The sequence below is a fragment of the Coffea arabica genome, chromosome 3c, assembly GCF_036785885.1.
Source record: "Coffea arabica cultivar ET-39 chromosome 3c, Coffea Arabica ET-39 HiFi, whole genome shotgun sequence".
Classification (NCBI taxonomy): Eukaryota; Viridiplantae; Streptophyta; class Magnoliopsida; order Gentianales; family Rubiaceae; genus Coffea; species Coffea arabica.
Window position 1 is genome coordinate 14,443,542 of NC_092314.1, and position 119,718 is coordinate 14,563,259.

General features: G+C 34.9%; 7 protein-coding genes and 3 long non-coding RNA genes across 18 annotated transcripts in view; 4 read left to right on the plus strand and 6 right to left on the minus strand.

Moving 5' to 3' along the window:
• The window catches only part of LOC113734731 (norfluorocurarine oxidase), a 7,745-nt gene extending 1,586 nt beyond the window's left edge, over positions 1–6,159 (minus strand). Inside the window, exons 1-11 of one of the 8 annotated variants that reach the window (XM_072082330.1) lie at positions 5,662–6,159; positions 5,402–5,483; positions 4,974–5,141; positions 4,793–4,874; positions 3,289–3,412; positions 2,992–3,181; positions 2,491–2,598; positions 2,288–2,367; positions 1,490–1,651; positions 443–1,115; positions 1–252 (exon numbers count right to left, since the gene is read on the minus strand). The exon at positions 1–252 is cut by the window's left edge and continues 103 nt beyond it. In XM_072082330.1, coding sequence (XP_071938431.1) covers positions 1–252; positions 443–828 — 638 coding nt within the window. In that variant the 5' untranslated portion in view covers positions 829–1,115; positions 1,490–1,651; positions 2,288–2,367; ... (5 more) ...; positions 5,402–5,483; positions 5,662–6,159. The other 7 variants (XM_072082333.1, XM_072082332.1, XM_072082331.1 and 4 more) reach the window with 7 other exon arrangements.
• A 5,945-nt stretch (positions 6,160–12,104) lies between these two features.
• LOC113734729 (uncharacterized) lies at positions 12,105–17,068 on the plus strand. 2 transcript variants are annotated; one of them, XR_011841592.1, is made up of 3 exons: positions 12,127–12,597; positions 15,410–15,490; positions 16,836–17,068. It is a non-coding gene; the product is annotated as an uncharacterized lncRNA (long non-coding RNA). The 2 variants fall into 2 exon arrangements; XR_003459367.2 differs by lacking the exon at positions 15,410–15,490 and having other exon boundaries at positions 12,105–12,597.
• A 1,120-nt stretch (positions 17,069–18,188) lies between these two features.
• On the plus strand, positions 18,189–26,359 carry LOC113734730 (uncharacterized). The gene is made up of 3 exons (XR_003459368.2): positions 18,189–20,584; positions 24,651–25,379; positions 26,057–26,359. It is a non-coding gene; the product is annotated as an uncharacterized lncRNA (long non-coding RNA).
• Positions 26,360–37,776: 11,417 nt separating this feature from the next.
• Positions 37,777–40,186, minus strand: LOC113734728 (norfluorocurarine oxidase-like). The gene is made up of 2 exons (XM_027261385.2): positions 39,251–40,186; positions 37,777–38,561 (listed from the first exon to the last, which is right to left on the minus strand). Exons 1-2 carry the CDS (start codon positions 40,184–40,186, stop codon positions 37,950–37,952), a joined length of 1,548 nt encoding a protein of 515 aa, XP_027117186.2. The 3' UTR covers positions 37,777–37,949.
• Positions 40,187–56,371: 16,185 nt separating this feature from the next.
• On the plus strand, positions 56,372–58,197 carry LOC113735638 (protein FAR1-RELATED SEQUENCE 5-like). Its single transcript, XM_027262635.1, has 2 exons — positions 56,372–56,477; positions 57,146–58,197. The coding sequence occupies exons 1-2, from the start codon at positions 56,372–56,374 to the stop codon at positions 58,195–58,197; spliced, it is 1,158 nt and encodes a 385-aa protein (XP_027118436.1).
• Positions 58,183–60,551, minus strand: LOC113734726 (norfluorocurarine oxidase-like). Its single transcript, XM_027261382.2, has 2 exons — positions 59,615–60,551; positions 58,183–58,987 (listed from the first exon to the last, which is right to left on the minus strand). Exons 1-2 carry the CDS (start codon positions 60,548–60,550, stop codon positions 58,376–58,378), a joined length of 1,548 nt encoding a protein of 515 aa, XP_027117183.1. The 5' UTR covers position 60,551; the 3' UTR covers positions 58,183–58,375.
• Positions 60,552–69,771: 9,220 nt separating this feature from the next.
• LOC113734751 (norfluorocurarine oxidase-like) lies at positions 69,772–72,127 on the minus strand. The gene is made up of 2 exons (XM_027261404.2): positions 71,190–72,127; positions 69,772–70,562 (listed from the first exon to the last, which is right to left on the minus strand). Exons 1-2 carry the CDS (start codon positions 72,123–72,125, stop codon positions 69,951–69,953), a joined length of 1,548 nt encoding a protein of 515 aa, XP_027117205.2. The 5' UTR covers positions 72,126–72,127; the 3' UTR covers positions 69,772–69,950.
• Positions 72,128–81,347: 9,220 nt separating this feature from the next.
• On the minus strand, positions 81,348–83,702 carry LOC113735651 (norfluorocurarine oxidase-like). Its single transcript, XM_027262648.2, has 2 exons — positions 82,766–83,702; positions 81,348–82,138 (listed from the first exon to the last, which is right to left on the minus strand). Exons 1-2 carry the CDS (start codon positions 83,699–83,701, stop codon positions 81,527–81,529), a joined length of 1,548 nt encoding a protein of 515 aa, XP_027118449.2. The 5' UTR covers position 83,702; the 3' UTR covers positions 81,348–81,526.
• An 11,615-nt stretch (positions 83,703–95,317) lies between these two features.
• On the plus strand, positions 95,318–96,672 carry LOC140038061 (uncharacterized). Its single transcript, XR_011841871.1, has 2 exons — positions 95,318–95,696; positions 96,373–96,672. It is a non-coding gene; the product is annotated as an uncharacterized lncRNA (long non-coding RNA).
• Positions 96,673–99,941: 3,269 nt separating this feature from the next.
• LOC113734749 (norfluorocurarine oxidase-like) lies at positions 99,942–102,358 on the minus strand. Its single transcript, XM_027261403.2, has 2 exons — positions 101,418–102,358; positions 99,942–100,754 (listed from the first exon to the last, which is right to left on the minus strand). Exons 1-2 carry the CDS (start codon positions 102,351–102,353, stop codon positions 100,143–100,145), a joined length of 1,548 nt encoding a protein of 515 aa, XP_027117204.1. The 5' UTR covers positions 102,354–102,358; the 3' UTR covers positions 99,942–100,142.
• Between the last annotated feature and the right edge of the window lie 17,360 nt (positions 102,359–119,718).

The window sequence follows — 119,718 nt, forward strand, 5'->3', positions numbered from 1 at the left end:
CTAGTAGAGTGACTTTCAGCCTTTCCTTTCCTCTTATTCATGTGCTCTTCTATCACACCCTCAAGAAATCCGTCAATCTGTTTAACTGTTTTCTTCACTTTAGAATCCAAACCATTGAAGCGATTAACCCATGCAAGCGAAGGAATATAGTTTCCTACATCAAAAATACCCAGTAACTCACCAAACACCTTCAAATTCTCTATACTTTTCCGCCCATTTTCTTCCTCGCTATACTTCCTCCCCAAGGCAACCCTGCAGATTATATCATTTGTCAGAACTAAAAACATTTCACTTAAGTTTACAGCTGAGGAAGAACACATTCGGCTGATCTTCTCGATCATGAGTGACGTCTCTTCTTCTCTGACATGTTGAAAAGACTGAATCCTTTTGTTACTCAAAAGATGAAGCATAGAAATGCTTTTTAGTTGTCTCCAATACTCACCATATGGTGCAAAAGCTGTTGCTTCCGTAAAAGAGTTTATCTGGGATGCCCGATTTAGGCCTGCTTGCAAAGGATAAATCATGGGTTTTCAAGATCTGGCAAGCTGCATTAGAGGAAGAGACAACCAGCATTGGCTTGCTTCCCAGTTCAAGCAGCATGAGTGGACCATATTTTCTTGAAAGTGATTGGAGGGAGCGATGTGGAAACTGGCCAAGCTGGTGAAGATTGCCAATAATTGGGAGCTTTGGTGGAGATGGTGGTAACTTTTTCTGGGGTTTAGAAGCAGCAGAGAACCATTTGAGAAGGGATAGAAGGAATACGAGCAAGGAAAAAATTGGGAAAAATGAAAGATCAAGATTGATCAAAGCCATGTGGTATATGAGCATGCATTTGGCTGTGATGGTGTTCTGCTTTTATACTAGTTTTTCAAGCTCTTTTACCATAGAAAATCCAATAAATCAGGACCAGAGGGGATGATTAAGTCAATACATCATTTAGGGCACCGTTGTACGAGTACGACCGTTGACGGTCCTCGGGTGGTTCATTTTTTTAGCAGTGATATTTGAATCTTCTATATATTTATATCTATACTAGGAGGATAACACCGCGCGATGCGCGGTGTAATTTTCAATCTTGACCATAAATGCCCAATTATTCAAATTCAGATATTACCCTGCAACCAGATTATTAGATGAAAAAGATTCAGGCTTCAATATGAATGTAGAAATTATGCAAATAAAATCTGAATCTTGAGTAATATATTCACCTCTACCAGATATCCTCTAGTCTTTCATAAACAAGAAAAAAAAGGAAAATGGAAAATTCACTGGATTTAAGTGGAAGTAGTCATAATTTTTGAGTTCTAAAAGAAATATTCAAGAGTTCCAAATAATTCCCTTGAACTAGATAAAGCATTTGAGCTTAGTAATTAAATCAAAGGTTCCTTTCTACCCGACTTGAAACCAAGAAAATCAGAATGCTATCCACAGCCACAAGAATGTTCACGTTTAAAATCAAAAGTGCACACATAACCTTCAAAGGACCTACCATATGCTCTTGACAAAGTTCTAATGCAACGATAGGAGGACAATTAACACTTGAAATTGCAGCATGCCGACTATTTCCTGCATTTGCCAACATGAGTGGCAGGATATCCGTCCTGTCTGTATGCCATCACCACCAAATACCCCAACAATAGTTTGCATAGTCCTGTAGTGTAAGAATAAATCATCATAACCAAAAGCATACAGTCAAGGTGCCAAAGCATGCCTTTTCATATCAGGTTAGAGCTTGTGGAGCAACTATTCAGTTGAATGCATAACAGTTAACTTTAGTCTCCTTGCATCAGGGGACAGAAGGTATTGACAGCAATTACCCTATAAAACGCCATCCCATTGAACTTGAAAATGTGTGCTCAACCATATGGGAATGGCATTGACAGATCACAACTTAATGCTCAAAAAAAGAAAGGACCAAAGAGACAGTCATTTTTTTTTTTTGTCAACACGGGTGTCCGGGTCAAGACCTGAAGACGGCTCGACTAATCCCCTGCGCCCAAGTACACCGCCACCCCAAGCGCACCAAAAAGACAGTCATTGATCTATAATTTAGAGGTACTATCAGGTTTTGAGGCTAGCTGCAGCCTAATTCTGCTGGAGTTTCTTTCTTCATACAAGAAATTCAGTTTACTAGTTCAAGAAATGAAAATATGTATGTTTAAGCAATTGGATAAGCAAATCCAACATTGACTGCAAAAATGCCAGAATAGAAGAGTTTGAGGAGTCAATCTTTCCAAAAATGATAGCTTATGGTAGTTAATACACGAAAAGTTAAGAGAATTGGTACCTTAGCAATGGAGATGTGACAACTAATTCAATCCTGTTCAAAAGCCCACTTGTATGTACATGCTTGCACAAATTATCAACCTGATACAGGAGCTAAAGATTGTCATACCCTATAGTTACCATTAAGGACTTTGTTCTAGATTGAAAAACAAAATAGAGGTAAGAGATTCAACTGTGCATCACAGGAAGTCAGCTATTTCCCACCTGTTGCCAGCCAAGTGGAGTAAGGTGTGCGTCGAAATATTCTCGAGACATATATGCTTTATAGTTCTTATCCCCTTCCACATTATGGATTCCTTGAGCATGCCTCGCCTAAGTTATTTCACAAAATAAAAACTTAAAAAAGTAGCTCCCAAAATTCTATACAGCATAAAAACTCTTGGCAACATTGTGCAGGCAACACAGATACATGTAAAAACTAGAGCTCCAACACTGGGAAGTCAACACATTTTTGTCTCTAGCTTTCCTGCTATACATTGATCATCCCAGAACAGAATGAGAAACTGCATTTTACAATCTAATAGGCATCAACTCATGAGCTTATCTTGGTGTAATTCTGTCTGGATGCATATAACCCATGCCCTCTATCAAATTAACAACATGCAGCAGTAAACGCATTGGGAAGTAATGTGGTGATAAAGAAAGCAAATCTCAGGGTTTATTGAAAACAAAATTCCTTAAATGCCTAAACTTCTAACATCTTACAACTTCATGAGGGAAACTTCTCCATCAAAACTTGGTAACAATCCAAAAAGAACTTGATGCTCAGAGAGTTGAGAAGCCATTCCCTTAGTAATCCGAACACGATGGCACCAATTCACCCTCAATGCATGACAGAGTAACATAGTCATTGACCAGCATAGTGAGTTTGTAATCTCTTCCTCTCAAACTCAAGCTAGCAAAAACACAGAAGATCAAAAAGTCAGTAATGAGGTGAGATGACACTATGCATTTCACTTAACAGAGTTCAACTTTTAGAAGCATCCCAGTTGACAGTCTCACCACTTTCTGCACTCGCTCATTAGCAGTTGGAGTTCCTCCAAGGACGGATTCAGGAAGATATGGGCTACTACCGCACACTTCATTCATCACAATTATAGTAGTCTTGTCCCAGTGCACTGGAAGCCTGTATACATGATGAAATTAGTAATATGAATCATAATCCTTTGTTTCATCTTTATTTGGGGTTATGCATAAGATAAATTTAAAGGTCGAACAAATACTAAATGAAAAGTAGCCACTAACAGTAAATAACACCGTAACAATCACTAAAACAACTCTTCTTAAACGATAACATACAAATGGTCATCCAGATAGTTCTTTTCTGGATGACATAAGGTAGCTGAATGTATTAAATATTCAAATGTGATGGTCTAATCAGGATATGTGTGTGTATGTGTGCGCGCGCGCACGAGAGAGGGAGAGAGAGAGAAATTTGGAGAAGCATTCTTTTTCTTTTTTGTTTTTGGGAGGGGGGTGGGGGAATCACCACCGTGTAGCACCTCTATTAGCTTTGCCCAAAAATGTCAGCATGCTATGCATATAATGGATTCAGGATGCCAGAAATGCTGTGGAGTTTCACTAAAGTACCAGAACCAACTGCTTGCACTCATGTCCATGAGTCAGTTAACTGCATTTTTAAGAAGCTCAGGGGGCTTATTCTTCTGTTCTCCTGAGAAATTTCTGATGAAGGCCATAGACATTAAACAATTTCAGGCTCGGTTAATCAGATGATTCTAACCAGATTCCTATATGAAGAAATGAAAACTAAATACCAAAGTTGAAAGCAGAGGACTGCCATTTAGAAGGATTGACATGTTTCCTTGAAGACGTCTCCCTTGGTGGTGTTGGCAAGAAGAAATATATTAGTCTTCTCATGAATTTAGACAACATGGATGGATTTGTTTTGCGTACAACATTCATATGGTGCACAATGGCATTCGAAGAATTAAAAAGGAGATTCTGCACAGGAATAAGATTTTTCAGCAGTTTTGCTCTCTAATTCTGCATCTAACACAACTTCTAAAATGGAGTTCTTTTATGCATCTGACCCTCAAGGCTAAGCTATTCGAATAGCCCAATGAACTTTATGAAATTAACAATCTCAAACCTGATAGTACCTTTAAATGGAAGCCATACTATCTAGTCAACATCTATGATCTTTCACTGGAAACAATTATTTTGATTAGTAAAGATTTCTTTATGACGATAGACCCTTGGAGTTGTATAACCAGAATTAATTCTTGAAATAACATGCCATTTAGTTCATGCAAAAATCTGTTTTTTTGCCAACAATTGGATGTCATAACAACACTAGCATTACCAGAACGTATTTATCACAAAATTGAAATAACAAGTCAAGACTGCAAAGAACCAATATTTTCAACTAGTACAAGAGGAAAGAAAAAACTTCATAAAATATACTGAAAACTCATATTGAGAAAGTCAAACCAGTAATAGAAGATCAAGAAACAGCAATAAAGAAATGACAAACACCAAAACTTACGTTTTGGACAGAGCATAAAAAATGCTCTGAGCTTCAGCTGTAACACCAATCCCAAATCTTTCAGCCACCAACTCACCTTTGCCTGATGAAAAATGCCACTTATAAAATCAACCACAATTATCACAAAATAGTCCAAATCCACAACTTCGTCAGAAATTTTTAAAAAAATAATTCGAAATACCTAATAGCAGAGTCTTCTCTGGCTTGATGATTATTACGATCAATAAAACATTTCTTGAGATCAAGAGGGTCTTCACCTTGACCCAAAAAAGTAAACTCCTTTAGTTTCTATTGTCGTTGCCCCCTCAAATACACATCTCAGCTAGCCTTGCCTCTAAAGCCTCTAATCCTGTAAAAAAGCAACTCTACTCACTTAAAGATGAGTGAAAAGCCAAAAGCAGAAAGGAAAAACTTCTGGTATATAGAATTTCGACAAAATGTCAAAAGCTCAGCGTTGCTCATCTAAAATGAACCCCAAATGAGCAAAAGGGACAGTAACATTCCAATTTTATATTTAAATTAAAGGAAAAAAAATGCAACGAGCAAATTGGGAAGAAGAAAAGGTTGAGCTTATTGGGCGAGGAAATAACCCATTTTTTAGAAACTTACCATATAGAGACGACCTTCAAAAGAGAAAACAGAACTTAGAAAATCCCATGAGGGTGGTGGAGGAAATTTTCAAAATCTGTACCTGCAACATTACAACATCATAAAAGAAAAAAATTAGACAACAAAACTCGTAAATAATAGGGGGGAAAAGAACCAGAAGGCTGAAGAGGCTTTGGAAGAAAGAAGAGAAGAAGCAGGAAGAGGTTTTTTTTTTTTTAAGAAAAGAACCGAAACAAAGCAGGGATCATTATCACAAGCACCTGATCCTCGGGATAGAACAGAAAGAAACAGTGGGCGAAATGTACGGCTGCTGAGCACAAAGTCACTTCGCCCACCTTCTCCAACACCACATTACCAATACAACCTCCAGAAAATAGCAAAACAAAAAAATTCAATAAAAGGGCAACCGTAAAAAAGAGAAGCGAAGTGTTAAAATGGTAATATCAACGGGGCTAGGAGCCCAACGACTGCATTAGCAAATGACCGCTTCACCGGTTCAGGAGCAGCCACAAGGAGAAAATAGCCTGTGCAAAAATTGTACGACAAATACACAACCACATGAAAGTCAAATGGCAAGGAAGAAAGAGAAAGAGGAAGCAAAGAAAAGTCACAATCTCTCATCAGAGGAATTGTACGGTACAGTACAGAAATAGAGCTCCGATGGGAAGGTGAAGAAAGAAGAAGCTCTCTGCCAAAGCCAGCCAACAACCGACTACCAAAAAACAACTACTCCGCTGTTTTTTGACCAAAAAAAAAAAATGGGACAGCATGAGGAAGGTGAGTATTATTATAGTCACCACTATGACTCTGTTTGTCAGTTCCATCAGGCAAGCAAAACACAACCCATCTACGTTGAGCAGGCATTGAGCACGTGCAGGACTACAACTTTTCCACCCATCACAAAGCGACACATCAGCAAACGACACACCCTTGGGAAACTTTCCTAAGCACTTAGTCTACTTTAGGTTGACAAATAAATTTTTACAAAGCAATATGTTCATGCGAATAGTTTTATTTTCACAAGTGGATCAACGCAATTAAAAATCAAACTTATCTATGAACATTTTTGTTATTAAATTTGAACAAAATATTTGGACAGCACAAAATAGGTCAAAATAACGATAAAAGTTTTAAAGTTTGATCTAATGGTAAAATTTAATCAATTTAATTTTTATTTTTGTATATATATTAAAATCCTTTACAGTTAATGGAGAGGAGCTTAATTCTTTGTATATGAGAAAGGTTTCGTAGAAAGGAAAATTTTTGGGTAGATCATGTGGTTTATTTAAGAGTTCGATAGTCCTTTTCATACCATTTTATCTTGCTCCTCGTGACTTAAATTGATTTGGCTTGAATTGCTGCATAACTTTCTGGCTAACTTTTTTCTTATTATTATTTGAGTTATGGGTGAAATCACAATCTGGGAATTCAATTGAAACTTATTACAATTTTTTTTTTTTTTTGCTTTTTTTTTTTTGGGTGTTCGGCAGAGAAACATGGATCACCAGAAAGAAAGAAGAAAAGTAAGCAACTCCAGACGGTTGAACATTGAATTAAGAATTGCAAGTCCAATTCATCTAGATGGCCAGGACTCTCAGAATTTCTTTTTGTTATAATTTGGGTGTACCGTACATGGACTGGAGGCTGTCAGAATCTTCTCGTTACCGAGTCAGGTTTTACAAAAACAGATTGAAAGTGAGTTTAAGATTAAAAATGTTTTCTAACTAAAAAGAATGAGTGCTCGCATTCATGAGGATGTTTTTTGTTGTATGAGAATGAGTGCTCAGTTCTAATTGTGATATAAAAGATAGAATGCTATTTTTCTTTTTCATAACTATGAAATGACAATAGCTATTGCCTAGCTCCTTCCTTGGTCATAGTTGTTCGACAACTCTGTCCACTGGCAGTCAAATACAATTATACTAAAAGCTATGCCATAATTGATAACCCTGTACGTAGAGCAGAATGAAGAGGAAAGATTTTTCTTGAATGATTGTCTAACTGTGTATATAGAAAAGGAAGTTGCTGAAAAATTTAGCAGTGATTCAATCATAGATGAATTTAGTTCAATGAAAGAGCGTAGAGCTCAATTTACTTCTAAGAAAAGATGTTGAAATTTCAAAGTATGCTAACATAACTTTTATCTTTTTTTTAATTGAAAATAGTTACATTTATATTACAAGGTTATATATATATATATATTGCATAGGTGACATATTGGAGAGCATCTTCTCATAATATGCAAATTGGATGGTTTGTGATGTTATAAGATATTTAATCAAAGGTTATCTTTTTTGTTAATTTTTGTTATAACTGTACCGTATATTTATGAATAGACATACCTTTATAATTAAATTTAATATTTGATATTTTTAGATGTCATATATTTAAATAGAAGAAAATTATTTTGAACATAATATATTAAGATAATTTTATTAGGAAAAATTTTGGCCCCCCCAAAAAAAAAATCCAGGCTCCGTCACTGACGGCATGTACACAAAGTTAATCACAAAATAATTAATTTGACTTTTCTGCTCATTTTTATTAGAGCTTTCAATTTGTATCTTTTGTAATTCCACGTATACTTAATTATTTCTTGTGTTATTCATTTGATATGCTTTTCGTATGCATATAGACCAAAATAGCACGAGTCATTTCCATTACAAAATATCTTATTTTCTTCTTAGAAGGCTGATTTGTTATTATTTACAGCAATTGAGTCACATATATTTACAAAATGACTACTACTACCCTCAGAGTCTAACATAGTTAGGAACATAGCATGCTGCTCCCAAGTGGATAGTATTAGTATTTCAACAGGAAATTAAGGGTATATGTAGGCAAATTGTCTTAAAGGCATATTAGATAAATCAAAAAAGTCAAAAAAACCCATCGATAAATCATTCAAAACACTTTTATATATAGTATAGATTTGCAACAATTGAAGCACCTTGCATAAGCTCGGCATTCCTACTAGGATATTGTCCAAGTTCCAGTCAAGCTGCAGTTTTCACTTTTGGACAACCTTAATTGCTCTCTATTTGCTTCTTCCTTTACATTTTTTGTTTGGTGCTTCAACCTGTAATTTTAGATAGTGATGGTGACAAGTGTCCATTTTACCTAATAGTTTGTATATATTTTAATTTATTTATAGCTAATTTTGCATCTCTAAGACAATGTGAGTGACCATTTTAATATTTTAATTTATAATATTTTAGCATACATGATGCAAAGTCAAAAGGTATAAGTATACTAACCATAATTTATGCAAGAATATAATTAGTTATGTTGTCATATACAAGCATAACCAAATGAAGATCAAATATCATACTAACGATAAATGTATGATACATACTTGCATGACCAAATAAATCATCACAAGGATGATACATAAATATGGAATTAGCCATTAATTCTCAATCATTGAGATAATGGATACATAGACCCCATGACAAATTGAATTTGATTCATTTAATATTAATTGAATCTATGTAGCTCTTCTCATATTGCCAATAGACCATGAAATTATATGTTAAACAACATGGTCAGAGGGTGGCTTTGATACCACATGTAAGCCAAATAATTACAACTAAATTGTACTAAGTAGTAGAAATTTAAATGACTTACCTCCAGCCATTGTTGTTAAACAGAGATTAATCCTTACAACTCCTTTATCTTCTTGCCTTGTTCTTGTCTATGTGGACAAGAAGGAGAATTTAGAAGAAGAGAAAAGTAGAAGAAGAATTTAGAGTATGGATCTTCTAGCCTATGCCTTACCAAAAAATGTACAATTGATGGAATACCACAGGCATTTTATAGGCTAGACGAGGGACCTTTACTGGCAAACACAAAAATCCCTATGATTTCCTTCCATCAAGAAAATCTTGCCAAAATTCATAACTGAAATAATATTTTCTGACTAATTGATTGATCTGATTGATTAATTGATTGAATAAGACATCAATTAATAGTAGATATCATCAATTAATCATTAACAAATGGAAGATACAAATTAATTATTGACAAAAAGATTAACAAGACCAATAGTCCCTTACATATGACTAATGTGAAATTTCAGTCCCTCTGAATCAAAATGATCGATTTTAGTTCCTAACAATTGAAAAATGTTCACTTTTGGTCCATTGTTACCTTTCCGGTCAAAATTTTGTCGGAATATGTAACTAGCCCATCACGTGATTAGTTTTTTAAGGACAAATTTGACACTCAATTAATAGTCCGTTTCTTTCCTAATACACCATTTCTCTTCATTATTCACCACATGCCAAACTAGTTAAAATGGCATAGTTTTGATAAAACTCCATTTTCTCTATTCTTTCTTTCTTTTTCCGTTTTCTATCATCTTCCTTCCATTTTCTTACCAAGCTCACGTGAGCTGCCATGGTGCATCTGGCAACAGCATCACCGCAGACCATCATCTTTTGTTCACAATTTGTCTCAAATTTTTACTCCTCACTTGGTTTTTTGCATAAATTTTGATTCTGGCATTATTTTACGCACAAATAGTACAAAAAGTGGTCAAATTGGCCAAAAATAGCTGTGATTTCTTTTCATTTATTTTTGTCAAAACAACACAAAAACTCATTGAATTTTTCGCAAAATGAGCCAGATGAAATACACAGCATCAATAACTCCAAAATCAGCCATGTAAGCCTCAAGAATCAACAAAGTTAAAACAAATCTTTTTTTTACAAGTAATGCTAGCCATTAGGTTCAATAATTTGGAGATGATTACATTAGAGCTTCTTGAGTGAGGCTTTCGGATGTGATTATAGACTAGTAAAGTAGTAATTTCAGTATCTATATCAACCACATGTGCTATCATGGGTTTGCTAAGGCTGTCCGGAATCTTTTAATTTTCAAGTCCTTTGGGAATAAGCTATCAAGATTTGGTGTGGTGGTGAGAAACAATCATTTCTTCAAAGTATTATTGAAAACGGGTGATGGTAGGGAAACCACCTTCGCCTTGGCTTTTCTAGGTCCCTCGCAAGAAGAAGAGAGCTTGGACTACTGGATGTGCTGCTGGTGACACCGCCTTACCTCTGCCGTCCATCTTTACGTCAGGCCTTGTTGCGTTTTGTTGTTTAGTTACAACAAATCTTGAAATTTTACATAACACATTTCCATGATTTTTTAAAAATAGAGGTAGAAAGAAATATATTTATTTACAAGACCCATAAAGTTGGGGAAAGAAGAGGAGAAAAGAGGGAAAAGGGAAGAGGTGGAGATTGAGAAGTGCGAAAAGGGTCATATGGTTGTGGTGGCGCGCGGTGGCGGTGGCGGAAGTGGGAGTGATATAAGAAGATGATGGTAGAAAAGGTAAACAAGTGATGTGGATTTAGATTTGTGAAATTAGGTTTAGGTGGAGAATAATTTGAAAAAATGGTTGATTAAATGGAAAATTAGTTCAATATTAAATGGGTTACCAAATTTCCCCTCAAAAAATTAATCACATGATGGATCTGTGATGCATTTCGATAAAATTTGGCTGGAAAGGTGACGAACCATAAAAAATGATCGTTTTTCAATTGTTAGAAACTAAAATCAATCATTTTAATTCTAAGGGACTAAAATTTTACATCAGTCATATGTGAGGGATTATTGGTGCAATTTTTCCAAAATGTGAATCAATTAATTAGAATATCAATCACTAATCATTATCTAATGAGAGACACTAATTAATTATTAACAAAATATCAATTAATTAGTTAGAATATCAATTACTTTAAAATCAATCATATGAGTCATAATTTCCCCTAAAGGAGGCAAGTCTTACAAGACATTTGACAGGTGTCGAGTCGGTACAATAATAATTATCTACTTAAGAAAAATACAAATTTTTGTATATAATGATAAGCAGGGTCGAGTCCACAGGGATTGGGGATAATTCGTTTCTTTTAGAGTCCTGAATAGGGGAAATTTTAGAAAATATAAAAATAACTTAATTAACCAACTAATAAAACAACTAACGAAAATAAATAGGAATTAATCAACAGTAGATACGGCTCTAACTAAAGGTGTAACTTTTTAAACACGGTTCATTTAACTGATCATCAATGCAAATATAATTCCATTATTCATTAATAGATTGATTATTGCCTTCAACAAGTTCTGACAATCAACTTTTCCTTACTTTATCGATAGGCAAAATGTGAGGACCCCAAAAATATATATATAAACCTGTGCATATTTCATTTGCATTTTCTTTAATTCTTTAATAATTTCTAGCATTACTTTCACCGGTTTCCAAATAAGTTCGTAAAAATAATTTTTATGTGCAAATTGACATCCTTGGATTTGATTATTATTTCACTTGACTTTACATTACTAAATCGATAAATTTCGAGTTAGACTAACTCTATTCCTTGAGAAATAATAATTGGAAATTCTAATAATTAATTTAATCGCTAAATAATATAAGAATTACTAGGAATCTCAATATTCAAGTTTAATCGATAATTATTCGATAAAAATGGTTTAAGTATACTAGTGTATATTTAGGCGTTCAAATCACGCTTGGGGATAATTTTTAGAATTAAATCGGAATTGGGAAATTAAGTTGAGGTTAGGGAGCAAAGTGAAAAGACTAAAATGCCCTTACCTTTCCATGCAAACCAAACAAAACCTCTGACCGCAAGTTCAATTACCGCAACTATCACCAATTCTATACGCAACCGATTTTAATACACGAAACCTCTACTCCTAAAACCGCGGCACCTTATACCATTACCCCATTTCACATCCAAAACCACGGCACCACAATACTTCCTCATCATCTCATATTACAAACCGCGGCACCTTATCTGCCATTCATCTCCATTTCCTCTCCATTGTTACCTCAGCCCAAACCACAACAACATTTCCTCACCTTGTAATCATCGACCAAGAGAGAGAGAGAGAGAGAGAGCTGCACTCTGCAAGCCGAGAGTGAGAGTGAGGGAGAGCCGAGCTTCTTGTTTCTTTTCTTTCCGTCCGTAAGCTAGAGAGGGAGGAGAGGGACTTGCGATTCATTCTGTCTTCTAACCGTGAGCTGGTGAAGGGACTAAGGGCTGAACTTTCTCCATTCCAGCCGCAACCCAGAGCAAGGGAGAGAGAGAGCTAGTGGTCTGCATTTTCTGGGCTGCCGAAGGGAGGAGGATTATTTCTGCTGCTAACCGTGTGTGTGAGCTCCATTTGAGGTAACTTCTGAACTGAAATTAGTTGGTTATAGGCAAGTGAGGTCAGCTATGGACTTGCATGTGGTGCTTGTGAGGTTAGATGAGGAATTGTGACTTAAGAAATCTGATTTGGAAAAGAATTAAAGCTGTCGAAAGTTTGAAGCTGGAATTGCAGCTTGTTTCTGGAAATTTCGGCTCTTACTTTGCTAGCTGTGATCATCTGAGCATAAGGCTGTGATTAGCTAAGTTGATAACACAAAGATTAATGTACGCATGCTGGATTGAGTGTCCGGATGAGGAATTAGGAGCTTGAGAAAAATTCTGTTTTGATGAAAAATTTCTACCGAGAGTCTGCCTTGGATAATATAGCTTCATTTGGTTTAATCTTGTTGCTTTGAGCCTATAACCATAACTAACTAGCTAATAACGAGATAATTGAGCTTTGCATGTGGCTAATTAGTTGGGTTAAAACCGAAATAAAATCACAATGCAATCAGTTTTCATGCCACAACAACCGAGGTTTGAAGCTGGAAATTTCTGGAAATTTTGGAGGATTTTTGTTGTTAATCGAAAGTAATTCCTGAGCTAGATATGTTAATTAACTAGTTAAGTGATGACATGTTGAATTGAGACCTTAATACTCTGTTTTAGCCAAGGAAAAAGGTGTAATAAAAACATACAATCGCTGGAAAATTTTGTGAACTACCGTGAGGTTGAACCTGGAAATTTTGAGGTTTATGACCATTGTTTGAATTTAATACCGAACTAGAAGTGTTAATTGGTTAAGATAAGTTAATACATGAAATATATGTGTCTTAAGTCTTGTAAGATATTCAGTTGTAAAGTACTTGATCCGTTGGATGAATTGACCATAAATGTTGAAACATAGCTGCTGCAATTTTTTTTTTCCAGCTTAGCTGATGGTGGCTCTTTTGAGTTTTAATGGAAACTTGGTGAGTGGGCTCTATGAATTCCCACAATGACTTGGATGATCTGATTAGCTAGTCAAGTATTTGCTTGTCGGATTTGATTACTTAATATCATGTATTAGCCGAGTAAAAAGTTGGATTTATGACCAATTAGCTGCTGGAAATTCTGTTTAGCCAAGGACAGATTTATTGTGGTGGAATTATTTGCCAAAATCACATGCTATTTGTTTTATTTCATGTCGGAAAGTTTTGATGGTGGGCTCTATGAACTCCCACCCTTGGATTGATGATGGATATAATGCTAGTTTAGTGTTTAAATAGGTAGATTAATGATACCTAGCTAGTCTAGACTCCAAAAGATGCATAGTTCAAAAATGTTCAGATTTGCCCTGTTTTAATCGCACCCCTTTTTGCAAAATTTTGAGGGTTTCATGACTTGTATATCATGTTGATATGTTGAATATATGGTGTTCAAAGTTTCATTGAAAAATATTGAGGTTAGGTTGGTCAAATAAATCGATTTAACAAAGCTAATAAATCTGGAACTATTTCCGAAATGCTCTGACCAGCTTTCGTATTTCGGCCATAATTTTGAACTCCGATGTCGAAATCGAGTGCCGTCAGCGGCATTTGAAACTAGACATTCCAACCTTTCCGACGATATAAAATGCACATTCTGGTTCCATGTATGTGAGCCAAAACAACTATTTTAAGTCGGCTGTTCTGTTTCTCTGCTTTACAAGAACAAAATGCTGAGGCTGCAACTTGTGACTCGAATTCGAGCTAGTTGTGTGCCGAATTTCAAAATGATTTCTTCTGTGAAATTATAGCTCTATGAATGTATTTTCCAACACCTTAAACCATGCCAAATTCTGAGTTAATTTGAGTGATCTGTGATCAAAATATGAAACCTGCTCTGTCCTTGAAAACCCTGATTTTTAGACAGATTTGATGCAAGGTTTGGCAAAGACTTGCTAACTGAATATTTTGATGCTAAACACTTACCAAATGTACCATGAACCAGGTTTGGAGGAATTTTCCTTTGACCAAATGTCTGAAATGGAAAAACAAAAGGTTCAAGGCAGTTTTGTCTTAGTATTTACGAAATTTTAGGTGTTTGATTGACCACCTTTCCGAAGTTATTTTTCCATGAAATTTGGTAGAGGAACAACCCTTATATGGTAGTATTATACTGCTAATTATGGTATTATTCTAAGACCGATTCATGGGTCAAATAAATTACCAAAGTTCATGACTCGAGTTTGAAACACCCATGTTTCACATGGGAATTTTAGTAACTTTGAGCTACCGTATCTTGGTGCTCAAAACCCCATTTCTCGTTCCATTTATTTTGTTATACTCTTGAATTACAACACTAATAGAGTTGCAAATTTCAAAAGCTAGTTCCAAACAAGTGAATTTTGCCGAAATTCCAAAGTTGGCCAAAAAACCAACTTTAATCTGCCTTATGAACCAAAACAGTAACTTTGAGCCCATTTTTGACTATCTTCCATTTAGAATCATGGAAAAGTGTATTCTAGGAACTTTTAGTACTTTCAAAGAGGTTTCCAATAGTACCAAGTTTTTCAATTTTGGGCTTGTAGAGAGTAAGATATGATTTTTCAAAGATTACTTGTTAAATCTGGAATTTTCTAGCTTAAAAGAAACTAAGGGGTTTCGAACTCTTCATTTCTGTCAATATCATTTGATTGTTTTACATTTGAATCCAGAGATGGAAATCAGATTTGTCTTGTATTTTAAAACCCCACTTTTGAACCTCGAGTTACACGAATTTTAGGCTCGTCTCCGCGTTAATTTCTTAGATTGCACTAGCGTGCAATCTTCATCGAAAACTAGAGAATTCGTAGCGATATTGAGTGGTACTTGAATTATTGTTTGCTCAGGCAACCGAGGAGATCTCCAAGAGGAACTCGGAGCGGACGCCTAAAACGCTTGTTTGAGACCTATTGCGCTTGTTTGACTAGGTGAGTGTTCCATATAGGAATACGTAATTGAGTAAGTCTAGGACATGCTCATTTCATGATCGTTAAGTATTTACCATACTCGTGCCTATTTAAGAAATATATATATGCATTGCATATCGACATGAATTGGTTAAATGATTAACCCTATCAAATGATCTTGTAAACTCAATACGTGATTAGCCTGCTTGTTTTATGCTTATTTGGTTAAAGTGCTCTTGTGACTCGTTATGTGACAATTTGGAAAATGAGTTTCGATCCATCGAAGTGCGCAGTGTGTACTTTATCACACTAGCCGTTCGAGTGGTGACTTGTGTGAAACATTTTCTCGTGAATCTAAATGTAATAACGTCGTTGGAGTGAATCTCCTTGACTCTTACATGGTAAAAATGGATAACGGCCAATGATGGCCTATTAATATGGCAAATGCCTGCCAAATTACCGTCATTACTCAACCGTTAACCGTCAACCGTTAACCGTGAACCGTTTACCAACCCACATGACTACCTGATTACTTGACTATTTGTTCACATGATTTCTAATCTATATGATTCTTCGATATCCGTGAATTATATGTTCCCATGAAATCAACTTGTATTGCTTACGTGCTAAGTGTCCACTTGATTACTTGATTATCATGAATCACATGTTATATGAAGTTGTCCATCATTGTTAGGCGAGTGTGTACTTTACCTCACTCGACCTATTCAAATGATGAATTTTACTTTTTTCGAATTACTTGATTACCTATGCATGTTGTAAGCTTTAAGCTGAACTTGGGCCCTGCCTCGGTTACTGACCTACTCGAGCCAGGACTGGGCTCGGTCGGGTAGATTGGAACCCTGGACAACCGTTTCGGTATACTCGAGTACTACCACTGGAGGGATAAGGTGATGGCCAGTCAACCGTGGGGATTCGGGAGTTATAAGGTGTAGATGACCGACAAAGTTCCACTGGAACACCGTATCCTTTCGTGCTTGCTTTACTATTAATAATATTATTCCTCTCCTAGTTGGCATTCTCGGGTAAGACTCCTCATGAGCATTAACCTCTGAGATGAAGCAATCCTTGTAATGTTCTTCTAGTTGGACGAGCCACTATTTGTTTGACTGAAAATTTATGAAAATATAATTATATGGCCATTCATTCCAAAAGTACTAGTTCTACATGTGTTTTCAAGGTAGCAATTACCCGTGTAATGATTATCACCTCATGGTATCATGCCATTGTGTAACCTCGAATCATGCATATGATATGCACAACTTACCTGACCTATTTGAACTGTTAGAGCGTCTTGGAACCTCACTGGGCTGTGTAGCTCATCCCACGTTGTGGTTTTCTTTTACAGGTTCTGACAACTGAGGAAGACTTGAGATCTACTTGTACTTTAAGCATGTAGCTTGAATTAAACAATGTAGCTGTCTCAAATGTGCTCGGAAGTAGTACTAGATTGTTTACTTTCATGAATGTAATTCGAGTTAAACATTGTAGTTTTGCCTTAGGTTGCCACTTGAAGTTGGAAAAGTGTAAACCCTGGATTTGTATGTGGCTGGTATAAATTTGTTACTTGGCTTGTATGGATGTATTTGAATTGATGTTTTGTTTCTTGGGGTGTATTCGGGAAGGTATTTTAAGAATCGACGTTGGCTATCTTAAGGCACTGTTATCTCTGAAGTTAATGTGATTCTAGAAACCGGCCTATTTGGAGGGAAACGATGTTGTAATAGATTAGGTTATACTTCGGAAGGATTTTTTGCTAGCTTGCTTGCGTGAGTCCTGGCGAGAGTTAGGCAGACGGCCCGCCAACCCTCTGGTTCGCCTTAGGGGGAAGTGGGGTCGCCACACAAAATACGATCTTTGACTATTTCTCTAACCAAGAATCAACCCTAGGTATAACTGTAAAAATTAATTTCTCGATTGCATTAAGAATTAGAAAAGTCAAACCCTAAGCAACAAACACGCTACAAGGATTTATTTAAATTAGATCACATGTTTCCCTAATATGAGACCAATCACGCTAACAATTACGGATTCAATTACGGATTAACCAATCTAACAATTACGGATTCAACCGGTTAATTTGATAGTAGATTATTGATTAATTCGAATATTGGGCCCTTGACATTCAAATAACACAACAATCATAAGAAGTTAAACCAAAAAATGTACGAATACCAATGAATAAAAGAAATAAGTAAAATAATTCGATCTTACAAATGTTTGGAACTGAGTCTTCAAGTTGACATTCGACAAGAAAAAGAAATTCAGCTATTCTCCATTGAGAACAACCCAAGCAATCCCATTGAAGAAAATTGCATGAACGTTCGACAAAAAAAGAAAACTCGAGAAAAGACGAACAGAAAGGCCAAGCGGCCGTTCTTCTCCTCTCTAACAAAAGAGTCATGACTCATTTTTTATTCTTTCTACCCTACGAAGTACTAATGAAACGGGAATTTGGCTTCCCTTATTCTTTGTTTCCTACTTCGCTTCTACTACTCATAATAAAGGCCTATTGCCTAATTAGAAAAAAGGAAATAAAAATAATAATAACTCATGTTTCCTAATTCAACTCTACAACTAACAAAAATAATTAAAGTCTTCCAAATTCCACCAAAGATATCCGTATTTAACTCAAGCTGGGAAATCTCCATGCATGATAAATTCTTGAGTCTTCTGGACTTGAAAGTAATTTTTGAAAAATCACCTTTTTTATCACTTTTTGCTCCACTTCCCTACAATTAGCACCAAATACAAAATATAACTAGAATCAATCAATTAATACAATATTTAACTAAATCAAGGGAAAAATAATTATAAATTGAATAACAATTTTGCACTCTATCAATTCCCCCCACACCTAGATCATGCTTATCCTCAAACTTGAGAAACAACAAATCAAACAAACAAGTTCAAACAATGGCTATCACTCAAATTACCCATTGCCAAGATACAATTAAAATACATGTCAAGCACTAGTGGCTAGTCTCCAAGATATCTCTCTGATTAGCTTTTATAACTTAAGACTCTCTCAATTTCTGACTAACCAATCTAAGGATATAAAATATTCAACTAGCATTTGTTAGCAAATGGTTCGACTATTAAGCAAAATATACTTTGACATTTTTCACTATTAGCACATCTTTTTTTCTTTTTTAAAATATCCCCACACTTGAGTTTTTTTTTTTAAATTCGGGAGAAAAAACTTAGTCCTTAACCATTCAAAGCTTTTGACGCAAACTCTAACATCTACTAAATGAAGGAGCCCGGTACTCAACTCTCATCACTTAATGACACATACTCATAGCTATCGCCACCTTTTGACGTGAAAGTCGATACTTTTGGCAAAAATCCTCGGTTACTAGGCAATGATAACCAGCGTAGTATAACCAAATATGATTCACATATTAGCAACAAAATAAAATTAAAGATACATCACAAGTCCGCTTCATCTCCCAAACATGGAGAACTAAGATTAATAGTTGAATCAATTTACATGAAAAATGATAGACAAATATTTACAATACCTAGAAAAGTTAATCAAAAATGGTAAAAGTCACAAATCTCAAATATTCGCCAGAGAGATACGCTTCGACTTAACCATGCTATACTTGATACATTAACACATAAAACCTTAGCAATAGAAAATTTTGAAATATCTAGCCATTGTTAATCAGGAATAACCACAAAAATATGCAAGAAGTGGCAAAAATTGGATAAAATTCGACAAAGTTGAACAAAAATTCCAACAAAAATGCCTACACTTGTACTTTTCTAATATAATATCATATACTACCCCCCACACCTAAATCTTACATTGTCCCTAATGTAAGAAATAAAAAAAATAAAAGTAGAGGAAGGGAGCAATGAAACTTCCCTGATCATCAGGGGGCTGTGGCACAGCTATAGGTTAGAGGCAAAAGACATGTAAAGCTCTACATTAGCCAACCGATCATCCATTTGATGGACTTGTCCATACAGGTGAGAAATCTCCTTTAGTGGTGCACCAATTCGGCAGACAAATTTTAGGGGCTACGATTGCCGACGGTGAAGCAAATTAGAGGGGGATGAAATTGGTCTAATAGCAACGGTGACCTTTCTTGGGACTTAATAGTCGGTGGTGAAGAAAGACGAACAGCTATGGCAAAGAAAATGGAAAGCGAAGAAAGAAGAGAGGAAAAAAAAGAAGAGAGAAAGAAAGGAAAGAGAAAAAGAAAAAGAAAAGGAAAGAAAGAAAGAAAAAAAAAATCTTTTTGTCTCTCTATTTTTTTTTTACTTCTCCTTTGTTGGAACAAGACGTGGGCATGTTTTGTTGGTTGAAACTCTTCTGATGATAAAGTTGACTAATTACGAGTTACAACGTGTCCTCTAGGTGCGTGCGCATCATGTTGCCTTGTCGGCCCTCAAACTCGAAACATGAGCTCTCCGGCAAGTAGTCGTGGGCACGGCATGACGGTGTAAACGTTTCTGATGGTGGAGCGAATTATTAGCGCATTACCACGCATCCTCTACTCACCGACACGCCCTGTTGGGCATTGTTGTTAAACTCGGACCAGACCGGCCGGTTCGACTAGTCGAACCACAAATTGGCCATTTATCCTGGCCGAGTTCTTCTAAAAACCCCTCTGTTTAACACTCGGTCAAACCTAGTCAAAAATTGGGTTGAACCGTGAACCATTAAAACTGGCAAGAATCGGTGTTTTTTTTTTAAATTTGTCTTTTGTTGACTTTTCAGGCTTTCACGAGTTATCCCAAGCCAAATTCCTAATTTGACACCCCGGACTTCATTTCACTCAAGCCTTAAATTTCTAAAATCTCTACTGCTTTGTTTCTATCTTCTTGCCGCCGCCGATCTTTGTCGCCATTGCCGACGGCACATCCGAAATTCCCAAGTAAGTTCCTACTAGAGAGTACAAGCGCTATACAGCAATTTCCAGTCTCCTCTCCTATGCTTTGTCCAAAGAGTCCAAACCTAACTCCCTATATATTCTGAATCAATTCCTGCTGTCTTCTCCGGTTCTCCATCCGATCCTCGGCAGAGTTGCAGAAGTTGGGAAGGTTGGTTGAAAAAAAGGGTTGGAGTGATATTTGTTTAATCAAGTAAGTTAATGTTCTGCAACTGACTAATTTGGTGCAAACTAAAATGTTCACTTTTTGAAGATAAATTTGCTTGTGCTACAAAAATGCATCCTTTAAAAGTCAGAATTGCATTATTGGGGTAAATGCTATCTAATTTTGATGTATAGATTCATTGAAGTATAAGAAGAAAGGGAAAAGTGTAAATGACCAGTAATGTGGAAGCACTCACTAATTTAATTTTATATGATCTATTTGTTAAATTTCAGGCAAAACATGTGCAAGAGCTTTATTGGGGACTTTTTCTTTAATTCGTTTATTTGAATTAATGGATTTTTGTATTTAATGATCTATAGCAACTCTAATTCTTGTAAGTGCAAGTTTAATACCAATTTTTTATGTTCATTTCAAGTTAAAAATATTGTGCAATAATTACAGTAGTCTGCTCTACATTTCTAGCTATTTGTGGATTTTGTATTTCAAATTCACTAGGTATAGTTATTTCATTCCATTTTAATCTTTTTGGAGTATAAGTAGTAGGTCTATCAGCATCTACTTGTAATAAAGTTGTTTCTTCTTTAAGAGTTGGAGTCATTATAAACTTAGGATTTAAATGTGAGGATAATGGTCTATAATATATTCTATATATTACTGCAAAATTCTTTGTATGTTTTTCAAATTCATTTCCTTGTAGATGAATATTTAAAATGACTGAATTTAAAATATGTGGGTCTGTTAGATCTATTGAAAAATTTGGAGCACAGTTAAAATATATGGGTCCATTGCAAACATTTGTTTGAATCATAGATAGTAAAGAGGTTTTATATCGTTTGAGTCTAGTGTCTCTTAATGCTAAATATATTGGAGCATCGACTCCTAGATGGAATAAAGGTTTTACAGCAATTTGTATTAAACCTATATGAATATATCGATATCCTTTACTTAAATATTTTTGAATTGTACTATGATTTAATAATGGAATAAATTGATATTCTTCTTGAATAGATATTGTTTCTTCATGTGTTTTAACTGATAAGGCTGTTTTGAAATCTAAAGGGCCTATTCTATAAATATGTTCTATTTTTTCTTTTGGAATGGTCCAATCTGAATTATTAACAGGCATATAATATTCATGACTTTGTACTATATTATCTTGCTTTGAATTAGATCCTATTTTTAATTGTCTAAGAAATGCAGCCATGTTGTATATTTTAATTAAAGTTTTACCTAATCAGGAACAACTGAGCGCTATGCTGGGAACATCCTATCCTGGACTTACCAACGGTCTAACAAGGCATCAAAGTCTTACCAATGATTTCAGTAAAAGTTTAATAAAATATGTAAACATAAATGCATGAATTAGCCAAGTCTAAATAGAAACGTAATTCAAATAGTAATAGTAGTTCAAAATCTTAAATATGCATGTGCATGTAAAATTTCATGTGGCTCTGATACCACTTCTACCCAGGTTACTATAACTTGAAACGAACATAAAAAATTGGTATTAAACTTGCACTTACAAGAATTAGAGTTGCTAACGGAAGCTTGATATTTGTTGAATCCAACTTTGATCTCTTTATTAAAATCTTTGGAGAATGATACAAGGGTATGAGTACAAGAGTAGTTGGGAGTAGTTGAGAGTGGTTTGAGAGTAGTTGAGAGTGGGTAAGGGATTTTCTAAGAGGTTTACACCGGAGGATTTCACCGATTTTTTCTCGATGCTTCTTCTTCTGATTTTGAATCTATGTATAGAGTTCTTCGAGCTTGCATTTCATCTTCATTTGAGTTTTATTTACTTTTTCTTTGGAATGTGGCCGACATCTTTTTTCAAAAGTCATTTGGATCTTGCCCGCATGGTCCTCCGAAAAGATCAAAAGTAGATTCGGATGATCTTGCTGACTCCTCAATTTTGTCGGTTTCTTCATTCTTATCCTGCTTTTGCAAATAGTCCAAATATTCTTTGAGCATCTTTGGGTCCTGCATCATCTTTTTCATCAGAAAGTCGTTTGTAATGGCTTCGGATACCATATTAACAACTTTTTCTTTTTCTTTCTTTATTGGAGTTGTTGGCATAGTTGTTGAAGTGGTTGGCAAAGTTGTTGTAGTGGTTGATTGGTTTGTCCATTTGAGTTTGTCTCCTGTGGTGAGGAATCTTATCACGTTTGTTTGATCTCCGAACTGTTGATTGAATTCTGTCCACCATTTAATCTTGAATTCTCGAACTAATGACATTGGAAGTAGTTTTTCTAATTCTTGATGAATTTTGAAACTCCAGCAAAATATCCACGGCATCAGCTCCACTATCTATTAGAGTTACATATATTTCTTTAAAATCTTCTACTGTAATGGTTACTAAAGCAAACCATTTTTGAAATGTCATTTTTTCTATAGTATTTAAATATTGAGCTTCTTCTACTGGTTTTTCTGATATTAATATTTCTTCTGTTTTAGAATTAGAGGTTGAGGGCTGATTATTTATTAATGCTATTTTTGCTTCTATCTCTAAATCTTTTGTTTTTAATTCTATAATTTCTTGTTGTAATTGTTTTACTTGTATCTTTAGGTTATTAATTTCTGATTGAAGATCTTTAGTAGTTTCTTTTTTCATTATATTTATATTTGGATATTTATCTATTAATTTGGAAATGCTAAAAGGTTCTATTATCCTAGGCATTTTATCTTCTTGAATGATTAAGCTTTTTAATCTTTCTAAGTATTCTTTTTTAGCTATTGGATCATTAATTTTTCTATAATATCTAATAAAAATTCTTTATCTTCTTTTTTAGTTATAACAACAAAAGAAGTAGGATCATTTTGTGATGCATTTGGAATTAAATAAATTAAATCACCATCATCATACAAAAAGAAAGTTAAAAAATATAATAAGAAAATAAAATATAAAAGACCTAAAGAAGATAAACCAGAAAGAACAAGAAAATTTGTTAAAAAGAAAATTGTTTGTTATAAATGTTGAAAAGTAGGTCATAAAGCAAACAAATGTACTCTAAAAGAAAAAATTAATGAAATTTGTGCAGAAGATGAAGAGATAAAAAGTAAATTAATAAATCTACTAGTAAATGAAAAAGAGCAAAGTTACGATGAAGAATGTTATGATGATATTTCTAGTTCAGAAAGTGAAGAAAATTGTAATTGTTCTAAATATATAAATGTTATAACTAAAAAAGAAGATAAAGAATTTTTATTAGATATTATAGAAAAAATTAATGATCCAATAGCTAAAAAAGAATACTTAGAAAGATTAAAAAGCTTAATCATTCAAGAAGATAAATTGCCTAGGATAATAGAACCTTTTAGCATTTCCAAATTAATAGATAAATATCCAAATATAAATATAATGAAAAAAGAAACTACTAAAGATCTTCAACCAGAAATTAATCTCCTTGTCCTATATTAATTTTTACTTCTTGTAATGGGGGATGTATTGAAGTTAATAATTGATCGTCTTTTAATTTCTATTTTTTATATAAATTATTTTGAACATTTATTTGTGGTGTATTATAAACATCATTTATTCCTATTTTTTCAATATAGAATGATAGCCAAGTAAAGAAAGGAAAATCAAATTTTCTCTTTTCTAATTCATCTTTCCATTCTAATATTAATTTTTCTTTATATTCTGATTCTATCAACTATCATGAATGCTTTAGGATGAGGTAAACATAAACAAGGTAATGACTCTATTTTTTCCTTTTAAAATTTTATTTTTTGAGTATGTTCATTTGTCCAAGGTTTTGGATTTTTCTTTAATCTATTAAATAATATAGAACATTCTTTTCTTAAATTAGGGAAAAAATCTGCTATATAATTTAAGCATCCTAAAAACCTTTGTAATTGATTTTTATCTTTTATTTCATCTGGAAATTTAGTTGCAAATTCTAAAACTCTATTAATTGGTTTTATTGTTCCTTGATATATATTGTGTCCTAAAAATCTTATTTTGGTTTGAAATAATTTCATTTTTGGAGCAGAAACCACTAATCCATTTTTCTTAATTATTTTTAAAAATATATTCAAATGTTTAAAATGTTGTTCTATGGATTCAGAGAATATTAATACATCATCTATATAGGTGCGTGCGCATCATGTTGCCTTGTCGGCCTTCAAACTCGAAACATGAGCTCTCCGGCAAGTAGCCGTGGGCACGGCATGACGGTGTAAACGTTTCTGATGGTGGAGCGAATTATTAGCGCATTACGACGCATCCTCTACTCACCGACACGCCCTGTTGGGCATTGTTGTTAAACTCGGACTAGACCGGCCGGTTCGACTAGTCGAACCACAAATTGGCCATTCATCCTAGCCGAGTTCTTCTAAAAACCCCTCTGTTTAACACTCGGTCAAACCTAGTCAAAAATTGGGTTGAACCGTGAACCATTAAAACTGGCAAGAATCGGTGTTTTTTTTTTAAAATTTGTCTTTTGTTGACTTTTCAGGCTTTCACGAGTTATCCCAAGCCAAATTCCTAATTTGACACCCCGGACTTCATTTCACTCTAGCCCTAAATTTCTAAAATCTCTACTGCTTTGTTTCTATCTTCTTGCCGCCGCCGATCTTTGTCGCCATTGCCGACGGCACATCCGAAATTCCCAAGTAAGTTCCTACTAGAGAGTACAAGCGCTATACAGCAATTTCCAGTCTCCTCTCCTATGCTTTGTCCAAAGAGTCCAAACCTAACTCCCTATATATTCTGAATCAATTCCTGCTATCTTCTCCGGTTCTCCATCCGATCCTCGGCAGAGTTGCAGAAGTTGGGAAGGTTGGTTGAAAAAAAGGGTTGGAGTGATATTTGTTTAATCAAGTAAGTTAATGTTCTGCAACTGACTAATTTGGTGCAAACTAAAATGTTCACTTTTTGAAGATAAATTTGCTTGTGCTACAAAAATGCATCCTTTAAAAGTCAGAATTGCATTATTGGGGTAAATGCTATCTAATTTTGATGTATAGATTCATTGAAGTATAAGAAGAAAGGGAAAAGTGTAAATGACCAGTAATGTGGAAGCACTCACTAATTTAATTTCATATGATCTATTTGTTAAATTTCAGGCAAAACATGTGCAAGAGCTTTATTGGGGACTTTTTCTTTAATTCTTTTATTTGAATTAATGGATTTCATTTGTTGCTTTCTATGTGTTCGAGGAAATGCAAAGTTACTGAAAATTTTGGGATGCATCTCTTTTGGTAACTCCATTGTTGCTTCCTGAGATATGCAGAAATCAAGATGGCTACTTTTAGTCTATACTTTTAGTTGGAATTACAGAAACTAGATAACTACTTTTTTTTAAAATTTTTTTGGCACAAGTAATAGACACTAATTAGATTTTAGACGTTGAAGTTAAAAGCTACCTCTTATGTTGCTTGAAAGTTGAAATCAGTGTTCTAGATTGATATTTAGCATTCACTTATCACTTTCTTTTCTTTTCTTTTTTTTTTTGGCATTCTTGTTTTTGTTTTTCTCTTTTGCCTTAACTGAGGTAGGACGGAAGTAGACTGCTAAGCCAGTTCAAAGGTTGATTAACCATGTAGAAGACTCAATTGATTGACCATGCAACTGAAGATGTCATCAAATTCTGTAAATGTAGCGAGAATGTGTTAAACTGACTTTTACTTGTTTGCTTTCTCTTATCTTTATGTATCATAGCTGAATACATATCAATCTAAGTATAGCTTAGTATGTACTACAAAGTCTTCCTCAAAATTGCTTAAAAATCTTTGGAAGCAAATTAAGGATGTTCAAATTAAACATGTGCAATTTGGTGAATTGGATATGGATTTGGATCACTGGTTTTTGGTTATATTTTGTAAATTTGATTTGCAGGAAAAAGATATATATATATATATATGATGTATTTATGACGTCACCCGGTTCGACCTCCGAATGACCCCGATTGAACCCATTGACCACCATTGACCCTTGACCCCTGAGCTCAGCCGAGTCGATGTTCGGTCCGACTCTGAAAACATAGCGGTCGGGAGGAAGTCTTCTGACCATTGAAACAAAAAATAAAAATTAAACACACCAAATATGAAAAACATAAGATAAATATAATGAAACTAATAATAAAAATAAACTAAAAATTGAATTGGGTTGCCTTCCAATAAGCACCTTTCTTTAATGTCTTTGGCTAGACATTGCTATGCTTGTTCACGGAGGATAAAATCTTATAGCTCATTTCAATGTTTCATCCTCTATATAATCATGGTAACCCTCGTAAATAAAATGATTTTTAAGCATACTAGTTGCTTTTTTCCATTCATTAGTAGATGGCACCAAACAGTTAAACAGTGAGCTTAATTCTTCACCTGCTCCTCCATCACGAACACTTATCGGTTCAAGATATTTAGCTATAGCAACTCCTAACTTATTCTTGTCATGAAACTCAAAAATTTCTGTTATGCCAAAATCAATCGCACTAGCAGAAATTATAGAATAATAGACTGGGTAATGTTGGCTAAAGAATGGAGAAGATGTCACTATATTTGAGAATTGTTCACTGGATTCATCCACTTGAACAATTAGAGATTGGGGTTTTATTTGTTCATTCTCAACTTCCTTTTCAACTACATCTGTAGATCCTTCTCCTGGGGACTCTTGCAGCTCCTTATCACATGTTAGGGTAATTGTACTCTCATCTTTCTCAAGATCGATAATAGTCTATAAGAGCAATTCTTCACACATTTGAGGAGGCAATTGCATTGTTCTAGATGTCAATAGACGCACTCGATCCACCAAGTTACGAATGTTCATTTGTGTTTCTTGATGAAATAATATGTGTTAGTAGTTAGTGATTTAATCATTTCTTCAAGAGACATACCTGACGTGGATGATGTTCTTGAGCCTCTTGTTGTTGAAAATCTATTGGCCCTGTCGCATAATTAAAATTGAAATTATCTCACCATCCTTGATCATATTCATTTGAATAAGGGTCATACCACGTTTGAGATCGGGGTGAAAATTTTCCAAAAGTATTGATTGGGGCATTCAGGCCATCTTGAAATACGGGGCACCTATCAATTGAATGATTTGAGGCATAATAGAATCCATAAGTTGCAATAGCCAATCTTTCTCCAAAAAAGGTTAGTGTATCTAAATATTGATCATTAGAAAATACACGAGTCTCATTACTCCTCCTAGGAATAAAATCCAATCTATCACAAAAATATTGAATGTTAGCAGTCATAAACTAGTAAAAAAAATAATAATAAGAGAAAAAATAAAAATAAAAATAAGATGAACTCCAAAAGAAACAAATTAATTATGTATCAGACCCCAACAATGGCGCCAAAAATTGACAGGTGTTGAGTCTGTGTAATAATAATTACCTACTCAAGATAAATATAAACTTTTATATATAACGGTGAGTAGGGTCAAATCCACAAGGATTGGAGATAATTCGTTTCTTCTAGAGTCCTGAATAGGGGGAATTTTAGAAAATATAAAAACAACTTAATTAACCAACTAATAAAACAACTAACGGAAATAAATAGGAGTTAATCAACAGTAGATATGATTCTAGTTAAAAGTGTAACTTTTCAGACACGATCCATTCAACTGATCATTGGTGCAAAGATAATTCAATTACTCATTAATAAATTGGTTATAGCTATCAACAAGTTCTGACAGCCAACTTTTCCTTACTTTGTCGACAGGCAAGATACAACCGTTGATTCTTTCTCTAATCAAGAAACAATCCTAGGTACGACCGTAGGATTTAATTTCTCGATTGCATTAAGAATTAGAAAAATCCAATCCTAACCAATGAATACGCTATGAGGGTTTATTTAAGTTAGATCATACGTTTTCCTAACACGGGACTAATCATGCTAATCGCCACTGGCATTAACCAATCAAATAATTACGGATTCCACCCGTTAATCTAATAGTAGATTGTTAGGTTAATTCGAATGTCAGACTCTTAACATTGAAATAATACAACAATCATAAGAAGTTAAACCAAAAAACGTACGAATACCAATGAATAAAAGAAATAAATAAAATAACTCGATCTCACAGATGTTTGGAATCGAGTCTCCAAATTGACCTTCGACTAGAAAAAAAAATTCAGCTACTCTCTATTGAGAACAACCCAAGTAATTCCATTGAAGAAAATTGCGTGAACGTTCGGCAAAAGAAGAAAACTCAAGAAAAGACGAACAGAAAGGCCAAGCGGCTGTTCTTCTTCTTTCTAGCAAAAGAGTCACGACCCTCTTTTTATGGTTTCTACCCTATGAAGTACTAATCAAACGGGAATCCGGCTTCCCTTATTCTTTGTTTCCTACTTCGCGTCTACTACTCATAATAAAGGCCTATTGCCTAATTAGAAAAAAAAGGAAATAAAAACAATAATAACTCATGTTTCCTAATTCAACTCTACAACTAACAAAGATAATTAAAGTCTTCCAAATTCCACCAAAGATGTCCATATTTAACTCAAACTAGGAAATCTCCGTGCGCGATAAATTCCTGAGTCTTCTAGACTTGAAAGTAATTATTGAAAAATCACCTCTTTTGTCACTTTTTGTTCCACCTCCCCTCAATTAGCACCAAATATCAAATATAAGTAGAATCAATTAATTAATACAATATTTAGCTAAAATCAAGGAAACAATAATTATAATTGAATAACAATTTTGCCCGTCAACATTCCAACCATTGACCTTGAGGAAGCTGGAGGCTTGAACAAACTGAAGTCATTGAGCTGATTATGAAATGACAGGTTGTCAGCCTGTGCAATAATAAAAACCTGTTCAACTAAAGTTAATTTCTATAGATAGTGGTAAGCAGGGTCGAATCCACAGGAACTGGGGGTAATTGTTTCTTTCCAAATTCACAGTGACAAGGGGGTGTTTTTATCTCAGGGGTGACAATTTAAACAATTCAACTAAAAATAATAAAAATAAAATAGCCAACTAGAAATTAAATAACAAATTACTAAAATCTAATGAGTGATAATTAAGGATCTAGCCAAGGAATAACTTCAGCAATGGTTCACCTAATTGATCATCGATACTAAGCCAATTCCAATTATTTACCAATAAATAGGTTATAACTGCCAAACAAGCGATGACAGTTAACCCCTCCTTACTGTGTCGATGATTAAGGTACGCCCGTTAATCACTGCCCTAATTGAGAAATAATACTAGGTACGCCCATAAGATTTAATTCCCTAATTGCCTTACGTATTAGAGGAGCCCTATTCTAACCAAATAACGCACTACCAGGGTTATTTTAGATTAACCCGCATATTCCCCTGACACATATCTAATCATGCCAGTTGTCACTATTTTGAGATAATTAAACAATTACGAATTTAATACCTCAATTGACAATAGATTATTAAATTAACTAATTATCCGGATCCAAAACAATCAATTAATTAAACAATCATAAGCACTGTAATCAGGGAATATACGAATACCAATAAACAAAAGAAAAAGGTAAAATTAAATCGATCTCACAATTTTAGACGAATCAAAACCTCTGTTTTCCCTTGACTAGAGTGGGAAAATTAGTTCATACTTGATATGAAAAACTGACGTAAAATTGGAGAGGGAGCCGCGGCCATTGTCATTGATTTTTTGAGAATTTAATCCGTTCCAATCAAGAGATAGCAAAGTTACACGAAGCAATCCTCTGTTTCACTTCGTATGACATGCGAAGGGAGCAAAGGAAATACTAAGTGTTCAACATGAAGAAAAAGTCAAAGCTAAGAATTTCTAAATGCTGCCAGACTTTCGTAAGAAGCTTTCCACTACTACAAGCTAAAGAAGAAAAGTCAAAGATGAAGGAAAAAGGTAAAAGCCATCTGCAGTCCTCTCTTTTTTCTATCTAAGTCTGCCACCTCCTTGCGGCTGCTCTGTGCGGCGGACCCCCTTGCGGAGAGGACTCCGGAGGAAGAGGAAGCAGCCCTCCAACCCTTCGTTCCTTTCCTCTTTTTATTCTATCTTTCGCAAATTATCAAAAAAGACTTGTGTCTCCTTATTCCAAAAATATCTTGGATGCCTGCTTCTTAAATTCTTTCCTGATAACTGTCAAATTGGCACTTATTATGGTATTTTCGTTCTACTCCCTGAAATATATGCCAAATACTAAAAGTGAGTAGAATTCATCAATTAATTCACATTGGGTCAAGTAATAAGGAAAATTAATAATAAAATAAATGATAAAATTGCAACCTATCATGAAATCAAGCCAAGAATTTGGATTCTTTCAGGTTCATAGTACTGATAATGTTTGAACTGAAAAACTAAACATAATCCTTGATGATGATTGTCTAAGACCATCATTTGGAACACATTATCAATCTTGTTACTCATAAGTAAATGCTGTTAGTTCAGGCCATTATTCATAGAGCTTTTGAAGGCTTAATGGAGGAGACAATGAATGTTATCCAGGAATTCTTTAGGCTGCCAGGCTTCTACTCCAACGACAGCGGCATCAGCCAAATTTGCAGAATCTTCTCAAGCACTGTAAATTATCACAAAGAAGATTTTCACTACTGGAGTGATAACATCACACACAGTTGCCATCCTGTGGAGGATTACATTCAATCTTTGCCCGAAAAGCCTACCAGATATCGGTAAAAGCCTCTACGTATGACCCAACTTATTTAAATAAGAATGAAGTCAACAATTCCCTTACAATGATTAGCACCACAATTCATACAACCTTTTTTGAAGCACGGAAGTTTCTCTTGAGGATTTTGGATCTGATTTGTGAAGGATTGGGACTCATAGGCTACATTGAAGGTGAGCTAACCAAAGTTCAGGTGTTCTTAGACTGGGAATGCCAGAACACTATGATCTTAATCTCATAACTATGCTTCATCAAGACACAAGACCTGGACTTCAGTTCTTCAAGGAAGAAAACAGTGGGTTGGTGTTGAACCTTTGCCTGATGCATTAATCGTCATTTGTGGTCTCCTATTAAATGTACGTATTATCCTGAAGCTCATTGAACTGTAATTCTTGCCAATAATAATGTATATCCCCCAGCTAGGTATCCATCTTTTTCGTAAATGGTATGGGTAATCAGTAATGATTTGTTCATAAGTCCTAAACATCGAGTGGTAACAAACACAAAAACTTGAACAACCATCGCAACGTTCTTGGCTCCATCTAATGATGTCGCAATAGAACCAGCAGCGGCTTGAACTTGGATTAACATTTTTTTTAAATACCTTCTTACTCCTTCCCGTGCCCTTTCAATCTCAATTGTTACGCACAAAATTTAAGTCTTAAATCTAATAGTGAAGAGAATTCAAAGAGCCATCCCGTAATCACTAGGCCGACGCCATGTCATGGAGCAGAAATAAGGCTGAAGGCGTGAACTTAGTATCGCGCCTTAGTGAAGATAACAGAAGGGAAGCTGGAAGCGTGAAAACTGATATCACGTCCACTAAGAAGGAGGAAGGCGTGCATTAGGAGAGGAAAGCGTGAAGCAGGAGGAAGAAGCAGAAAACAAAGGCGTAAGGTTAGAAACACGCCTTTGCTGGAAACAAGCTCAAGCAGCGTGAGCTCAACAGCAAGTGGCTCTGCAAACAGATTCAGTTAGCTATTCACATGGCCAAGCTGGATGGGTGGACGCTGAAGGAGTTTGTTATTAGCTAGCTCTATATGTAGACAGGAATAGTAGAGGAAAATGGAGGATTATTGTTAGCAATTTGTAAGGGATCATTCCCTAAACCTTTCTCTTCTGATTTTCCTTCATTCTATCATTTCTTTTCTTCATCCCGCCAAATCTGTAATTTCTTGTTTAATCAAATATCAATATCAGTTCATTGATCATTCATTAGTTCAATTATTGATACTTCCTGTTATTCATCTTGTTTGTGCTAAATTCATTATATCTGTCCACTGGGAGCTATTCTGTTGCCTGGCTACTGTTCGATACCATAACAGTGGTACCAGAGCTAGCTACGAGCCATTGGGAGATGACTAAGACTCAGGAGGAGGCTCTGAGGAAAGAGCTCACTGAGTTGGGGAGTGTGGTTAGGACTTTTGCCAATAGGAATGATGGGGTAGAACAGTCTATGAGGGCAATGGAGCATAGACAGGAAAACACAGATAAAGCCATCAGAAGCTTAGACCAAAAATATGAGGGGATGATGAACATGATGGCTCAGATCATGGCCAAGTTAAATGACAAAGGGAAGGAAGTAGGAGGTAGTAGTTCTGAGAGGAAGACACGGATAGAAATTACCACAGATACAGCTGAGAGGTTGGGAGGTAAAGGGGGGATCAGGTTGCCCAAGATGGATTTTCCTACATTTGATGGGGGTAATCCCAGAGAATGGGTTAGGAGGGCAAACAAGTATTTCCAGATCCATGGAGTGGAGGAAGGAATGAAATCAGATATTGCTCAGCTCCATTTCAAGTAGAAGGCAGATATCTGGTTCCATGGCATGTATCATGAGAGGGGAATGGTACCCTGGAAGGAGCTAACCATGGCAGTGTGTGAAAGGTTTGGAGAAGGAGATCCAGAGGAGGCCATAGAGGAATTCAACAAACTGATGCAAACTGGGAGTGTATCTGAGTATCTGGAGAGGTTCGAGCAGCTGAAATCCATAGTAATGGTAACTCTCCCTGGCCAACCTGATTCTTATTACAAATCATGTTTTCTTAGTGGCTTAAAAGAAGAGATAGTAAACATGGTTAGGATGACCAGACCCCTTACTTTAGCAGACACCATTGAAACTGCTAGACTGCAGGAGAAGAACTTGGAAGCCCTTAGAAAAAGCCAAGGAAAAATGATGCAAAAATATTCCACCCCACCCAGTGTCCCACCAAATAACAAACAAAATTTCCCTCCACCTGCTAAAGAAAAGTGGCCTAACTTCCAACCTAAAAGACCAGAACCTTTTTCCAATAGAAATGCTGGACCTATAAACCGTACAGTGGACTAGTTCAAAAGGATTAGTCCTTCTGAGCTGAGCTACAGGAGAGAAAAGGGGTTATGCTTCAAGTGTGCTGAACCATATACCCTGGGACATGTCTGTAAACAAGCTCACCTGAATTACATATTGATAGATGAACCTTTTGGGGTAGGGGAACCCTTAGAAGAATCAGGGAAAGACACAGAGGAGTTCTGTGACTGTCCAGAAGGGGAATTGAGTAATGAGAACATAGAAGTGTCCATTCATGCATTGGCAAGAGGGACTGAACATAAGACACTTAAACTTAAAGGGAGGATAGCAGGAGTGGAGATCTTAATTCTGGTAGATAGTGGGAGTACTCACTGTTTTATTGATGAAAGATTGGCAGAAACCATACAACTACCAACTATTGGAAATCCATTAACAGTCAGGGTTGCCAATGGTGAACAATTAGAGTCCAGGCAATTGCAGGGAGCTATACAGTGGGAAATGCAGGGTAATCAATTCACACACCAATTCAATACCTTGAAACTGGGAAGCTGTCATATGGTTCTGGGGGTAGATTGGCTAGCTAGGTATAGCCCTATTGAATTTGATTTCAGGCAGCTCTCCATGAGGTTCCTACAAGGAGGGCAACCAGTGGAGTTGAAGGGGGAAGTCAGCAAACTCAAGCTCAAGGCCATCAAGGGGAGTAAATTAGCAAAATGGAGGAAAAAACAGACATATGGAATATCTGCCCAGCTGTGTGTGATAGAGGAAGGGGAGGAGGACACTGAAGCAATACCAGCAGAAATGAGGAGTTTGCTGGACCAGTTTAAGGGAGTGTTTGCTGAACCTCAAGGCATGCCCCCTAGAAGGAGCCACGACCACAGCATTCCACTGAAGCAAGGAGCTACCCCATTCCAGGTCAGGCCATACAGGTGCCCATATGTACAAAAAAACAGAAATAGAGAGGTTGGTGAAAGAAATGTTACAAATGGGAATCATCCAACCCAGTAATAGTCATTTTGCATCCCCAGTGTTACTAGTCAAGAAAAAAGATGGTAGCTGGAGGTTCTGTGTAGATTATAGACAACTGAATGAACTCACCATGAAGGACAAATTTCCTATGCCCCTAATAGATGAGCTTCTGGATGAACTGCATGGCTCAAAATACTTCACCAAAATTGACTTGAGGGCTGGTTATCATCAGATCAGGGTCAAGGTGGAGGACATACACAAAACAGCTTTTAGAACTCACCAAGGCCTCTATGAATTCAAGGTTATGCCCTTTGGGCTAACAAATGCTCCAGCAACATTCCAGAGCCTTATGAACCACATTTTCAGGGATCAACTGAGAAGGTATGTCTTGGTCTTCTTTGATGACATACTAATCTACAGCCCCTCCCTGGAAATACACCTGCAGCAGGTAGCAGAAGTATTGAATCTATTGCAGGAACACCAACTGTATGCCAAGAAAAGTAAATGCTCTTTCGTACAAACAGAGGTGGAGTACCTTGGCCACATTATCTCAGGACAAGGAGTAAGGGCAAATCCCAAGAAGGTGGATGGAATGATGAACTGGACCACACCAACTTCTGTCAAGGAGCTCAAAGGATTCCTTGGACTGACAGGATATTACAGAAGATTTGTAAAAGGGTACGGGGCTACTGCAAAACCTCTCACCATATTACTAAAGAAGGATGGGTTCCACTGGAATGAAGCAGCAGATGAGGCTTTTCAGAAACTCAAACTGGCAATGTGCAGCACTCCTGTACTAGCTCTGCCAGATTTCACTAAGCAATTTGTGATAGAAACAGATGAATGCTATGGAGGAATTGGAGCAGTACTTATGCAGGACAGGAGGCCAATAGCATTCCTAAGTCAAAGCCTGGCACCAAGGAACCTGGGAATGTCTATTTATGAGAAAGAATTGTTAGCCTTAGTGACTGCAGTTACTAAATGGAGACACTACCTGGAGGGGAACCACTTCATCATAAGAACTGACCATCAGAGCCTTAAGTATCTCTTGGATCAAAGAATCACTACCTCACTTCAACAGAAATGGCTCACCAAATTGCTGGGACTCAGCTATGAGATTCAGTACAGGAAAGGAAAGGAAAATATAGCAGCAGATGCTTTATCCAGAAGGGCAGGTGGACAGGAAGGAGATTGCACTGAACTAACCTGTGTCCTACCCGAGTGGATGAAGGAAGTAATAGGGAGCTACCAAGGGGATGAGGAGGTGCAGAACATGATCAGGCAGATAGTACTCACACCTGGAAATCCACCAGAACATTCTTACCAGGATGGAATACTCAGATACAAAGGCAGGATAGTGGTTGGCTCAGCAGGGGAAATAAGGAAGAAAATTATTGCTACATTACATGAGTCGCAGCTAGGAGGACATTCAGGAGTGCAGGCCAGCTATTTCAGAGCTAAACAACTTTTTTACTGGACAGGTATGTATAGGGACATCAGGAATATTGTGTTACAATGTGATACCTGCAGGAAGTGCAAGGATGAACACACTGCCTATCCAGGACTCCTGCAGCCACTCCCTATTCCCAAATATTCTTGGAGCCATGTCACTATGGACTTCATTGAGGGGCTACCTTTATCTGAAGGGAAGGATACCATCATGGTAATTGTGGACAGGTTCACCAAGTCAGCTCACTTTATTAGTTTGTCTCATCCCTTTGATGCCCCAACAGTGGCCAGGATATTCTTAGACCATGTCTGCAAACTGCATGGAATACCTCTCAGTATGCTCTCTGATAGAGACAGGGTATTCACTAGCCAATTCTGGACTGAGATGTTCTCCCTGCTGGGAACTAAACTGGAATTGAGCACCCCCAAACAGACGGCCAAACTGAGAGGGTGAATCAAGTACTAGAAATGTACTTGAGGTGCATGACTCATCTGGAACCTAAAAGATGGAATGCTTGGCTTTCTCTTGCAGAATGGTGGTACAACACCACCTATCACACTGCCATTCAAATGAGCCCGTTTGAAGCCCTATATGGAATACCCCCTCCCCAGCTAGCTCTGGGGCCTTACACTCAAGCCAAGGTGGCTACTGTAGAAGACCATCTGAAGAACAGACAACGACTGGATGAACTACTTAAAAGCAACTTACAAGAAGCACAAAACAGAATGAAGCTATATGCTGACCAAAAGAGGAGTGAAAGGACCTTCAATGCAGGAGACTGGGTGTACCTCAGATTACAACCTCATAGGCAAACTACTGTGGAACTAAGGGGCAACACCAAGCTGTCTGCCAAATACTTTGGGCCTTATCAAGTATTGCAGAAGATAGGAAAGGTTGCCTATAAACTTAAGTTGCCTGAAGGAGCCAAGATACATCCAGTATTTCATGTATCCTTACTAAAAAAGAAGGTGGGGGACCATACCACCCCTGTACTCCAACTGCCAAATGTAGACGAACAGGGGCATCTCAGAGTGGAGCCAGTAGCAGTGTTAGACCGAAGAATTGTTAAAAGGAAAAATGCTGCAACTGTGCAATGGCTCATCCATTGGTGGGGTACTCAACCAGCTGAAGCTACTTGGGAGGATGCTGAACGAATTGAACAGGAATTCCCTGGATTTCAATCTTGAGGACAAGATTGATTGAAGGGGAAGCAATTGTCATGGAGCAGAAATAAGGCTGAAGGCGTGAACTTAGTATCGCGCCTTAGTGAAGATAACAGAAGGGAAGCCGGAAGCGTGAAAACTGATATCACGTCCACTAAGAAGGAGGAAGGCGTGCATTAGGAGAGGAAAGCGTGAAGCAGGAGGAAGAAGCAGAAAACAAAGGCGTAAGGTTAGAAACACGCCTTTGCTGGAAACAAGCTCAAGCAGCGTGAGCTCAACAGCAAGTGGCTCTGCAAACAGATTCAGTTAGCTATTCACATGGCCAAACTGGATGGGTGGACGCGGAAGGAGTTTGTTATTAGCTAGCTCTATATGTAGACAGGAATAGTAGAGGAAAAGGGAGGATTATTGTTAGCAATTTGTAAGGGATCATTCCCTGAACCTTTCTCTTCTGATTTTCCTTCATTCTATCATTTCTTTTCTTCATCCCGCCAAATCTGTAATTTCTTGTTTAATCAAATATCAATATCAGTTCATTGATCATTCATTAGTTCAATTATTGATACTTCCTGTTATTCATCTTGTTTGTGCTAAATTCATTATATCTGTCCACTGGGAGCTATTCTGTTGCCTGGCTACTATTCGATACCATAACACGCCAATGGTAACTTGGATCAATGCGTTACTATAAGAATGGTAAATTTATATCACTATATAAGAACGGTAAATATGTGGCTGAACCCATGATAATCACACCAAAAAGAGGGACTAAGCCACTACGAAATTCCAACATTATCAGTAAATTGTAGATAACTTAACTATCATTATTAACTATAGTTACATCTTAACCCACCCCTTATTCGGTATCCTCAGGGCATAGTATACAATAACCCATCACTATAGTTACATCATAAACAAAGATATTAGAAAGAATATGGTGTGGCAATGACATGCAGAGGAAATTTTCTGTGGACTGTGATACCAAATGATTCGGTCATGTCCAACTCGTTTGGATTGATTCCATCAGGTGATGTAAAGTTAAATGTGTTGACCAGTTTTGCCAATGCAAGTTCAGTTACTGACATGGCGAAGTTGATACCCGGGCAAACTCTTCGTCCAGCACCAAACGGAATTAACTCAAAGTTCAAACCATGAAAATCTACACTCGAACTCAAAAACCTCTCAGGTCGAAATTCCTCCGGGTTCTCCCACAACAACGGATCTCTTGCAATTGCCCAAGCATTCACAAGTACCTGCGTGTTCTTTGGTACGTCATACCCCATTACTTTGACGTCTTGATTCGATTCTTTAGGACCCAGTAATGGAACTGGAGTATGAAGTCGCATAGTTTCTTTAATCACTGCTTTTAAGTACTGCATTTTCTCCATATCAGCTCGAGTTATTTCTGGTTTTCCTTGAGTCACATCTCTTACCTCAGCCTGCAATTTATGCAAGACTTTGGGGTTCTTTAGAAGTTCTGACATTCCCCAATCCATAACTGAATGTGTTGTATCAGATCCAGCACCAAAGACATCCTAAATAATGGAATCAAAGAAAGTGTTGCATTAGAACATGTTTCGTTTATACAATGGCAATAAGCCTTTATTTCTATTATGTACCAATCCAACTTTATTCAAAACCATGCAGTAATCAAACTTTATCAATGAAATGATTTTAAAAATCAATAAATGTAAGCTAGCTTGGGCTGGCTCATAGACCAATAAAGAGCCTAAGGTTTGTGAGCTTTTATAATTCTAACGTATATATGAATATTTAAATGGATTGAGTTTAGATTTGTCAAACCTTCGATTAACAAAACCCAATTATTACTCCATTCACAACCTTTAAAACTCTTGAAGGTTATGAGTCTTATGACAAGGGGTATCAATTTGTCTTCATCAATCCGGGCTTCATAAGGCTTAACTCAACACACTTAAATATTTATATGTTTGAGTGGTTAAAACAGGTAAAAGATTTAGAATTTGACACAAGTTCGATTGTGATTTATATGTTGTACAACTATTGATTTCTTACGTAATTTGATTTATACTAATATAACTTATATAAAGATCACTTGCGTATGCCAATTTAGTGAGATATAAGTGTATACCAAATTTAATAAGTAAGAATAAAACGACCGTATGCAACTACACCAAAATCTACCATACTTGCCTCAATCCCAAAGATTTACTACCAATACAAAGAGATGGAGAGAGAAATTTACCAGGATGATAGCTTTCATAGCATCTCGTTCAAGAGCAAAGCCCATAGTCTTTTCCTCATTAATCTCAATCAAGATATCTACAAAGTCTTGGCATCTTGCCTCACTAGTAGAGTGACTTTCAGCCTTTCCTTTCCTCTTATTCATGTGCTCTTCTATCACACCCTCAAGAAATCCGTCAATCTGTTTAACTGTTTTCTTCACTTTAGAATCCAAACCATTGAAGCGATTAACCCATGCAAGCGAAGGAATATAGTTTCCTACATCAAAAATACCCAGTAACTCACCAAACACCTTCAAATTCTCCATACTTTTCCGCCCATTTTCTTCCTCGCTATACTTCCTCCCCAAGGCAACCCTACAGATTATATCATTTGTGAGAATTAAAAACATGTCACTTAAGTTTACAGCTGAGGAAGAACACATTCGGCTGATCTTCTCGATCATGAGTGACGTCTCTTCTTCTCTGACATGTTGAAAAGACCGAATCCTTTTGTTACTCAAAAGATGAAGCATAGAAATGCTTTTTAGTTGTCTCCAATACTCACCATATGGTGCAAAAGCTATGTCCTTGCTTCCGTAAAAGAGTTTATCTGGGATGCCAGATTTAGGCCTGCTTGCAAAGGATAAATCATGGGTTTTCAAGATCTGGCAAGCTGCATCAGAGGAAGAGACAACCAGCATTGGCTTGCTTCCCAGTTCAAGCAGCATGAGTGGACCATATTTTCTTGACAGTGATTGGAGGGAGCGATGTGGAAACTGGCCAAGCTGGTGAAGATTGCCAATAATTGGGAGCTTTGGTGGAGATGGTGGTAACTTTTTATGGGGTTTAGAAGCAGCATAGAACCATTTGAGAAGGGGTAGAAGGAATATGAGCAAGGAAAAAATTGAGAAAAATGAAAAATCAAGATTGATCGATGCCATGTGATATATGATCATGCATTTGGCTGTGCTGGTGTTCTCTTTTTATACTAGTTTTTCAAGCTCTTTTACCGTAGAAAATTCAGTAAAGCAGGACCAGAGGGATGATTACGTCAATACATCAATTAAGGCACCGTTGTTCGAGTACGACATCGAAGGTCCTAGGGTCGTTCACTTTTTGAGCAGTGATATTGGAATCTTCTATATATTTATATCCATACAAATAAATTTTCAGAAAGTAATATGTTTATGCGAATAGTTTTATTTTCACAAGTAGATCAACGCAATTAAAAATCAAACTTATCTATGAACATGTTTGTTATTCTATTTGAACAAAATATTTGGACAGCAGAAAATAGTTCAAAATAACAATAAAAGTTTTAAAGTTTGATCTAATGGTAAAATTTAATCAATTTATTTTTGTATATACATTAAAATCCTTTTCAGTTAATGGAGAGGAGCTTAATTCTTTGTATGTGAGAAAGGTTTCGTAGATAGGAAAATTTTTGGGTAGATCATGTGGTTTATTTAAGAATTTGATAGTCTTTTTCATACCATTTTATCTTGCTTCTCTTGACCTTTTAATGTACTTAGAATTTGATGGCAAAATTCTAATTGTCATATAAAAGATAGAATCCTATTTTTCTTGTTAATAAGTATAACTATGAAATGACAACAGTTATTGTCCAGCTCTTTCTTTGGTCATAGTTGTTCGACAAATTTGTCCACTAATAGTCAAATACATTCGACAACTTTGTCCACTAGTAGTTAAATACAATTATACTAAAAGCTATGCCATATCGTTTGCTATGTACTTGGAACAAAAAATGAAGTGGAAAGATTTTTCTTCAATTGTGGGCAAATCGTTTGCTTTATTTTACTCTGACCTTTATTACATCAGGTTTGATTCGTAAAACATATGGGCGTCTTATTAATATTTATTAATATTTTTTCCGCTTCGTTTGCTGTATTTCTTTGACTTGCAAGGTTCTGTCACATCGGACCGGGACTTGTAAGATTCTTAGGTACCTCAAACATTTGAAAGTTCTTGTGAAAGCCTACTCAGGACCTGCAACTTCTTCTTTCCAGATTGGTGTTCGTGAAGTCCACAATACTGAAGAACGTCATAGTTGAACACTTGAATAATTGACCAAAACAAGTGGAGCTAGGAGCAAATAGCCAATATTGATAGCTTGCCTCTCCAAGATATTTAAATTTGATAAGAATCTTTTTTGTTATTGTCTTCTACTTCCTTTAGTATATTTTCATTTTTTTTTTATTTTTTCCCTTAGTTGCTTAATGATCAAATGTTCTTTGTAGATTTTTTTTTTTTAGATTTTGTTAGATTTTTCCCCTTAGAATTTTTAAGTGCTTTTAAATATATTATTTGAAATATAGTTCAATGAGTACTTATTGTATTAAATAATGCATGATTTAAAATTTTTTAAACGTATTTGATAAGTAACTAATTTGAGCTATATTTGAATGACATTTTATATTATTTTTAGTCACTTTAGCAATATGATAGGAAGAAAATGGATTACATTTGGCAATAATTAGTTTAAAATGTTTTTAAGTGATTAAATGAGGTTTATGTCCCTTTTTACTTGCATTTTATCTATAATTTTTTTTATAGGAGTTGGAAATAGACTTTATTTGGATGAAAAAGGAAAGTTGATAGTTTTGACACATTTTAGTATTTCAGCAATATCTTGAGTTACAAACATCGGATTGAAATGATTCTTGAACCATTTTGAGGATAAGAGATAGATCTACATTTTCTATGAGACATCGAAATCCTATTTAAAGGTTTTCCAAGTCAAAAAGCCAAATTACAGTTGCCAATTTCTATGGTCGAACCTGAAACATAGCATTGAGCAGTTAAGGGTATTTCAATCATTTCTCAGCTTACACAAATTCAAATGAGATGATTCTTAATACATTGGCAAGCTAACTCATAGGGTTACAAGTCTTATGTTTTGGTAAAGAGTTAATTCAACTTTTATCATTGAGAAAAGTTCAGTTGAAATTAATGCAAAATTGGAACAATATTGAAGACTGAACAAAAATTGAGAAGCAAAGCAGAGGAGAAATCCGGCCGTATGTCCGACCAGTTTCTAAACGGATTCTTGGCCGGATTTTGATCAGAAATTATGGCTTTCCACTTGCACAACTTGTTTTCTCCTCCAATAATTCACAGCTATTGATGGATATGTGACAACTATTTTGCAGCTATAAAAGTGATGTTTGAAGCCTCATTTCTTGACAAAATTCTTTTATAAATAGCCATGGAGTTGCAAAAATCAAGAGAGCTTGAAGAGTGCAAGAAATACTACTAAAATGTAGCTCTTATATTTTCTTAGTGTTAGGTTAGAATAGTATAGGATTGTTTAATTAGATAGTCCATCCTTCTTATTCATTAGCTAGGCAAAGATGAAGAAGGAGACGAAGATGGAGTAGATGAGCTTATGTGACAAGAGTTACATTTCTTTCCAAACTCTTTATCTTTTGTACTTAATTCTATTGTTTAGTTAATATACAAGTTTGAATTCTATGTTTATTATATGTTTCTAAAGTTTATGCCTTGGGTTTGATTGAACTCTTTATGATTGTTAGTATTTATTATTTGGTTATTTGATGCTATTATTTTAAGTTATTTAGCTCTTTAAATCATGATTAACTTGGTACCATTAATTGTGATTATCTAAAGGTGTTGTTTCTTCAATAAAAATTGAGATTTAACACTAGTTCAAGAAGTGCTAAATCTAGGGAGTGCACTCACGAGAATAGAATTGCACCTTTGTAGCTTTAGTGATTCATTTCATGTAATTTCGTAGAATAAATGAACTTATAATTAATTTCATAACCATGATAGTAGGTATGGATTAGTTATAAGTATAGTTGATTCATTACGAGAGTAGATTTCACACGTATTAGAAAATTACAGCATGACTTGCCAAGATAGTTAGGAATCAATAATCCAAAAATAGCCCTTGTATGAGTAGTTAGGAATACCGTAATGTAAGAAATTTTCATTTGTTATTTTTTTGCATAAGTTTAACATAGTTTTATTTCTTTTAATTCATTGATCGTCTAAATAATAGAGAAACTTTAGTAATGTCGATAATTGTCCAATTTTTCTCGTGGGATTGACTCGATATATGCCCTAAACTACTAATTTGACCTATATATTTGCAGTCAAAATGGATATAAATTAGATTTAAACTTGTACACATATCAAAAACCCGTCAGTATTATCTCTTTATTGAGCTCATAATATAGGATAAAATGATTAAATTTAATATTTATTTTTTAAATCACAAAAGTTACTCTAAAAGCACCAATTTTTTATATTTTTGCTAAAATTGTTTTTAACACCAAAAGCTCAACTTCTAATTTTATGGGATAATATTTATAAAATGCCTTAATTAGCACATAAAAATGCTTTTTTTAACCAAAAGTACCGCAACCTCAAATGGGATCTAAACCTATGTCAAGTACTAAATTCATCATTATCAACTGTTTAAACTCAAGTTGCTTTTTTTTTAAAAAAAAAATTCAATAGAAAAGGGTGAAACTTGAGAAGCAGGAAGGAAGGAAGAGACTTGAACTCAAATCTAATTCTTCATATTTGGCCTTAATCAAGGACTCCTCACCCAAGTTGCTTCCCTTTTCCTCTTTTTTTTTTCTCAATCTTTTTCATTTCCACTCAAATTTTCTGCTCCAATTTCTATCCTAATTATAGAATGAAATTTTTATTGCCTAATTTTTTACACATTATGGAAATGGGAAAAAAATCACTCTTTTTTCTTTGATTGGTAGGGGCTTGAGATAATCTTTAAGCATTATGAATCAGACCTTTCTTATCGCATTATCTTTGTATTAGATTTATTGGATTACATTCTAACCAATCATTATAACCAATTTTGATGAATTCCTAATTAAATTAATAAGAATAGGATAAGGCAGTAAAGAGGCGTGGAAATGAACTTTATATTGTGAAACGTCATCCAGGAACCAAAAAGTCTTGCAAGTACAAAATTTGGACAACAAGAATCCGTATGCACACCAAAAAAATAAAAATAAAAATACTGTCCAATGAATGGATCATCCAGGTGAGGGTTCAAACCTCACTTACAGCGAAAAAAATCTAAGAGTTGTGTCATAACACTCCCTTAATCTAGTTGAGTCTGTATATCCACTAGGTCCTATCACAGCCTCCTTAGACTTCCCCTCCCCGTTAGATTATGATAGAATAGATTATACAAATGTATTGTTGCTGACAAAAAAAAAAAAAAAGGATCATCCAACATCGTTTGGAATTGCAGGAATTTTGAAGCTGTTTGACTTCAATCCGACCCCGGCTTCAACTTGGAGAGCCTCTGATCTAGCATTGGATCCAGCCTTGGCCAACAACGTGATTTTTGGCTGTCTTCTCATTTTCTTGATTTTTTTTTACTTTTTCGGTTTCAGATGTTTTTGGCCTATACATAGGTGTCATTAGGACTTTTGTTAGTAGACTTTTAATTAATCATTATTCAACTATTGTTGGTTTATTGTAATTTTCTTGAAAGTTTTCAACGGTTTATCTTGATTCTTTTGAATCGTTCTTGAAAGTTGATCTATTGTAGTTTTCATTTTGAATCTAGTATGCAATATATATATATATATATATTGTATGAATTTTTTTATTATAGATAGTGTGTGAAAAAGATTAATGACTTCAAACTTTTAAGGATGCAATATTGATGATGGAATAAATAAAAAGAATTTATTATTATTAACCTAATTTTTCCACCTTGGCTTCCTTCACTGTCTCTCACCATTTACTCAATCTAATTTATTATTATTAAAAAGAATTTCATGATGAAGTAAATAGTCCACTTTGGCTTCTTTCGATGCCTCTCACAAGTAACTTAATCTAATTTATCACCATTAAGAAAACTTAAATAGTAACCAAACTATTCAAGTAGTATAGTTTTGGCCACTAAGTTATTTGTTGGTTTTAAATCGCCCATTCAAACTCACAAAAGTGATACATTAGTAGTCATTCCTTTGAATTTCACCCTTAAAATAATTATTTTTCATTAGTTTTAGTTTATTTATGCCAATTCACAAAAAGCTTCGCTATATGTTTTTACACAAAAAAGAGAGCAAGAAAGAGAAAGGGGAAAAAAAATTGAGGAGCCAACTGCTGTCAATGAAAAGGAAAAGGAAAAATGCGAAAGAAAAGCATATAAGTAAAGAATATAATTAGGTTTCATTGGTTTGACTTAATTTTTAATCCTAAAAGTACGGATAAAGCATAATCTAGAGGTAAAGCTAACCGAATGAACCCTCATCATTTTGTGAAACCAAACACATATGGGATAATATCATAAACATCTCCTGAGATTTCTCTTAATATCATGACACCCTTAAAGTTTTAAAAATATCATTTACCTCCCTTACTTTTATTACTTGTGTAACAAAATTTTTAAAAACTGTAAACTGATAGGTTGCGATTTTATCATTTATTTTATTATTAATTTCTCCTATTACCTGACCCAATCTGGATTAATTGTTAGATTCTACTCACTTTTAGTATTTTGCATATATTTCAGGGAGTAGAACGAAAATACCATAATAAGTGCCGATTTGACAGTTATCAGGAAAGAGTTGAAGTAGCAGGCATCCAGGGTACTTTTGGAACAAGGAGATACAAGTCCTATTTGGTAATTCACGGAAGACAGTATAAAAAGAGGAAAAAGGAACGCAAGGCTAGTGCTTCTTCTTCCTCCAGAGGCTTCGTCCTCTCCGCAAGGGGACGCCGCGCAAAGAGAGCATTAGAATAGGATTTAGATAGAAATTGAAAGGGAACTTTCCGTTCAGTAGCTTAGGCTTGTTTTCTTTTTGACTTTTCCTTTTTTGTCTTTTAGTGGTTTGCTTCCTGCGGATGTCCAGACCGAAGGAAAACTATGAATTACCTTTTGTAGCTTTCTTTCTTCATTGAATAGACGAATTGAATTCGCCCAACTTCCGAATTGATGGCCGCAGCTTTTGCTTCAATTTCTTGTGGATTTTGTTCATCAACTATGAACTAATTTCCTCACCCCAGTCAAGGGACAACGGATGCTTTGATTCACCTAAAAAATTGTGAGATCGATTTAATTTTATTTTTTTCTCTATTTATTGGTATTCGCATATTCCTTGGTTGCAGTGCTTATGATTGTTTAATTAATTGATTGTCTTGGATCCGGATAATTAGTTAATTTGATAATCTATTGTCAATTGGGACGTTAAATTCGTAATTGTTTAATTGTCTCAAAATAGTGATAACTGACATGATTGGGTTTGTGTTAGGAAAATATGCGGGCTAATCTGAAATAACCCTGGTAGTGCGTTATTTGGTTAGAATAGGGCTCCTCTAATACGTAAGGCAATTGGGGAATTAAATCTTATGGGCGTACCTAGGATTATTTCTCAATTAGGGCAGTGATTAACGGGCGTACCTTAATCACCGACACAGTAAGGAGGGGTTGACTGTCATCGCTTGTTTGGCAGTTATAACCTATTTATTGATAAATAATTGGAATTGGCTTTGTATCGATGATCAATTAGGTGAACCATTGCTGAGGTTATTTCTTGACTAGATCCTTAATTATCACTCATTATATTTTAATAATTTGTTATTTAATTTCTAGTTGGCTATTTTATTTTTATTATTTTTAGTTGAATTGTTTAAATTGTCACCCCTGAGATAAAAACACCCCCTTGTCACTGTGAATTCGGAAAGAAATAATTACCCCTGGTCCCTGTGGATTCGACCCTGCTTACCACTATCTACAGAAATTAATTTTAGTTGAGCAGGTTTTTATTATTGCACAGGTATCGACAGCCTGTCAATTTTTGGCGCCGTTACCAGGGACTGGTGTCAGATTAATTTGTTTCTTTTTTAATTCACCTTGTTTTCATTTTTAATTTTTTTTATAGCTTATGACTTCTAACACTCCGTATTTTGGTGATATAATGAATTTTGCTTCCGGGGAAGGCGATGAGACTAGTTTTTTTTGCTAAGTCTGCATATTCAGAGGCACTAAACTCTATTAGAGAAAGAATGACTGCTGCAACCTGTAAAATTTGTTATGCCAGGGATCATTCAACCGGTATGTGCCCCGAATATCAAGATAATCTGAGTGTCCCATTCAATAATTACGGAGATTTTTCACCCTGGTCTCAAACGTGGTATAACCCTAATCCAAACGGGTATGATCAAGGATGGTGGGATAACTCCAATTATAATTATACAACGGGGCCAATGAATTTTCAGCAGTATGAGTCTCAAGAATCGTCATCTATGTCAAGTATGTCTCTTGAAGAAATAGTTTAACCAATAGCTACTAATACATACCAATTCCAACAGGAGAAACAAATAAGGAATGAGATGATGAAGGATGCAATGAGTTATCTGGCAGATCAACTATGTCTATTGACATCCAGAATAAATCGATGGCTTCTCAAATGGAAGAATTGCCCTCGAAAACCATTGTTGATCTAGAAAAAAATGAGAGTGCAATTTGCTTGACTAGTGATGAGGAGACGCAAGAGTGTCAAAATGAGAAATCTACAGATGCAGTTGAAAAAGAAGCCGAAAATGAAGAAATGGAACCCCAACCGCAACCCATTCAAGTGAAAGAATCCAGTGAAGAATCATCAAATGTGGTGACACCACCTCCATTCCCTAACTCGCAATTTCTTAACTCTTACTCCATGATTTCTGTTAATGAGATTGATTTTGTTATACCGGAAGTTTTTGAGTCTCATGGCAGAAATAAGTTAAGAGTAGCTATGGTCAAATATCTTGAACCGTTGAGTGCTCTTGATGAAGGAATGGATGAAGAATTGAGATCACTGCTTGATTATTTGGCGCCATCAACTAGTCCATGGAAGACCGTAGCTCGTGTGTTCAAAGATTACTCCATCTATGAGGGTTACCAGGATCACATTGAAGATAAAGCATTGAAGCGAGTTACAAGATTTTATCCTCCATGACCAAAACATGATAATGTCTAGCCAAAGACATTAAAGAAAGACGCTCATTGGGAGACAACCCAATTATTCCTTTTAATTGTTTGTTTTGATTTCGTGTGATAGTTTAAATATGTTTTCCTTGAATTTGACTGATTTCGGGTTTCAATTTTCGTTTTTGATGATTTGTAGGTGTCTTTCTGTCATGACGCGCCCGCGTCATGATGTCTAGAGAGCTCACGGTCAGAATCGTTAGAAGGGGTTCCTGCCCTCATGACATGCCCGCGTCATGTCATATGGATAGCTCCAGATTCCGTGCCTTCATGACGTGCCCGCGTCATGTTCACGAGAAAGGTAAGTATTCAAAAAACGCAAGAACGATTATTGATTTTCTGTTAATCTCTACTTTTGAATTTCAAAAATAAATTTTGTCAATAAAAAAAAGTTATATATATATAAAAAATTTTTTAAAAAAATTTTTTTTTTTAGTAATTTGAAAAAAAGGGGGGAGGAGAGTCTTCCTGTAAAAAAAAAATTTCTAAAAAGAGAAAAAAAAATGGAAAAGAAAAAAAAACACACAAATACTATTTTCTTTTTCTTTCTTCCCTATTCTTTCTTTTCTTTCTTTCTTTTTCTTCTTCTTCTTTCTTCTTTCTTCTCCGCCGCCTCCTCCCTCAACCCACCCCAGTCACGGCTCTCCCCTCACCAGCTTCCTCTTCCCCATCGATCCATCGCGAGCACGAGGAGCGTTGCCGCCGCCGCTGCTCAACGCCTCCACCGCGAGCTACCGCCAGCAGCACCAGAAGCAGCACCCATCTCGCGCCTCCGCCAGCGACGACCTGCTCGTGCGCCGCCGCCGCTCACCAACCGCGCGCAGGCCACCCTGCAGCTCTTCTTTCAGCCACGATCCCTCCGCACGCCACCCAGCTCCAACCGCACGCTCCACCAGCTCTCCTTCACTGTCGCGCGCTTTGCCCAAGCCGACGCCGTCGCTGCTGTAGTCACACGCCGCCGCCCGTGCCCACGCATAGTCGCGCTCCCTCGCAGCTCCAGCCCACGGACGCCGCCTTTCCCCCGCGTCCTACACAGCGCCTCTTTTTCTTATCCACTACCGCCCCAGTTTCTTCATTCGGCCACTGGGAGAGGTATTTGCTACTAAATCCCCAATTTTTGGTATGTATTGGATTCACTTGGGGGTTTGTCAGTAGATTGGAGTGGCAATTGGATTTTCTGCCTTAACCGTGCGGTGCACCAGTGCTAGCAATTGTGCTATTTTCCGTCGTATTATTGTGCTATTTTGCTATACCTATGGTACTGGTGGAGTAACTGGACCTTGATTTGGTACCTCTATCTGGTTGGCTGCGTTTGTAGTGTCCAATATCTAAGCCGTTTTCATTGAAATTGCTGATTTTGAATTAAGATTTTGACTGGGCAACTGGAGCCATTTGTTGAAATTTTGGGTAAGCTGAAATATTGCACTTGTTTGTTAAATTGGGAAGTTTCTATGCTATTTACATTGCTTCCTCCACTTGGGTACATCTAATTGAATTGCTGAGAAATATTCTGACCATTGCTTTCAACTACTAAGTTCGTTGAGGTTTCTTTTGGGATTCTGGTTGAGTTATTTCTAATATTGCCTATTGAATCAGGAGCTTGTGCTGCTTAATTTGCCCTGTTAGGAGCTAGTTTGCTTGTTAGAATTTTCTGTGACGGTTAACTAACGTGTTCATCTTAGTGACTTCAACTATTTCGTTGGGTGGAAGTGAATTCTGTGTTTTGAACCATTCGGTCGTTGAGATAATTTCACTTGCTTTTGTGGGTAGATGCCTGATTGCCAGTTGAGGGTATATATTGAGTCGTTATTGCCGAATCACTGCACTACTGTTGCCTGACTTGTTGACTGCTGAGGGCAATTGTTGAGCTTTTGGGTGCAATTGTTGAAGTTCCTGGGTGGGCTGGAATTTTAACAATTGTCTGTGATATTTTGGGAAGAATCTCGGCCAGTGTTGTGCTTGTTGAAAGTTTGGTTGATTTAATTCAGCAACTGCATTCCTTGTTGGCATTAATAGTTTTTAATCGAGTTTTTGAGGACATTTTGGATGTTGGTTTATATTGCTGATTTGGAGGAACAGTGTCTGTGATTTTGGTCTGATCATTTGTGCAATTTGTTGACTCATTTGCGGACTTATTTGTTTCCTGGGTTTGTTTATTGACTTCGGTGGACTGGGTTCCCACCTACGGTTCCTCTACTTGCTCTATTCATTGGAATTCTAGTCGCCTATCGCTCTTCTTTAGAGGTTTAGAATCTTTCTTGTGACTAGATTAATACTTGGGGCTATTTCTTTACTACTGCTCTACTCTACTATAGCAATTTCATTGATTTTGGACTATGTTTTGCACTAATGATACTGGTTGGAATATTTCCCCTTGCATGTGTCAGTTCTACTTGGTTGGATACTTGATTGACTGCTGGGCATGTGTGACTGGGTTGTTCTTGTGTAATTGGAGATATTTAGAGAGATTTTGGGTGGGCAAGTTGTGTCGCTCTCTATTGATATTTGGGAGGCACCGGTGGCTATTAAATTGTTATTGCTTTGAATTTGCTATTTACATTGTCTGTGGGCAATTCTTGTCTCTTGTTGATTGAAATGACATTTGGAGAAAATGGTAAGACCCGAGCCCTCTTCTTCTGCGCCTCCCCCACCAATGGCCTCTGATGTTAAGTCGCACCACTTGCGGGCTCAGATTCATCACGTAGTTGAGAGAGTGACGAACATCACCCGCCAAGTGGCAAGGATGTCTCAGAACTCGGCTTCCCTCCACTGTTCCCTCCTATCCCTTAGCTGTTCAATAGGGAAGTTCCATTGTTCTCTTCGCTTTCATTACTTTATTACCTCCATTGAGGACAATGTAGGATTTAGGTGTGGGGGGAGCAGTTATGGTTTTCGTTCATTTTCTTTTTCTTTTTTTTAGTGATTAGCTCGTATGGGATGCCAAGTTTGATGTTGGATTATTGCCTCTATTTCTACTTTTGCCAAGTTTTAATAATAAAAGGGTATCAAATTCATGTGGTTGAATCCAAAAACATCTCTTTGGTGAATATCGATGATTGTTTTACTCTTATAATTTTTGGTTAACTTTCCTAGGTATAGGGAATGATTATTGGCATTTTCATGTGAATTGGTCCGGTTATTAACTTTAGTTCTCCATGTTTGAAAATGAGGCTAACTGATGCAAGTTTTCTTTTGATTCTTGTGTTATATTGAGTTTTTGTGATTTTTCGCTATGAATAAACTTGACTGTACTCCGCTATTAGTTACTACTGAGTAACCGGGGATCTGCACCTAAAAGTGTTGATTCTCGCGTCAAAAGGTAGTAATTCCTATGAGTACGTGGTCACGTGGCGATAGAAGCTGAGTAACCGGGCTCCTTCATCTGGCCAATGTTGGAGTTCGCGTCAAAAGACTTTAATGGCTAGCGATTAAGTCTTTTGTTACTATTGAAAAAAAAAAAGAATCAAAAAAAAAAAGAGAGAAAAGTAGGAAAAAAATGTGAAAAAAAGTGAAGGTTGTGTTAGTGTGTAATAAAAGTCAGCTTGCCGAATTATGGATTTAATGTTGAGATTTTGGTTAATAGTTGGACCATTTGTTGATAAATGTTGTGCGTCATTCCTTTTTCTTAGATTAGTTAACCTGAAATTAGAGGAGTTTGTGGTTTAGAAGCTAACCGAAGTGATGTTTCTTGGATCTTGATCATTCATGCTTGATATATATTTTTCTTGGTATTTTGGCAATATGGTAGATGGAACAATGACCATTGTCAAATATTGGTACTTGTTTGCTATTCTCATGCTTGAGGACAAGTATGGTTTAGGTGTGGGGGAAATTGATAGGTTGCGATTTTATCATTTATTTTATTATTAATTTCTCCTATTACCTGACCCAATTTGGATTAATTTTTAGATTCTACTCATTTTTAGTATTTTGCATATATTTCAGGGAGTAGAACGAAAATAGCATAATAAGTGCCGATTTGACAGTTATCAGGAAAGAGTTCAAGTAGCAGGTATCCAGGGTATTTTTGGAACAAGGAAATACAAGTCCTATTTGGTAATTCACGGAAGATAGTATAAAAAGAGGAAAAAGGAACGCCAGGCTAGTGCTTCTTCTTCCTCCAGAGGCTTCGTCCTCTCCGCAAGGGGGCCGCCGCGCAAGGAGAGCATTAGAATAGGATTTAGATAGAAATTGAAAGGGAACTTTCCGTTCAGTAGCTTAGGCTTGTTTTCTTTTTGACTTTTCCTTTTTCGTCTTTTAGTGGTTTGCTTCCTGCGGATGTCCAGACCGAAGGAAAACTATGAATTACCTTTTGTAGCTTTCTTTCTTCATTGAATAGACGAATTGAATTCGCCCAACTTCCGAATTGATGGCCGCAGCTTTTGCTTCAATTTCTTGTGGATTTTGTTCATCAACTATGAACTAATTTCCTCACCCCAGTCAAGGGACAACGGATGCTTTGATTCACCTAAAAAATTGTGAGATCGATTTAATTTTATTTTTTTCTCTATTTATTGGTATTCGCATATTCCTTGGTTGCAGTGCTTATGATTGTTTAATTAATTGATTGTCTTAGATCCGGATAATTAGTTAATTTGATAATCTATTGTCAATTGGGACGTTAAATCCGTAATTGTTTAATTGTCTCAAAATAGTGATAACTGACATGATTGGGTTTGTGTCAGAAAAATATGCGGGCTAATCTGAAATAACCCTGGTAGTGCGTTATTTGATTAGAATATGGCTCCTCTAATACGTAAGGCAATTGGGGAATTAAATCTTATGGGCGTACCTAGGATTATTTCTCAATTAGGGCAGTGATTAACGGGCGTACCTTAATCACCGACACAATAAGGAGGGGTTGACTGTCATCGCTTGTTTGGCAGTTATAACCTATTTATTGGTAAATAATTAGAATTGGCTTTGTATCGATGATCAATTAGGTGAACCATTGCTGAAGTTATTTCTTGGCTAGATCCTTAATTATCACTCATTAGATTTTAGTAATTTGTTATTTAATTTCTAGTTGGCTATTTTATTTTTATTATTTTTAGTTGAATTGTTTAAATTGTTACCCCTGAGATAAAAACACCCCATTGTCACTGTGAATTCGGAAAGAAATAATTACCCCCAGTCCCTGTGGATTCGACCCTGCTTACCACTATCTACAGAAATTAACTTTAGTTGAGCAGGTTTTTATTATTGCACAGGCATCGACAACTTGTCATAAACTATTCTTTCACTTGCTAAATAAAAATATTCTTGAACCACTTTGTTCACTTCAAGAAAACCATCACCTTAAAAACAATCTCCTATAGTACAACCACATCACAATGCTATATCCCACAAAAATATAAAATTGAAAAATAAAAAAATCATTTAAAAAGAAATACAATTGCATCAATTTAATTTTATATACTCAAAATCGATTTCTTATGAATTTATATTTTTTCCAACATCTTCTCAATTCTTGCTCAAATCATTAAACTATACCAATCATTATAAAAATCAACTTAAAATAAGCAAATAAATCATACCCCACTTTATCACAATTACGAAAAGTAAAAGATAAACAAAATTTAATTTATTGTAATTTATAAATAAAATATTGCATATTCATCCAAAAAATATGAATGAGAGAGAATGATGAATAAAAGGGAAAAAAAGAAAGTGACTTTCGTTTATTTTTAAAATTTTTGAGATTCATTTATTTGATATTTTGTAAATTATGTGTCAAGTGAGAGTTAATATAATGTTTTTACAATTACTAGGGAAGATAAGTGATATTTCTAAAACCTTAGGGGTGCTAAGTGATATTAAGAGAAACCTCAAGGAAGGTTTCTAATATCTTTATAATATATAAGAAGATGTTGGAGGGTTACTATTTATTGGTTTTCATCTGCTCTTCCTGGGGGCATTTTTGTCATTTTAGGCCGCCACTTGTTCTTTTTGTTACAGCTGGTACAACTGGCTGCTGCTTTTGTGCTGGGTAAGATGTCCCTTCTGCCCTTTGTATACTTATCATAAGGGCTTTGTTGTCCATTTATGTCTTCTGCACCAGATTTATGCTTCCTATGTACACAGCTATCCTTCCTCAAGTTTCAAAAATGCCCTTGAAATAGTGCAAATTTTCTTGTATCACTACTTGTCTCCCTTGAAATACAAGAATGGAGGACAAATATGTAAAGCAAATGCATAATGGCCCACAAGCATTTATGATGGGGAGAGAATAACATATAAGAAAACGTTTTGAGGGTTACTATTCATTGCATTTCATCTGCTCTCCTGGGGGCACTTTTGTCGTTTCAACTTCTTGCTTGTTCTTTTTCTTGGAGCTGATACAACTGGTTGCTGCATTTGTTTAGACAATATGTCATTTCTGCCTTTATTATAAGCCTTTCCCGGCTGTTGGACGAGGGGCTGGAGCGGTTGTCAGACAACCGCTTATAAACTTTTCATGGCCAAGATGGGGTGGGCCCATCATCAACAGCCAAAATGAAATCGAACAAAATGGGCCCATCATCAACCGCTGTAGCTCCTTTTGCTCTTCTCCTTTCAACAAGCTCCTTCTGTTTTTCTCCTCTCAACAAATTATTTCGCATAACATAGACATAAATTTTTGTCTTCTTCTCTTCCAACTCTTAAATAAACCCTATCAAAACGGGCATCTTTTCTGAGGTGTGCACAAGATAATTGTGAAGATTCGCTGCAGCAACAATACACGCCGATTTAAGTAGTGGATGACTGAGATAGATATTCATCGAGTAACAAATGCATAGCCGAGACTTGTGAGCGGCCCATCTGAAATTTACTGCATGGTGAACTCTGTCCAAGGTAAACGCTAATATTATATGTAATTTGATTGTAATAAATGTGTTATTTAGTGAAGCATGATTTAAAAATTATAAGAAGTATGTCATTATCCTTTTAGAGAGAATGGTTAACTTGTACAATAAAGATCCCATACAGAATTTTAAAATATAAATGAGGATGTGTACAAATAAAATAATATAAGCGTAAAAATAACTTAACAATGTGACCAACTTAAATAACTACACAAACGGTATAGATGACAATGTATAGATTTTGAGAATTCTGTCAAACCTTACGCTATGTAAAAGTGTATGAGGCATACATGCATTTGTTATGTTACAAGTTGATATAAAGGGTGTACACATTGTTATAAAGTGTGTGCATATGATTGTAAAGTATGTAAATACTGATATTGTACACAAATTGGTTATAATATTTGTTTGAAATGTATATATTATGTAGTGAAATATGCTATGCAAATTATTAGAGTAATGTGATTACCTATTACAGAGAAGATACACGTCCATAAAAATTATTTTACAAATTGTTGTAAGGTGTGTACACGTCGTTATAAAGTATGTACATATGTGAATACAAATAATTAAGTGCTTATGATGTGAATAAAGAAATAAAAAATAAATATAATTGTTTGTCTTGAAAAACAATAGCAAAAAATGCTTTTGTCGAATACAGCACAATGGAAGAAGCATTGTGTCCTAAGATCGGCATGGAGTTTCAGTCAGAAGATGAGGCATACAACTTCTAGAATAGGTACAGATTAGTTGTTGGGTTCAGTGTTCGGAAAGACTACTTGAACAAGGATAAAGACGGTGTAGTTACATCGAGAAGGTACACATGTTGCAAAAAAGGTTTCAAACCACGGTATGAAGGAGATGTAAAATCAAAGAGAGCTCAGGCTGAAACAAAAACCGGATATGAAGCTAAAATGGGGATAATTTTGAACAGAGAAACAATGAAGTATCAGGTTCGAGATCTGGTAATCGAGCATAATCACACACTACACATTTCAGAATGTGCTCATATAATGCGTTCGCAAAGAAAAGTAAGTATTTCTCAAGGAGCCCAAGCTGAGATGAGAAATTTCTAAAATTATGATGAATTTTAAAAAAATTCTACAAAGGGGGCATTTTGAGTGTGAGGTTCCGTCCAAGGGATCTTCGCATTTAGCAAATGCGAGCTCCCTCGACTAGCATTTGCTGAATGCGAAGTCTCTTGAATTTTCCTCCAACGAAATCCAAAAAAAAAAAGAAAAAAGAAAACCAGACCTCGCATTTATGAAATGCGAGGTCAGTTACCTCGCATCTCTTAAATGCGAGGTCACTGTGCTCAAACCGCAGACCGCAGAATGCGATCTCATCTCAAAGCTCAGACCGCAGAATTCTGGCGTGATGCCAGGAATACCGGAGATGGCACGGGTGTGTTACTAGTGCTGCTTACACCTCCCATGTCCTTGGTCTTGTGGAGAAGGAATGTTCCAGACAGGATAGTCACAAAGCCACATACTTCAGAGACAATTTGCGATGCACAGCCACGAATTTGAAAGCCATTTGCGAAGGGAAAAGAAAATGTGCAGCGCAAAGGGTCACAAAAATGGTTGGGGATGACTGCTGAGGCAGAAATGGCAGCTGGTTGGGGTGCAAATGGCGTCTAGTGGAAGCTCAACTATGGCGGACAACAACCGACGAGAAAGAAAGAGATTGAGGGATTTTGGGCAATTTCCTCTTGGAAGCTTGGACTGGTGTCTAGCTACGCAAAAGACGAGAGAGTGAGCTGGATGTGCAAAGTTTCGTTCCAATTTCTGCCCCTCTTCTTATGGATTTGAATGCCGAATGTTTGACGTAAAGAACGGAGCTCTGTTTTTGGGTTTAGGTGAAAGAGACAGAGAAATGCGAGGTACTTTTTTTTTTGAAAAAAAATGTATCCTAACTCGCATTTGCCTAATGCGAGCTAAGTAAGTTCGCATTCAACAAATGCGAACAACCTCATTTTAGAAACGCCTCCACCAATAGCCTTACTTGTAGAAACTCTTTTTTTTTCATCATAATTCAAGAATTTACTCAAGCTGAGATTGCAAATGATGCAGGAATATCCTTGAAACAATCTCATGAACTCATGGAAAAAGAGGCAGGTGGATTAGGCAATATTGGCTACACTCGTGATGACTTAAAACGCTATCTACGAACAAAAAGAGAGAGGGGATTAAAGTATGGTGAAACTGGTGCAATGCTACGATACTTTGAAGAACAAAAATTGGAAAATCCGTCATTCTTCCATGCAGAGCAGCTTGATTGTGAAGAACAAATTACAAATATATTTTGGGCTGATGCATCAATGCTGATGGATTATACCTATTTTGGGGATGTGGTTACATTTGACACTACATATAAAACTAACAAGGAGTACAGACCATTGGGCGTATTTGTGGGATTCAATCAATTTAGACAATCAGTTATTTTTGGAGCAACTCTATTGTATGATGAGACCATTGAATCATTCAAGTGGGTGTTCGGTACATTTGTAGAGGCAGTTTGTGGAAGGCACTCAAAAACCATCTTCACAGATCAGGATGCAGCCATGGCCGTTGCAATTTCAGCTGTTATGCCTTCAACATACCATGGCCTGTGCACTTTTCATATTAGAGTCAATTTCATGAAACACCTTGGGAACTATTACAAGGATGGTAGTAATCTCCCATATAGATTTGCTGAATGTATGTATGAGATAGAAGATGAAAATGAGTTTATCATGGCTTGTGATGCAATGCTAAAAGAACACAAACTCGAAACAAATGAATGGTTGTGTGGCATTTATGCATGTCGAAAGAAATGGGCAAAATGCTTCATGAAAGGCGCCTGGACTGCAGGTATGCGTAGCACCCAACTAAGTGAGAGTCTAAATGCTTCCATAAAAAATTATCTGAAACCTGATCATGATCTGGTTCAATTCTTCAAACATTTTAACCGAGTTGTAGATGAAAAAAGATATAATAAACTAAAAGCTGAGTATCACAGTCGACAGAAGCTGCCAATGTTGGGATTGCAACAAACTCCCGTACTGATCCAGGCAGCTTCTATATACTCTCCATGCATGTTTGTTGCATTCCAGAATGAATACGATGAATTGTGTATAACTTAAGTAGCATTATTAACTATAGTTACATCGTGCAAATAAGATAATGCCAAACGCACCCCTTATTCGGTATCCTTAGGGCACAGTGTACAATAACCCATCACTATAGTCTATAATTTACTTGCAAGAACTTCACTAGAAACGAAACAAAACAAGTAAAGCTGAAACATCATAAACAAAGACATTAGCAAGAATATGGTGTGGCAATGGCATGCAGAGGAAATTTTCTGTGGACTGTGATACCAAATGATTCGGTCATGTCCAACTCGTTTGGATTGATTCCATCGGGTGATGTAAAGTTAAATTTGTTGACCAGTTTTGCCAATGCAAGTTCAGTTACTGACATGGCGAAGTTGATACCCGGGCAAACTCTTCGTCCTGCACCAAACGGAATTAACTCAAAGTTCAATCCATGAAAATCTACACTCGAACCCAAAAACCTCTCAGGTCTAAATTCTTCAGGGTTCTCCCACAACAATGGATCTCTTGCAATTGCCCAAGCATTCACAAGTACCTGCGTGTTCTTTGGTACATCATACCCCATTACTTTGACGTCTTGATTCGATTCTTTAGGACCCAGTAATGGCACTGGAGTATGAAGTCTCATAGTTTCTTTGATCACTGCTTTTAAGTACTGCATTTTCTCCATATCAGCTCTAGTTATTTCTGGCTTTCCTTGAGTCACATCTCTTACCTCAGCCTGCAATTTATGCAAGACTTTGGGGTTCTTTAGAAGTTCTGACATTCCCCAATCCATAACTGAATGTGTTGTATCAGATCCAGCACCAAAGACATCCTAAATAATGGAATCAAAGAAAGCGTTGCATTAGAACATGTTTGGATTATACGATGGCAATAACCTTTATTTCTATTGCGTACCAGTCCAACTTTATTCAAAACCATGTAGTAATCAAACTTTATCAATGAAATGATTTTAAAATCAATAAATATAAGCTAGCTTGGGCTGGCTCATAGTCCAATAAACAGCCTAAGGTTTGTGAGCTTTTATAGTTCTAACGTATATATGAATATTTAAATGGGTTGAGTTTAGGTTTGCCAAATCTCGATTGACAAAACCCAATTATTCCTCCATTCACTCATCAACCCAGGCTTCATAAGGCTTAACTCAACAAACCTGAATATTTATATGTTTGGTGGTTAAAACAGGTAAAAAATTTAGAATTTGATGCAAGTTCGGTTGTGATTTATATGTTGTACGACTATTGATTTCTTACACAATTTGATTTATGCTAATCTAACATATATAAATATCACTTGCGTACTCCAATTTACTGATATAAGTATATACCAAATTTAAAAAATAAGAATAAAATGACCGTATGCAACCACACAAAAATCAACCGTACTTACTTCGATCCCAAAGATATATTACCAATGCAAAGAGATGTAGACAGAAATTTACCAGGATGATAGCTTTCATGGCATCTCGCTCAAGAGCAAAGCCCATAGTCTTTTCCTCATTAATCTCAATCAAGATATCTACAAAGTCTTGGCATCTTGCCTCAGCAGTAGAGTGACTTTCAGCCTTTCCTTTCCTCTTATTCATGTGCTCTTCTATCACACCCTCAAGAAATCCGTCAATCTGTTTAACTGTTTTCTTCACTTTAGAATCCAAACCATTGAAGCGATTAACCCATGCAAGCGAAGGAATATAGTTTCCTACATCAAAAATACCCAGTAACTCACCAAACACCTTCAAATTCTCCATACTTTTCCTCCCATTTTCTTCCTCGCTATACTTCCTCCCCAAGGCAACCCTACAGATTATATCATTTGTGAGAATTAAAAACATGTCACTTAAATTTACAGCCGAGGAAGAACACATTCGGCTGATCTTCTCGATCATGAGTGACGTCTCTTCTTCTCTGACATGTTGAAAAGACTGAATCCTTTTGTTACTCAAAAGATGAAGCATAGAAATGCTTTTTAGTTGTCTCCAATACTCACCATATGGTGCAAAAGCTATGTCCTTGCTTCCGTAAAAGAGTTTATCTGGGATGCCCGATTTAGGCCTGCTTGCAAAGGATAAATCATGGGTTTTCAAGATCTGGCAAGCTGCATTAGAGGAAGAGACAACCAGCATTGGCTTGCTTCCCAGTTCAAGCAGCATGAGTGGACCATATTTTCTTGACAGTGATTGGAGGGAGCGATGTGGAAACTGGCCAAGCTGGTGAAGATTGCCAATAATTGGGAGCTTTGGTGGAGATGGTGGTAACTTTTTCTGGGGTTTAGAAGCAGCATAGAACCATTTGAGAAGGGATAGAAGGAATACGAGCAAGGAAAAAAATGAGAAAAATGAAAGATCAAGATTGATCAAAGCCATGTGGTATATGAGCATGCATTTGGCTGTGATGGTGTTCTGCTTTTATACTAGTTTTTCAAGCTCTTTTACTATAGAAAATCCAATAAATCAGGACCAGAGGGGATGATTAAGTCAATACATCATTTAGGGCACCGTTGTACGAGTACGACCATTGACGGTCCTCGGGTCGTTCACTTTTTGAGCAGTGATATTGGAATCTTCTATATATTTATATCTATACAAATAAATTTTTACAAAGCAATATGTTTATGCGAATAGTTTTATTTTCACAAGTAGATCAACGCAATTAAAAATCAAAGTTATCTATGAACATTTTTGTCATTAAATTTGAACAAAATATTTGGACAGCACAAAATAGGTCAAAATAACGATAAAATTTTTAAACTTTGATCTAATGGTAAAATTTAATCAATTTAATTTTTATTTTTGTATATACATTAAAATCCTTTACAGTTAATGGAGAGGAGCTTAATTCTTTGTATATGAGAAAGGTTTCGTAGAAAGGAAAATTTTTGGGTAGATCATGTGGTTTATTTAAGAGTTTGATAGTCCTTTTCATACCATTTTATCTTGCTCCTCGTGACTTAAATTGATCTGGCTTGAATTGCTGCATAACTTTTTGGCTAACTTTTTGGTTATTATTATTTGAGTTATGGGTGAAATCACAATCTGGGAATTCAATTGAAACTTATTGCAAATTTTTTTTTTTTTTGCTTTTTTTTTTTTTGGGTGTTCGGCAGAGAAACATGGATCACCAGAAAGAAAGAAGAAAAGTAAGCAACTCCAGACAGTTGAACATTGAATTAAGAATTGCAAGTCCAATTCATCTAGATGGCCAGGACTCTCAGAATTTTTTTTGTTATAATTTGGGTGTACCGTACATGGACTGGAGGCTGTCAGAATCTTCTCGTTGCCGAGTCAGGTTTTACAAAAACAGATTGAAAGTGAGTTTAAGATTAAAAATGTTTTCTAACTAAAAAGAATGAGTGCTCGCATTCATGAGGATGTTTATTGTTGTATGAGAATGAGTGCTCGGTTCTAATTGTGATATACTCCCTCCCTTTTTTTATAACTGACGTTTAAAGTTTTGCACACCAATTAAGAAAAGTTTTTCATTGCTTAAATCTGTACACTACTTTCCTTTTGTATCCTCATTAATTGTCCAATTCACCCATGTTTTCTCTCACTAGAGTATTAAATGGTGCTGTTTTATTAGGCCAAAAACAATGCAAACTAATTAAGAATCCTGTATTGAAAAAGAGAGATAAAAGGGTAAAATTGTGAAAAAATAATTAATGCTGCATGGGAATAGTAAAACGACAGATAAAAATATTTAAGAACAAATTTCTTAAACGTCACTTATAAAAGAAGGGAGGGAGTAAAAGATAGAATGCTATTTTTCTTTTTCATAACTATGAAATGACAATAGCTATTGCCTAGCTCCTTCCTTGGTCATAGATGTTCGACAACTCTGTCCACTAGCAGTCAAATACAATTATACTAAAAGCTATGCCATAATTGATAACCCTGTACGTACAGCAGAATGAAGAGGAAAGATTTTTCTTCAATTGAGGCTTGTGGGCAAATTGTTTCCTTTATTTTACTCTTACCTATATTACACCAGGTACGTTTGATTCCTGTAACATATGGGCGTCTTATTAATCTTTATTAATATTTTTTCCGCTTTCGTTTGCTTGATTTCTTTGACCTGTAAGGTTCTGTCACATCGGACCGGGACTTGTAAGATTCTTGGGTACTTCAAACGTTTTGGAAGTTCTTGTGGAAATAGCAGCCTTTACTTCTCATTAAATTAAGGGTGAGATATCATATATTATCATAAAGAGTCAACTCATTCGCTATGCAAAACTTTTTTTTTATTATTCTTCTTTGACTAGAATGGAAATGAAAATTCTAAAGAACCACGGCATGTACACAAAGTTAATCACAAGATAATTAATTTGACGTTTCTGCTCATTTTTATTAGAGCTTTCAATTTGTTTCTTTTGTAATTCCACGTATACTAAATTCTTTCTTGTGTTCTTCATTTGATATGCTTTTCGTATGCATATAGACCAAAATAGCATGAGTCATTTCTATTACAAAATATCCTATTTTCTTCTTAGAAGGCTGATTTGTTATTATTTACAGCAATTGAGTCACATATATCTACAAAATGACTACTGCTAGCCCCAGGGGATACTATTAGTATTTCAACAGGAAACTAAGGACATATGTAGACAAATTGCCTTAAAGGCAAATTAGATAAATAAAAAAAAATAATAAAAAAAAAACACCCATCGATCATTCTACAATTGAAGCACCTCGCATAAGCTTGGCATGCCTACAAGGATATTGTCCACCTTCCAATCGAGCTGCAGTTTTCACTTTTGGATACCTTAATTGCTCTCTATTTGCTTCTCCCTTCACATTTTTTTTGTTTCGTGCTTCAACTTCTAATTTTAGATAGTGATGGATATCTGTTTCGGTCAAGATGTACAATTTAGGGTCATTGCATGCATAGTTATTAAATCTGATCCGGTCTAGCAATCGAACTAGCCAATCTGATGAACCGATTATTGGATCGGACTGGGTTTCTAATTAGATTATTTAAACATAGAGATCATTGATTGGTCAATGATCCTGCAGTTCAACCGTATTAGACCGGAAATCTGATTGATTTTGTCCATGAACCAGGTTTTGTGGAAAAAAATTTAGTTAGCTTTGTTAGGATTCAAACTTCAGACCTTTGGTATATGCTATAGTATACTTGCTACTACGCCACTTTGCCTTATGTTAATAGAATAGCTTTCTTTAGGATATAAACATTTTGTCAATTCTATCTTTTTTTAAATATCTCTAAAATAAATTTATTTGGAATTTTTTAATAAAAATTTATGACCACCCAAACTCTATAAGTTATAAAATAGATTTCAAAAATAACATGTTACATAATTCATTTTAAAGACAAATATTATTTTTAATATTTTTTTACACTTAAAATTCATAAATAAGCTAGATAATTACACCATTTTTTTTTGTTGATACGATAAACTATTCTACACTAGTGGGAGGGGGGGATCTGAAGAGACCCAAGGGTAACCTGGAGGGGATTGAACCACCAACAGACCAGATGGATATACTGCACACCCGTATGAATTTTTTAAGTAGACCCACATAATGCGGCAATTGGTGGAATGTAAAGTTTGAACCCTTGACCTCCTATCCCACCAATTCTTAATACTTTGATGGTGGTCACCAACCAAAAGACTGGTGGTTAGATAATTATACTAAACATAGATAAAATTTTACACTTGAAATTTGGTAAATTACTAAATAAATTTATTTTTTTATTGATTTTTATATGAATTAATTGTTTTATAGCAAATTAAATTAAATGAGCATTTGCTACTGCATTGTTTATTACAATTTATATCATATATCTTATATCAAAAATTGTGAAATATAATATTTAAATATATTTAACAATCCACTGGTTTAATTAGTGACCTGTTGACCCATCTCCTTCGCTTCGCTGTTCCTTCCCAGTCCGATTTTAATAACCATGATTGCATGACTCGCTTAAAAACTTAAAAAAGTCATCCTGCATGGGTCATGACTTCCAACTCATCCTGCATAATAGAGGTGGCACAGTGGAGTCCATACAAAGCAAGTTTGAATGGATTTGTATGAAGGGTAATGACTTTAGATCGATAACGATTTCAACCCAATTGAATTGATGGATTTGCATGAATTATTCACATGATCCATATAAATCCTTTTAGGAAAAATAGATTGCTATGGGAACGAGGACCAACACTCGTCTCACGCCCACCACCATCTCTACAAACAGTTTGCATACAAGCCTAGTCAGGACTTGCAACTTTTTCTTTCCAGATTGGTGTTCTTGAAGTCCACAATACTAGAGAGCGTCATAGTTGAACGTTTGAATCATTCACAAAAAACAAGTGGAGCTAGAAACAAATAGTCAAAATATTGATAGCTAACCTCTCCAAGATATTTAAATTTGACAAGAATCTTTTTTGTTATTATCTTCTACTTCCTTTGTATATTTCCCATTTTTTTGTAGATTTTTTTCCCTTGGTTGCTTAATGATCAAATGTTCTTTGTAGATTTTTTTGTAAATTTTGTTAGATTTTTCCCCTTAAAAAAGCACCAAATTTGATATTTTGCTAAAATTACTTTTAACACCAAAAGCCCTACTTCTATTTTTATGAGATAATGTTTACAAAATACCTTAATAATAATTTTAGCACATAAAAATGTATTTTTTAACCAAAATTACTGCAACCTCAAATGGGGTCTAAATCTATGCCAAGTACTAAATTCATCATTATCAAATGTTTAAACTCAAGCTGCCTTTTTTTAAAAAAAAAATTCAGTAGGAAAAGGGTGAAATTGGCTCAACTATTTTGCCTCATTTCTCAAGGAGGCTTGGTTAATGAATAATCCACCAATTTTGGTCATGGTGGATCATTAAAAGGTGGCTTAATAGCCAAAGCCAGATGTTCTAATGATAAGAGAGATAGAAGTGGCTTATCTATCTCAAGTGATTCATAAATATTATCTTGAATGTGTATCACTTGAGAATTCACCAAAGGAACGTCTGCTTGACTTTCTTGGGTAATAATACCTTTAAAACCTATACTATCAATACATTCCTCAAGAGGGGTGAAAAATAAGTCGCTAAGGCTCATCTCTTGAGATTCAAGATTAGATCCAAAGGTACTATCATGTGAAATGGACATTTTGTTATTGAATCACAATTGTGATTTATTATTTTCATCAAAATGCAATCCACGTTCACATGCAACATGCTCACCATTCATGCTAGGGTCAATTTGCATATCATTAGAGGAAATAACGTCACGCAAAACATGTAATTGTTCTTGTATTCTACCAAAGTGAGAAGTTAATTTATCTAACTTTTCCTCAACCCTATCAAAACGGTCGGAAGTTGCATTTGCTAGCTTTTCTCAAGCTAACTCCCAAGATGGCTTAGAATCATTAGCTAATGGTTCACTTTCTAATTCCGACAGTGAAGGTGCATTAACTAACCTTTCAATTGCCAATTCCCAAGATGGTTTTGATTCATATTGGACATATTCGGGTGGATAATCATAAAAACATGAAGAGTCACTATTAGTATATTGATTATCCCAACCATAAGTAGAAGAATTATCCCAATTAGCACCATATTGATCTAAACAAGGATTGTAATGCCCCCCAAATTCACCATAATAATCCACATTTTGTACTTGTCTACATGTACGAATAGCATGAAATCCTCCACACAAGTTACAAATCACATTATTAGAATTAACAGTTTTAACATTCCTCTTTTGCTCGAGCATATTCATAATGGTGTCCATTTGAATTTTTAACATTATAATATCAAGTTTAGCCTATAAGCACTTTAAACCATCTTCAAATGGCATACCTTTGGTAATTTCTTGGTCGCCTCTATTCATGGAGCTTTGCATGTAGTAACCATCGATTGCCGATCTTCCATTTTTCATGTGTTGTCCGCCCATATTTTCTACTCTCCTTGAATCCCTAAACATGTTTTTAAAGTAACTTAAAAACAAGTTTAGTCAAGAAGAATAGATGACTCTAAACAAAAAAAAATAATATATATATATATACACAAATAAAGACTCAACAAGACACTAAATATAACAATTAATACACTTGACACAACAAAAACAAGAAAAACAAGTAAAAATGTCTAAACTAATAAAGTTGTTCTTAGCACCGATATTGCCCAATCTTTCCCCACAACGGCCCCAAAAACTTGACGTGCGCGGGGTATACGTATATAATTAACTCATCCACAATCAAGTTTTACATTTATAATTCTTAAATACCCCACACGTGATTTATCATAAGTATACGAATCGTGAGCGAGTATAAGGTATTAAGGGTTAATCTCACAGAGAAGATTTTCAATTACCGATGGTTTTTCGAACTCCTTTATTATCTAGACTACCATAAATATAAAAGTAATGAAAATAACACTAGAAAACTTCTAGAGGTATGGAATTCCTTACTACTCTTGCAAATGAGATTACCGGTTAAGTGAATGCTATTATCTTGGTTAATTATGGCGTAATTTCCAATGTATGTTAAACCTACTTTCGTAGTGAATCAACTATACTTGTAGCTAAACCATACCTACTCTCGTGGTTATGAATTAACTACAAGTTTATTTCTTCTATGAAATTACACGAAACAAGTCACTAAAACCACATAGGTGCACCTCTAATCTCGTGAGTATAATCCCTAGGTTTATCACTTCCTTGATTTAGTGTTAAATTCCAATTCTCATTGCAAACTTAACACCTTTAGATAATCACAATTAATGGCCAGTTAATCATGATTAGAAAAATAAAGTGATAAATAACTTGCTCAAAATAATATTATCAAATAACCAAGTAAACATCACAAACAAGATATAGAAAGTTCATCCATAACTCTAGGCATAAACTTTAACTAAACATGATAAACACACAAATCCAAACTTGTATTATAACTAAACATGAAATCAAATACAAAAGAGAAAGTAGTAGAAGAGATATCACCCTTGTCACATGAGATCAACCTCTCCATCTTTGCTCCTCAATCTTCATCCAAATCTAGCTATAAATACAAGAGGATAAAGTACACTACCTATACTATACTACTCTAACTAATGAACTAAGGAAATTCTAGTGAAGACTACATTTTGGGTGAGTTTCTCTAGCCTTCCAAAGTTATGAAAATGTTCTCCAAAAGTTTCTATTTATAGAGGAATTCAAGGTCAAAAAGAGTTGTTAAAGTTGTCATTTTTTTACTCTTGAACTCCTATGAGTTGTCTCTCCAAATTTCCACCCTTTTCTTGATCAGATACAGCCAGAATTGCTAGCTAGAATTGAGCTGGAAAGTTGTGTGAAAGTAAGGTAAGTTGATGAGCAAGTTGCAGAAATCAAGCAAGAATACACAACTAGAAATACGCGACTTGAGCTATGTATTCATGAGTCGCGTATTCACTTCTATGAATTTGGTACCACTTCAACTACTATTTTCATGATGATGGAGCCCGAACTAACTCTTGTGAAAAACAAGAAAGTTGTAGTCCTTTGAGTATCTTTCCAATGCCTCAAGAATCATTGAATTTGGAGCTCTGTGGACCGAGATATGATCAGAATACCAAAGACTAGTCAGAGCTCTATTTCAGCTTTTGGCAACAGAGTTGAACTTCTGTATTTCGGCTTTTTGACAAGGAAAACAACTGAACTGGACTTCAATGTCTTCATACGAAATATATATCTATCTCTTAGTATCAAAATGGTTTAAGAATCACCTCAATCCAATGTTTGTAACTCAAGATATTGTCAAAATACCACAAGGTGTCAAATCCGTGAAACTTGCTTCCTTTTGTTCTTGATCGCATTTCCTCTTTTGCACTTCATATTCTTTTTTTATCACTTTAAACCATCATCAATCATCCAATTATCTTCTCAATTCACACCATTTGATGATTGAATTATTGAACCTACAAAAACATGAAGTTTTCACCATTAAAATCTACAGAAATGCAATTTTCACCAATTAAATCACAAAATACATATTTTCACTAGATTCCTAGTTAATTAGCTATAAAACTAAATAAAATGCACCAAAACTAACCAATAAAACACGTAAAATATCTACATGTCAGGTTTATAGGGCGTTCTCTTGTAAGTTGTAGTGGAATTTTAGGAGTGGTTCTTCCTTGTGGGCAAAATTTATGCACAACAAGTACTGTTTCGGAATTCTTCCATGTCAAGTCCCCATTTCTTCAACAAGCTCGCCTACATGGAGAAGGAAGTTGGACATTAAGGGGTTTGCAGAATTATTTATAGTCTAGTAACTTCACAGTGGAAGTTGTAGCTTTTAGTATGACAACTGGGTAGGATCAGGAGCTGTCTCTTAAAGCTGAGGTGCAAGGAAATCTATTTTTCAAAGATGTTATTGACAATGGTGAGTGAAATATAATCTTGTTAGGTCAACTGCTGCCAGTGGAGGTTGTTCAAGAAATTGCGGATATGGTTATTCTTTCTAGGGATGTTCCAAATGCCATGACTTGGGTTGTATCTACATCGGGCAGGTTCTCTTTATTCTTTGCATTCCAGGAGATACGGGATGCTAGGGATTCTTCATTCATGTCTAAACAATGTTGGCATACGCAAGTGCCATTGAAAATTTCATTTTTTATGCTGCGATTGTTTAGATGTAGGATGCCTTTGGATGATGTGCTGACTAAGTTTCAGTTTCATACGTTGTCCAAATGTTTTTGCTGTGTGGACTCTCAAGCTAAAACGGTAAAACATTTGTTCTTGGAAGGGGAGCTGGCAATGGCCGTGTGGAAGTTTTTTGGATCGCCTTCTGGAATTCATTATGCTGGAGATCATTTGCATGCGGCCTTGGCTAATTGGTGGTATAAACCAGCCAAGTCCGAAAGATTAAAGTTTATCTTTCGCCTTTTGCTTATTTTTGTCTGCTGGAATTTATGGAAGGCAAGGAATATAGCTTTCTACCAAGGAGTTTTTGTGGATTTTCATTCGGTGTGCGGAGCTATCTTTAGTGATTTGAGGTCTGCGTATTGGATTAAGTTCAGGGAATTTCACAATATTATGTCTTGGCATCCTTTTTTGGAACTAGTTGAGTGACGATTGGATGATTTTAATGTCAGGATTGTTTTTGGCAACCTCCGTAGAGGGGGGGGGGGGTGTTGAAACTCAATATTGATGGATGCTCGAAAGGAAATCCAGGCGTGTGTGGTGGAGGAGGGGTACTCCGAGATTCAATGGGGGTGCTTACAGTTTGCCTTCTCCTCTTTCTTCTGTAAGGGTACTAGTATACAGGCGGAAGCTAAAGCTTCATTATTAGGGATGAAATTGTGTGTTCAAAGAGGATTTATGCAGGTTATTGTTGAATCAGATTCAATGGTATTAGTACGGATTCTGAAGGATTATTAGCTGACTTATTGATGATGGCGAGGGGAGAGTATAGATTGGACAAGCTAGTTTTTCGGTCTTTCCATAGATATAGAATTGCTTGTCAATGTTCTTAATTGGTCATTTTATCATGTACTATATGAGGTAAGGTTGATGTACCCCTCGTATTTGGTTTGTTTCTGATAAAATTTGGGCCGGCGTTCAAAATAAGCACACCAAAAAGACGGATAAGCCACGACGAAATTCCAACATTGTCAGTGTGAATTGTGTATAACTTAACTAGCATAATTAACTATAGTTACATCGTGCCTTAGGGCACAGTGTACAATAACCCATCACTATAGTCTATAATTTACTTGCAAGAACTTCACTAGAAACGAAACAAAACAAGTAAAGCTGAAACATCATAAACAAAGACATTAGCAAGAATATGGTGTGGCAATGGCATGCAGAGGAAATTTTCTGTGGACTGTGATACCAAATGATTCGGTCATGTCCAACTCGTTTGGATTGATTCCATCGGGTGATGTAAAGTTAAATTTGTTGACCAGTTTTGCCAATGCAAGTTCAGTTACTGACATGGCGAAGTTGATACCCGGGCAAACTCTTCGTCCTGCACCAAACGGAATTAACTCAAAGTTCAATCCATGAAAATCTACACTCGAACCCAAAAACCTCTCAGGTCTAAATTCTTCAGGGTTCTCCCACAACAATGGATCTCTTGCAATTGCCCAAGCATTCACAAGTACCTGCGTGTTCTTTGGTACATCATACCCCATTACTTTGACGTCTTGATTCGATTCTTTAGGACCCAGTAATGGCACTGGAGTATGAAGTCTCATAGTTTCTTTGATCACTGCTTTTAAGTACTGCATTTTCTCCATATCAGCTCTAGTTATTTCTGGCTTTCCTTGAGTCACATCTCTTACCTCAGCCTGCAATTTATGCAAGACTTTGGGGTTCTTTAGAAGTTCTGACATTCCCCAATCCATAACTGAATGTGTTGTATCAGATCCAGCACCAAAGACATCCTAAATAATGGAATCAAAGAAAGCGTTGCATTAGAACATGTTTGGATTATACGATGGCAATAACCTTTATTTCTATTGCGTACCAGTCCAACTTTATTCAAAACCATGTAGTAATCAAACTTTATCAATGAAATGATTTTAAAATCAATAAATATAAGCTAGCTTGGGCTGGCTCATAGTCCAATAAACAGCCTAAGGTTTGTGAGCTTTTATAGTTCTAACGTATATATGAATATTTAAATGGGTTGAGTTTAGGTTTGCCAAATCTCGATTGACAAAACCCAATTATTCCTCCATTCACTCATCAACCCAGGCTTCATAAGGCTTAACTCAACAAACCTGAATATTTATATGTTTGGTGGTTAAAACAGGTAAAAAATTTAGAATTTGATGCAAGTTCGGTTGTGATTTATATGTTGTACGACTATTGATTTCTTACACAATTTGATTTATGCTAATCTAACATATATAAATATCACTTGCGTACTCCAATTTACTGATATAAGTATATACCAAATTTAAAAAATAAGAATAAAATGACCGTATGCAACCACACAAAAATCAACCGTACTTACTTCGATCCCAAAGATATATTACCAATGCAAAGAGATGTAGACAGAAATTTACCAGGATGATAGCTTTCATGGCATCTCGCTCAAGAGCAAAGCCCATAGTCTTTTCCTCATTAATCTCAATCAAGATATCTACAAAGTCTTGGCATCTTGCCTCAGCAGTAGAGTGACTTTCAGCCTTTCCTTTCCTCTTATTCATGTGCTCTTCTATCACACCCTCAAGAAATCCGTCAATCTGTTTAACTGTTTTCTTCACTTTAGAATCCAAACCATTGAAGCGATTAACCCATGCAAGCGAAGGAATATAGTTTCCTACATCAAAAATACCCAGTAACTCACCAAACACCTTCAAATTCTCCATACTTTTCCTCCCATTTTCTTCCTCGCTATACTTCCTCCCCAAGGCAACCCTACAGATTATATCATTTGTGAGAATTAAAAACATGTCACTTAAATTTACAGCCGAGGAAGAACACATTCGGCTGATCTTCTCGATCATGAGTGACGTCTCTTCTTCTCTGACATGTTGAAAAGACTGAATCCTTTTGTTACTCAAAAGATGAAGCATAGAAATGCTTTTTAGTTGTCTCCAATACTCACCATATGGTGCAAAAGCTATGTCCTTGCTTCCGTAAAAGAGTTTATCTGGGATGCCCGATTTAGGCCTGCTTGCAAAGGATAAATCATGGGTTTTCAAGATCTGGCAAGCTGCATTAGAGGAAGAGACAACCAGCATTGGCTTGCTTCCCAGTTCAAGCAGCATGAGTGGACCATATTTTCTTGACAGTGATTGGAGGGAGCGATGTGGAAACTGGCCAAGCTGGTGAAGATTGCCAATAATTGGGAGCTTTGGTGGAGATGGTGGTAACTTTTTCTGGGGTTTAGAAGCAGCATAGAACCATTTGAGAAGGGATAGAAGGAATACGAGCAAGGAAAAAAATGAGAAAAATGAAAGATCAAGATTGATCAAAGCCATGTGGTATATGAGCATGCATTTGGCTGTGATGGTGTTCTGCTTTTATACTAGTTTTTCAAGCTCTTTTACTATAGAAAATCCAATAAATCAGGACCAGAGGGGATGATTAAGTCAATACATCATTTAGGGCACCGTTGTACGAGTACGACCATTGACGGTCCTCGGGTCGTTCACTTTTTGAGCAGTGATATTGGAATCTTCTATATATTTATATCTATACAAATAAATTTTTACAAAGCAATATGTTTATGCGAATAGTTTTATTTTCACAAGTAGATCAACGCAATTAAAAATCAAAGTTATCTATGAACATTTTTGTCATTAAATTTGAACAAAATATTTGGACAGCACAAAATAGGTCAAAATAACGATAAAATTTTTAAACTTTGATCTAATGGTAAAATTTAATCAATTTAATTTTTATTTTTGTATATACATTAAAATCCTTTACAGTTAATGGAGAGGAGCTTAATTCTTTGTATATGAGAAAGGTTTCGTAGAAAGGAAAATTTTTGGGTAGATCATGTGGTTTATTTAAGAGTTTGATAGTCCTTTTCATACCATTTTATCTTGCTCCTCGTGACTTAAATTGATCTGGCTTGAATTGCTGCATAACTTTTTGGCTAACTTTTTGGTTATTATTATTTGAGTTATGGGTGAAATCACAATCTGGGAATTCAATTGAAACTTATTGCAAATTTTTTTTTTTTTTGCTTTTTTTTTTTTTGGGTGTTCGGCAGAGAAACATGGATCACCAGAAAGAAAGAAGAAAAGTAAGCAACTCCAGACAGTTGAACATTGAATTAAGAATTGCAAGTCCAATTCATCTAGATGGCCAGGACTCTCAGAATTTTTTTTGTTATAATTTGGGTGTACCGTACATGGACTGGAGGCTGTCAGAATCTTCTCGTTGCCGAGTCAGGTTTTACAAAAACAGATTGAAAGTGAGTTTAAGATTAAAAATGTTTTCTAACTAAAAAGAATGAGTGCTCGCATTCATGAGGATGTTTATTGTTGTATGAGAATGAGTGCTCGGTTCTAATTGTGATATACTCCCTCCCTTTTTTTATAACTGACGTTTAAAGTTTTGCACACCAATTAAGAAAAGTTTTTCATTGCTTAAATCTGTACACTACTTTCCTTTTGTATCCTCATTAATTGTCCAATTCACCCATGTTTTCTCTCACTAGAGTATTAAATGGTGCTGTTTTATTAGGCCAAAAACAATGCAAACTAATTAAGAATCCTGTATTGAAAAAGAGAGATAAAAGGGTAAAATTGTGAAAAAATAATTAATGCTGCATGGGAATAGTAAAACGACAGATAAAAATATTTAAGAACAAATTTCTTAAACGTCACTTATAAAAGAAGGGAGGGAGTAAAAGATAGAATGCTATTTTTCTTTTTCATAACTATGAAATGACAATAGCTATTGCCTAGCTCCTTCCTTGGTCATAGATGTTCGACAACTCTGTCCACTAGCAGTCAAATACAATTATACTAAAAGCTATGCCATAATTGATAACCCTGTACGTACAGCAGAATGAAGAGGAAAGATTTTTCTTCAATTGAGGCTTGTGGGCAAATTGTTTCCTTTATTTTACTCTTACCTATATTACACCAGGTACGTTTGATTCCTGTAACATATGGGCGTCTTATTAATCTTTATTAATATTTTTTCCGCTTTCGTTTGCTTGATTTCTTTGACCTGTAAGGTTCTGTCACATCGGACCGGGACTTGTAAGATTCTTGGGTACTTCAAACGTTTTGGAAGTTCTTGTGGAAATAGCAGCCTTTACTTCTCATTAAATTAAGGGTGAGATATCATATATTATCATAAAGAGTCAACTCATTCGCTATGCAAAACTTTTTTTTTATTATTCTTCTTTGACTAGAATGGAAATGAAAATTCTAAAGAACCACGGCATGTACACAAAGTTAATCACAAGATAATTAATTTGACGTTTCTGCTCATTTTTATTAGAGCTTTCAATTTGTTTCTTTTGTAATTCCACGTATACTAAATTCTTTCTTGTGTTCTTCATTTGATATGCTTTTCGTATGCATATAGACCAAAATAGCATGAGTCATTTCTATTACAAAATATCCTATTTTCTTCTTAGAAGGCTGATTTGTTATTATTTACAGCAATTGAGTCACATATATCTACAAAATGACTACTGCTAGCCCCAGGGGATACTATTAGTATTTCAACAGGAAACTAAGGACATATGTAGACAAATTGCCTTAAAGGCAAATTAGATAAATAAAAAAAAATAATAAAAAAAAAACACCCATCGATCATTCTACAATTGAAGCACCTCGCATAAGCTTGGCATGCCTACAAGGATATTGTCCACCTTCCAATCGAGCTGCAGTTTTCACTTTTGGATACCTTAATTGCTCTCTATTTGCTTCTCCCTTCACATTTTTTTTGTTTCGTGCTTCAACTTCTAATTTTAGATAGTGATGGATATCTGTTTCGGTCAAGATGTACAATTTAGGGTCATTGCATGCATAGTTATTAAATCTGATCCGGTCTAGCAATCGAACTAGCCAATCTGATGAACCGATTATTGGATCGGACTGGGTTTCTAATTAGATTATTTAAACATAGAGATCATTGATTGGTCAATGATCCTGCAGTTCAACCGTATTAGACCGGAAATCTGATTGATTTTGTCCATGAACCAGGTTTTGTGGAAAAAAATTTAGTTAGCTTTGTTAGGATTCAAACTTCAGACCTTTGGTATATGCTATAGTATACTTGCTACTACGCCACTTTGCCTTATGTTAATAGAATAGCTTTCTTTAGGATATAAACATTTTGTCAATTCTATCTTTTTTTAAATATCTCTAAAATAAATTTATTTGGAATTTTTTAATAAAAATTTATGACCACCCAAACTCTATAAGTTATAAAATAGATTTCAAAAATAACATGTTACATAATTCATTTTAAAGACAAATATTATTTTTAATATTTTTTTACACTTAAAATTCATAAATAAGCTAGATAATTACACCATTTTTTTTTGTTGATACGATAAACTATTCTACACTAGTGGGAGGGGGGGATCTGAAGAGACCCAAGGGTAACCTGGAGGGGATTGAACCACCAACAGACCAGATGGATATACTGCACACCCGTATGAATTTTTTAAGTAGACCCACATAATGCGGCAATTGGTGGAATGTAAAGTTTGAACCCTTGACCTCCTATCCCACCAATTCTTAATACTTTGATGGTGGTCACCAACCAAAAGACTGGTGGTTAGATAATTATACTAAACATAGATAAAATTTTACACTTGAAATTTGGTAAATTACTAAATAAATTTATTTTTTTATTGATTTTTATATGAATTAATTGTTTTATAGCAAATTAAATTAAATGAGCATTTGCTACTGCATTGTTTATTACAATTTATATCATATATCTTATATCAAAAATTGTGAAATATAATATTTAAATATATTTAACAATCCACTGGTTTAATTAGTGACCTGTTGACCCATCTCCTTCGCTTCGCTGTTCCTTCCCAGTCCGATTTTAATAACCATGATTGCATGACTCGCTTAAAAACTTAAAAAAGTCATCCTGCATGGGTCATGACTTCCAACTCATCCTGCATAATAGAGGTGGCACAGTGGAGTCCATACAAAGCAAGTTTGAATGGATTTGTATGAAGGGTAATGACTTTAGATCGATAACGATTTCAACCCAATTGAATTGATGGATTTGCATGAATTATTCACATGATCCATATAAATCCTTTTAGGAAAAATAGATTGCTATGGGAACGAGGACCAACACTCGTCTCACGCCCACCACCATCTCTACAAACAGTTTGCATACAAGCCTAGTCAGGACTTGCAACTTTTTCTTTCCAGATTGGTGTTCTTGAAGTCCACAATACTAGAGAGCGTCATAGTTGAACGTTTGAATCATTCACAAAAAACAAGTGGAGCTAGAAACAAATAGTCAAAATATTGATAGCTAACCTCTCCAAGATATTTAAATTTGACAAGAATCTTTTTTGTTATTATCTTCTACTTCCTTTGTATATTTCCCATTTTTTTGTAGATTTTTTTCCCTTGGTTGCTTAATGATCAAATGTTCTTTGTAGATTTTTTTGTAAATTTTGTTAGATTTTTCCCCTTAAAAAAGCACCAAATTTGATATTTTGCTAAAATTACTTTTAACACCAAAAGCCCTACTTCTATTTTTATGAGATAATGTTTACAAAATACCTTAATAATAATTTTAGCACATAAAAATGTATTTTTTAACCAAAATTACTGCAACCTCAAATGGGGTCTAAATCTATGCCAAGTACTAAATTCATCATTATCAAATGTTTAAACTCAAGCTGCCTTTTTTTAAAAAAAAAATTCAGTAGGAAAAGGGTGAAATTGGCTCAACTATTTTGCCTCATTTCTCAAGGAGGCTTGGTTAATGAATAATCCACCAATTTTGGTCATGGTGGATCATTAAAAGGTGGCTTAATAGCCAAAGCCAGATGTTCTAATGATAAGAGAGATAGAAGTGGCTTATCTATCTCAAGTGATTCATAAATATTATCTTGAATGTGTATCACTTGAGAATTCACCAAAGGAACGTCTGCTTGACTTTCTTGGGTAATAATACCTTTAAAACCTATACTATCAATACATTCCTCAAGAGGGGTGAAAAATAAGTCGCTAAGGCTCATCTCTTGAGATTCAAGATTAGATCCAAAGGTACTATCATGTGAAATGGACATTTTGTTATTGAATCACAATTGTGATTTATTATTTTCATCAAAATGCAATCCACGTTCACATGCAACATGCTCACCATTCATGCTAGGGTCAATTTGCATATCATTAGAGGAAATAACGTCACGCAAAACATGTAATTGTTCTTGTATTCTACCAAAGTGAGAAGTTAATTTATCTAACTTTTCCTCAACCCTATCAAAACGGTCGGAAGTTGCATTTGCTAGCTTTTCTCAAGCTAACTCCCAAGATGGCTTAGAATCATTAGCTAATGGTTCACTTTCTAATTCCGACAGTGAAGGTGCATTAACTAACCTTTCAATTGCCAATTCCCAAGATGGTTTTGATTCATATTGGACATATTCGGGTGGATAATCATAAAAACATGAAGAGTCACTATTAGTATATTGATTATCCCAACCATAAGTAGAAGAATTATCCCAATTAGCACCATATTGATCTAAACAAGGATTGTAATGCCCCCCAAATTCACCATAATAATCCACATTTTGTACTTGTCTACATGTACGAATAGCATGAAATCCTCCACACAAGTTACAAATCACATTATTAGAATTAACAGTTTTAACATTCCTCTTTTGCTCGAGCATATTCATAATGGTGTCCATTTGAATTTTTAACATTATAATATCAAGTTTAGCCTATAAGCACTTTAAACCATCTTCAAATGGCATACCTTTGGTAATTTCTTGGTCGCCTCTATTCATGGAGCTTTGCATGTAGTAACCATCGATTGCCGATCTTCCATTTTTCATGTGTTGTCCGCCCATATTTTCTACTCTCCTTGAATCCCTAAACATGTTTTTAAAGTAACTTAAAAACAAGTTTAGTCAAGAAGAATAGATGACTCTAAACAAAAAAAAATAATATATATATATATACACAAATAAAGACTCAACAAGACACTAAATATAACAATTAATACACTTGACACAACAAAAACAAGAAAAACAAGTAAAAATGTCTAAACTAATAAAGTTGTTCTTAGCACCGATATTGCCCAATCTTTCCCCACAACGGCCCCAAAAACTTGACGTGCGCGGGGTATACGTATATAATTAACTCATCCACAATCAAGTTTTACATTTATAATTCTTAAATACCCCACACGTGATTTATCATAAGTATACGAATCGTGAGCGAGTATAAGGTATTAAGGGTTAATCTCACAGAGAAGATTTTCAATTACCGATGGTTTTTCGAACTCCTTTATTATCTAGACTACCATAAATATAAAAGTAATGAAAATAACACTAGAAAACTTCTAGAGGTATGGAATTCCTTACTACTCTTGCAAATGAGATTACCGGTTAAGTGAATGCTATTATCTTGGTTAATTATGGCGTAATTTCCAATGTATGTTAAACCTACTTTCGTAGTGAATCAACTATACTTGTAGCTAAACCATACCTACTCTCGTGGTTATGAATTAACTACAAGTTTATTTCTTCTATGAAATTACACGAAACAAGTCACTAAAACCACATAGGTGCACCTCTAATCTCGTGAGTATAATCCCTAGGTTTATCACTTCCTTGATTTAGTGTTAAATTCCAATTCTCATTGCAAACTTAACACCTTTAGATAATCACAATTAATGGCCAGTTAATCATGATTAGAAAAATAAAGTGATAAATAACTTGCTCAAAATAATATTATCAAATAACCAAGTAAACATCACAAACAAGATATAGAAAGTTCATCCATAACTCTAGGCATAAACTTTAACTAAACATGATAAACACACAAATCCAAACTTGTATTATAACTAAACATGAAATCAAATACAAAAGAGAAAGTAGTAGAAGAGATATCACCCTTGTCACATGAGATCAACCTCTCCATCTTTGCTCCTCAATCTTCATCCAAATCTAGCTATAAATACAAGAGGATAAAGTACACTACCTATACTATACTACTCTAACTAATGAACTAAGGAAATTCTAGTGAAGACTACATTTTGGGTGAGTTTCTCTAGCCTTCCAAAGTTATGAAAATGTTCTCCAAAAGTTTCTATTTATAGAGGAATTCAAGGTCAAAAAGAGTTGTTAAAGTTGTCATTTTTTTACTCTTGAACTCCTATGAGTTGTCTCTCCAAATTTCCACCCTTTTCTTGATCAGATACAGCCAGAATTGCTAGCTAGAATTGAGCTGGAAAGTTGTGTGAAAGTAAGGTAAGTTGATGAGCAAGTTGCAGAAATCAAGCAAGAATACACAACTAGAAATACGCGACTTGAGCTATGTATTCATGAGTCGCGTATTCACTTCTATGAATTTGGTACCACTTCAACTACTATTTTCATGATGATGGAGCCCGAACTAACTCTTGTGAAAAACAAGAAAGTTGTAGTCCTTTGAGTATCTTTCCAATGCCTCAAGAATCATTGAATTTGGAGCTCTGTGGACCGAGATATGATCAGAATACCAAAGACTAGTCAGAGCTCTATTTCAGCTTTTGGCAACAGAGTTGAACTTCTGTATTTCGGCTTTTTGACAAGGAAAACAACTGAACTGGACTTCAATGTCTTCATACGAAATATATATCTATCTCTTAGTATCAAAATGGTTTAAGAATCACCTCAATCCAATGTTTGTAACTCAAGATATTGTCAAAATACCACAAGGTGTCAAATCCGTGAAACTTGCTTCCTTTTGTTCTTGATCGCATTTCCTCTTTTGCACTTCATATTCTTTTTTTATCACTTTAAACCATCATCAATCATCCAATTATCTTCTCAATTCACACCATTTGATGATTGAATTATTGAACCTACAAAAACATGAAGTTTTCACCATTAAAATCTACAGAAATGCAATTTTCACCAATTAAATCACAAAATACATATTTTCACTAGATTCCTAGTTAATTAGCTATAAAACTAAATAAAATGCACCAAAACTAACCAATAAAACACGTAAAATATCTACATGTCAGGTTTATAGGGCGTTCTCTTGTAAGTTGTAGTGGAATTTTAGGAGTGGTTCTTCCTTGTGGGCAAAATTTATGCACAACAAGTACTGTTTCGGAATTCTTCCATGTCAAGTCCCCATTTCTTCAACAAGCTCGCCTACATGGAGAAGGAAGTTGGACATTAAGGGGTTTGCAGAATTATTTATAGTCTAGTAACTTCACAGTGGAAGTTGTAGCTTTTAGTATGACAACTGGGTAGGATCAGGAGCTGTCTCTTAAAGCTGAGGTGCAAGGAAATCTATTTTTCAAAGATGTTATTGACAATGGTGAGTGAAATATAATCTTGTTAGGTCAACTGCTGCCAGTGGAGGTTGTTCAAGAAATTGCGGATATGGTTATTCTTTCTAGGGATGTTCCAAATGCCATGACTTGGGTTGTATCTACATCGGGCAGGTTCTCTTTATTCTTTGCATTCCAGGAGATACGGGATGCTAGGGATTCTTCATTCATGTCTAAACAATGTTGGCATACGCAAGTGCCATTGAAAATTTCATTTTTTATGCTGCGATTGTTTAGATGTAGGATGCCTTTGGATGATGTGCTGACTAAGTTTCAGTTTCATACGTTGTCCAAATGTTTTTGCTGTGTGGACTCTCAAGCTAAAACGGTAAAACATTTGTTCTTGGAAGGGGAGCTGGCAATGGCCGTGTGGAAGTTTTTTGGATCGCCTTCTGGAATTCATTATGCTGGAGATCATTTGCATGCGGCCTTGGCTAATTGGTGGTATAAACCAGCCAAGTCCGAAAGATTAAAGTTTATCTTTCGCCTTTTGCTTATTTTTGTCTGCTGGAATTTATGGAAGGCAAGGAATATAGCTTTCTACCAAGGAGTTTTTGTGGATTTTCATTCGGTGTGCGGAGCTATCTTTAGTGATTTGAGGTCTGCGTATTGGATTAAGTTCAGGGAATTTCACAATATTATGTCTTGGCATCCTTTTTTGGAACTAGTTGAGTGACGATTGGATGATTTTAATGTCAGGATTGTTTTTGGCAACCTCCGTAGAGGGGGGGGGGGGGTGTTGAAACTCAATATTGATGGATGCTCGAAAGGAAATCCAGGCGTGTGTGGTGGAGGAGGGGTACTCCGAGATTCAATGGGGGTGCTTACAGTTTGCCTTCTCCTCTTTCTTCTGTAAGGGTACTAGTATACAGGCGGAAGCTAAAGCTTCATTATTAGGGATGAAATTGTGTGTTCAAAGAGGATTTATGCAGGTTATTGTTGAATCAGATTCAATGGTATTAGTACGGATTCTGAAGGATTATTAGCTGACTTATTGATGATGGCGAGGGGAGAGTATAGATTGGACAAGCTAGTTTTTCGGTCTTTCCATAGATATAGAATTGCTTGTCAATGTTCTTAATTGGTCATTTTATCATGTACTATATGAGGTAAGGTTGATGTACCCCTCGTATTTGGTTTGTTTCTGATAAAATTTGGGCCGGCGTTCAAAATAAGCACACCAAAAAGACGGATAAGCCACGACGAAATTCCAACATTGTCAGTGTGAATTGTGTATAACTTAACTAGCATAATTAACTATAGTTACATCGTGCCTTAGGGCACAGTGTACAATAACCCATCACTATAGTCTATAATTTACTTGCAAGAACTTCACTAGAAACGAAACAAAACAAGTAAAGCTGAAACATCATAAACAAAGACATTAGCAAGAATATGGTGTGGCAATGGCATGCAGAGGAAATTTTCTGTGGACTGTGATACCAAATGATTCGGTCATGTCCAACTCGTTTGGATTGATTCCATCGGGTGATGTAAAGTTAAATTTGTTGACCAGTTTTGCCAATGCAAGTTCAGTTACTGACATGGCGAAGTTGATACCCGGGCAAACTCTTCGTCCTGCACCAAACGGAATTAACTCAAAGTTCAATCCATGAAAATCTACACTCGAACCCAAAAACCTCTCAGGTCTAAATTCTTCAGGGTTCTCCCACAACAATGGATCTCTTGCAATTGCCCAAGCATTCACAAGTACCTGCGTGTTCTTTGGTACATCATACCCCATTACTTTGACGTCTTGATTCGATTCTTTAGGACCCAGTAATGGCACTGGAGTATGAAGTCTCATAGTTTCTTTGATCACTGCTTTTAAGTACTGCATTTTCTCCATATCAGCTCTAGTTATTTCTGGCTTTCCTTGAGTCACATCTCTTACCTCAGCCTGCAATTTATGCAAGACTTTGGGGTTCTTTAGAAGTTCTGACATTCCCCAATCCATAACTGAATGTGTTGTATCAGATCCAGCACCAAAGACATCCTAAATAATGGAATCAAAGAAAGCGTTGCATTAGAACATGTTTGGATTATACGATGGCAATAACCTTTATTTCTATTGCGTACCAGTCCAACTTTATTCAAAACCATGTAGTAATCAAACTTTATCAATGAAATGATTTTAAAATCAATAAATATAAGCTAGCTTGGGCTGGCTCATAGTCCAATAAACAGCCTAAGGTTTGTGAGCTTTTATAGTTCTAACGTATATATGAATATTTAAATGGGTTGAGTTTAGGTTTGCCAAATCTCGATTGACAAAACCCAATTATTCCTCCATTCACTCATCAACCCAGGCTTCATAAGGCTTAACTCAACAAACCTGAATATTTATATGTTTGGTGGTTAAAACAGGTAAAAAATTTAGAATTTGATGCAAGTTCGGTTGTGATTTATATGTTGTACGACTATTGATTTCTTACACAATTTGATTTATGCTAATCTAACATATATAAATATCACTTGCGTACTCCAATTTACTGATATAAGTATATACCAAATTTAAAAAATAAGAATAAAATGACCGTATGCAACCACACAAAAATCAACCGTACTTACTTCGATCCCAAAGATATATTACCAATGCAAAGAGATGTAGACAGAAATTTACCAGGATGATAGCTTTCATGGCATCTCGCTCAAGAGCAAAGCCCATAGTCTTTTCCTCATTAATCTCAATCAAGATATCTACAAAGTCTTGGCATCTTGCCTCAGCAGTAGAGTGACTTTCAGCCTTTCCTTTCCTCTTATTCATGTGCTCTTCTATCACACCCTCAAGAAATCCGTCAATCTGTTTAACTGTTTTCTTCACTTTAGAATCCAAACCATTGAAGCGATTAACCCATGCAAGCGAAGGAATATAGTTTCCTACATCAAAAATACCCAGTAACTCACCAAACACCTTCAAATTCTCCATACTTTTCCTCCCATTTTCTTCCTCGCTATACTTCCTCCCCAAGGCAACCCTACAGATTATATCATTTGTGAGAATTAAAAACATGTCACTTAAATTTACAGCCGAGGAAGAACACATTCGGCTGATCTTCTCGATCATGAGTGACGTCTCTTCTTCTCTGACATGTTGAAAAGACTGAATCCTTTTGTTACTCAAAAGATGAAGCATAGAAATGCTTTTTAGTTGTCTCCAATACTCACCATATGGTGCAAAAGCTATGTCCTTGCTTCCGTAAAAGAGTTTATCTGGGATGCCCGATTTAGGCCTGCTTGCAAAGGATAAATCATGGGTTTTCAAGATCTGGCAAGCTGCATTAGAGGAAGAGACAACCAGCATTGGCTTGCTTCCCAGTTCAAGCAGCATGAGTGGACCATATTTTCTTGACAGTGATTGGAGGGAGCGATGTGGAAACTGGCCAAGCTGGTGAAGATTGCCAATAATTGGGAGCTTTGGTGGAGATGGTGGTAACTTTTTCTGGGGTTTAGAAGCAGCATAGAACCATTTGAGAAGGGATAGAAGGAATACGAGCAAGGAAAAAAATGAGAAAAATGAAAGATCAAGATTGATCAAAGCCATGTGGTATATGAGCATGCATTTGGCTGTGATGGTGTTCTGCTTTTATACTAGTTTTTCAAGCTCTTTTACTATAGAAAATCCAATAAATCAGGACCAGAGGGGATGATTAAGTCAATACATCATTTAGGGCACCGTTGTACGAGTACGACCATTGACGGTCCTCGGGTCGTTCACTTTTTGAGCAGTGATATTGGAATCTTCTATATATTTATATCTATACAAATAAATTTTTACAAAGCAATATGTTTATGCGAATAGTTTTATTTTCACAAGTAGATCAACGCAATTAAAAATCAAAGTTATCTATGAACATTTTTGTCATTAAATTTGAACAAAATATTTGGACAGCACAAAATAGGTCAAAATAACGATAAAATTTTTAAACTTTGATCTAATGGTAAAATTTAATCAATTTAATTTTTATTTTTGTATATACATTAAAATCCTTTACAGTTAATGGAGAGGAGCTTAATTCTTTGTATATGAGAAAGGTTTCGTAGAAAGGAAAATTTTTGGGTAGATCATGTGGTTTATTTAAGAGTTTGATAGTCCTTTTCATACCATTTTATCTTGCTCCTCGTGACTTAAATTGATCTGGCTTGAATTGCTGCATAACTTTTTGGCTAACTTTTTGGTTATTATTATTTGAGTTATGGGTGAAATCACAATCTGGGAATTCAATTGAAACTTATTGCAAATTTTTTTTTTTTTTTTTTGCTTTTTTTTTTTTTGGGTGTTCGGCAGAGAAACATGGATCACCAGAAAGAAAGAAGAAAAGTAAGCAACTCCAGACAGTTGAACATTGAATTAAGAATTGCAAGTCCAATTCATCTAGATGGCCAGGACTCTCAGAATTTTTTTTGTTATAATTTGGGTGTACCGTACATGGACTGGAGGCTGTCAGAATCTTCTCGTTGCCGAGTCAGGTTTTACAAAAACAGATTGAAAGTGAGTTTAAGATTAAAAATGTTTTCTAACTAAAAAGAATGAGTGCTCGCATTCATGAGGATGTTTATTGTTGTATGAGAATGAGTGCTCGGTTCTAATTGTGATATACTCCCTCCCTTTTTTTATAACTGACGTTTAAAGTTTTGCACACCAATTAAGAAAAGTTTTTCATTGCTTAAATCTGTACACTACTTTCCTTTTGTATCCTCATTAATTGTCCAATTCACCCATGTTTTCTCTCACTAGAGTATTAAATGGTGCTGTTTTATTAGGCCAAAAGCAATGCAAACTAATTAAGAATCCTGTATTGAAAAAGAGAGATAAAAGGGTAAAATTGTGAAAAAATAATTAATGCTGCATGGGAATAGTAAAACGACAGATAAAAGTATTTAAGAGCAAATTTCTTAAACGTCACTTATAAAAGAAGGGAGGGAGTAAAAGATCGAATGCTATTTTTCTTTTTCATAACTATGAAATGACAATAGCTATTGCCTAGCTCCTTCCTTGGTCATAGATGTTCGACAACTCTGTCCACTAGCAGTCAAATACAATTATACTAAAAGCTATGCCATAATTGATAACCCTGTACGTACAGCAGAATGAAGAGGAAAGATTTTTCTTCAATTGAGGCTTGTGGGCAAATTGTTTCCTTTATTTTACTCTTACCTATATTACACCAGGTACGTTTGATTCCTGTAACATATGGGCGTCTTATTAATCTTTATTAATATTTTTTCCGCTTTCGTTTGCTTGATTTCTTTGACCTGTAAGGTTCTGTCACATCGGACCGGGACTTGTAAGATTCTTGGGTACTTCAAACGTTTTGAAAGTTCTTGTGGAAATAGCAGCCTTTACTTCTCATTAAATTAAGGGTGAGATATCATATATTATCATAAAGAGTCAACTCATTCGCTATGCAAAACTTTTTTTTTATTATTCTTCTTTGACTAGAATGGAAATGAAAATTCTAAAGAACCACGGCATGTACACAAAGTTAATCACAAGATAATTAATTTGACGTTTCTGCTCATTTTTATTAGAGCTTTCAATTTGTTTCTTTTGTAATTCCACGTATACTAAATTCTTTCTTGTGTTCTTCATTTGATATGCTTTTCGTATGCATATAGACCAAAATAGCATGAATCATTTCTATTACAAAATATCTTATTTTCTTCTTAGAAGGCTGATTTGTTATTATTTACAGCAATTGAGTCACATATATCTACAAAATGACTACTGCTAGCCTCAGAGTCTAACATAGTTAAAAACATAGCATCCTACACCCCAGGGGATACTATTAGTATTTCAACAGGAAATTAAGGACATATGTAGACAAATTGCCTTAAAGGCAAATTAGATAAATCAAAAAAGTAAAAAAAAAAAAAAAAAAAACACCCATCGATCATTCTACAATTGAAGCACCTCGCATAAGCTTGGCATTCCTACAAGGATATTGTCCACCTTCCAATCGAGCTGCAGTTTTCACTTTTTGACAGGATGTCAGCCTGTGCAATAATAAAACCTGCTCAAATTAAAAATAATTTCTGTAAATAGCGGTGAACAGGGTCGAATCCACAGGGATTGGAAGTAATTGTTTCTTTTCAAATTTACAGTGACAAGAGGGGTGTTTGTATATGAGGGTAACAATTTAAGCAATTCAACTAAAAGTAAAATAATAAAAATAAAATAGCCAACTAGAAATTAAATAACAATTTACTAAAATCAAATGAGTGATAATTAAGGATCTAGCCAAGGAATAACTTCAGCAATGGTTCACCCAATTGATTATCGAAACAAAGGCAATTCCAATTATTTATCAATAAATAAGTTATAACTACTAAACAAGCGATGGCAGTCAACCCCTCCTTACTGTGTTGGTGATTAAGGTACGCTCGTTAATCACTGCTCTAATTGAGAAATAATCCTAGGTACGCCCATAAGATTTAATTCCCCAATTGCCTTACGTATTACAGGAGCTCTATTCTAACCAAATAACGCGCTACCAGGGTTATTTCAGATTAGCCCGCGTATCCCCCTGACACAAACCTAATCGTGCCAATTATCACTATTTCAAGGCAATTAAACTATTACGGATTCAAATGCCCTAATTGACAATATATTACTAAATTAAGTAATTACCCGGATCAAAGACAATCAATTAATTAAATAACCATAACCATAGCAATCAAGGAATATGCGAATATCAATAAATAAAAGAAAAGATTAAATTAAATCGATCTCACAATTTATTAAAGAGTCAACTCATTCGCTATGCAAAACTTTTTTTTATTATTCTTCTTTGACTAGAGTGGAAATGAAAATTCAAAAGATCCACGGCATGCAATGATGGAGCCAAGTGGGGGCAAAGGGGGGCCATGGCCCTCCCTAAGTTTTGAGAATTTTAATTCATAATATGTAAATATGTGTGTAAAATAAAATTAGCCCCCCCTAAATTTTTTCAATTTTAGTTTATATTATGAGAGTTGATATATATATATATATATATATATATATATATATATATATATATATATATATATATATATATGAATTAGCCATCTTTGAATGGAATGGCTTGCAAGCTTTAATTTGCCATGAATGTCCATATGCCTATTACATTCATTGTTTGGCTCATAAGTTTCAACTTGCTTTAGCTGCAGTTTCTAGAGAAGTAGCTTCTGTTCACCAATTTTTCTTCAATTTAGTTTTCATTATCAACATTGTTACTGCATCTAACAAACGTAATGATGAATTAAAGGAGGCTCAAGCAATTGAAGTTGCTACTAAGATTGCTAATGATGAACTTGAAACTGGAAGGGAGCTTAATCAAATTGGCACTTTAAAACGAGCTGGAGATACTCGTTGGGGTTCTCATTTGGATTCTATTTCTAGTTTACTGAAAATGTTCAATGCTACTCGTGTGGTTTTAAGTAACATTGCAGCAGATGGAGGTTCATACTCTTAACGTGGAGATGCAAATTTTCCTTTGAATCAGTTGTTATCCTTTAAGTTTGTTTTCACTTTGCATCTTATGAAAGACAGTATGGAAATTACTCATCTTCGTTGTATAGCATTACAACATAAATCTCAAGATATTTTGAATGAAATGCATCTTGTCTCAAACACAACAAAGCTACTGAAGAATTTTCGAGATTTGGGATGGGATGATTTCTTGGTGAACGTTAAATTATTTTGTGAGCAATATCAAATTGATATCCCCTGTATGAATGCTCAATATATTGCAAGACGTGGTAGATCTCGAAGTCATCATGATGAGATTAGTGTGGAGCATTATTATCGAGTGGATAGATTTCTTGCAACAATTGATTATCAATTGCAATAGTTACATAGCAGGTTTAATGATCATACCGTGGAATTGCTTATTTTGAGTACTGCTTTAGATCCTAGAAATGCTGTTCAAGATTGATGATATTTGTAAACTTGCAGAGAAGTTCTATCCGAATGATTTTATGGAGCAAGAACTAGTACGTCTAAGAATAGAACTTCAACATTTTGAGCTCGACATTCCAAATCATCCTAAATTGCAAGAATTATCTGGTATTAATGAGTGATGTCAAAGCTTGGTGAAGACAAGAAAATCAGTGATATATCCTGTTATTGATAGATTGATTAGACTTGTTTTTACTCTTCCTGTATCAACTGCAACTTCAGAGCGGGCATTTTCAATTATAAAAATAATCAAGGCAAAGCTCCAAAACAAGATGGAAGATAATTTCTTGAATGATTGTCTAATTTTGTATATAGAAAAGGAAGTTGCTGAAAAATTTAGCAGTGATTGAATCATAGATGAATTTAGTTCTATGAAAGAGCGTAGAGATCAATTTACTTCTAAGAAAAGATGTTGAAATTTCAAAGTATGCTAACATAATTTTTATCTTTTTTTAATTGAAAATAGTTACATTTATATTACAAGGTTATATATATATATATATATATATATATATATATATATATATATATATATATATATATATATTGCATAGGTGACATATTGGAGAGCATCTTCTCATAATGTGCAAATTGGATGGTTTGTGATGTTATAAGATATTTAATCAAATGTTATCTTTTTTGTTATGACTGTACCGTATATTTATGAATAGACATACCTTTATAATTAAATTTAATATTTGATATTTTTAGATGTCATATATTTAAATAGAAGAAAATTATTTTGAACATAATATATTAAGATAATTTTATTAGGAAAAAATTTTGGCCCCCCCAAAAAAAAATCCTGGCTCCGTCACTGACGGCATGTACACAAAGTTAATAACAAAATAATTAATTTGACTTTTCTGCTCATTTTTATTAGAGCTTTGAATTTGTATCTTTTGTAATTCCATGTATACTTAATTCTTTCTTGTGTTCTTCATTTGATATGCTTTTCGTATGCATATAGACCAAAATAGCACGAGTCATTTCCATTACAAAATATCTTATTTTCTTCTTAGAAGGCTGATTTGTTATTATTTACAGCAATTGAGTCACATATATTTACAAAATGACTACTACTAGCCTCAGAGTCTAACATAGTTAGGAACATAGCATCCTGCTCCCAAGTGGATAGTATTAGTATTTCAACAGGAAATTAAGGGTATATGTAGGCAAATTGTCTTAAAGGCATATTAGATAAATCAAAAAAGTAAAAAAAAAACCCATCGATAAATCATTCAAAACACTTTTATATATAGTATAGATTTGCAACAATTGAAGCACCTTGCATAAGCTCGGCATTCCTACTAGGATATTGTCCAAGTTCCAATCAAGCTGCAGTTTTCACTTTTGGACAACCTTAATTGCTCTCTATTTGCTTCTTCCTTTACATTTTTTGTTTGGTGCTTCAACCTGTAATTTTAGATAGTGATGGTGACAAGTGTCCATTTTACCTAATAGTTTGTATATATTTTAATTTATTTATAGCTAATTTTGCATCTCTAAGACAATGTGAGTGACCATTTTAATATTTTAATTTATAATATTTTAGCATACATGATGCAAAGTCAAAAGGTATAAGTATACTAATCATAATTTATGCAAGAATATAATTAGTTATGTTGTCATATACAAGCATAACCAAATGAAGATCAAATATCATACTAACGATATATGTATGATACATACTTGCATGACCAAATAAATCATCACAAGGATGATACATAAACATGGAATTAGCCATTAATTCTCAATCATTGAGAGAATGGATACATAGATCCCATGACAAATTGAATTTGATTCATTTAATATTAATTGAATCTATGTAGCTCTTCTCAGATTGCCAATAGACCATGAAATTATATGTTAAACAACATGGTCAGAGGGTGGCTTTGATACCACATGTAAACCAAATAATTACAACTAAATTGTACTATGTAGTAGAAATTTAAATGACTTACCTCCAGCCATTGTTGTTAAACAGAGATTAATCCTTACAACTCCTTTATCTTCTTGCCTTGTTCTTGTCTATGTGGATAAGAAGGAGAATTTAGAAGAAGAGAAAAGTAGAAGAAGAATTTAGAGAATGGATCTTCTAGCCTATGCCTTACCAAAAAATGTACAATTGATGGAATACCACAGGCATTTTATAGGCTAGACGAGGGACCTTTATTGGCAAACACAAAAATCCCTATGATTTCCTTCCATCAAGAAAATCTTGCCAAAATTCATAACTGAAATAATATTTTCTGACTAATTGATTGATCTAATTGATTAACTAATTGAATAAGACATCAATTAACAGTAGATATCATCAATTAATCATTAACAAATGGAAGATACAAATTAATTATTGACAAAAAGATTAACAAGACCAATAGTCCCTTACATATGACTAATGTGAAATTTCAGTCCCTCTGAATCAAAATGATCGATTTTAGTTCCTAACAATTGAAAAATGTTCACTTTTGGTCCATTGTTACCTTTCCGGTCAAAATTTTGTCGGAATATGTAACTAGCCCATCACGTGATTAGTTTTTTAAGGACAAATTTGACACCCAATTAATATTGTCAGTTTGTTTCCTAATACACCATTTCTCTTCATTATTCACCACATGCCAAACTAGTTAAAATGACATAGTTTTGATAAAACTCCATTTTCTCTATTCTTTCTTTCTTTTTCCTTTTTCTATCATCTTCCTTCCATTTTCTTACCAAGCTCACATGAGCTGCCATGGTGCATCTGGCAACGGCATCACCGCAGACCATCATCTTTTGTTCACAATTTGTCTCAAATTTTTACTCTCACTTGGTTTTTTGCATAAATTTCGATTCTGGCATTATTTTACGCAGAAATAGTACAAAAAGTGGTTGGCCAAAAATAGCTGTGATTTCTTTTCATTTATTTTTGTCAAAACAACACAAAAACTCATTGAATTTTTCGCAAAATGAGCCAGATGAAATACACAGCATCAATAACTCCAAAATCAGCCATGTAAGCCTCAAGAATCAACAAAGTTAAAACAAATCTTTTTTTTACAAGTAATGCTAGCCATTAGGTTCAATAATTTGGAGATGATTACATTAGAGCTTCTTGAGTGAGGCTTTCGGATGTGATTATAGACTAGTAAAGTAGTAATTTCAGTATCTATATCAACCACATGTGCTATCATGGGTTTGCTAAGGCTGTCCGGAATCTTTTAATTTTCAAGTCCTTTGGGAATAAGCTATCAAGATTTGGTGTGGTGGTGAGAAACAATCATTTCTTCAAAGTATTATTGAAAACGGGTGATGGTAGGGAAACCACCTTCGCCTTGGCTTTTCTAGGTCCCTCGCAAGAAGAAGAGAGCTTGGACTACTGGATGTACTGCTGGTGACACCGCCTTACCTCTGCCGTCCATCTTTACGTCAGGCCTTGTTGCGTTTTGTTGTTTAGTTACAACAAATCTTGAAATTTTACATAACACATTTCCATGATTTTTTAAAAATAGAAGTAGAAAGAAATATATTTATTTACAAGACCCATAAAGTTGGGGAAAGAAGAGGAGAAAAGAGGGAAAAGGGAAGAGGTGGAGATTGAGAAGTGCGAAAAGGGTCATATGGTTGTGGTGGCGGTGGCGGAAGTGGGAGTGATATAAGAAGATGATGGTAGAATAGGTAAACAAGTGATGTGGATTTAGATTTGTGAAATTAGGTTTAGGTGGAGAATCATTTGAAAAAATGGTTGATTAAATGGAAAATTAGTTCAATATTAAATGGGTTACCAAATTTGCCCTAAAAAAATTAATCACATGATGGATTTGTGACGCATTTCGATAAAATTTGGCTGGAAAGGTGACGAAGCATAGAAAATGATCATTTTTCAATTGTTAGAAACTAAAATCAATCATTTTAATTCTAAGGGACTAAAATTTTACATCAGTCATATGTGAGGGATTATTGGTGTAATTTTTCCAAAATGTGAATCAATTAATTAGAATATCAATCACTAATCATTATCTAATGAGAGATACTACTCAATAATTACCTACTCAAGAAAAATACAAATTTTTGTATATAACGATAAGTAGGGTCGAATCCACAGGGATTGAGGATAATTCGTTTCTTTTAGAGTCCTGAATAGGGGGAATTTTAGAAAATATAAAAATAACTTAATTAACCAACTAATAAAACAACTAACGAAAATAAATAGGAATTAATCAACAGTAGATACGGCTATAACTAAAGGTGTAACTTTTTAAACACGGTTCATTTAACTGATCATCAATGCAAATATAATTTCATTATTCATTAATAGATTGGTTATTGCCTTCAACAAGTTCTGACAATCAACTTTTCCTTACTTTATCGATAGGCAAAGTACGATCGTTGACTATTTCTCTAACCAAGAAACAACCCTAGGTATGACTGTAGAATTTAATTTCTCGATTGCATTAAGAATTAGAAAAGTCAAACCCTAACCAATACACACGCTACAAGGATTTATTTAAGTTAGATCACATGTTTCCCTAATATGGGACCAATCACGCTAACAATTACGGATTCAATTACGGATTAACCAATCTAACAATTACGGATTCAACCGGTTAATTTGATAGTAGATTATTGATTAATTCGAATATTGGGCCCTTGACATTCAAATAACACAACAATCATAAGAAGTTAAACCAAAAAATGTACGAATACCAATGAATAAAAGAAATAAGTAAAATAATTCGATCTTACAAATGTTTGGAACTGAGTCTTCAAGTTGACATTCGACAAGAAAAAGAAATTCAGCTATTCTCCATTGAGAACAACCCAAGCAATTCCATTGAAGAAAATTGCGTGAACGTTCGACAAAAGAAGAAAACTCGAGAAAAGACGAACAGAAAGGCCAAGCGGCCGTTCTTCTCCTCTCTAACAAAAGAGTCACGACTCGTTTTTTATTCTTTCTATCCTACGAAGTACCAATCAAACGGGAATCCGGCTTCGCTTATTCTTTGTTTCCTACTTCGCTTCTACTACTCATAATAAAGGCCTATTGCCTAATTAGAAAAAAGGAAATAAAAATAATAATAACTCATGTTTCCTAATTCAACTCTACAACTAACAAAAATAATTAAAGTCTTTCAAATTCCACCAAAGATATCCATATTTAACTCGAGCTAGGAAATCTCCATGCATGATAAATTCCTGAGTCTCCTGGACTTGAAAGTAATTTTTGAAAAATCATCTTTTTTATCACTTTTTGCTCCACTTCCCTACCATTAGCACCAAATACAAAATATAACTAGAATCAATCAATTAATACAATATTTAACTAAATCAAGGGAAAAATAATTATAAATTGAATAACAATTTTGCACCCTATCAATTCCCCCCACACCTAGATCATGCTTATCCTCAAACTTGAGAAACAACAAATCAAACAAACAAGTTCAAACAATGGCTATCATTCAAATTACCCATTGCCAAGATACAATTAAAACACATGTCAAGCACTAGTGGCTAGTCTCCAAGATATCTCTCTGATTAGCTTTTATAACTTAAGACTCTCCCAATTTCTGACTAACCAATCTAAGGATATAAAATATTCAACTAGCATTTGTTAGCAAATGGTTCGACTGTTAAGCAAAATATACTTTGACATTTTTCACTATTAGCACATCTTTTTTTCTTTTTTAAAATATCCCCACACTTGAGTTTTTTTTTTTAAATTCGGGAGAAAAAACTTAGTCCTTAACCATTCAAAGCTTTTGACGCAAACTCTGACATCTACTAAATGAAGGAGCCCGGTTACTCAACTCTCATCACTTAATGACCACATACTCATAGCTATCGCCACCTTTTGACGTGAAAGTCGATATTTTTGGCAAAAATCCTCGGTTACTAGGCAACGATAACCAGCGGAGTATAACCAAATATGATTCACATATTAGCAACAAAATAAAATTAAAGATAACATCACAAGTCCGCTTGATCTCCCAAACATGGAAAACTAAGATTAATAGTTGAACCAATTTACATGAAAATGATAGACAAATATTTACAATACCTAGAAAAGTTAATCAAAAATGGTAAAAGTAACAAATCTCAAATATTCGCCAGAGCGATATGCTTCGACTTAACCATGCTATACTTGATACATTAACACATAAAACCTTAGCAATAGAAAATTTTGAAATATTTAGCCATTGTTAATCAGGAATAACCACAAAAATATGCAAGAAGTGGCAAAAATTGGATAAAATTCAACAAAGTTGAACAAAATTTCCAACAAAAATGCCTACACCTGTACTTTTCTAATATAATATCATATACTACCCCCCACACCTAAATCTTACATTGTCCCTAATGTAAGAAATAAAAAAAATTAAAGTAGAGGAAAGGAGCAATGAAACTTCCCTGATAATCAGGGGAGCTGTGGCACAGCTATAGGTGAGAGGCAAAAGACATGTGAAGCTCTACATTAGCCAACCGATCATCCATTTGATGGACTTGTCCATGCAGGTGAGAAATCTCCTTTAGTGGTGCACCAATTCGGCAGATAAATTTTAGGGGCTACGATTGCCGACGGTGAAGCAAATTGGAGGGGGATGAAATTGGTCTAATAGCAACGGTGACCTTCCTTGGGACTTAATAGTCGGTGGTGAAGAAAGACGAACAGCTATGGCAAAGAAAATGGAAAGCGAAGAAAGAAGAGAGGAAAAAAAAGAAGAGAGAAAGAAAGGAAAGAGAAAAGGAAGAAGAAAAGGAAAGAAAGAAAGAAAAAAATCTTTTTGTCTCTCTATTTTTTTTTACTTCTCCTTTGTTGGAACAAGATGTGGGCATGTTTTGTTGGTTGAAACTCTTTTGATGATAAAGTTGACTAATTACGAGTTACAACGTGTCCTCTAGGTGCGTGCGCGTCATGTTGCCTTGTCGGCCTTCAAACTCGAAACATGAGCTCTCCGGCAAGTAGCCGTGGGCACGGCATGACGGTGTAAACGTTTCTGATGGTGGAGCGAATTATTAGCGCATTACCACGCGTCCTCTACTCACCGACACGTCCTGTTGGGTATTGTTATTAAACTCGGACCAAACCGACCGGTTCAACCAGTCGAACCGCAAACTGGCCATTCATCCTGGCCGAGATCTTCTAAAAACCCCTCTGTTTAATACTCGGTCAAACCTAGTCAAAAATTGGATTGAACCATGAACCATTAAAACTGGCAAGAATCGGTTTTTTTTTTTTAATTTGTCTTTTGTTGACTTTTCAGGCTTTCACGAGTTATCCCAAGCCAAATTCCTAATTTGACACCCCGGACTTCATTTCACTCTAGCCCTAAATTTCTAAAATCTCTATTGCTTTGTTTCTATCTTCTTCTTGCTGCCGCCGATCTTTGTCGCCATTGCCGACGGCACATCTGAAATTCCCAAGTAAGTTCCTACTAGGGAGTACAAGCGCTATACACCAATTTCCAGTCTCCTCTCCTACGCTTTGTCCAAAGAGTCCAAACCTAACTCCCTATATATTCTGAATAAATTCCTGCTGTCTTCTCCGGTTCTCCATCCGATCCTCGGCAGAGTTGCAGAAGTTGGGAAGGTTGGTTGAAAAAAAGGGTTGGAGTGATATTTGTTTAATCAAGTAAGTTAATGTTCTGCAACTGACTAATTTGGTGCAAACTAAAATGTTCACTTTTTGAAGATAAATTTGCTTGTGCTACATAAATGCATCCTTTAAAAGTTAGAATTGCATTATTGGGGTAAATGCTATCTAATTTGGATGTACAGATTCATTGAAGTATAAGAAGAAAGGGAAAAGTATAAATGACCAGTAATGTGGAAGCACTCACTAATTTAATTTCATATGATCTATTTGTTAAATTTCAGGCAAAACATGTGCAAGAGCTTTATTGGGGACTTTTTCTTTTATTCTTTTATTTGAATTAATGGATTTCATTTGTTGCTTTCTATGTGTTTGAGGAAAGGTAAAGTTACTGAAAATTTTGGGATGCATCTCTTTTGGTAACTCCATTGTTGCTTCCTGAGATATGCAGAAATCAAGATGGCTACTTTTAGTCTATACTTTTAGTTGGAATTGCAGAAACTAGATAACTACTTTTTTTTAAAATTTTTTTGGCACAAGTAATAGACACTAATTAGATTTTAGACGTTGAAGTTAAAAGCTACCTCTTATGTTGCTTGAAAGTTGAAATTAGTGTTCTAGATTGATATTTAGCATTCACTTATCATTTTCTTTTCTTTTCTTTTTTTTTTGGCATTCTTGTTTTTCTTTTTCTCTTTTGCCTTAACTGAGGTAGGACGGAAGTAGACTGCTAAGCCAGTTCAAAGGTTGATTAACCATGTAGAAGACTCAATTGATTGACCATGCAACTGAAGATGTCATCAAATTATGTAAATGTAGCGAGAATGTGTTAAACTGACTTTTACTTGTTTGTTTTCTCTTATCTTTATGTATCACAGCTGAATACATATCAATCGAAGTATAGCTTAGTATGTACTACAAAGTCTTCCTCAAAATTGCTTAACAATCTTTGGAAGCAAATTAAGGATGTTCAAATTAAACATATGCAATTTGGTGAATTGGATATGGATTTGGATCACTGGTTTTTGGTTATATTTTGTAAATTTGATTTGCAGGAAAAAGATATATATATATATATATATGATGTATTTATGATGTCATCCGGTTCGACCTCCGAATGATCCCGATTGAACCCATTGACCCTTGACCCCTGAGCTCAGTCGAGTCGATGTTCGGTCCGACTCTGAAAACCTAGCTGTCGAGAGGAAGTCTTCTGACCATTGAAACAAAAAATAAAAATTAAACACACCAAATATGAAAAACATAAGATAAATATAATGAAACTAATAATAAAAATAAACTAAAAATTGAATTGGATTGCCTTCCAATAAGCACCTTTCTTTAATGTCTTTGGCTAGACATTGCTATGCTTGTTTACGGAGGATAAAATCTTATAGCTAGTTTCAATGTTTCATCCTCTATATAATCATGGTAACCCTCGTAAATAGAATGATTTTTAAGCATACTAGTTGCTTTTTTCCATTGACTAGTAGATGGCACCAAACAGTTAAACAGTGAGCTTAATTCTTCACTTGCTCCTCCATCACGAACACTTATCGGTTCAAGATATTTAGCTATAGCAACTCTTAACTTATTCCTGTCATGAAACTCAAAAATTTCTGATATACCAAAATCAATCGCACTAGCAGAAATTATAGAATAATAGACTGGGTAATGTTGGCTAAAGAATGGAGAAGATGTCACTATATTTGAGAATTGTTCACTGGATTCATCCACTTGAACAATTAGAGATTGGGGTTTTATTTTTTCATTCTCAACTTCCTTTTCAACTACATCTGTAGATCCTTCTCCTGGGGACTCTTGCAGCTCCTTATCACATGTTAGGGTAATTGTACTCTCATCTTTCTCAAGATCGATAATAGTCTATAAGAGCAATACTTCACACATTTGAGAAGGCAATTGCATTGTTCTAGATATCAATAGACGCACTCGATCCACCAAGTTACGAATGTTCATTTGTGTCTCTTGATGAAATCAATGTGTTAATAGCTAGTGATTTAATCATTTCTTCAAGAGACATACCTGACGTGAATGATGTTCTTGAGACTCTTGTTGTTGAAAATCTATTGGCCCTGTCGCATAATTAAAATTGAAATTATCTCACCATCCTTGATCATATTCATTTGAATAAGGGTCATACCACGTTTGAGATCGGGGTGAAAATTTTTCAAAAGTATTGATTGGGGCATTCAGGCCATCTTGAAATACGGGGCACCTATCAATTGAATGATTTGAGGCATAATAGAATCCATAAGTTACAATAGCCAATATTTCTCCAAAAAAGGTTAGTGTATCTAAATATTGATCATTAGAAAATACATGAGTCTCATTACTCCTCCTAGGAATAAAATCCAATCTATCACAAAAATATTGAATGTTAGCAGTCATAAACTAGTAAAAAAAATAATAATAAGAGAAAAAATAAAAATAAAAATAAGATGAACTCCAAAAGAAACAAATTAATTATGTATCAAACCCCAACAATGGGGCAAAAAATTGACAGGTGTTGAGCCTGTGCAATAATAATTACCTACTCAAGATAAATATAAATTTTTATATATAACGGTAAGCATGGTCGAATCCACAGGGATTGGAGATAATTCGTTTCTTTTAGAGTCCTGAATAGGGGGAATTTTAGAAAATATAAAAACAACTTAATTAACCAACTAATAAAACAACTAATGGAAATAAATAGGAGTTAATCAACAGTAGATATGATTCTAGCTAAAGGTGCAACTTTTCAGACACAGTCTATTCAACTGATCATTGGTGCAAAGATAATTCAATTACTCATTAATTAATTAGTTATAGCTATCAACAAGTTCTGACAACCAACTTTTCCTTACTTTGTCGATAGGCAAGATACAACTGTTGACTCTTTCTTTAATCAAGAAACAATCCTAGGTACGACCGTAGAATTTAATTTCTCGATTGCATTAAGAATTAGAAAAATCCAATCCTAATCAACGAATACGCTATGAGGGTTTATTTAAATTAGATCATACGTTTTCCTAACATGGGACCAATCATGCTAATCGCCACTGACATTAACCAATCAAATAATTACGGATTCCACCCGTTAATCTAATAGTAGATTGTTAGGTTAATTCGAATGTCGGACTCTTAACATTCAAATAATACAACAATCATAAGAAGTTAAACCAAAAAACGTACGAATACCAATGAATAAAAGAAATAAATAAAATAACTCGATCTCACAGATATTTGGAATGGAGTCTCCAAGTTGACCTTCGACTAGAAAAAAAAAATTCAGCTACTCTCTATTGAGAACAACCCAAGTAATTCCATTGAAGAAAATTGCGTGAACATTCGGCAAAAGAAGAAAACTCAAGAAAAGACGAACAGAAAGGCCAAGCGGCCGTTCTTCTTCTTTCTAGCAAAAGAGTCACGACCCTCTTTTTATGGTTTCTACCCTATGAAGTACTAATCAAACGGGAATCCGGCTTCCCTTATTCTTTGTTTCCTACTTCGCGTCTACTACTCATAATAAAGGCCTATTGCCTAATTAGAAAAAAAGGAAATAAAAACAATAATAACTCATGTTTCCTAATTCAACTCTACAACTAACAAAGATAATTAAAGTCTTCCAAATTCCACCAAAGATGTCCATATTTAACTCAAACTAGGAAATCTCCGTGCGCAATAAATTCCTGAGTCTTCTAGACTTGAAAGTAATTATTGAAAAATCACCTCTTTTCTCACTTCAGTTCTTCAAGGAAGAAAACAGTGGGTTGGTGTTGAACCTTTGCCTGATGCATTAATCGTCATTTGTGGTCTCCTATTAAATGTACGTATTATCCTGAAGCTCATTGAACTGTAATTCTTGCCAATAATCATGTATATCCCCCAGCTAGGTATCCATCTTTTTCGTAAATGGTACGGGTAATCAGTAATGATTTGTTCATAAGTCCTAAACATCGAGTGGTAACAAACACAAAAACTTGAACAACCATCGCAATGTTCTTGGCTCTAATGATGTCGCAATAAAACTAGCAGCGGCTTTAACTTGGATCAACATTTTTTTAAATACCTTCTTACTCCTTCCCGTGCCCTTTCAATCTCAATTGTTACGCACAAAATTTAAGTCTTAAATCTAATAGTGAAGAGAATTCAAAGAGCCATCCCGTAATCACTAGGCCGACGTCAATGGTAACTTGGATCAATGCGTTACTATGGTCTATAAGAATTGTAAATTTATATCACTATATAAGAACGGTAAATATATGGCTGAACCCATGATAATCACACCAAAAAGAGGGACTAAGCCACTACGAAATTCCAACATTATCAGTAAATTGTAGATAACTTAACTATCATTATTAACTATAGTTACATCTTAACCCACCCCTTATTCGGTATCCTCAGGGCATAGTATACAATAACCCATCACTATAGTTACCTTTTTGTTTATCCAAAGAGCTATGCGAGGCATAAACAAAGATATTAGAAAGAATATGGTGTGGCAATGGCATGCAGAGGAAATTTTCTGTGGACTGTGATACCAAATGATTCGGTCATGTCCAACTCGTTTGGATTGATTCCATCAGGTGATGTAAAGTTAAATGTGTTGACCAGTTTTGCCAATGCAAGTTCAATTACTGACATGGCGAAGTTGATACCCGGGCAAACTCTTCGTCCAGCACCAAACGGAATTAACTCAAAGTTCAAACCATGAAAATCTACACTCGAACTCAAAAACCTCTCAGGTCGAAATTCCTCCGGGTTCTCCCACAACAACGGATCTCTTGCAATTGCCCAAGCATTCACAAGTACCTGCGTGTTCTTTGGTACGTCATACCCCATTACTTTGACGTCTTGATTCGATTCTTTAGGACCCAGTAATGGAACTGGAGTATGAAGTCTCATAGTTTCTTTGATCACTGCTTTTAAGTACTGCATTTTCTCCATATCAGCTCGAGTTATTTCTGGTTTTCCTTGAGTCACATCTCTTACCTCAGCCTGCAATTTATGCAAGACTTTGGGGTTCTTTAGAAGTTCTGACATTCCCCAATCCATAACTGAATGTGTTGTATCAGATCCAGCACCAAAGACATCCTAAATAATGGAATCAAAGAAAGTGTTGCATTAGAACATGTTTCGTTTATACAATGGCAATAAGCCTTTATTTCTATTATGTACCAATCCAACTTTATTCAAAACCATGCAGTAATCAAACTTTATCAATGAAATGATTTTAAAAATCAATAAATGTAAGCTAGCTTGGGCTGGCTCATAGTCCATTAAAGAGCCTAAGGTTTGTGAACTTTTATAATTCTAACGTATATATGAATATTTAAATGGATTGAGTTTAGATTTGTCAAACCTTCGATTAACAAAACCCAATTATTACTCCATTCACAACCTTTAAAACTCTTGAAGGTTATGAGTCTTATGACAAGGGGTATCAATTTGTCTTCATCAATCCGGGCTTCATAAGGCTTAACTCAACACACTTAAATATTTATATGTTTGAGTGGTTAAAACAGGTAAAAGATTTAGAATTTGACACAAGTTCGATTGTGATTTATATGTTGTACAACTATTGATTTCTTACGTAATTTGATTTATACTAATATAACTTATATAAATATCACTAGAGTATGCCAAATTTAAAAAGTAAGAATAAAACGATCGTATGCAACCACACCAAAATCAACCATACTTGCCTCAATCCCAAAGATTTACTACCAATACAAAGAGATGGAGAGAGAAATTTACCAGGATGATAGCTTTCATAGCATCTCGTTCAAGAGCAAAGCCCATAGTCTTTTCCTCATTAATCTCAATCAAGATATCTACAAAGTCTTGGCATCTTGCCTCACTAGTAGACTCACTTTCAGCCTTTCCTTTCCTCTTATTCATGTGCTCTTCTATCACTCCCTCAAGAAATCCATCAATCTGTTTAACCGTTTTCTTCACTTTAGAATCCAAGCCATTGAAGCGATTAACCCATGCAAGCGAAGGAATATAGTTTCCTACGTCAAAAATACCCAGTAACTCACCAAACACCTTCAAATTCTCCATACTTTTCCTCCCATTTTCTTCCTCACTATACTTCCTCCCCAAGGCAACCCTACAGATTATATCATTTGTGAGAATTAAAAACATGTCACTTAAGTTTACAGCTGAGGAAGAACACATTCGGCTGATCTTCTCGATCATGAGTGACGTCTCTTCTTCTCTGACATGTTGAAAAGACCGAATCCTTTTGTTACTCAAAAGATGAAGCATAGAAATGCTTTTTAGTTGTCTCCAATACTCACCATATGGTGCAAAAGCTATGTCCTTGCTTCCGTAAAAGAGTTTATCTGGGATGCCAGATTTAGGCCTGCTTGCAAAGGATAAATCATGGGTTTTCAAGATCTGGCAAGCTGCATCAGAGGAAGAGACAACCAGCATTGGCTTGCTTCCCAGTTCAAGCAGCATGAGTGGACCATATTTTCTTGACAGTGATTGGAGGGAGCGATGTGGAAACTGGCCAAGCTGGTGAAGATTGCCAATAATTGGGAGCTTTGGTGGAGATGGTGGTAACTTTTTCTGGGGTTTAGAAGCAGCATAGAACCATTTGAGAAGGGGTAGAAGGAATATGAGCAAGGAAAAACTTGAGAAAAATGAAAGATCAAGATTGATCGAAGCCATGTGATATATGATCATGCATTTGGCTGTGCTGGTGTTCTCTTTTTATACTAGTTTTTCAAGCTCTTTTGCCATAGAAAATTCAGTAAAGCAGGTTAAACGCCAATACATCATTTAAGACACCGTTGTACGAGCACGACCATTGAAGGTTCTAGAGTCGTTCACTTTTTGACCATGTGATTTATTTAAGAATTTGATAATCCTTTTGATACCATTTTATCTTGCTTCTCGTGACTTTTTTATGTACTTAGAATTTGATAGGAAAATTCTAATTGTCATATAAAAGATAGAATCCTATATTTCTTGTTAATTAGTATAACTATGAAATGACAACAGTTATTGTCTAGCTCTTTCTTTGGTCATAGTTGTTCGACAACTTTGTCCACTAGTAGTCAAATACATTGGACAACTTTGTCCACTAGTAGTTAAATACAATTATACTAAAAGCTATGCCATAATTGATAACCTTGTGGGATGATTGCTATGTACTTAGAACAAAAAATGAAGTGGAAAGATTTTTCTTCAATTGAGGCTTGTGGGCAAATTGTTTGCTTTATTTTACTCTTACGTTTATTACATCAGGTTTGATTCGTATAACATATGGGCGTCTTATTAATATTTTTTCCGCTTTCGTTTGACTTGTAAGGTTCTGTCACATCGGACTGGGGCTGTAAGGTACCTCAAACATTTGAAAGTTCTTCTGAAAAAAGCAGCCTTTGCTTCCAATAAAAGTAAGGGTGAGATATCATATATTATCATACAGAGTCAACTCATTTGCTATGCAAAACTTTTTTTATTATTTTTCTTTGACTAGAATGGAAAAGAAAATTCAAAAGAACTACGGCATGTACACAAAGTTAATCACAAAATAATCAATTTGACTTTTCTGCTCATTTTTATTAGAGCTTTCTATTTGTATCTTTTGTAATTCCACGTTTACTAACCTCTTTCTTGTGTTCTTCATTTGGCATGCTTTTTGTACGCATATAGACCAAAGTAGCGTCAGTCATTCCTATTACAAAATATCTTATTTTCTTCTTAGAAGGCTGATTTGTTATTATTTGCAACAATTGAGTCGCATCTATTTACAAAATGACTACTACTAGCCTCAGAGAGAGCCTGCATAGTTATTAAATTCGGCAGTGCTCGACAATTGGACCGGTCAATCCCATGAATCGGGCATTAGATTGGACAGTTTTGTCCATGAACCATGGTTTTGTGGGAAAAATTTAGTCAGCTTACTAGGATTCAAACTTCAAACCTTTGGTATGTGCTATAGTATACTTACCAGTAAGCCACTTTACCATATGTTAATAGAATAGCTTTCTCATAGTATATAAACATCTTGTTAATTCTATCTTTTTTTTTAATATTTCTAAAACAAATTTATTTGGAATCTTTTAATAAAAACTTATGACCCCCCAAACTCTATAAGTTATAAAATGGATTTCAAAAATAACATATTACATAATTCATTTTAAAGGTAAATATTTTTTTAATAATTTTTTGCACTTAAAATTCGTAAATAAGCTAGATAATTACACTAAACACGGATAAAAGTTTACACTTAAAGTTTGGTGGATTACTAAATAAATTTATGTTCTATTGATTCTTATATGAATTAATTATTCTTAGCAAATTAAATTAAGTTAGCATTTGCTATGGCATTAATTTATATTATACATCTTATATCAAAATTTATGAAATATAATATTTAAATATATTTAGTGATCCATAGATTCAACCACTCACCACAAATTGAACCAGTGATCCGTTAATCCACCTCCTTCGCCGAGTTCTTTCCTGTGCCGGTTTTAACAACTATGATTGCATGACTTGCTTAAAAACTTAAAAAGTCATCGTACATTTTCTACATGCACAATTGCGGGTCATGACTTCCAACTCATCCTGCATAATAGAGGTGGCAAAATGGAGTCCATACAACGCAAGTTTAAATGGATTTGTATGAAGGGTAATGACTTTAGATCGATAACGATTTCAACCCAATTGAATTGATGGATTTGCTGGTGGTTGGCGCCTCTTCCTCGGGACCGTCAGGTCCTGGGGTCGAACCTCCGTAGCAACATCGACTTCTCCGTGCAGTTATCGTGCTAGGTCTAAGTTGGGGCGCTAGGTTGGGCCGGAGTGGGATTAGTCGAGCCGCCTTTACGGACTTGACCCGGACACCCACTCTGTCGAAAAAAAAAAAAAAAAAGAATTGATGGATTTGCATGAATTATTCGATCCATATAAATCCAAAATAGATTGCGATGGGAACGAGGACCAAAACTCGTCTCACGCCCACCACCAACTCTACAAACAGATTGCACGCAAGACTAGTCAGGATCTGCAACTTCTTCTTTCCAGACTGGTGTTCTTGAAGTCCACAATACTAGAGAACGTCATAGTTGAACGCTTGAATAATTGACAAAAACAAGTGGAGCTAGGAGCAAATAGTCAATATTGATAGCTAGCCTCTCCAAGATATTTAAATTTGATAAGAATCTTTTTTGTTATTGTCTTCTACTTCCTTTAGTATATTTTCATTTTTTTTTTTTAGATTTTTTCCCTTATTTGCTTAATGATCAAATGTTCTTTGTAGATTTTTTTTTGTAGATTTTGTTAGATTTTTCCCCTTAGAATTTTTAAGTGCTTTTAAATATATTATTTGAAATATAGTTCAATGAGTACTTATTGTATTAAATAATGTGTAATTTAAAATTTTTAAATGTATTTGATAAGTGACTAATTTGAGCTATATTTGAATGACATTTTATATTATTTTTAGTCACTTTGGGTATATTATAGGAAGAAAATGGATTACGTTTGGCTATAATTAGTTTAAAATGTTTTTAAGTGATTAAATGAGGTTTATGTTCCTTTTTACTTGCATTTTATCCATAATTTTTTTTATAAGAGTTGGAAATAGACTTCATTTGGATGAAAAAGGAAAGTTGATAGTTTTGACACATTTTAGTATTTCGACTATATCTTGAGTTACAAGCATCAGATTGAAATAATTCTTGAACCATTTTGAGGATAAGAGATAGATCTACATTTCCTATGAGACATTGAAATCCTATTTAAAGGTTTTCCAAGTCAAAAAACTAAATTATAGTAGCCAATTTCTATGGTCGAAACTGAAACAGAGCATTGAGCAATTACGGGCATTTCAATCATTTCTCAGATTACACAAATTCAAATGAGATGATTCTTAATACATTGGCAAGCTAACTCAAAGGGTTACAAGCCTTATGTTTTGGTAAAGAGTTAATTCAACTTTTATCATTGAGAAAAGTTCAGTTGAAATTAATGCAAAATTGGAACAATATTGAAGACTAAACAAAAATTGAGAAGTAAAGCAAGGGAGAAATCCAGTCGTATATTCGACCAGTTTCTAGACGGATTCTTGGCCGGATTCTGATCAGAAATTACGGCTCTCCACTTGCACAACTTGTTTTCTCCTCCAATAATTCACAGCTATTAATGGACATGTGACAACTATTTTGCAACTATAAAATTGATGTTTGAAGCCTCATTTCTTGACAAAATTCATTTATAAATAGCCATGGAGTTGCAAGAATCAAGAGAGCTTGAAAAGTGCAAGAAATACTACTAAAATGTAGCTCTGATATTTTCTTAGTGTTAGGTTATAATAGTATAGGATAGTTTAATTAGATAGTCCACCATTCTTGTTCATTAGCTAGGCAAAAATGAAGAAGGAGATGAAGATAGAGTAGATGAGCTCATGTGACCAGAGTTACATTTCTTTCCAATCTCTTTATCTTTTATCTTTTGTACTTAATTCTATTGTTTAGTTAATATACAAGTTTGAATTCTATGTTTATTATATGTTTCTAAAGTTGAATTCTATGTTTCTAAAGTTTATGTCTTGGATTTGGTTGAACTTTCTGTGATTGTTAGTATTTATTATTTGCTCGGATGTAAATACTTTTGGCCCAAGTAATATATATATTCCTATCGTTTCGACAAAAAAACAAAAAGGACTCCTCACCCAAGTTGCTTCCCTTTTCCTTTTTTTTTTTTCTCAATCTTTTTCATTTTCACTCAAATTTTCTGCTCCAATTTCTATCCTAATTATAGAATGAAATTTTTATTGCCTAACCTTTTACACTTCATGGAAATGGGGAAAAAAATCACTCTTTTTTCTTTGATTGGTAGCGGCTTGAGATAATCTTTAAGCTTTATGAATCAGAACTTTCTTATCGCATTATCTTTGTATTAGATTTATTGGATTACATTCTACCAATCATTATAACCAATTTTGATGAATTCCTAATTAAATTAATAAGAATAGGATAAGGCAGTAAAGAGGCGTGGAAATGAACTTTAAATTGCGAAACATCATCCAGGAACCAAAAAGTCTTGCAAGAACAAAATTTGGACAACAAGAATCCGTATGCACACCAAAAAAAAAGAAAAAAAAAACTGTCCCATGAATGGATCATCCAGCATCGTTTGGAATTGCAGGAATTTTGAAGCTGTTTGACTTCAATCCGACCCCGGCTTCAACTTGGAGAGCCTCTGATCTAGCCTTGGCCAACAACATGATTTTTGGCTGTCTTCTCATTTTCTTGATTTTTTTTCCTTTTTCGGTTTCAGATGTTTTTCGCCTATAAATAGGCGTCATTAGGCCTTTTGTTAGTAGACTTTTAATTAATCATTATTCAACTATTGTTGGTTTATTGTAATTTTCTTGAAAGTTTTCAAAGGTTTATCTTGATTCTTTTGAATCGTTCTTGAAAGTTGATCTATTGTAGTTTTCATTTTGAATCTAGTATGCAATATATATATTGTATGGATTTTTTTTATTATAGATAGTGTGTGAAAAAGATTAATGACTTCAAACTTTTAAGGATGCAATATTGATGATGGAATAAATAAAAAGAATTTATTATTATTAATCTAATTTATCCACCTTGGCTTCCCTTCACTGCCTCTCACAATTTACTCAATCTAATTTATTATTATTAAAAAGAATTTCATGATGAAGTAAATGCAATTGAAAAAACTTAAATAGTAACCAAACTATTCAAGTAGTATAGTTTTGGCCACTAAATTATTTGCTGGTTTTAAATCGCACATTCAAACTCACAAAAGTGATATATTAGTAGTCATTCCTTTGAATTTCACCATTAAAATAATTATTTTCCGTTAGTTTTAGTTTATTTATGCCAATTCACAAAAAGCTTCGCTATATGTTTTTACACAAAAAGGAGAGCAAGAAAGAGAAAGAGGAAAAAAAATTGAGGTGCCAACTGCTGTCAATGAAAAGGAAAAGGAAAATGCGAAAGAAAAGCATATAAGTAAAGAATATAATTAGGTTTCATTGGTTTCACTTAATTTTTAATCCTAAAAGTACGGATAAAGCATAATCTAGAGGTAAAGCTAACCGAATGAACCCTTATCACTTTTGTGAAATCAAACACACATGGGATAATATCATAAACCTCTCCTGAGATTTCTCTTAATATCACATGACACCTCTAAAGTTTTAAAAATATTACTTACCTCCCTTACTTTTGTTACTTGTGTAACAAAATTTTTAAAAATTGTAAACTATTCTTTCGCTTGCTAAATAAAAATATTCCTGAACCACTTTGTTCACTTCAAAAAAACTATCACCTTAAAAACAATCTCCTATCATTCAACCACATCACAATGCTATATCCCACAGAAATATAAATTTGAAAAATAAAAAAATTATTTAAAAAGAAATACACTTGCATCAATTTAATTTTATATGCTCAAAACCGATTTCTTATGAATTTATAATTTTTCCAACATCTTCTCAATTCTTGCTCAAATCATTAAACTGTACCAATCATTATAAAAATCAACTCAAAATAAGCAAATAAATCATACCCCACTGTATCACAATCACAAAAAGTAAAAGATAAACAAAATTTAATTTATTGTAATTTACAAATAAAATATTGCATAGTCATCCAAAAAATATGAATGAGAGAGAATGATGAAGAAAAGGGCAAAAAAGAAAGTGACTTTCGCTTATTTTTAAAATTTTTGAGATTCATTTATTTGATATTTTGTAAATTATGTGTCAAGTGAGAGTTAATATAATGTTTTTACAATTACTAGGGAAGGTAAGTGATATTTCTAAAACCTCAGGGGTGATAAGTGATATTAAGAGAAACCTCAAGGAAGGTTTCTAATATTATCCCAACACATATTGCGTAGGCAAAAAGATACTATTTCAATTATTTAGGTGGCCACAAGAAATTTTTTTTTTTTTTTTTGCCCTTATCACTACATGTGATGTGATACTCGTATACAAGGACAAAACTAGGGGATTAGGGCTGAAGTTTTATAGAATTCAATTTTCCTCCCTTACAAAATTACATATTGTCAAATCAAATTATCTTCCTCCCCAAAAAAACCTAAAGATATTTAGATTATACATTTAAATTTATGTATTTTAAAATTCGCCTCCTCGAGATATATGACACACGAGTCATGCATCATATACAAATGCACATGAATGGAAGAGCACGTCACGAACACATTACCACATAGAGATTCTCAATACCCCTGTAAGTTTCTTTTAGATTAGAGCCATTTTAGCAGTCAGCAATTACATTTAGGTACCATAAATATAAAAAATTAGTCTCATTATAATAACATAAGAATAAAACACAAGGTTGAGTGCCTTTTACTTTTTGATACTAGTATTGTAATGTATCTTTCTAATGTAGAAATGGTACGTCAGAAATGCATTTGAAAAATCTAGTGAAGTGCACAATAATAAGTGTATAAAGAATGAACTAGAGCTAGAAAAACAAAGGCACAATTTCATAAACCTTTCTTGAAGTTTCTGACAATTGCAGCCACCTCCCTTGAAATTTATAAAATTACACTTATGTCCCTTGATGTTATTTTGGGAATGTTTCTTTATTCAAAAGCTCCAATCTCAACCTAATACATTATATTCAATTCCAAGGTCATTTAAATGAACTTCTTGCTTAGTTTTATAAACAGCTGACCAATAGGGATGCATTTGTTAAAAACAGTTTCTTGACAACTTACTTAGCAAAGGGCAAAAAAATGAAGTCCGAGCATTAAAAATTGATGCCTTGAAACATGGCCTAAATTTTTTTTGCTAAGAACTACCTTAAAGTTTTTTTACTTAGGAAGTAACAATAATATTTGATTTGCTTTATAATTTAATTCGTTTTGTAAAACAAATAGAGGCAATATAGAATATTCATAAGACTTTTTGTTCTTATATCACGATTTGTTAACAAACATACTTTCTAGGGGACGTGTATGTAATTTTTCAAACTTCAAGGAAGGTAATTGCAATCAATACAAACCTCAGGGGAGTTTTTTGAAATTATCCCCAAAAACAATAGACATTAGTTCCTAAAGTTGTAAAATTAGAATTCTAAATTTAATAAATTCACTTAAACTTTAATTAACTTCAAAAACCTGAATTCATTCATCAAAGCATGCATGAACATCATAAAAGAAGGCCAAGAATTCAAAAGAAAAATTTTGTCAGTTTTCACAAAATTTGGGGCCTTAACATGATTATACCAAAATTAGGTGGCCAAACAGCAAATATACTTTTTTTTGGGGCTTCGATGAAAGAAATCAGCAAGCAATTATCATGAATAAATGCAAAAGATATCGAAGGCTCCATGTTGAACCAAAAATGGAGGAAAGAAAGCAAGAAAGGAAAAAACAAATAAGAGACTAGGATTTTCATTTTTTAACTCAACTCCGAACATCAACAAAGCTAGACATTTGGACTGAGTCTTCTGATCCAAACGAAACTACCTAAATGACTCTATTAGAATGCATGTAAGCAGGAATGAAATAAACAAGTAAGTCCAACTCAAGATTAAAGCAACCCAAATAAACTTATATTCTACAACCCAAACTTCAACCCATGAGTAAACCCCCTAACAAGACCATATAAAGATACAAACAAGACTATGCAAAACCACAAGCAAGCCCAATATAAAGTATTAATTCAGCCCATATCATAACCTAAAAGCCCAACTCAACTAATCCAATAACTTCATTTATATCACATATGACAGAAAAACAAAAAGAAACAGGAAAAGAAGAACGCAACAAGGTTGGCACGAGGGAAAAGAACACTTGCGATGCTCAGTGGCATGTTTTTTATGCCAATCCAATGCCACCAATAATGTTGCGTCAAGTATCATGTTATTATTTAAACTTGTGTTAAACCAAGTCAAGTTGAATTATTAGAAAATTAAAGTGTAAATAATAACAAGACATTTGGCGCAATACTATTGGTGGCATTGGGTTGGCATAGAAAACATGTCAGCGAGAATCCTAAGTGAGAAACGAAAAGACAAAGGCATTAGTTTAGGAGAACAAGGAAGAAAAAGTCAACCCAGGTCAAATTATTTTGAGAACTCATAGTAAGGCCACCAAGCACCAACTAAGCTCCAACTCTAACCAAGAAGAACAAACTCTGGGGCAAAAAAAGAAAAGAGAGAAAAAGGAAACAAAGGGACAACCACACAAAGCATCAAAACTTTTCAACTGATAATCCAAAGGATGGAAGAACCCGGATGATTCATCTCTTCATAAAAATAAATTAAAACACAGGAATACAAAGGAAACTTCTAACTCATGCATCCCTGTCATAAACCAACGAAAAGCAAAGAAAGTCAGATTAGCAAGTTCATAGGGTAATGAAAAGAGATTCACGCCGAGATTCCTAAGCTTTACATAACTCAATGAAAAAAATTGCAGAAAACTCATGTCCTACATCTTTACAGGTCTAAAATGGCAAGACTCATGTAAAATTTTAGGACAAAACATCCCAAAAAAGAAATCACTATTGTCAATCAAGAATGGGAGAAATTCTAAGAAAGTAGTTAAATATGATATAAAATGAAAAGAGTTGATCAAGTAAGGTTATCTACAACTCCTCTAAGGGTTTTAAGTAGGACTAGATATCGGTGGATGGCTGAAATTCAAGATTTGTGGAATTCTTCTCTGAACTTCGGATTTCAAGAGCTGAGAAATGGGTGATTTGAACAAGAATTTTCGCAACTTTAGAGTGGTTTTCCTCAGAAACCTTCAACAGAACAGTTACTTCCCGATGACTTGGGAAAGTGCAGCAAAAAGAATGTCCCTAAAACGATGAATCATGAAAGAGACATTCGGGCTTGAACGGGGCCAGTTCGTCAGCCCTGTTTTCTCTTGTTTTTCCAGAAAATTTTCTCTTTTTCTCTCTCTCTCTGATCCTTCCCCAAAGCACTCTTGTGTGGCTGCTGAGCGCACCAAACCTCACCCTTAAATTCTACAACGCAGCCGCTATTCAATTAGTTGCAAGAAAGAGAAACAAAATTCATAAAAATCAAACAAACCCGTGACTTGCTTGGACATGAGGATCCACTAACCTTCAGATTTAAAATAACTCTTTTTTTCATCAAACAAATCGCTGCAAATATGCTAACACGTACACACATATTGGCCCCTTTTTAATTCTATATTCATTCAGGCATTTTACCAAACATGAGCAAGGCATGATATGGATTGTTGTTTTTGTTTGCAACATTAACATCAAAAGCCATGAATTCAAGAAAACAACCCAAACACTTATTTATCAGGGTCCAAGCTTCATCCAAATATGCATAAGTATCAAGTGAAAAGAAAACCACATAATGCCTGCCATTCATATTAGAAATTGAAAAGAGACAGCGAAGAATTTTAGAATCCTTTGTTGATGAGTTGGATGAGCTCGATGGCAGCAATAGCTCCTTCAGCAACAATTTTTTCCTCTACTCCCTTGTTTCTTCTTCTTTTTTGTTTGTTTCTTGTGTGAGCCAAGAGAGAAGGAGAGAATGGAGTGATGTGTGTGTTTTTGATGGTGTGCAAGTGTGTGTATCCTTGGGAGGGAGAGAGAGAGAGGTGAGAGAGCTGTTGTGTGTGATGATGAATTTTGTACGAAAAGGGAAAAGAAAAAGATGGGAGGTGGAGTGTCGTGCCAGGTTAATAATTTAGCAGTCTGAAAAAAAGTATGAGGTGTGTTGATATAATTTTTTTAAAAAAAGGAAAAGTAAATGCCAAGGTTTTTTCTTTTCAATTTTACTATTTTTTATTTTTCATGTTTTTCTCTATTTTTCTTTTTTAGATAAACCTATAAAAATAATAAAAATATACATTAGAAAGCATAAAAATAAATGACCCATAAATAGATAAAAACTTCAAAAATATTAAAAAATAGTAAAAGGTTGGTGTTTATAAATGCATTAACGGCTACCAACTTAATTATGTCAAATTTGCTACTGTCTTGGACAATATTCAAGAAGAATCTGAAATTACTCGACTCTATCACTTTCAAACAACAAAAAATAGTAACAATAATATGTTTTTGCCAAAACCATTAGCGGCTGTCAACTTTATGTCACTTTTGATTCTCTCTTGGATTTATATTCATGAAGAATCCGGTTATAACTCACGGGAATCTTTTTTTTTCTTTTTTTTTTCATTTTTTGTAGCACAGGAGAAGTGAGAAGGGGGATTCGGGCGGCAAGATGTTTATGTTATTGGGTTTCAATCTTGTATATTAAACTACTGCTAGCGGCTTCCAACACTAACTTTGCTGCCCATATTTCTTCCTCTTCAGCTAGAATTGCAGTCACTTTATTCTTTGGGTTCTCATTGCTTCTCTGTTCACTGAAAGCCGTGGGGAAGAAGCATCTTTGAGAGAAAGAAGCAAGAGATTTGTTGCAAGCACTTTTAAGCAAAGTTACCATCATTACCAAATGTTATGCTCCAATCATCCCAACATAGAGGAACCGTAGCCTTTTGATCATGTCATAATGTCACCAATCTAAATGCAATAAAACATTTCAATTAAGTCAAATTGGTCGGTGAGAAAGTAAAGATTACTCATGAAAACTTGATGATGCTTACTTGAACAAAAGTAACACCACAATTCTTGAAGCTTTCAACAAGTTTTCCCTCAAAGAGGATCGGAAACTTGGTCAGCTTTAACTCTTGCCTCAACTATAAACTTGTCAATGTATCTTGTTTCTACAATGATGAAAATCTTGCTTTGTTCTGCGTTCTTGAAAATTTTGAGATACCAAAAATAGAAGGGGCATGAAGAGTCTTGCCATTCTTTCCAATGTTGCTTTGAGCCTGTTATCTGAATCATGATCTCGTCACCTGGATCAAGGAAGGAATCTGCACAAGAAACCTCAGCAGATATATTAGCTCCAAACACAACATCTTTTGTGAACATTTAAAAGCATCCATGGCATCATAACGACAAGAGAATTTTGAAAAAGCAAAGCCTCCATTTGTACCATTACTATTACTGTCATCAACAAATGTAGGATCCTGAAATGTTCGCAACACCATACTGCTTTACCTTATCTACTTTTTTTTTCCCATGTAAGTGGGAGGGTTCAAACTTGGGGCCTCTCACTTACACTCTTTCCTCGAACTGTCCAATTCATCCCTTCTTCTCTCATTGTTCTTATCTACTTACATCTTCCTTTGTCCATGTTTTGCAGATATTACCTAGAAACAAATTAAGTATCACTATCTTGACTTGGGTAATACTACATTATTTTCCATGCATCTGGAATTTGGGGCTGCTAAAGATATGAATTAAATTCAGCTTTTATCATAACAACTAAATCAGAAAAAAAACTTCATTTTTGACCTACGAACAAATCTTGTTTAGCCTCTTCCATACTTACAAAACTAAGATAGGTGAATCCATTATTTTACTTAGTTTCAGGATTCATCATTAGCTTGACTTTAATAAACTCATCAACTTCATTGAAGATTTTTCTCTGCTTAGGCTCGGTGGCATATTTGTTCAGGCCCACGAACATCTACTAACGATTGAAACTACCTTCAATTACAAAGAACAAGTAGTTGCAGACAACTCAACGTGCAAAATAATTACAAGATCAAGTAGCACGTATCTTGTTCAAAAGATTTCCATTGAAGCCTATTTTGGACGAAGACTTCAATTTATTTGACAAATATACCTAATGAAAATTATGAAAAATAACAACTTTTATCAATCAACTTTAGTTTGATTCCTAAATTCATCATAGATCCAAAATTCAGAATAGGAACTAAGTAATAGATCTAAAATTCAAAATAGGAAGTGATAGTGTAATTTATAGTATATTTTGATGTATAAGTTGCAATTTAACTATGCTATTTGAATTTCATATTGAGTAGAAACTACTTAATTTTACTCTTATATTGTTTTAATAGGTGAATAGTTCAACTGGACAGAAAATGGACTAAAAATGTAGCACAAAGAAGCAATGGAAGAAGAAAACATAAAGAGTAAGAAGGGATGACCAGATTGACATGTTTCAATATTTTGGCAATAACTTGAGCTACCAAGATCATATTGAGATGATTATTAATCCATTCGGAAACTAAGAGAATTCTCTACAATTCTTATCAAGACATTAAAGTTTGGTTCTCATGTTTTCATATCCAAAAGTCCAAATTACTAAAGCATAGTTTTGTTGCAATGCTCTTCTGACCAGTTTTTAGTACTTTGGGCATATGTCAATGTCCATACCTCTAAATGACATTAATCTTGTGGCATTGGAAATCTAATTCAAAGGGTTACAATTTTCATGTTTTGACCACAAAATGATTCAAGCTTGTTAATGGAGTTTTTTGACTTCAAAATGGATCTCCGCATGGATCCCAAGAGATCTGTCCGATATTGATTTCGGTCATCTCGCCGGTGTTTCTGTGGTCCCAATTCCAGCGCCAGAGTTTAGGCTGGAGTTCATCAGAAAAATGATCGAAATTGTCATTTTTAGCTCCAATAAGCCCAATCCTACCCTATTTGGAATAATACTTTAAAAAACTATAAATAGGGGCTATTTATGATGTTTTTAGGGAGAAAACACTTACATATAAACATTAGTTCTAAGGATTTTCTTTGGGATTCAAGAATTAAAGTTAGAGATCAAGGCGCAGGATTTAGAGTTTCTTCAACTAGGAAGTTCTACATGCTCTTTATTCTAAGTCTTCTATTTTTCAATATTGAAGTATTGCTTACTCTTACAAATATGATGAACTAATTTATATTTAGCATTACGGTTTTATGATGGAGATTTGAATATTTATCTTAGTTAATTTCTTAATTTTTGCCTTGATTTATTTATTTTGATTTAATTACATATTTGTGATTGGTCACCATAGACATGCTTTTTGGATTGTATTGAACTGAGAAGCGATATACAACCGTGCACTACATAAATAAACATACTTAACCTAATCATGAAAATAGATTAGAGTTTATAAGATGTAACTATATCACCTGAGATCTCGAAGAGTTTAATTAAATGCATATGATATCGAGAGAGATGTAAGATTTAATTAGGCAAAACTTAGATGTATCGAGACATAATTTAAGGTACTTGCGTGTGTGATACATTCTTGCCATGTTAAGAAATTAACTGGTTAATTAACTCAAACTCTGGATTAAAATTTGAAACCCTAGTACTTTCCCTTTGTTTCCTCACCTGTATCTTATTTGATTTGATTATTTATTTAATTTCTTGAGTAGTGATTAAAACACACTTTGAGTTCAACTTTTTTTATTTTTGTTAGAATAAATAAAGTAGAAAATTAACTCGTTCCTGTGAGTTCAACCCTGAAGTGCTCCAAATAATTTATTACTACAATCAATCTTGTGTGCCTGCAGGAATTCTTCGATCAGGAACTAAGTAAACAACTACAAACAACCAAGCTTCTTTAATGTTTCAAACAAATAACCCAAAGCAAAAAAAAATTACAAAACAAACCTTATGCTAAATAACAAATTAAAAGAAAATCATAACAAAAGAAGAGAAAGCCAAACGATTCTCAAAAAAGTAGGATGAATATTTTCAACCAATTGAAAAACATTCAAACTATGACGTTTTGCAAAAGAAATAACAATATATTATAGAAACAGTTTCAGTTTATCACATAAATCAATCACAAATTTTGCAGGAACCAAAATTTTTTGCATTTAAAATCACAAAAGTGAAAGGGGAAAACCAACTCAGAAATCCAAAACATGCACAATTGATGAACCCTAAATCCCAAAAAGGAATGAGGGAAGAGACGCAATCAAAAGCCGGAAGATAACTAATTTTAGAGCACAGTTAGAGGCTAGTGTTCATATAATCACGTCAAAGCAACTGAATTTGACAAATTATGAGTCATTTTTATAATAAACAACTTGATTCCTTATTGCTTAAATATGATTATAGGCACAAGATATCACTCCAATACCATTCTTAAGCAAATGTACACGCGGAGATGGCAAATTGGAAAATCAAACTCATCTTGGAGAAACGATGAACAAATAGAGAAAAGATTGGGAAAGAAAACTCGATGATACAATTTGGACTTATCGGACGACATTTAAGACACCTTTGGGGATATCGCCATATCGATTAGTTTATGAAAAAACTTGTCATTTACCTGTCGAGGCATATTGGGCTATTGAATCAATTAACTTGGATTTTAATCTTGCAGATGGAAGAAGATTATTTGACTGGAGCGAATTAGAGGAACAACGACTACATGCTTATAAGAATCCCAAAATTTATAAAGATAAGGTCAAATATTGGTATGATAAACATATTATTCCGAAATAATTTGAGGTAGGGCAAAAATGTTTCTATTCAACTCACCCTCAGATTGTTTTCGAGAAAACTTAAATCGAAATGGTCGGGACCATTTGAAGTCACTCAAGCTTTCCTTATGGAGCAATTGAGATGGTTAATGCAAGAAATGAATGGTTCAAGATTAATGGACAAAGATTAAAATCCTACTTAGTGGGTGAAATCATCCTCAAGGGACTTATATGTCCTTTGGGTGATTCTTCTTCAATCTAAAAAGCTGATACTTTGGAGTCGAGTCAATGACTATAAACAAAAGCGCTAATTGAGAGGCAACCCAATGTTTTTGTTATATATGTTAATTTGATGTGATTTTGTGTTTAAAATATGTATTTAAGTTTGTTTATTATTTTTGTTATGTAGAAATTCAAAATGAAAGCAGAGATGACCATTTGAGGTATAAAAGGCGAATTTCGATCAAGGAACTCAACCCTTCGATTTGAGCAAATGTTGTTTTTGATTCGTTAGAAGAGGGTAAAATGCATATTTTGATCATTCTACATATGCGCATATTGATTGTTGATCTTGGTTCTTAGCTTTTGATGTTTACAAAACAATTGGGTGATACTAATATCTCCTCAAGATATACTTTCAGATCAAGTGCAAATCAGATTCAAATATCAAATGCAATTGAAAGAAACAAAGGTTGCTAAAAGCTGTTGGACGCTTGTGAAGACAGTATCGGACGTCCGATAATCATTGTGCAATTTCGGACGCAAAGCACTATAGGTGCTGAACATCCGAAAGAACTAAAGAAGATTTCTCAAAATGATCATCTGCTTTCAAACGCAAATAGCAGAGACACTGGATGTCCGATAGAATTAAAGAATTTCCCTCAACCTCACTGCCTACTGCTGGACGCGAAATCGGACGTTCGATACTTCCAACGGCTAGTTGACTCTTCAGCTACTTTCTATCCATTGGAAAAATTAATGTAGCACTTTCTTGGTCTCCTATAAATAGAGCATGGTCAGAAATTTCAAACAATTTCTGCACACTAAAGATACAAAAGATCTAGAGTAGTTTTAGTGAGAAAACACTCACCAAAGAAGATTTGTAGTTTTGGTGGTGTGAAATTCATTGTAAGCTTTGCATTTGTGAGTGAATACTTCAATAGTGTAGTTCTGAGAGGGTTGTCCTGAGGGATAGTAAAACTTCCTAATTTGACCGAGTGAGATTTAGGGCAAAGAGGAAGTGAGCCTTCCTTTATACACAAGATTGGTTGTATTTCATCAATTTGAAGAAGTTTGTTTGAATCGATCTACAAGTTCAAGAGGAGCTTGGTAGTCAATTGATTTGCAATTCCTTTCTTCTCATTTACTTATTGTTATGTTGTGATTCTTAAATTGCTTATCTCTTCTACTTCTCTCAAGTGATTTTGTTCATTTGTTGATTGACTCATTGTGTGATCACTTAGAAAAGAGGGTAAATTTCATATTGAGCAAAAGTGCCCATAACTTGATTAGCTTAATAATCAACCCAATTCACCCCCCTCTTAGGTTGTCTTCAATCCTTACATTGATTATTTTCATAAAAGAATGATTTAAGATGTATTTTGAGTAATTGGGGTAACATGTATAATTTTAGAAAATTAAAATTTCTGCAAAAAAGTGCAGAAGAAAACGCTGGCATCAGAAAAATGTAACTTGAAGTCACGTTTTCATTATCTCACGTATTGTTTTCTACGAGTTTACAACAGAAAACACGATTAAGTAAAATGCAAGAAATACGACTTCAGATCGCGTTTTCCTGAAGTTGCATATTGTTCCTTGGCTTTAAAATGAAAAACGCAGGCTGCACAATTTTTTCTTCCTCTCTTCTTCTTTCTCTTGCGTATTCACACATCCACATACACACAATTCATAAACACTCATTCTTACCCAATTTTCTTACTAGCAATCACCAACCCAACATTTTGTAACCCTCCTAGAGTCTTTCTAACCAATTGAAAATCAAGAAAACCATCCAAAAATTTGGGGCTTGTTTGGAAGTGAAGTTTTTGGCCAAGTTTTTTAGCTACTAGTTTTTTAACAACTTTTGCTACAGGAATCCCAAAAAACTTATCAAAGTTTTTTACCTACACACTTCAAAATAATACACAAAAAACTTTCCCTTCAACTTTTCTTCTTCTTTTTTCTCCCCCACCCAACCGGCCACCACCTTCACCACCGCTTCCGGTGCCGGTAACTATTCCGGCCAACTTTTGCCGGCCTTTCTTTTTTTTTTCTCTCCCTTCCCTCCCCCTTTGACCGATATGTTAGTTTCCAAAATCTCTTTTTTTTTTCTTTCTCCCTCCCCCCTCCCCTCTTTCCCTCTGCCTTTCCCCGCCACCTTCCCCCTCCCGCAGCTTGGGGAGAAGAAAAATTGCAAAAAAAAAAAAATTAAAAAAGATTCAAATTAAAAAAGATTCTGCCGATGCTAACTGGCACCAGCAGTAACGACGAGGAGGGTTCTCGATAATTTGCAGTCAAGAAGCCAAGAGCCCTCCTGTCTTTAGACCTGAATCTTCTGGCCACCCCAGACTAACCTGAATCTTCCGGCCGCCCTCCTGTTCGATTGCGGGCAGAAGGAGAGGGAGCTTTTGCAGGGGTGGGGGAGGGGGTTACGGGCAGAGGAGAGCGACGGGGGAGCTTTTGCAGGGGGCGGCGGATTTAACTTTTGCAGGGGGTGGCGGGGGAGGGGGAGGG

Coding starts and splice junctions, on each gene's coding strand:
- LOC113734728 (XM_027261385.2), bottom strand. CDS start 40,186: ATGATCATATATCACATGGCATCGATCAATCTTGATTTTTCATTTTTC. Junction 38,562..39,250: donor CTATGAAAGCTATCATCCTG/GTAAATTTCTCT, acceptor TCCATTATTTAG/GATGTCTTTGGTGCTGGATC.
- LOC113735638 (XM_027262635.1), top strand. CDS start 56,372: ATGCGAGGTCACTGTGCTCAAACCGCAGACCGCAGAATGCGATCTCAT. Junction 56,478..57,145: donor GAATACCGGAGATGGCACGG/GTGTGTTACTAG, acceptor CAAATGATGCAG/GAATATCCTTGAAACAATCT.
- LOC113734726 (XM_027261382.2), bottom strand. CDS start 60,550: ATGCTCATATACCACATGGCTTTGATCAATCTTGATCTTTCATTTTTC. Junction 58,988..59,614: donor CCATGAAAGCTATCATCCTG/GTAAATTTCTGT, acceptor TCCATTATTTAG/GATGTCTTTGGTGCTGGATC.
- LOC113734751 (XM_027261404.2), bottom strand. CDS start 72,125: ATGCTCATATACCACATGGCTTTGATCAATCTTGATCTTTCATTTTTC. Junction 70,563..71,189: donor CCATGAAAGCTATCATCCTG/GTAAATTTCTGT, acceptor TCCATTATTTAG/GATGTCTTTGGTGCTGGATC.
- LOC113735651 (XM_027262648.2), bottom strand. CDS start 83,701: ATGCTCATATACCACATGGCTTTGATCAATCTTGATCTTTCATTTTTC. Junction 82,139..82,765: donor CCATGAAAGCTATCATCCTG/GTAAATTTCTGT, acceptor TCCATTATTTAG/GATGTCTTTGGTGCTGGATC.
- LOC113734749 (XM_027261403.2), bottom strand. CDS start 102,353: ATGATCATATATCACATGGCTTCGATCAATCTTGATCTTTCATTTTTC. Junction 100,755..101,417: donor CTATGAAAGCTATCATCCTG/GTAAATTTCTCT, acceptor TCCATTATTTAG/GATGTCTTTGGTGCTGGATC.